This window comes from Myxocyprinus asiaticus, chromosome 38, assembly GCF_019703515.2.
Source record: "Myxocyprinus asiaticus isolate MX2 ecotype Aquarium Trade chromosome 38, UBuf_Myxa_2, whole genome shotgun sequence".
Taxonomy (NCBI): domain Eukaryota; kingdom Metazoa; phylum Chordata; class Actinopteri; order Cypriniformes; family Catostomidae; genus Myxocyprinus; species Myxocyprinus asiaticus.
The window spans coordinates 21,417,733-21,557,788 of NC_059381.1; the positions used below are offsets into that span (position 1 = coordinate 21,417,733).

General features: G+C 38.1%; 7 protein-coding genes, 2 non-coding genes and 1 pseudogene across 11 annotated transcripts; 5 read left to right on the top strand and 5 right to left on the bottom strand.

Moving 5' to 3' along the window:
* The first annotated feature begins 443 nt into the window (after window positions 1-443).
* On the top strand, window positions 444-1,804 carry tmsb (thymosin, beta). Its single transcript, XM_051677507.1, has 3 exons — window positions 444-547; window positions 982-1,089; window positions 1,496-1,804. Exons 2-3 carry the CDS (start codon window positions 990-992, stop codon window positions 1,531-1,533), a joined length of 138 nt encoding a protein of 45 aa, XP_051533467.1. The 5' UTR covers window positions 444-547; window positions 982-989; the 3' UTR covers window positions 1,534-1,804.
* Window positions 1,725-1,806, top strand: trnas-gcu (transfer RNA serine (anticodon GCU)). The gene has a single exon. It is a non-coding gene; the product is annotated as a tRNA-Ser (tRNA).
* A 6,323-nt stretch (window positions 1,807-8,129) lies between these two features.
* eif4ebp3 (eukaryotic translation initiation factor 4E binding protein 3) lies at window positions 8,130-11,868 on the bottom strand. Its single transcript, XM_051677430.1, has 3 exons — window positions 11,651-11,868; window positions 9,204-9,368; window positions 8,130-8,605 (listed from the first exon to the last, which is right to left on the bottom strand). The coding sequence occupies exons 1-3, from the start codon at window positions 11,781-11,783 to the stop codon at window positions 8,574-8,576; spliced, it is 330 nt and encodes a 109-aa protein (XP_051533390.1). The 5' UTR covers window positions 11,784-11,868; the 3' UTR covers window positions 8,130-8,573.
* A 407-nt stretch (window positions 11,869-12,275) lies between these two features.
* Window positions 12,276-73,588, bottom strand: LOC127428648 (ankyrin repeat and KH domain-containing protein 1-like). Of its 3 annotated transcripts, XM_051677140.1 has the most exons (35): window positions 70,928-71,039; window positions 69,561-69,610; window positions 42,893-43,046; window positions 37,255-37,411; window positions 36,729-36,891; window positions 36,151-36,298; window positions 35,781-36,014; window positions 30,648-30,742; window positions 30,323-30,560; window positions 28,110-28,301; window positions 27,913-28,022; window positions 26,982-27,069; window positions 26,712-26,839; window positions 26,462-26,605; window positions 26,216-26,318; window positions 25,026-25,892; window positions 24,306-24,439; window positions 24,071-24,182; window positions 23,836-23,981; window positions 23,504-23,646; window positions 22,694-22,907; window positions 20,045-20,220; window positions 19,737-19,899; window positions 19,486-19,581; window positions 19,240-19,356; window positions 18,924-19,089; window positions 18,305-18,800; window positions 17,846-18,001; window positions 17,566-17,715; window positions 15,332-16,995; window positions 15,049-15,222; window positions 14,618-14,872; window positions 13,336-13,511; window positions 12,972-13,136; window positions 12,276-12,857 (listed from the first exon to the last, which is right to left on the bottom strand). In XM_051677140.1, exons 1-35 carry the CDS (start codon window positions 71,022-71,024, stop codon window positions 12,798-12,800), a joined length of 7,731 nt encoding a protein of 2,576 aa, XP_051533100.1. In that variant the 5' UTR covers window positions 71,025-71,039; the 3' UTR covers window positions 12,276-12,797. The 3 variants fall into 3 exon arrangements, with proteins under 3 accessions (XP_051533100.1, XP_051533099.1, XP_051533098.1); XM_051677139.1 differs by lacking the exons at window positions 69,561-69,610; window positions 70,928-71,039 and adding an exon at window positions 73,147-73,588 and having other exon boundaries at window positions 36,729-36,876; XM_051677138.1 differs by lacking the exons at window positions 69,561-69,610; window positions 70,928-71,039 and adding an exon at window positions 73,147-73,588.
* Window positions 73,589-76,056: 2,468 nt separating this feature from the next.
* zgc:110540 (deoxynucleoside kinase) lies at window positions 76,057-78,386 on the bottom strand. The gene is made up of 7 exons (XM_051677143.1): window positions 78,154-78,386; window positions 77,441-77,556; window positions 77,163-77,356; window positions 76,892-77,039; window positions 76,675-76,790; window positions 76,480-76,579; window positions 76,057-76,317 (listed from the first exon to the last, which is right to left on the bottom strand). The coding sequence occupies exons 1-7, from the start codon at window positions 78,245-78,247 to the stop codon at window positions 76,291-76,293; spliced, it is 795 nt and encodes a 264-aa protein (XP_051533103.1). The 5' UTR covers window positions 78,248-78,386; the 3' UTR covers window positions 76,057-76,290.
* A 9,415-nt stretch (window positions 78,387-87,801) lies between these two features.
* Window positions 87,802-87,883, top strand: trnas-gcu (transfer RNA serine (anticodon GCU)). The gene has a single exon. It is a non-coding gene; the product is annotated as a tRNA-Ser (tRNA).
* A 749-nt stretch (window positions 87,884-88,632) lies between these two features.
* Window positions 88,633-91,659, bottom strand: LOC127428649 (endosialin-like). Its single transcript, XM_051677141.1, has one exon. The coding sequence runs from the start codon at window positions 91,481-91,483 to the stop codon at window positions 89,444-89,446; it is 2,040 nt and encodes a 679-aa protein (XP_051533101.1). The 5' UTR covers window positions 91,484-91,659; the 3' UTR covers window positions 88,633-89,443.
* Window positions 91,660-101,767: 10,108 nt separating this feature from the next.
* Window positions 101,768-109,500, bottom strand: LOC127428578 (CAAX prenyl protease 2-like; annotated as a pseudogene).
* A 1,875-nt stretch (window positions 109,501-111,375) lies between these two features.
* Window positions 111,376-115,573, top strand: LOC127428650 (adenylosuccinate synthetase isozyme 2-like). Its single transcript, XM_051677142.1, has 13 exons — window positions 111,376-111,658; window positions 111,810-111,912; window positions 112,145-112,213; window positions 112,395-112,445; window positions 112,570-112,636; window positions 112,720-112,827; window positions 112,939-113,020; window positions 113,124-113,250; window positions 113,649-113,803; window positions 113,927-114,051; window positions 114,197-114,294; window positions 114,411-114,560; window positions 114,724-115,573. Exons 1-13 carry the CDS (start codon window positions 111,434-111,436, stop codon window positions 114,774-114,776), a joined length of 1,413 nt encoding a protein of 470 aa, XP_051533102.1. The 5' UTR covers window positions 111,376-111,433; the 3' UTR covers window positions 114,777-115,573.
* A 6,276-nt stretch (window positions 115,574-121,849) lies between these two features.
* stx5al (syntaxin 5A, like) lies at window positions 121,850-128,475 on the top strand. The gene is made up of 11 exons (XM_051677871.1): window positions 121,850-121,917; window positions 122,580-122,796; window positions 123,202-123,272; window positions 123,418-123,473; window positions 123,561-123,631; window positions 123,732-123,848; window positions 123,940-123,996; window positions 124,093-124,174; window positions 124,258-124,352; window positions 124,447-124,568; window positions 126,871-128,475. The coding sequence occupies exons 2-11, from the start codon at window positions 122,599-122,601 to the stop codon at window positions 127,028-127,030; spliced, it is 1,029 nt and encodes a 342-aa protein (XP_051533831.1). The 5' UTR covers window positions 121,850-121,917; window positions 122,580-122,598; the 3' UTR covers window positions 127,031-128,475.
* The last annotated feature ends 11,581 nt before the right edge of the window (window positions 128,476-140,056 follow it).

Here is a 140,056-nt window from a genome sequence, read left to right on the forward strand (position 1 = left end):
TGTGTGACACTATCTGCCGTTTTGTAGATCCATGTGTGATAGATATATATGTGGGGTCTCTAACGAATATGTAATAATGTTTGGCAAAACATCCATGCATTTAAGGGCTAAACTGTATACTGTATGTAAAGTATATGCAATATTTTCATAGCATGTGCCACCTTTAAAATAGACAAAATGTTTTTTTTACATGTCAGCCTCTGCTAAAACGCCCATCTACTATATCTAAATCTCACATAACTGGCTCTCATTTCCCTAATTGAACAAAATCTGGTACACCCTTCTGCCTTGCGAGATCAGCATGTTTACACTAAAAACCTACCCCTCCCTTTCAAGGTCATGAATATTTAATGTTATGTGAGTGGAAAAGAAAGACAAAGAAAAGGAGGGGGGTTGGCCATTCAGATAACCCTGGGGACAAGCTGCGTAGCCCCCTCCTTATCACGACATACACATGCACATATAAGGCAGACCTTGCTGCTTCATCCACACACATAAAAAGACAGATACTTCCCATTCAACTCTTGGATCCATACAGCGCATCACAGTAAGATTGTTTCTGTTTTTACACTTCCATTATCTATTTGAATTTAGAGCTAGGTTTGTGTTCTTCATGCTAGATATGGGAAAAAATATATCTGGAGTGTTTAAGTTAGAAGCAGGAAAGTTATCCTGAAAAAAAAAGGACACTGAACCAGTTCCCATACAGAGAAAGGATGGCCAACAGTCATCTGGCTCACACAGGTGGTGATAAAACAGAATATATGGCCAGACATGATCAGCTAGACAATTTTTCACCAACAAAATGAAAGCTCATAGTTGTACACTGTTAAATTATTTAGGGTTATTTGTGTTTTGTTTGAGATTGTTAACGATCTAAATCATTTATATATGATTTTTATATATGATCTATTTGAACTCGTTTATAAATTAATCTATGTAAGTAATAGATGTATTAAACTTGTAATGTTGTGTCTGCAGTCTTAAAAATGGCTGACAAACCCAACATGACAGAAATTACAACCTTTGATAAAACTAAACTCAGGAAGACAGACACCAAAGAAAAGAACCCTTTGCCAACTAAAGAAAGTGAGTATTTGATCCTGAAACATAGCTTAGGATGTCTCTGTGATTATTGTATTCTCAATGTGTTGTTTTTTGTGTCAGTTCAAAGGATTGTTCACCCAAAAATTTGAATTCTGCCATTATTTACTCATCCTCGTATTGTTCCAAATCCATACGACTTAATGTTAGGCAAAGTCACAGTGTCAGTCACCATTCACTTTTATTGTATGGGGGAAAAAATGCAATTAAAGAGCATTGTGACTTGTGAGATTCATATATTGCCTAACACCCACTTTTGTGATCCATGGAAGAAAGTTAAAGGGGACACACGTGGAACAACATGAGGGTGAGTAAATGCATGACTGCAACATATTCTGTACAATGTTATTTTTTCCTTAAAATATGACTGTGAAACACTTTTTTTCTGCAGCTATTGAACAGGAGAGGCAAGGAGAATCCATGCCATAAATGTTGTTTGTAACTGCACAGTTACACAAAGAAGAGATTGACAAGAAGGGCTGATCTGAATGGCTCACATCAACAGAGGACAGACTTTGGCCACAAAGAACTGATGCAGATATATATAGATATTTGTATTAATTAGAGGATCAACGATTGTTAATTGGATCGAGAACTGTAATAAACATTGGCTTACAGATGACGAGGTGGCCGAGTGGTTAAGGCGATGGACTGCTAATCCATTGTGCTTTGCACGCGTGGGTTCGAATCCCATCCTCGTCGAATATAATATTATTATGATTTAACACAAAACACCACCTACACACGGAGATTGGAGAGTTTAATAATAGCGTGCGTAAAGAGACAACAAACTGATTATTTCAAACTCGTTTCTCTTTGAATCGCGTCCTACTTGCACAAGTATTTACAAAGCAACGCATATCAGCTATTTTTCCTTCGTAAAAAAATTAAATACAAATCCTGAGTAAGAAAGGTTTTTCTTTTTCTTTTTTTTTGCTAGTAAAACTAGTGTATCGTTTAGAAATGTAAAACTCATGGCACAGCGCCTGTTTACATTATAACCACTAGATGACAGTGTAGAACAGGATAGTTGGGTCATTCTCTCGTCCTACTTGACAAGTGTTGCTTTGTAGAAATTAGACTAGTATGACTCTATTTTCAAAGCAGGTGCTAGTTCTAACAAATAATAAATAATACATGAATAATTGGAAAATAAGTGAAAGCACTGGCCTGCCATTCAGTAGGTTTCAATATAAGAAATGACGTGTCTATGGACATTTCTTTATCAATATTTTAATGTTATATGAATGTATAAGGGAAAATACCTTAGGTTTTACCTATGTTTTTCACAATTGGTATTTACCTTTATCTTCACTAGTTCATTTTTTATTTATTTTTTAATGAGAACAAATATTCCATGTAGTCAGCATCAATAAAAGGCCATAACAGCTGAATGCATAATAATTATAAAAGAAAATGTAAAATGCTTACAGATGGAGAATAGCATGTCACACTGCAGGATATGCCAACTTCCCAGAAGTGTTTCATGTCAGCTATCCATGTACTGATAGGGTACAACAGGGCTAAAGACACACCTTAAGGAAAATGTGCTTTTTTTCTGGTCACAAAGTGAATCAAGATTGAAAAAATAAATTTCTTTTAAAAGACTGCTTTGATTAGAATTATTATTATTATTATTATTATTATTATTATTATTTAAAGGTGGCGAGGGAGCCCTTTACCCCACACTTATGGGTAAAAGGCCACCACATTTTCTGGTAAAAGGCACCCAGGGGGGTTATAGTGATATTGTGTAAATATAGGAACAGTAGTTATGGGGCTAAACTTGCCAACTTAGGCAAATACTTTTGAGACAGTAAGATGTTTTTTCCAGTCACAAATTAAGATAATATTTACTCATAATAACCACTTCAGAAAAAACATTTTCTGCTAATTTCAATCACATTTGGTATTTCATAACATCTCAAGTATTGTATAAACAAATGAATCTCCATTGTGATTGGATCAGTCACCAAATACTATCCTTTTACTTAATGGACAGTTTTTATTTTTATTTTTAATTTTTTTATTTAATCACCTAACTGAAAATGATAAATAAGTATTTTGTCTCAGAATAAGTGTGATAATTCCAGGGATTCTCATAAGCTACATACCTTTGCAAAATGTTGAAAACGATTAAAAATTAGATCAAATTACCTCAAAATCAAACTTTAGACACTGCATGCAAAGATCTAATTAATCAGGAATATTTTGCAGTGTAAAGTGACAAATAGGTGTTAAGGAAAGTACCCTGGTAGTTTTTGTTTCTGTTTAGTGATTTGGGAGAAAATAAAATCAAAAGTACCTTTCACCTTGGGGGACCTTTAATCCCGTTGTACCCTAATGTTGGCACGTGGACAGATTGCTTGGCATCTGGGTTTGTTCTTTGTTGAGAGAATTAAATGTGATCTAGTTGTGCTGAGTATAATGGGGCTTTTCCACTGCACGGTACAGCTCGACTCGACTCGACTCTGCTCACTTTTTGGGGGTTTTCCACTGTAGATAGTACCTGGGACCTGATACTTTTTTTAGTACCACCTCGGTCGAGGTTCCAGGTGAGCCGAGCCGATACTAAATGTGATGTCAAAACCCTGCAGATCACTGACTGGTCAGAGAGAATCGTCACTACCAGCTTCACCGGATTTGCGACATGGGACATCAACCTGCTAGTTTCAAAGTTAGCAACAGTGACATAATTTGTTCACGTGACTTTCGAATTGTAAAAAGAAATGGCTGTGCACAAAACCACGGCGTGGTCAATAAACGAGGTGCAGATGTTCCTCTCGTTAGCGACGAACGAAACGACGTGAAATGAAAAAGTCTTTCAGGAAGTGTCTCAGCTGTTGGCTGCATACGTCTACCACCAGATCTACCAACAGTGTAGGGAAAAGTAAAAAAAACTTGGAGTGGTTCAAACAGAAGAAAGTGGAAGTGGTTCGACCAAATGGACGCTATCTATGGCAAAAGACCGGCAATCAATGGGAGGGAGAGTGCCCTGGACTCGGCATTGTTGGAGTCCACGATGAAGGATGGTGCATTTTGTTACGTAAACTCTATATTCTGCTTGAAAGCTTCACTTTATTTAGTTGACCAGCTACTGGAAAGCTTGCTTCTAAAACAACCAGGCCAGTTTAACTGTTACACTTGTGTAAAATCACCATGCAACAACTGCTTTATGCAGCACAATGAGCTAGTAGCTAACAGCTAACGGTCGTGTTATTGTTTATGGTCAGTAATGTTTGTGTCGGGTTTAAGATGATGTCACGGCAGTAGAGGCGGCGCAACTATGATGATCAGCCTATAATCCCACCCACGTTGAGGCGGCACTAAACTGCGGTGGAAAAGCAAGCTCAGAAAAGTAAAGCGAGCAGAGTCGAGTCGAACCGTAACGTGCAGTAGAAAAGTGCCATAAGTGAGATGGGGGTTAGAATCCCACATGTGATAGACTGACATACAGTACATGACTGAACCATGAGAACATTCACATTCAAATTAATAATAATAATAATAATAATAATAATAAACAAGCATAGAAATGAATGTGTGAATTTCAGTGGTTTAATCAGATACCCTGTAGGCCTACTGGTGGAAAGACACCTGAACTTAGTGAGGTTTGTAATGTTTGATAAAGAATGGAAAGGTTTCAGAATGATTGATTGCCTTCAATCAAAATTTGTCACAATCAAATTGAGTCAATTGCAACTAAAAAAAAAAAAAAAGCCCCAAAAGATGAGAAAATTGAGCAGACAGCAGCTGCTGTAAGCATGACATGATGCCGGTTAAATCTAGTCACCATTATAACTTCCAGGGTTGTGAGTTGGGGTCAAGGACAAGAAGAATGTGATAAGGAGGGTGTTAAACAAAACAACAGGTGGTCTTGTCTTTACCAAAGACACTGTCAGCAGGTCTCTTTATTACTCATGACATCATGCTTCAACCAAACTGGCACTGACCCACATTCATATTCAAAATGAAGAATTTTCTAAAAAACCAAATGATCTCAAAACTAACAACGTATTGGGAAAAATTATGTTTTTAACTAGCCAATAATTCAGAGGCATTTATTAATATATAATTGATTTGAATTTGTACTAAATATAAAGCATAGATTAATTAATGGATACAAAACCGGCTTTCTAACCCTGAGCCTTTATGATAATTCTGAAAATGTTTAACAGGAAACACATTTGTGAGTAACAAATGCATGAATAACAAGCTGCTATCTGAAGGACTGGTAATCGTTCAAGGACAGAACAGATGTGCACTGCTCTGATGGCATTTTATTTTTCTCAGTATTGACAGAGCAGCATTTTCAGAAAAGGACAGTGTTTGTGTTGCAAAATTCACACCTATTGAGTACATGCTTAGGACTCACAACAATGCGGGTGGAAAGACATAGATGCCACCAATCTAAGCAGTGCAAATGAAAATATGTTTGAACAGAGATTTGGATGGTAAGTGGTTGGCATGTGAACTGTATGTCCCATGAGCTCATTATAGTCCCAAGGAAATACTTTCTTACATCCCTGTTACAGTTAATGATCTTACATGAGAACATGCATTTTTTTCTGCATCATATGCATTTTAAAACTATTCTGCTTGATCCAAAACTAGGTAAAGTGCAAAAATAAAGAAGGCACAGTTCTGGCATCTTTATCACAAACAAAAGAACTACTGATATTAAAGATAGGCTGCCTATATTACAGTGACATTAAGGTGTCCCAATGAACTGATTGTTCTATTGGGTGTTAATAAAAGTCCTTCCCACATGACTAAATTGTTCTGGTTCTCAGTAGCTGCTGTATTGTACTATGCCCTGGTTGACGTCAGATAGGACAAACTTTGTTGTTGCTGCTATACTGATCTGCTGAGAACTCTGGGGTCAGTAAGGTGGGCATCAAGACCTGACACAGTACCACTATTATTTATTATTTATCAATATTACCATGAACTGCATAGCCCCATTGATATGTAAAATTACTTAAAGGACATAGGCTGAAATGCAGAAACAGAAGCTGGTTGTGGCCTCATTTTATTATTCAGATTTTAAAATTTACATTATTCTAATATTTGCACACAGCACAACCCTGAACATTAGACCTGTAACCTATTTTTGGGTCGTAACCAGCCTGGTTGGAAAATTTACTTTTTTACCCAACAGCCATTTTTGAGTGTTTCTTCAACTTCTGACCATGCCTCAAGGGTTGATTTTTATTCAAACAGATTTCAACTTTTCCTCTACTTGTAAAATGGAAGTCACATTAAATCTGACTTAGAAACCATGCATTCATAATTTATTTTTGTTACTTTTCAAATGCCTTTTATGTACAGAGTTTATTGTTTTAGCCTTGTCCCAGACCCAGACTTTCAATATTAAACTATGCAAATCCATTATAAAGTTGCAAATTATTACATATTTAAAACTACGCTAATCTAACAAGAGTAAAATAAACAAACCATTTAAATATTTTTTGTGTGAAAATTATCTTTATAATTTTTTCAAAAATGTTTGACAGTAGGGAGGTATTTTCATTCTATTTTCTTTCTATACATTTTTACCCCAAATGTTTTCCCCAAACGTACTTGTTTAGCAAGTAACAAAAGTGTCAGTGAAGAGAATGCTTGAGGTGAAAAATGAGAAGTGATGTTTGAAGAAAAATCAATTTTAAGGCGACACTTACAATCAAGCTGTAATTTTGCAGAATTACGCAAAAGTACATAAAATGTTTTTAGCAAATTAGTCTTAGCAAGACAAAAGACGTGGTATTTTTTTATTGTTAAAAATGTCATTTCCATCACAGAATTCTATTAAACTCAAAATACAGAATTTAAGGAGAGATTGAATTTCAGAAAAAAAGACAAATCTCCTGTGATGCATGAACTACACTGTTGGACATTGTTAGTAGAGAAGTAAAAAAAATAATAATAATGCGTTTAAAAGACTACTGTCTAGAAATCCACTGTGCTAAGCTTGCCCAAAGTTGAAGAAACACCCTTTTATTTTGTTCATTTCTAATCAAATATACACTCACTAAGCACTTTATTAGGAACACTATACTAATACTGTGGAGGGCCTCCCTTTGCTCTCAAAACAGCTTCAATTTTTCGTGGCATGGATTCCACAAGATGTTGGAAACATTCCTTTGTGATTCTAGTGCATGTTGACATGACTGCATCACGCAGTTTCTGCAGATTTGTCAGCTGCACATTCATGATGCAAATCCTCCGAAAGGTGTTCTGTTGGATTCAGATCTGGTGACTGGGAAGGCCACAGAAGAACAGTGAACTCCTTGTCATGTTCATGAAACCAGTTTAAGACAACTTTTGCTTTGTGACATTGTGCATTATCATGCTGGAAGTAGCCAGTAGAAGATGGGTAAATTGTGGCCATGATGGGAGGCACATGGTCAGCAACAATACTCAAATGTCACTGGAAGTTTTCTGTTTTTGGCACCATTCTAAGGACACTCTAGAGACTGTTGTGCGTGAAATTCCCAGGAGATCAACAGTTACAGAAATAATCAAACCAGCCGTCTGGCACCAACAATCATGCCACGGTCGAAATCACTGAGATCACATTTTTCCCCCATTCTGATGGTTGATGTGAACATTAACTGAAGCTCCTGACCTGTATCTGCATGATTTTATGCACTGCTGCCACGATTGGCTGATTAGATAATTGCATGAATAAGTAGGTGTACAGGTGTACCTAATAAAGTGCTCATTGAGTGTATGTGACTGCCGTTATCTATTTTTAACATTTGAGAAATAAAAGTTTTTGTGTTGTGAAAAATTTTTGTGTTACTTCAAGCATTGAAATGCATTGTTGTTTCTAAACAGTAATTCTTTCTTGTCAAAAGCCAATCCAAAACCGCAGTGGCTGGTCGATAAGAAAAACAGTTTTGGTTAGACACAGGTGTTAATTTTCCCATCCTGGTCATGACCCACCACTAGCATATACGATTTCACCAGATGATGTCATTTTAAACAAGAAACAAGCAAGTCCATGAGAGATACATTTTGTTAGCATTTTATTCCAAATGTTCATATTATATCCAGAGTACAAAAACAGTTGATTTCTGGCTTATGACTTTTAAGGAGTTTGAGTTGCATTTAGTCACTAAATCCCATTACAAAAATAAAGAGCTGACTTTTAACTATTAAAATGTAGATTACATACAGTAACTTTCAGAATGGTTGTAGAACAAGGCACTGAATTGTAGCTGTTGAAAATTAAACCTCAAAACAGCAGAGGCTACAACTTGCAAATTTTCACCTCAACTTCCACCAAACTCCAAATGCTCATTTCCACAGCAAAGAGCCACTTGCTCTGAGCATTTCATTATTCAAGATAAAGAAAATATCATAATAACACAGGAATCCACAGTTGGTGTGTTCTTTTCCCAGATCATGAGCACTGGTAGAAAAGGCAGAAACAGTCCATTTTCCATAGGAGCTGGAGACATCCATCACATATCCATCAAAAACTGGCTGTCATCAACTGAGACAGACAAAGAGAGAAGGAAGGTTAGAGGGTTCAAAGTGTTATGTCACGGTAATATCTAGTTTGCGTCACCCCTATCGCGTGAAACCTGGTACAAACGGTGTGTATATTCCCCTGAAATGGAAATCAGGCTTGCCAACACTGAGAAGGTCAGATGCACATTTGTTTGCGTTTCTCATGAAGTGACTTCAGTCACACTGAAGAGGGACCTTAAGCCTAGATTGGCTTAACATGTTACTGTATATAACCTTATCGTAAAGTGATCCTCTTTTATAATCACTTTTCAAATCTTGAAATACACAACTTTCTCTTTGTATTGAACACTGCATTCTAATAGACGACTATAACCATGTCACTCAAGTGTATTTGAGTACCTGCGGCACACAGAAGGGGATACAATAAATTAAGAATATGCTTAAACCAGTTCCTCAGGTTTGCTTAAGGCTGAAATCGAAAATGACTGCAAATGCTAGTCACACACACACTTCATTGGGCTACATGTGAGAGAAATCAGATGGAGTTGTTGCTTCTTGGGGCACTTGCGACATAAGATGTAACATAAGTGTGAATATGAGCGTGGACATGAGTCTCTTACCAGAGAAATCCTTGCTATCGTAGTCCTGCTCTGCTGGCTTAGCCTGGGGTTGCCCTGGGGGTGTGGTGACCCCCGGAATGTGGGGGAGGCAGCAGGGTGGGGTGCGTGCAATCGGCGAGTTTCGACATTCCAAGAGAAACTTTCGATCATAGGTGATCCGAGTCCCTGCAGGGAAAATATCAATATTAGCTTTGAAGGCCTCCGAAAAGTTAGCACAAGTTCAAAGCATTCTTTCTTTCAAGGGACTTTCTTCCTGTGTTTTTGAGTTCTGTTCAATCCAAGAATACAGGAAAAAAAACATCTTATGTCACCCTAGTTAGAGCCTGTGGAGTTGTTTTGCTCATCTTGGAGTAATGAAAATAAGAAAGAGAGCTGACAGGGGGGTGCTGTCTAAATACACACAGGTAAGAAATCAAGGCACCCCCGTTTAGATGTCCTGTAGCGACCGAAGAACGGCATTAAGCAGGAAAATTTTGCAACACTGCTGGAGTTACTGAAAAACTGTACTGATGACTGATATTGGAGTCAAATAAGAGTAGTCAAACCAGGAATTCAAATAAACTGCAGATTCAAGAGTTCTTAGATATCAAAAGAGATTTGTTTGACAATATGCCAGTCTCCTCTGGAGATGAACACTTGATACAAGTTAGTGTACTTGTTTACCAAGGAGACAACAGTGTTAGTGAAGAGCATGCTTTATATTTACACAAGATATGTGATGTGTGAAGCAAACAAAGAAAAATGGTAACACTTTACAATAAGGTTCCATTCAAAGTGCTTTACATATACATTTGAAAGAAAATACAAGATACATAAAAAAAAAAAACCAATTAAGAACCTGAAATAAGAATAAAAAAGTATTAATGAATTTAAAAAATTAATAAAATGATTAAAATGAAGAAAAAGAATATTAAATTGTTAACACCATCCATAACTGTTGTTAATCTTCCCTGATTAAACAGATGATAACCAAAAATTGTACCAAACAAGATTAATAAATTCTGTAAAAGCATTGCTCATTGCTAGTTCATGAAAACTATTGTAGTTAACTAATGTTATAAAATGGAATCTTACTGCAAAGTGCTACCAGAAAAATAAAGGTAATTATCGCACGTGAAGAAAATATTTGTCATTTCCAATAAAGCTGTAATTTTGTGAAATTGTGCAATTAGTGTCTTCTTTGTGTATATTTAGCATACATAAGATAGCCACGAAATTAGCTTTAGAAAGAAAAGCAATTGATTTTTTTTCCAAACACGTATACAATGACAATTCCAAATATAATTCTATTTAACTCAAGATGATTTCAATTGTTGTGTAAATGATGATGACTTTAAAAGGAATATTCCGGGTTCATTACAAGTTAAGCTCAATCAACAGCATTTGTAGGATATTGTTGATTAACACAAAAAATATTTTCAACTCGTCCCTCCTTTTCTATTAAAAAAAAAAAAAAGAAGCAAAAATCGAGGTTACAGTAAGACAGTTACAATGGAAGTCAATGGGGCCAATTTTCTGAAGGTTTAAAAGGCAGAAATGTGAAGCTTATAATTTTATAAAATCACTCAAATTATTCTGTTAAAACGTATTATTTGAGCTGTAAAGTTGTTTAATTTTATTATTATTTTTTTTTTTATTATTATTATTTTACAGTCGGCAACAAAGTTGTAAAATTGGCTATAACTTTACACAGAAAAGTTTAGTGAGCCATTTTATCACACTGAAATCATGAATATTTTAACGTCTAAAAATTCGCCACATTCACTTCCATTTTAAGTGCCTTACTGGAACCCATATTTTTATTTTTTATTATTATTTTATTTTTTTTAAATAAAAGGACGAACGAGTCGAAATACATTTTGTTAATCAATCTTATGCCACAAATGCTGCTGATTGAGCTTAAATTGTATTGAACCTGGAATATTCCTTTAAGAAAAAATGACAAAATTCTTATGTGATCCATGTCCACTGTTGGACTTGGCAGACAAATTAATTAAATTATATGAGTATGAAAAATGTTTGAGAGTTTATTGTAATAAAATCAATAGGGTAAAAAGGGGTCATTGCTGAAGAAACACAACCCTATTACATTTCTCCACATGAACTTCCACCTTGTGATCAATATTGACTGTTAATGTGGCACGACACGGTTTGTAAATATGCTCAAGATTTACAGAAATCTCTTTAAATCGATCTGTCATTCACATAAAAGGTTACAGATCCTTTAATGGTGTTGCCTCTGGTATTATGACTTCGCTGTCAACAACAGATTTCAACTCGCGTCATCCAAACACACCGTGATTGTCGAAGTAACACGTGACAAACTCACGAAACTATTTCTAAAAAACGATTTATACAGTATTAAAGTCATTTCGAAAATACTAAAATTAGAAATTAAAATATATTCATGCAAATCCATGCAAGAGAAACAGACGTCTGCATCTTACCACCGGGAGTTGTTGAAAACACAGTTCCTCCTGGAGTCTGACTGAAGCAGTCTGGGACATGCGACCAGCTCTTCTCATGGATGGAGCGGCTTGGAATCGGGCAGGTCGACGAAGCTTCGCAGCTGGTTGACATGTTTTCTGCTAAAGGTTAACCAAAGCTAAAGTATCGCTGTAGATGTTGTTGTCTTGCACGATCTGATGCACTACTGCGCTTCTGTGTGCTCCACATGTTGGAGTGTTTGAGGGAGATTTCTCACGTGCTGCAAACTACCAAAATCTGCCCAATCAGAAAGCAGAGGCCCTTGATAGGGAGCAAATGTTTAGAGCCACTTTCTGGAATGTAAACTCTTCGAAATGCAAGAGTTCTAGTAAAGTGCTTCGGTGGGACAAATGGTATAAAAAGCACAACATAATGTGGCAAAACAAATTGTGCTTGGGTGTAAAAAACCATCATTCAATGGTCTTGCAGAAAATATAGGTCATACTCTCACCATATTTTCTTTCTATTGATTACCCTGCAGTAGGTTTTATGTCTCTATCCAGGATTGGCAATGCACCTCACACCTCATTCAGTTTACAGGGCACAGTATAAACCAATCAATCAAAGTAAATTTCAGACACCAGATACATTTCCAACTTTTTATTGAATATTAAGGTAAATATTTCACATTAATACAGGCTACATAAAGTAGAGCCACTATACGACATGAAATTTACTCTCATTTGAACCCTTTTTCTGTATGTAAACAATTATACAGGTATTTACCACTCTAAAAGGTCTGATTTCATTCTTTATGCAATCTAGTTCTTGGCCAAGTATAAATAGCGCACTGTCCTATTGAGCCCTGCTGACCAAGAACACTTTTACATGGGGCTTATATGTCAAAATGGCTATACTACTCAGAATGTATCCTGTTGAACAGGCAATCGATTTGTTCATAGACCGTGGTAAACTCGTTAATCCCACATTTGATTCTCTCTTTTTAGTTAGGCACATCAAGGGTGTCCATCTCTCAAATTTCATAACTTGTTTAACATTTTTTGGGGGACACATCTAGGTTAATACCACGTCTCAGTAATTAGGTAATTATCTTGTTCTTTTTAACGTGTTTCTTGTTACTGCTCCTAGGCCTCTCGATCACTGTGTTTAGTTGACATGATTCAGATGTACATTTCCCACATGTGGGGCCCAAGTGCCTGGCCATACCTGCAACAACAAGGATTCAAAGAGTTACAGTCCAGCAAAAGGGGATACAATTCAAAAACTAAAATGGTCTGCTTTCACTTCTAGCAGGAGCAGAGGTCAACTAAGAGCCATTACCTGCTGTGGGTCTGAATTTTCAGCCGAGTTGGGAACAACTTTTAGGATAGGATTCCAGGCAGGGTCAGATGTGTGAAGACCATTGTATACAGGGCCTCCAGGACCCTCTGCCATCTGAGGGTGTGGAGGGATCATCGTGCCACCATACATTGACATTGGCAGCCCCTAGACATCCCAAAACAAACATTCATCAATAAAAACTATGAATGCCAATCCCTCTTTTTGGACTGAACTAAAAATGACAATCTAAATGTAGGTTTTTAGATAGACAAGGAAAAAAGAGCTAAGACAACCTTTGGAATTGAAATCATATTCTTAAAGAATGTGTCACATTGCAGGGTGTGCTAATTAGTTACTACCACACCTTTGGAAAATCCATGAAGTTGGTGGGCAGGGGTTGGTGGTAGGTGTTAGAAGGAGCCACGATCCCAGTGTCATCTCGTTCCATAGCCTGGTGCTGGGAGAAGGCAGACTGCTCCTGCATCTGTTGGTGCATCACTGGCCCTCCCATCAAGGGCTGAGACCAGCCTGACATTGTCTCTGTGAACAAGACAGAGAAATTCATTTACTAACTCAACTACCTTTCCCAGATCGCCACATTTAGCATAGTGGGTTACTAGGGATGCTGCAATCAGGATCTTTACAGCCGTTACAGATTAGCAATGTTCTAGTCTTCTGATAGGCCAAGTCCGATCATTTAACCTTTTATTTTATTAACCGTGTTATATCCGGTTATGTGCAAGCTTTCGGCTCACTGTCATTGTTAACTGAATTATCATGTTGGTAACACCAACCATTATTGTCATTTCACTAATATCATCATTATTATTAATATTTATTAATTTCAAAATTTTTCTTGCATCATATTATATTATCTAAATATTATGTTGAAAAACAATTTTTATACCTACAATCTGCCTTTCCATTTATTCAGTGTTGGTAATATTAGTTCCTCTTTCACTTGTTTCTGCTTTGAGCTTTAATGAGTGGAACACTCTCGTGAGGGAAGAGATGAAAGGAGAATGGAGGAAAAGTGCATGTTTGCAGACTCAACAGGTGCTACTGTTAATGCCGTTTGCTCGGGAGTCATTTAATAAAGATGTTTAAATTATACCTCATCTTGTAACCGCGTTATGATAACTATGCCCGGCAGAGACTGATGCTGTGTCCCAATTCACCTACTTATACTATGCCTTTAAAGTGTGTACTCTTTTTGTGATGAAAAAGTGTGCACTTTTTAGTGTGTAGCAAAAAAGTGTGCAAGTATTGGGACATACCATAACTCCATAAAATTGGGTCTTGAAACAAAAGAACCCTCAGTCGCATTGTTACGACACACTGTACACAAGATTTTCATATTCGCCATACCGCTCACACTGCATCGTTCTTTACTCCCGAATCAAGTTTGTTGTCTTACAAAACTCAGCCTGTGTTCTCTACACACCCATGATGGCATGACAGTGATGCTGAAGTCTTGAAGGAATCACCTGTCTTTTGCAAAATGGGCGATCGTTTTATGTGATTGGATAAATTATGAGACCACAAATCGATCGGAGCATTGCTATGGGTTACCTAAGCAAAAACAATCTCATTTCACGTTTTGACTAATAGAACTGACTAGTAGTATGTCTCAGCCGCAGACTTACCGGAGGCACTGCCCACTCCAAAAGACCAGATGCCACCCTGTCCAACTGGTGGCGTGTAGCTGGTGGGCAACATGGTGTGACTGACTGAGCCGGTTTGTCGGATGCGGGCCAGACGCTCAGTTCCAATTGGAGGGGGCACTTTGCGGTCCTGCTGGTTGGAGCTACTGGGTTTTGCCTGGATCAGAGCGGGAGTCACCGTAGATGTGCAATGAGGCGAGGATGCCCCAGAGGACACAGATGGCACAGGAGACTCACCTAAACAAGCCACGATAATTTAGACAGGAAGAGAGACAGATGCAAAACAAAGAACATTTGATAAGATCCAACAGAAAAAATGGTAACATCAGGAAGAAAACATGAACTATAATCTTGAATAAAAAGTAATGTGCTTGGTGTATCTGCATTAAATGAGGACTTGTTTGTTTTCATACATGAATTGGAGGCACTCCAGGGATGGGGAGAGAAGTGCTGGCGGCTAAAGGAGGGTGCACCCACAGGAGCTGGACCGTGCAGGAACACAGGGCTGGCTGACATGCTTGTGGTAAAGCTGGTGAGGGCAGCAGATGAAGACATGGAGTTGCCTGTGGGGTCCATTGGATGCATTCCTGTGTTTCAGAGAAAACACAAGTGTTTTACTAAAAAAAAAAAAACAATCTTCCAAAAAAACAAAAAGGTCTTCAGCAAGAGTGCCTATTATTGACAGGTAGCACTCACCAATGGGACTGGAGACCATCCTCTGTGAGGAGCAGCGATACCCTGGAGCTTTCGAGCCATCAGGACATGGCATGACATTTTCCATTTGCCCCATTGCCCCCATGTAAGCGGTAGGTTGGGCACTGTAGGGTTGCTCAGGTGGGGTGCGAGCAGGTAGATGGCAGGCCCCCCAAACCTGGTTGTTACCCACCTGGTTGTTGTCGAAGATGCTGCTGAAGTGATTGAAGAGAGCTGCAGGGCCGAAGTTGGGGGGCAGTTGCGCTTTTCCGCTGTGCAGATGCATTTGAGAGCCGTTCATCATACCCATGGTGGAGGATATTGGAAGGGAGTGAGGGGGCATTCCTGTAGGTGCCAGGCTGGGCTGAGGTGGAGGCTGTTGTTGCTGCTGCGGCAGTGGTTGTTTGAGCAGCTCCTGTGAAGTTCCTGGAGGCACAAACACAGACTGCTGCTCCTGCAGGGCACTTGCAGCCATTGGGTAGTAGTGTGTCGGTGGCTGCATGCGTGGGGACACACCGGGGGTGGCATAATGAGGTATGGTGCTGCTGGTGTTAGTAACTGTACTGCTGCAGGTGGGAGGGGGCAGGCGCGTGACAGGGTGAGATGACCCTGGCTGAGATGAGGAAGAGGAACAGGGTTCTGTGCTGGAGGGAAACTGTGGCGGAAGCTGCTGTCGGCTCTCAGGCTGCACGGGCACCATCGAGGAGCCCGACGGAGATGAAGTGAAGTGCAGGGGAGCAGAGGGGCTGGAGCCATCAGATTGAGCTCCTGCAATAGGTGCAGAGAGCTCTGTGATGGGCTTCTCTTTAGCAGGGGTGCTGAGGTTTGCTGGCTCTGGCTTGGTGGGTGGATGATGCTGTGAGGGTGGAGCAATGGGCGCAGATGCAGGCGGAGGGGTTGTGGGGGTGGTGGGAGTGCAGCTGATGGGAGAGGCAGCAACTTGCGTTGGGGTAGCACTGCTGCCATTAGTGGCCACAGCAACTCCAGCCCCTGACTTGGGCTCTGCTGAGAAAAGCTGCTTCCTGACAGAGGAAGGCGTGGGGGTGTTGGTAGGTGCAGAACTAGTGGGAGAGGTGGTGGAGGCAGTGAGAGCCGAGATGCTGGACACAGAAGCAGCAGGGTGATCAATATGGGCAGGAGCTGAGGTGGTGGAGCGTGTGAGAGAACTATTGCCGTGTTTGGGGGAGCTGTTAGCACTACCAGGGCTCACAGGACGCACAGGGAATGGACCCCAGGTATTGGGGGAGGACGGGAAAGTGCCACCGAACTGCGCCATGGGCAAACGAGGGTGGCGGATCTGATGCATAGTATGGGCTGCAAGAAGGGCCAGCTGAGGATGAGCATAAGCAAGTGGTGGCAAAGAAACAAAGGGAGGCCTGACACCCTGTGCCACACTTTTGCCCAATTTGCCAGCCTGCTGAGCTGTTGAGTTAGTGGAGGATTGAAAAGACATGCTGGAGGTGGGCAACACAGATGGCAGGCCTTTTGAACTGGCTGCAGTAGTGCTGGTGGCTCCAGTGGAGGTTGTGTAGGTGGAGCTGATTTTGGTGTTGGCGCCAGGTGGCCGGATGTGGTTACGAGGGATCAGGTCCTCCAGCTCTTTGGCAGGGTCTTGGATCAGTGCGTTGATCAGCTGCACAGCGTGCCTTGTGGACTCTGTACCACCTCTGCAAGTGAGCACATTTAAGAAATTATACACAGCACTGTGCAAAAGTCTAAGGCACATTAGATGTTTTAGAAAAACATTTGTCTTAAGATGATTATTTTATATCTTTTGCTGTAGTGTGTCAATTGTCTATTGCAAATAGAATTGAATAGAAGTAGAACAAGGAGTCATGCAATAGATGCTATGGCCTTCACAGAGCCTGAATCTCAACTTCATTAAGTAAATCTGGGATTACATGAAGTGACAGAAGCAATTTAGACAGCATAAACACATAAAAATGTGGCAAGATTCTTGGAACAACCTATCTGCAAACCACATTGAAAAGTGTACCTAGGAGAATTGGTGCCATATAAAAAAAAAAAAAATACGGTGGTCAAACCAAATATTGATTCAGTTGTTTTTATGTATACTCCACTTTGTAACAATTTAATTGATCAATAAAACGTTTATGGCATTCATTTTTAAAACATTCCCACTAAAAATTTTTCACAACTGCCAGACTTTTGCACATTTGTGCAAACTTTCACTACTCCTCTCAACATTTTCTATGGACGGTCAGCCTTATTTGTACCTGATTGTAATCATTCTCTCTCCATTCTTGTCCTTTTGCTTGTCCACGTCAATGTGTGCACCCGTAACGTCTTGGATAGCCGTAATGTTGCAGCCACCTCTACCCATGATCCGAGACACCACAGAAGCAGGGACAGAGAGTTTCTTGGATCTAGAGTAGAAATGATAAAGCACAATAAAAGGTATTTATAAAAAAAAAAAAAATTATATTATATTATATTATATTATATATATATATATATATATATATATATATATATATATATTTGTGCGCCCCTCACCTCCGAACCACCTCTTTCCACCCCTCTTCTCTCTTCTGGCCCCTCTTTGGGCTAGTGAGATTCATCTTAATGTTGGGCGAGGTGACTGGCAGTGAAATGGTCTTGAACGAGGAGGGTAGGGAACTGGGGGTCAAGTCACTGTTGATCTCAAACAATCTGTTAGCAAATGAGAATACAGCAAGATATTAAATTTTCTCTCCATGAACAATTTTTCACAAGGATGCAAATGTGATATACTGGCATGTTAATTATTCATTGACAATAGAGACCTAAACAAACCCTTTTATCAAATTTGCTATTCGAAATTGTTTGCAAATGAAAGCCAAATTTTCACTACCATGTTCAAGAAAATAAACAATTGAACATGGCTAAGATTTGTCAAATGCCTTCTCTCTGCATTTTTTACCTGAATGGCAAAATAAGCCATAGAACAGTGGCAAGCAGAAGATCAATTCTTACTTTTGCTGTGGTTTGGAGATGGACACTGTGACCCTCTCCTCACGAGAGCCTTGCAGTGATGGTCCCTGTCTTTTCTCACTTGCGATCTGGGGCTGGTGGGAGCCCAAAGGGGCAGTGAATGAAAAGGACGACAACGAGGGTGGGTCTGCAAGCTCCTGACTTTTACTGCCGTTGCTGCTCTCACTGTTACAGTCAGTGCTGTCCAGATTATCAGAGTCACTGGTGCCTCCAGGTGCCCCACCTCCACGGGGTTCTCCATGGATCTTGTTTTTGTCTGCTTTTTGCTGCGCCAGCGCCATCTGTGGGTCTTGAAGGATGATTGGCTCGCTGGGCGAATCCTTGGTCTTGTTCTTTTTGCTCTTTCGATTGGTGCTTGGCGTGGTGGCCACATTTGCTCGTTTTTTACCGAAAGTGTTGGTGAAGGTCATGGAGGTGGCGGAGATACCAATGGTTGTGGTGGTGGTAGCACTTGGGGGCTCAATGGGAACCTCCACCTCTGCAGGACAACAATGACAAGAGTTCACAAGATGCTACCGGAAGCACTGACAAAACTAAATACTGTAAAGAGTGATGTTTTCTATATGACATTTGGGCATGAACCTCTGAGAGCGTTTCTCACCTTCGCCAGAGTCATCCTTCTGATCCTGCATCTCAGAGAACTCCTCTTTTACTTTGGCCTCTTCTTCCTCCAGTTTCCTTTTCTGCTCTTCCTTCTTTTTCTTGCGCTTCTCCTTTCGCTTCTCTCGCTTTGCAGCTAGAGCTTGTTTTTTACTTTCTTCACGAGACTGTCATCAAAAAGTTCGGGAAAAATAAATTTACCATGATGATTCTGCTGCACAATATGACTAACAGCAAGATCCTCAATCAGTAGTGAGTTAGTTTAATACTCATCAAGCATGTGATTATTATGGTGAACATCTGAAAACAAAACTAACCTTCTCCAGATCAAGCTCCTTCAGCAGAATGCTGGCATTCTTGTTTGCTTCAGCCGCCTGCTGATCTTTGGCTTTGACAATGGTCTCCATGCACTGATGACACTTCTTCAGCAATTCCTACAGAGTGGAATGTGTATCCATGAATAAAAGGCTTACAAGAAAATCAAGCCATAGAAATGTTCTTCCCAGGATACATTCTAAATCATCATGATAAAGTAAGTTGTCTTCTGCAATGGTCTTTTGTACCTTATCTGCAATAGTTGCAATATATCTCATGCACTCAATGTCAGACGGGAACTGGTTGACTTCCTTCACCAAGTACTGCACCACTTTCACATGACCCTAAAAACATGCCAAACACAATTCACTGCTTCATGCATGTGTATTCTAATCATTCTCCATCTTATATCATCTTTTCAAAAGTACAGCATTGGTGGCATTAAATCACAAGTCAAGAAATCCATTCATTATATGAACACCATGGTAAAACTGCTTACCTTGCGGAACGCTGCCATGAGGGGAGTGATCTTGCGGTTGTCAGCTGCATCCACATCGGCTCCAGCCTGCACTAACAGCTGCACCACATCAAAGTGGCCTCCGTTAGCAGCCAGCCACAAAGGGGTGTTCCCCTTCTTATTTCGAACATCAATGTGAGCCCCTCTGCATAAACAGGAGAAAAAGCAGCATGATCAATGCAGTGCCAAAGATAAAACATTCTAGAAGTTCTTACATGTTGTGAGGGAAATTCATCTATGAAGAATGACTGGCACTGATTACTTTGTGTACTACAGTCATAAAGACGCACCTGCTGATGAGAAGCTCACAGAACTTGTAGTGACCCTTGTCTGCAGCAATGGTGAGAGCAGTGTCGCGAGAGGAGGGAACCGGAGGAGCATTGACATCCGCCCCTTTATCCAACAAGACACGGCCAACTTCAGCATAACCACCTGATGCAGCCTCCATGAGAGGGGTGAGGCCCGTCTGGTGGAAGGAAATGTCCCGTTAGCATTTAGTTTTACATTTCAGTAAAGAAAAAACATCGTGTTCCAACTCAGAAGTGTATTGTCTAGTTTTTAAAGGAATACTCTGTGTTCAATACAAGTCAAACTCAATCGACAGCATTTGTGGCATAATGTTGATTACCACAAAAAATAATTTTAACCCTTTCAGCTTGGATGCGAGTCCACGAGAGAAAAAAATAATCAAAATATTAATAACTACAGTCTTGACCAACACAAAAAAGGTATCGTTTGAAAGCTGCACTTTACAATGCATGTAGGCATTGGACAAACTGAACAAGTGCTTTGAAATTTGCAGACAAATCAGAAGTGTTCCGTTTTGATAATTTATTTAAAAAATTGCACTGTACATACTGCAATCAGTAAAAACAAACTGATCAAATGTGTCATATGTTGTTGGAAAGCTCTCAAAGAGTTGAATACAACCAGCCTATTTGTTTTATTCACAGACAAAAATAGCGAGTAAAAGCAAAGTATATGTCTTTGACAATATGCCGCTTTTTCTCCTATAACTTCACGAAAAATAAACAGAACATAAAATATCACATACCATTACTTAGAAGAGGTGATTATCTTTCAAACAAGCTCTCACAAAAGGTAACCAGATGCATAGATCATTAGATGATCCACACAAAGCACGATGTTACATATGGCCACCAGGAGATGGCACCATGTAAATGATACAACCTCGATGCAAACATACTGACCACATTTACATGCACTTAAATGAGTTTAGTGATTTTGCACCATGCCAGCTTCCAAGGCTATTTTCATGGAGAAAAACAAGTTAGAATACATTTAAAGGTAGAGTGTATACAAGTTTTTAAAATTTATTGTCGATAAGAACTCAAAACTGATTCAGGGTTGACTTTGTTAAAAATCTCTTCAAAAGTGTTTGCGGAGTAAAATAATACCCTAAAAGAAATAAATCCAGCACAATCAAAAAAATATGTTTTAAGTATAGTGGATTCTGGCATGCTGTGCATAATGGTAGATCTTTGTCTGATATTAGGAACATATGTGTGAGTCTGGAATGTCCTATTCGGCAACAGGTGTAAATGATCAGATCCCAGCGATTACTGAAATTAAAGATGTGTCTTTTGCCCACTACAGGGCTGATTTCATGCAATATGCTTGTAATGCATTGATCCCATTCAGTTTGCCATTTGTTGCTGATGTAAGAGATTATGGTAGGTTTCAGATCCGAGGGTGGTATGGAGCTACATGCACTTATGAAAGCAGGTTATTCCAGGGTTTTTGCAGAAAGCGGCATTCTGAAACATCATGTAAACGAGAATGGCGATTTCCTTATGCCGTTAAAGAGATTAAGAGAAAGCGGTTTAACACACCTAGGTTTCTCCCGGAGAATGCATCTTAATGTGGCGTGTAAATACATAAGCAGCATTCTAACCGGTTACTGAGGTGTGCGCATGTGCGTGAACAGACCGGATAACAAACGTCATAGGATGGAGTCCAACAACAAGTCAACACAGCGGAAAGAATTACAGTGGGAAAAGAACACACACACTATCAACTACACCCATTTATGCACACCAATGTAAAATATCGACGGTCCCTCACGTTCGCATATATGCACTGGTACATTGAGGGAATCCCGGAGTTTTATGTAACTCTGGGATTTTATGTGTGCTGAGTGACTCCAGCCAGGTCTCCTAAACAACCAAATTGGCCCGGTTGCTAGGGAGGGTAGAGCCACATGGGGTAACCTCCTCCTGGTCACTATAATGTGTGGTTCTTGCTCTCGGTGGGGCGTGTGGCGAGATGTAAACAAAATGCGTTAACGTGATTTTAATGTGATAAAATAGCGTTTCTGTGTAAATTTCTATCCAATTTAATAATTTTGTTGCGATGACGACATGATATAAATCCTAAAACTCTAAAATGATTGTCAAAACAACAATTTAAACTTTACAGCTCAAATAATACACAAGTTTTAAAAGAAGAATTAATGTAAGTGCTTTTATAAAATTAAAAGCTTCACATTTCTGCCTTTAAACCCAGCAAAAATTGGCTCCATTCACTTCCATTGTAAGTGCCCCAATGTAACCCTGTCTTTTTTTTTTTTTTAGTAGGGACGAGTCAAAATAATGTTTTGTTGTAATCAACAATGCCGCAAATGCTGTCGATTGAGCTTAACTTGAATTGAACCTGGAACATTCCTTTAACTTTGACAATTGACATCACCCAAGGAGGCATTTCAAATTCAACCTTGACATTTAGTTTAACCATGTGTTAGTTTTTACTAATAGCATTGTATTAAACTGGCAAAACAGCATTTTCCCTTTTTTACTTCCTACAACTGTACATAATTTAGGCATATGGTATAGATTTTAAAGCCAGACTATCTCAGGTTCATATAAAGATATGAATACACATTTATACGCAAAAGTGCAGGAAGTTAGGTTGGAACAAACCTTGGCACGGTGTTCCACATTGGCCTTGCGGTCCAACAGCAGGCTGACAACCTCTGCCCGACCCTGGAAGCAGGCCAGGGTCAGTGCTGTGTTGCGATTTGTCTCGATTTGAGCATTGATATCAGAACCCATATCCAAAAGCAGCTTCACCGCAGGCACATGGCCGTTCATGGCTGCCAACATTAGTGGAGAAATGCCCAGCTTACTGCCAGTCCTGAAAGAGTAACATAGGTTTATGCAGTGGCCAGAGGGAGAGAGTTACACTATAACTAAAAAGAATGAGTATGTCTTTAAGGTGTCGTAAGCAATTTTAACAGTCCTAGAACTTCCACCAGACTTGGATGCTGAATAAGTCATGGCCCCTCTTTCCAAAAAAAGATACGCACATATACCCAGAGACGCTTAGAGACCACTGTTATCAGAGATAACAGTGAGAGCAGGAGAGAGTTTTAATATCACAGGTATGAAAAATAAACATGTAATTTGATGTCCACAAACCTGGACAGTTACACTGACCTTGTATAAGTACAGTGACGTTAAAAGCCACGGTAGCAAAATACCGTTTTCAAACTGTCAACTGTCAAACTGACCGCAGACAATTTTTTTGTTCACAGAGATTAGCGTCATCACAGAGGCAGGTGTGATATTTCATGGCACTTATTTCAATGACATCTTTCAGGGAATAGGGGCATTTTCTGCATGTCATTTCATGAAGAAAATAAAAATGCTTACAGCACCATTAATTTCTCTTAATATGAGTCTTAAGTCATCTAATCAAGTCGATGGGAGTGTGTAGGCATGTGTTCTGACCTGGAGTTTATCTCAGCACCAGCGTTCAGGAGGATCTTGATGATGTTGACATAGCCCCCTGAGGCCGCCAGGCTGAGCGGGGTGTAGTCAGACACGTTACGGTGCTCCTTATTAGCACCACGAAGCAACAACAACTCCACCACCTGTGATAATAAAGATAGTAATTATCTTTAATCATACAGCTATCCTTTAAAATGGAAAATGAATAGTCTCTCAGCACAATGAAAGGTCAGAGTCATTACACACAATTTCAATTCTAAAAATGAAAGTAGCTTATAAATGTGTGGCTTTTGTCTTTAGTCCTAAATGGTGAGCTAAGTTTGTGAGGGTACCTCTTGCCTGCCGCCCGAGCAGGCGAGGGACAGAGGGGTGTCTTTGGTCCTCTCAGACTGAGCTTCGATGTCTCCACCTTTGTCCAGCAGTATCTCCACCACACCAACATGGCCAGCAGTGGCAGCTAGGATTAGTGGAGTGAACCCTGTGTACAGAGAGACAAGAGAATGTCAACATCTCTTTCATTTTGCCAAACTGTTGTGACTTCAGAGAACATCTGAATGAGCCTCTTACCCTTCTTGTCCCGGTGCTCGATGTTGGCCCCACGTGCAATAAGCACTGAGACAAGCTCTTCATGGCCACCTGCACAGGCCAGCGTCAGTGCTGTGTCATGATTGCTCTCAGTCTGAAGGGGAAGAATGAATATAATACTTTCAGTACTTAACAAAAATTACTGTCTATTCTTACCCAGCTCACTGAAAATTGGATGTATTTTGTATGTTACATGCAGAGAAGAGGAAGGTCTTACATGTGCGTCAATGTCGACTGAGGGGTACAGAGGGAGCATGGAGGATGGGGAGACTGTGTTGATGGGCGTCTGTGCGGAGGGTTGAGGAGAAGGCGAGGTTGTAGTGTTTACCACAGGCACTCTGTTGTTCACAGCTGCAAAGAGGAAAAATGGAATTAGACATTGTTTTATTACAAAGAGCACCTTTAATAATGAATCCTTGTTTTGAAATGACTAAATCTTCATAACCAGAAAAAAGCAATTAAAGGAGATGAGGTCTAAAGCCAAAGACACCATGAAATGGCCCAATGTGTGTAGTTTTCTGTTCTGTGTACACATTTTTTCAGTTGAAATAGGTGGGACATAATGGACTCGCCTCTTTTTGTAAATAGCCAATCACATTTAGTTTACATCACAGCCGTGAACCATGATTTGCAAGTATAACTTGGTTTTATTTAAGCATTTTATTGGCCAAAAATAATATAAACATCCACACATGCAAAGATGAGTCATTAATATTTTTGGTATTTTTCCTGAAGAGAAAGACTGTGTTTTAAATGTGTATATTTCCTAAATGTTACTTGTCAACTTTTAGTGGTACGCTAACATATATATATGGGCTATAAACCTTACAGACATGGACTAAAATAAAATGTGGTCTTAAATTTCAGTTGCTAAGACAATGCAGTTAATACATTTCTAATGGTTAAGCAAATGCTGCTCCAGTTGCAGTGAGCTCACCCGCCATGATGTCATCAAGAGTGTCTGTGAGCGTCTGTGCAGGCGTGGCCACCATGAGTCCATCGGGTGCCTGTGTGAGAAGTCCCGGCCCCAACCCCGTAAGATGCTGGCCCAGCAACATTCTCTGCAGGTCTGGACTACTGCTTCCTGGGTACTCGGCATTACTGAAGTCTGTGGACTGCTGTGTGGCCAAAGGCTGGATGGGTACAAAGCTGGTCTGCAGCAGGGGACTTTGGAGGACCTGATTCTGAGGAGGTGTAGGTGGTGGTGGTGGCTGTGTTGCCTTTCTGTTGAAAATGGTGTCCACTTGTGGCAGCTTGGCACAGTCAATGTCCTCTCCATCCTCCTCCTCCTCCTCCTCATCCTCATTTGTCAGGGTGGGCCGGTGGTCCTCCTCTTTGAGGTTAGTCTCGTTCTCGGAGTCAGTGCCCAGCTGTGTGGCTTGCAGGGGCAGGGGGGTGCCGGGCATCTCCACCCCTGCCGCCTGGCCCAGCTCCTCCTTGAGCCCCTTGGTCTCCATGTATTCTTTGGTGAACTGCTGCTGTGTCTTCAGCTGCAGCTGCCGCTCCACCTTCTGCAGTTCTTTCAGGATCTTCTTCTTCTTCTGGACTTGCTCCTCGCGACTCTTCTTCAGCTCCTCGATCTTGTCTTTGGTGAGCGGCTCGCCCTGGATGAGCTCAAGCGACTGTAGCTGGGCCTTCTCGATGGCACTGATGCGCTGACCCAGCTCATTCAACTTGCCCTCGGTCTCCTCGACGATACACTCTAAAGGCTGGTAAGGGTGGAAAGGTGGCAGCAGGTCAGCATCTAGGCAACCTGAGGCCACTGAGTTGCTCTGAAGGGAGCTCAGCCTCTGTTTGGATGCACCTAAGAGACAAAACATACTAATAATCAAACCCAAAACCATGCTAATCAGCTCTTCCAGTATTTAATTTAAACTATTATAAAACTGTCTAATAGTTAATTTTGTCAAACTGTTGCATTTCTCTGAAGCTCAAGACATTTGGCAACTCCAAGCAGATCTCCATCAGTTGTTTACCATTAGATTACTGATGAAAAAACATGAGTGAGCAACAGACATACACATCCAGTTGACAAGAATAACTCTACTAGACATTCTATGATGACCTATCCAAATGACATCTCTTCTCTCTGAAGGTTCTCTCTTAAGGATTTGAGAGCAAACTAACCTTTGTTTGTAACAGGTGGGGGTGTGGGGATGGTGGAGGGCACTCTGTCTGGCTCTTGGGGGGGCACCACCATAGCCAGGGCTTTGAATGGGACTCGAGGGGCCTGCACATATCAAACAAAATAAACAATCTATTTAATAAAACTGTAATCATGTCATATAAAAATACCTGTTATCTCTCAAGGGAAAAGTTAAATTTGTAAGAGGGTAATTTGTAGTGATGCCAAGACAGATATTGGGAGCTTACCTGAGAAGTGTCATGAGAGGGAGGTGTAAGCTGGGACAGGTCTGGGGCAGGGACTGACAGAATGTTGTTTGGGTAGTCTAGCAGGTAAGACACCACATTAGTGTGACCACCTTTAGCAGCTTCAATCAGCATCGTAGAGCCATCCTGTGAGCAGAAAATATCAAACTCTAATTAACAGAGGTCATATGACCGCTTCGTAGCCTTTAGCATCTGGGTCATGTAATTCTCAATTAATCAAAATTAAACTCGCCTTCAGTCTGTGGGTGGGGTCTGCTCCATGGGCCAACAGCAGCTCCACCACAGCCAGGTGGCCTCCCGCACAAGCCAGAGAGACCACTGTGTGATCATTGTTGGCCGTGGCTCTATTCACATTAGCACCTGCAGACAAAGCACATGCATATTTGAATTTCAAAGTAGAATCAAAACAAAATAATAAAAAATAAAATCAGATAAATGAGACATAATCAAATGCTAAGGAGTGACTATAAATTTTTTTTTTGCAAGAACATTCATAACTTGCCTTTGCTGATGAGAAACTGCACAGTGCACAGGTGTCCTGCTCTGGCCGCTTTCATCAGTGGAGTCCTGCCCCCTTCTGATTCATGTTCCTGAGGGGAAAAATTGATTTATATATCAATTATATAAAACAAGGGCTTTCAATCGATTGAAACTTCAATTGAATTACATGATACGCCAATTAATCACAATTAACTGCATATCAATATTTGCTGAGAAAAGTTCCCAAATGAAGACAACTGGTAGACATTACATTATTGTGTCAGACTGGAAAATTATTCAATATACATTATGAAAACTGGCTTTATATATTGGAAATGTTATATTTTCTATGTTCTGTTTCCATATCATTGAACTTAAGCCTATCACTGGTCTACTGTCCACAGGAAATGTATTTAGCAATCAAGTCAATCTGTCCGAAATAGCGTTCTTGTATTCCGCCAGCAAAATTTTGAAATTGTTGGTCTATGTACACATGCATGACATCTTTGGCCATTGCTGTTTGAACTGTTGCATCTCGCTGTTTTTTCAGCATTTCGCACCATGAACAATATATTTTTAAGATGTAGATTGCTGGGGCCTGATTAACTGTGTTTATTTATTGCAGTATTTTTTAATTAATTGCACTAAGTTAACATGGCAAGTTATCCAAGATGCTTGGAAACACAGATCTGCCAACAGTGTACCAAAGAAAATAGGTGCTGTTTTAAAGGTATAGGCTGGTCACCCCAATTATTGATTATGTTTACTGCACTTTGTTTGAAATTAATTTATTTATAAAAATGATTTATGGCATTATTTTTGAAAACATCCTCATATACATTTTTATACATATACACTGCATAAACCCTTTGCACAGTACTGTATATAAACTTTAAAACTCTAAACAATAAAACTGCAATCAGGGCAAACTGCAAACTATTAAATCCACAAACCAGATCAGCCCCTGTCTGCAGCAGCACATCAGCCACATCTGTGTGTCCGTTCTCACAGGCGTATGTCAGAGCAGTGTCTCCTGTGGCTGTAGTGGCGTGGACGTTAGCCCCTGAACAGAGAGAGAGGTTTGTGAAAATTTCCATTATGTCACAGGCAGCATCTTATTGCAATACTTGCATTGGATGCAAGGCCTCACCTGCAGCCAACAAGTATTTGACCAGCTCCAGATGCCCTTCCTGTGCAGCCTCCATGAGCGGCGTGGAGCACCCGAGCTCAATGTCTGCCCCAGCTTTGATGAGGAAATCAGCCACCTCTAAGAAGCCTCCACAGCATGCCAGAGTCAGTGCCGTCTCCTGTGTCTCCTCTGTCTGAGCGTTAATATTTGCACCTAGAAACAACACAATACAATTGTATTGTAAAATTTCACAATTGTTTAAGGAATATTCTGTAGTAAATACAACTTAGGCGGTGTCTCTCAAGCTGACTCGTGTCAGATCTACAGACTGTTTTTGAACGGATGAACCAATGCCTCTCTCTGATTCCGTCACATAAAGCTTGTTAAAATGAGAACAGGAGCACTGCGTGAACATTAACAATTGTAAAATTGAATTAGGATGCAATTAGTGGGGTAACTTTCTCTTTGAATGTATGTTTTCTATGAGACTTGATGTAAAAAAAAAAAAAAAATGCAAGCATATATCCTTCTTACATATGTGAGATAGATAATTAAATACAATGAACACATGATAGAAGAATCACCATGGAGAACATTTGTAAGCATCTGTCACGTGCCTTTGCATGCGCTTGGGGAAAACTTTGGATCAGAGCAGGACAATGCACGTGCACACCAATGCTTTGATAACTACCAAAAATGTACCAAAATCTGACAACACAAGAAAAGTGTTTACATGAGACTTGAAATCATTGGGTTATTCTCTGCTTTTGACTTAAAAGTAAACATGCACAAATATAATGCTTTCGCACATTAGATAAGCTGGTAAGAGCTCCAGGTGAAGGTATTTACATAGAATGCAAAATCAGGAGAATTTGCAAAAATATGTGTGTTCCAAATGCTTTTAGCTTAAACCTTTCATGTTCTTACCCTGATAAAGGAAAACCGTTTAAGGTGTTTACATGCCCACACACACTGTCCGCTTATTATGCAAAATCAGTGTCAGATAATGCATGTAAACGTACTCAGTGTCTTTAGAGTTCTTCAGAAGCTCACTGGTCACTTACAAAGGCCACAAGAGCCCATCCAAGCAACTGAATAGTTAAAAAAACAAAAAAAACAATGGAAGTTGAGTTCTAGTCTATATGGCCATTATTAACTCAGCAGGGAGATGAGTTGGTGGGGCTGTTAATGCTAAAATCATCCATTTGAGATGGATTGTTTTCTGTGTGGATTTTCTGGTTATGCATTACTGAAACAATTCCTGTGGGTGGAGTTTGCAGAACTCTGTTCCATGTAAACCAGAGGTTCTCAACCTTGGGGTTGCAAACCAGAGATGGAGATGGGGGTCGTGGGAACTGGTCTATTATTTAAAGTTGTTTTTCCATCATTTCCATCATGCGACAGGACACTTCAAAGATTTTATTCCCATGCATCCCTGGTGGAAGTGCCACTGAGTACCCTAATCAACTGCCACCATTTGCTGGCACTTATTTGTGCAAACTAGGATTCAATGCTTGCGTTAAGATCCAAGAACCATGCAAGGTGGATTTGAAAGCAATGAGATATTTGCTTTGAATTATAATGCCAGACTTTGTCAAGCTGTAGCACAGCCCTCTCATTAGAAAGGCTGAGCAAATTAAGGGGTCCCAAAATGATTTGGTATAGGCTAAACAGTCAAATGTATTATTAATAAAGTAATTTGCCAGTTCTGTAATTGCACGCAACATATTCTAAGGTGTATAGTTTATTTCTGTGGAAATGTTTATAACCAAAACATGATTCACAGACCAAAAAAGACTAAGAATGCCTGATGTAAACACTGCTTACGCAGACAGAAAGTAAAGGCAACATTTATTTATTTGTAAATATTTCTTGAAAGATTACGAATATTTCTTTGGACAGAGAGATTTTGTAAACGTTTCTATTCCAACACTGATTCACAGGGCTGATAGCTTGCTTCATAGGCTTCCACTTTTAAGTTTATTATTGTCCAAGTGTTTTCACATATTATTTCAAACTAAGGGAGGAATCCACATTTTTGTGCTGGTCAACAGCAAGCCAGAAAAGCTGTTGATGCGCATAAGTTGTATGTAACCCCAGACATTCCTTTCATGTCAAGTTCATATCTTATATTGATTAAGACTAAAAGTACATTAACGCTGAACAAACTATTTGCAAAACACGACCAAACAACACATGACCAAGAAAACTATGGGTGTTGCGGTGACTAGTACCTTGTGCCAGGAGCAGCGCCACCATCTCTTCATGGCCCTCACGAGCTGCCTCCATCAGTGGAGTGTAGCCTTCATCGTTCACCTCCTCCAGGTTGGCACCTCTCTCGATCAGCAGTGCTGCCAGCTCCACGTGGCCCCCGCAGGCAGCCAGTGTCAGTGGCGACTCAAATGAGTCAGCGGGCATGTTTACCTGCGCCCCACTATCCAACAGCAGCCTTGCCACCCCCACATGCCCATCCTACAGAGGACACATCCGTGAATTACTAACTAAACAAAGCTGCACAAACAGTAGCTAAAGGACTGAGTGTATAACAGGTGGTGTTACCATGCAGGCCTCCATGAGTGCAGTGTGCATCTCATCCGTCTTGTGCTCCTGGTCGGCTCCTGCTTCTAAGAGAAACCTGACCATGTCCAAGTGCCCTGAGGGACAGAGTAGATAGTCACTTAGTACCACCACAAAACCAAAAAAAAAAGTGATTGAGACTAAGACCTATATATAACTATACATTAGGTCTGGGCGATAGGACGATGTAATTGGACTTCGACTATGTCTTACAAAGATCCCTATGCCGCTTGCGAACAGGTGATGATAGACAATATTGGGAAATGGCAAAACCATGGATCTGGGAAGTCGCCAAATATATTAAACAGTGACCAGGGTGTGAAACTAGCACCCGCAAAATATGACTCGGCTGAATCCAGTTCACAAGCTCCTCATCCAAATGTATTTTTTTGCTCATACCCGCAACAGGCGGGAGTGACACATGACAAGAAATGCTGTTAGTCACAAAGACATGTGCTTGAAGAAATACACTTTATTATATTTTTAAGAACAGACAAATGAAAAGACGTCAATCGCTGTTTCCATCAACGCTTTATGCGCATTTTAGGAAATCGCATAAAATCTGCTGGATGGAAACACCAAGATGCAAATAAAATCTCCAAAATGCACATCGAAAACGTATACGCTCGCTTGAGGTGGATACATTTTTTATTCGATAAGAAGAAATGCACAAACTATGATGGAAACACATTTACAGAATAAACTCCTATTGAATTTAACAGGAATACAAGATGTGCATCAAAAAAAATCATGTGACTGAATTCATTCATAACTGGATGAACCAGCGGATCAATCCTTGCAACTGAATTGTTGCCCTGGTCATTCTGAAATACCGGTGTCCTAAAAATCCAAAGCCTGCACAGAGTTTGCAGAGCAAATAAGTTAAACACAAATTTGCACTTTTTCCCCAAAGAGCAGGTTTATTGATACTTTTAAAGAATATCTTATAGACCCACACCGCAAAGTCATGGAGGAACGCGCGCGCACACACACACACAGCTCCCAGAACTGTGTGGCGTGCTGTCATTTCCAGTCATAAAATTAAAGTATTTTATCTGCGTGTCCTAAACTGAGTATTTTATCAATAAAAGAGTCACACAGTCACTACAATTTCCACGGAAGTGACTATTTTGAATGCGAGGAATGGAAACGCAGATTTATCCACACATTGTTTTTGCAATATTCAGATTTTTTGCATAAATTAAGTTCACAACTTGGATGGAAACATAGCAACTGCTTGTGTCTGATTTGCTGTTTGTTCAGAGGTGTGCAGCACGAGCTGGAACAGGTCTCGTGGAACAAGCGCATGTAAAGTTTCATTTGTCTGAAAACGGTTTGCAAGTATCCTGTCATCTATGAGAATGCTGCAAATGATCTCTGATCATCTCAGGAGGTGCTGTGACTATAGTTCACCTTATTTCCATGCGGTTAGCATGCATTTACCATTGATTATCATTGTCTTTACATTTATAATTGTCTTTAGTTCTTAAAGGGGACCTATTATGCAAAATTCACTTTTACATGGTGTTTGAACATAAATGTGAGTCAGCAGTGTGTGTACACAACCACCCTACAATGTTAAAAGTCCACCCACTCCTCTTTCTTATATTTCTATTAATCAAAAACAGTGTCTCAAAATGACTGGTTTTCGTATCCGCTCTAAAGTGACGTCACTTTAGAGCAGGCCACGCCCACGACTGGTGACGGACTTCACCCTATTATCATCATTTCATATTTTATGTTCATATTTTTCATATTTATGCATTTGGCTGAGGTTTTTATCCAAAGCAACTTACAGTGCCCTGATTACAGGGACAATCCCCCTGGAGCAACCTGGAGTTAAGTGCCTTGCTCAAGGACACAATGGTGGTGGCTGTGGGGATTGAACCAACAACCTTCCACTTACCAGTTCAGTGCTTTAGTCCACTACACCACCACTTATCATAGATCCTCCCCTGAGTGATCGACACAGAGTCCGGCATTTTTTTCCACGCTGGAGCAGTTACAGTGAGAAGAATCATGTCTCAACTTCATAAGCGTCATAAGTGTTCTGTTGTTGGCTGTAAAAGTGAACATAAGAGTCTTCGTGTACTCCCAGCATCAGAGCCACTGAAGACACAGTGGACAAGTTTTGTTTTTGAAGAAAATGTGCCCCAAAACATACCAAAATTCGTGTATGTTTGTGCAAATCATTTTACACCAGACTGCTTTGTGAATGAGGGTCAATATAAAGCAGGATTTTCAAAAAAAATTTACTCTCAAGCATGGATCAGTACCAACTGTTCGTGTTCCAGCTTTATATCCTGAAGATTTAAGTAATTGCACTTTATATTTTGTGAATGTTTGCAAATCGCCTTTCCGAATGTGCTTGTTAGCTGATTCCACGGCTAATGCAGCTAAAGTTACCATTGTCTCTGATTGTATTCACGGAGACCAGAGCTATGTCCTTATAGCTTGTTTGCACATGACGTCACGTCACTGCGTTGCTGTGGTGTGAAATGCAGTTGGAGGGCAGGAAGTGATTTTCTACATAAGAAGCACTATCACAAACTCAAAATGCCTATGTTTTGCGTCGTTTACAGTTGCTCATACATACAGGTGCATCTCAATAAATTAGAATGTCGTGGAAAAGTTCATTTATTTCAGTAATTCAACTCAAATTGTGAAACTTGTGTATTAAATAAATTCAATGCACACAGACTGAAGTAGTTTAAGTCTTTGGTTCTTTTAATTGTGATGATTTTGGCTCACATTTAACAAAAACCCACCAATTCACTATCTCAAAAAATTAGAATACATAATAAGACCAATAAAAAAACATTTTTAGTGAATTGTTGGCCTTCTGGAAAGTATGTTCATTTACTGTATATGTACTCAATACTTGGTAGGGGCTCCTTTTGCTTTAATTACTGCCTCAATTCGGCGTGGCATGGAGGTGATCAGTTTGTGGCACTGCTGAGGTGGTATGGAAGCCCAGGTTTCTTTGACAGTGGCCTTCAGCTCATCTGCATTTTTTGGTCTCTTGTTTCTCATTTTCCTCTTGACAATACCCCATAGATTCTCTGTGGGGTTCAGGTCTGGTGAGTTTGCTGGCCAGTCAAGCACACCAACACCATGGTCATTTAACCAACTTTTGGTGCTTTGGCAGTGTGGGCAGGTGCCAAATCCTGCTGGAAAATGAAATCAGCATCTTTAAAAAGCTGGTCAGCAGAAGGAAGCATGAAGTGCTCCAAACTTTCTTGGTAAACGGGTGCAGTGACTTTGGTTTTCAAAAAACACAATGGACCAACACCAGCAGATGACATTGCACCCCAAATCATCACAGACTGTGGAAACTTAACACTGGACTTCAAGCAACTTGGGCTATGGGCTTCTCCACCCTTCCTCCAGACTCTAGGACCTTGGTTTCCAAATGAAATACAAAACTTGCTCTCATCTGAAAAGAGGACTTTGGAACACTGAGCAACAGTCCAGTTCTTCTTCTCCTTAGCCCAGGTAAGATGCCTCTGACGTTGTCTGTGGTTCAGGAGTGGCTTAACAAGAGGAATACGACAACTGTAGCCAAAGTCCTTGACATGTCTGTGTGTGTTTGATGCCTTGACCCCAGCCTCAGTCCATTCCTTGTGAAGTTCACCCAAATTCTTGAATCGATTTTGCTTGACAATCCTCATAAGGCTGCGGTTCTCTCGATTGGTTGTGCATCTTTTTTTTCCACACTTTTTCCTTCCACTCAACTTTGTTAACATGCTTGGATACAGCACTCTGTGAACAGCCAGCTTCTTTGGCAATGAATGTTTGTGGCTTACCCTCCTTGTGAAGGGTGTCAATGATTGTCTTCTGGACAACTGTCAGATCAGCAGTCTTCCCCATGATTGTGTAGCCTAGTGAACCAAACTGAGAGACCATTTTGAAGGCTCAGGAAACCTTTGCAGGTGTTTTGAGTTGATTAGCTGATTGGCATGTCAAAATATTCTAATTTTTTGAGATAGTGAATTGGTGGGTTTTTGTTAAATGTGAGCCAAAATCATCACAATTAAAAGAACCAAAGACTTAAACTACTTCAGTCTGTGTGCATTGAATTTATTTAATACACAAGTTTCACAATTTGAGTTGAATTACTGAAATAAATGAACTTTTCCACGACATTCTAATTTATTGAGATGCACCTGTATATGGCTGAACTCCGGTATTTACGGTGTCAGTCATATTGGTTCTGATTTGTTGTTGCTATAGTATCCAAAGCACGAGCTGTAAAGGCACAGCCCTCTTCCGGAAAGGAGGCGGGGAGTAGCAGCTCATTTGCATTTAAAGAGACACACGAAAACAGTGCGTTTTTGATTCCACCCAAAAAGAGGCATTTACAACATGGTATAATAAATGATCCATGGGGTATTTTGAGCTGAAACCTCACAGACACATTCTGGGGACACCTGAGACTTATATTACATCTTGTATAAAGGGGCATAATAGGTCTCTTTAAAGTAATTTTCCATCTGTTGTGTTGACAGATGCTTGCGTGATAGCAAATGGAACCATTGGAGACGGTAAATATTTGGATTTGGGGAGGTCGTTGAAAACGATTTTTTGATCACTTCGTTATTTGCTTTTTCGTTTAAAGTGTAATTTGAATTTAGAAATGTCTTTTAAGTTTTTTGTGTTTCAATAAATAAATTACATTTTTAAAGCAAAATCAATAAAGCAAAAAAAATGTCACCGACCCTCGGCAGGTGGGTTATCACGATATTTTTTAAGGCAGTTATCACTAAAATATTTTTTGCATAGCGCCCAGCCCTACTATATATTCTATTTTAAATCAATGACCATGTTTGCATGCACCATTTTCTCATTAAGGTCCAAATTTTGGTTAAGCCTCTATTCTGAAAGACATTTAGATGCTCCACAGCTATTGGAATATTTCTGCAGTTTTGGATGGTAATTTAATCAATCTCATTTATGTCCTTCCAACAGCACACAAGAGTGTGATGAATAGCAAAATGTACGCCTTGACATTTCACAACGGTCCGTCTCTAATATTTTTACGTTTGAAGCTCAGTTATAATTGAATGTTAATTTACAGTGAACATTCATATTACTCGATTACACACTGGGATGCACCTTTGTAGCAGGCAAGTGTGAGTGCACTCTCTTTAAACTCATTGGAGTGCGTGTTGATTCCAGCGCCGTACTCCAGGAGCACATGAGCGACCTCCACATGGCCTGCGCTGGCGGCCTCCATTAGGGGAGTGTGACCATTCTCATTGTGATCCTCAATGTTGGCACCCTCCTTCAGCAGCACCTTTACTACATCCAGGAAGCCTCCCGCACACGCATATGTCAGGGCTGTGTTACCTGCAACAAAGGTATTTGTTGTTTAGCATGAAGGTAAACATACTGTATGCCCAAGTCTAAATGTGAGGCTTTAAGATTGAGTGCATACACATTCCTTCATGTGCATACAGTACTGGCTAGGGTGTTATAATAGTACCTGTCGAGGACTGTGCGTTAACGTCGGCTCCGTGCACTAGGAGCAATTTGACGATGTCGACGTAACCACCGCTTGCAGCTGCCATTAGTGGCGTGATGTCTCCTTTGATCCCTCTGTCCTCCACATTAGCCTGCATGGCCAGCAAGACCTACAAGCATTAATAAAAGTCAGATCAACTTAGACAGAGAAGCTCAATGCATGCTTACATGAAAATTTGGACTGAAAATGAGAGCCGATGTGTATAATTTCTTTTCCATTAGAGGCACCAAACAAAACTGCAAACTATTTGCTTGAGCTGTCCGACTCGGCTGGCCATAACACTGGCTCAACCTGTGGTGTGAGTTTTAGGATGGACAGCCATTATTTTTGCATTCTGTTTGGTGTTGCTATTGGCACAGAAATTGCACGCTTCACCTTTTAAAAACTACTGTTAAGTTAAGATTTTTTGTTGTTTATTGAACATTATGCTGTTTGGCCTTCAGCAACTGAAAGGAAAGCTTCAGGCTTGGGAGTACTGAGCGCTTGTTACTGCAGTAGCACAAAGCACTAGTGTGAGTGTGCAAAACGGTACACAGTACCTGTGCGAGCTCATAGTATCCAGCTGAGCAGGCCAGACACAGCAGGCTCTCACCCTCTTCTGTGTGTTCATTGACGCTGCGTCCCTCGTCCAGCAACTTCCGCACTGCGTTCACATCGCCGTCTGAGCAGGCCTCAGCCAGGCTACGGCTAAAAATAACCAGACTACTACAATTACTGCGACTGTGCAGGCGAAGCTAAGCTAACTACTCTAACTGATGGCTCAAGTAATCACAAGAAGATCTGTACAGCTGCTTGTGTCTAATTACAGACATTAGAGGTCTTGACAAGGTCTCACAATTTAAAGTATGGTCTAAACATTCAAACTGAGTCATTTGGAATCATTAAATATCTTTAGAATCACTTGGGTCTGAGCATTAGATATGAAGTAATTCTTGCTGGTTGATTGTAAATGTTGGATCATGATGTGTGGATGTAGCATGAGAAACAGTGTGTGTGTGTGTGTGTGTGTGTGTGTGTGTGTGTGTGTGTGTGTGTGTGTGTGTGTGTGAGAGAAAAGATGCCTACTTGTCGGCCTGGCTGGCGTTGAGTGTATTTTCGGCCCTCATTCGCGTGAGGGCGGCGGCGGCCTCGTCCAGTGCGCAGCTTACCGACGACGTCAGGCGGCGCAACACCTCTGGATCTGCAAAGGCTTTGCCATCAGCAGTGGAGAGTTTACCAATGCCTGCAGCGTCCAACCCCACACCAGCACCACACGCCATCCAGCAAGAACAAATGCATCCATGGTTAGTACAGGCCCAACACACACATACTCAGGAAATACAAATGTTGGTTAGCTATAACCATGCAGAAGCCTCAATTTAAGATCTTCAAATTCCAAAGCTTACACAGTTTAAGAATGGCATAACACACTTTAAATATTCAAATGCAATGTTGATTGTTACCATGAAGAAAAAGGTCTCATATCTAATCAATAATAAAATATCTACGGCGAACCAGGGACAGTTCTTTAAACACTCAAATTTGTTTTGCACTGTTTTGTCTGTGTGTGTGCGTGCGTGTTTGTGTGTACGCATGTTTTCAATTCTATCAGATTTTGCTAATAAAAAAATTATATCCGAGCATGGATAGTCCCTCCTTCTTAAAAGAGCAGCAACATACAGATTTCAGGGGATATTTAACTACCTGCTCCAAACCACAACCAGGAAGTGAATTATTTGCTTTTCTATGACAGCCTGGAATAATGCAAAACATTTCATGCTCATGGTATCAGGTAGCCCAGTCCCTTATTCAGAACCTATTCCTTTTTTTTTTTTTTTTTTTTTACCGGTAACAAATGAGTTTCATGGCTTTTGGTTACATTAATGGTTGTCGAGTGTAGATTCTTCAGCCGATGTGGATGTAACACTGTACTAAAATTCTCTTACAGGGATTCCTGCCTTGCTATTCAGCGGGGCTGTAACACCGCTACAGAAACATACAGCGCGACTAGTGTCAATTCCCAAACGAATGACTCCGAGACATTCTTTTTAAGTGAATCAAAATCACTTCTGAATCAGTCGGAGCAGTTACTGGATTAATCTAACTCATTTACTGAACTGCAAGTTATTACTTTCGTCATGTCTTGTTAAACCAAGAACTTTTTTTTGTTGTTTTTTTTATGTAAATATGGCTTGTGAGGCTTAAAGCTGAAGTGTGTAATTTCTGTGCGACTAGCGCCACTGAAAAGGAATTGCAAAATAAATGTTTGTTTTCAAACAGCTTTCTGAATACACCCCAATCTGCTGTTGATTGAACAAACAGATAGTCCCACCCCCAACTCACACCATTGGTTGAGTCATTCTTATGTTGGTATGGACGGGTCGCTCAAAACAAGCAGAGGAATTTTTATAATGCCACACAGACGGTGTTTACGGTTAGCAAAAAATTAACATACAAATGGCTTACTTACAATTGTCTCTGCATTTAAAGCTGGGATAAGAGAAAGTATTTTAATACAGATAAAGTTAAACACTTTAGCTTTAAAACAGCGTAGTTACTGACTGGCTGTTCATTTGACAACATGTAGTTAAAGATACATAAATGTTTGTTGAAATCACTGGTATTTTCAAAACAAATACATAATGTATAAATGTCACATTCCCATATTTTCATTTTATTTATTTCATATGTATTTATTATTATAGTTTAATTTATATATATATATATATATATATTAGTTAGGACCAATTATTGGATTGCATTTATGCTGCCTTCAAAAAGTCATTAAAAGGACTAATTCACCCAAAAATGCTAATTATTTCATCATTTACTCACCCTTATGCCATCTCAAATTCATATGACTTTGTTTCTGTTCCGCAGAGAAAAGAAAGATATTTTGATGGAGATTTGATGTGTGTATATTCATACAATGCATGTCAATGGGGTCCAAACTTTCCAGCTCCAAAAAAAAAATAAAAGGCTGCACAAAAGGTAATCCATTCGACTCGTGGTTTAATCCAAGTCAAGCGTGAGAAAGTCTAATCGAGCTTAAAATCATGAGCCACAGATGAGACTGCAATGTCAAGATTTATGTTGAAAAAGGAGTTACATTTTGATCTGTTCTCACTTCTCACCCAAAACTGATCACATTAAGTTTACATGGGCAGTTTTAATCGAACTACTGCATGTTTTTGCGTAGTCAAGCTACAGTCTTTATCTCTGTCCAAGTATACATGACATCATGCGTAATCGAATAGGTGAAGAAAGTACATCAGCTGAGGAAGTGACGTAGACAATATCCAGTTGACCATTTGCGTCACAGTAGCGCATCGAAGTGAGCTAACTAGCCTCTCAACAACGAGATGCATACAAGAGGGACAACATGGAAAACTTTACAGCCATGAGCTTATTGTGATGTTACGTGTTTCAGGCTTGATTATACTAAAAAGTCCTGTGTTATGCACCAAATCTTCATTTTTTTCTGGTTATTATTGGGATTTTGGTTGAACAATAAATTGCATCTGGGATTTTATATATATATATATATATATATATATATATATATATATATATATATATATATATATATATATATATATATATTTCCTTAATCGTTTTATTCACAACATCTCTACACAGTCTAAACATTTATAATTACGCTTTATTTTGAGTTTAATTGTCATCTTCTGTCTTTGGACATCACAATAAGCTCATGGCTGTAAAGTTTTCCATGAGCTTATTCTGAAAAAAAATTCATAAAATAAAAACTAATCGGCAACTATTGCCATATAATTTTTCCAATAACCGATAGTTCCAAAAAACAACTATCAGCATAGATTAATCAGTAAAACAGATTTAACCGATTGTGGATTTTGCAGATACCAATAACTAAGGTAGTGGGAAAGGCCGATAACCGATTATTCTGCCGATAGTTTTTAAAATCGATTTATAGAATGTCAAAAATGTTCTTATTCTTTCTCTACTATGACAGGTAAAGACAGAGTTCAAAATGAATAAAATCCCAGGTGCAGTTTGTTCAACCAAAATCCCAATAATAACCAGGAAAAAAATTCAGATTTGGGACTTAAGTATAAATATGCCCGAGACACATTAGGGACTCTTATTTTGAAATGACGAAATGATAAACTATCAGCAACTATCGCCATATCATTTTTCCGATAACCGATAGTTCCAAAAACAAACTATCAGCACTAATTAATCGGTTAAACCAATATATCGGTTGACCTCTAGTTATAACCAGTCGATAATAACTGACAGATGCAGTAGATGTTTAATTTGTAATGTTTACAATCTGAATTAATGGTGCGCTAATGGTAGCATGCTAACCTTGACCACATTATCCACCTGTTACTCTTATTGTACTTTACGATGGAATTTGTGAAAACAGTCCACGTCAGATCATGAAAAAGGTTTTTTATATTTGTTTTTAAAGAAAGACATTTGATGCTACTACAAAGATGGGTGTTGGGTAATATGGGTGTTACTATGGCAGACAAAAGAATAATTAGAGGTACATCTGTGTGTCACAGGTGTGAATGGCTACTGCTGATCCATCCAAAATGAAAATTTCTAGCATTTGCCATAATACAGAGTCCCTATTCCCCATTTCCTTTGGATTAACCATCCACTGAATGCGCTTTGGAGGGCTGAAAGTGTGGGGCTCAAAAATAATGTGCCTGCAGGATTTCATCTCAGGGTACACACGGAAATAGGAACAAGTAATGAAGTGTATCCTTATTGTAGAGACTTTTTGGGGGGCAAAACAACACAAAAGCATTCAATCCTGGTGACTTTGAGAGAAGCATTTTTTATTATTATTATTTTCTTGAGTATGCAAAGCATTTATGTAACTATTGGCTAAAGCATTTTTAAAAGTGGCTATTTAGACTAGTGACAGAAATTAACTTTTCCATTAAGAGTCAACATTTGCCCCCTAGAGTGTTCATTTAAGAGGGCACTGTTAGGGCATATTTTATAACCATACAAAATATGGCAATATGACATCATTGTGTTATTTCAAATACTTCAGATAATACATTCCTTAAAATACATGTTCAACCTGAATAATCAGATAAGCGGTTACCTATAAATTTAAATGAACATCAAATAATTTCACGTGATGTGTATATTAGATCTAGAATAGAAAAGGAAATATATCTGAAGTTACAAATAAGAAATAGAAATCATAAGTGAAAAAAAAAAAAATGTGTCCCCACATTTTTTATTTCGGGGTCCGTCTTGTAATGCTTCAGTGGCATTTTTGCCCTGAATTATATTCTGTGGAGTATATAAAGCACCAAACATAGTTAGAAAATCAGTTAGGCTACTATTCCTTTAAGTGTCTCATCATTTTGCAACAGACTGCTGAGGGCAGAAAATGCAACAAGCATTGCATTCTCCCCCCCACCCAAACATTTCTTCCTCAAAAAGTAAAAAAAGGATAATTAATGGAACCATTATGGAATTGGAATCATTAAATTCCTTATGATTTCCATCGCAACAGATACATCCACAGAGTATTAGAGACACTCACATTTACAGATGAAGACACACACATAGAGATAGGAGTGCACACAAGTGTACTAAAGGTCAGTGCTGAGTCATGAGTGAGGCTGCTGCTGCTGTATGGAAATCTATTGTTGCTGTTAATCTCTCCTTTGGTTCCTATGTGAGATAACTATCCGCTCACGGGGCAGGGCAGGCCAGTGTAGAGAGCAGGCCTAACACACTGGGCCTCACCCAAACCAACACAACTCAACTACACAATGGCGCAACACACGCAGACGGGTTCGACAGAACATGGCATAACCTGGTGCAAAGTACAATCAACCACTAGATTCCAAGTTTATAAAATAAATTTTATAAACAACAACAAGGTCTAAGTGTGCTGTGTGACAATGACCCTAAACTCTCCTAAGAACCTTTATGCAGCACTGTAGATCATGAACATTTCAGTGCTCATATATAACAAAAGCTCACATTGAGCCTATAAAAACACTACAGGATGCAAAGCATGTAAAAAATAAACAGGAATTAAGGATTTGCAGAGCTATATTAAGTTCTAACTCTCGGTATACAGGTATTTCTGCTTGTGAATGCCGCAGAGTCTGTTGCAGCCTCTGTGTGGCTCAATCATGGGAGTAGATCTATGTATATTGTAAACATGGTTTAACCGAGCGTCCTAGATACAGCACTTGATTTCTATTCATAATATATGCCAACTCTTAGAGAAATAGATCAATATTGTGGCTATGCTCTGAAATTTTGAAAAAGAACTGCTTTGGAAATATTTTTATTTGTGATTGAGAGTTGTAATGTGAAAATATCATGAAACAGCATCATTTTTAGACTCTCTGTAACTGTTTGCTCTGAAACCTAGAACACATTGGGCCTTATTCATGCAACATGAGCAGAACTAATTTTTGTAAATCACTTGTAATTCCATTTGTAAGTAAATTGTCCAACTGAACTGAATGAGACAATTTACAACATTTTTTACGTATGATTTACACATTTGTTATGCTTGTGTTTTATGAATAAGACCCATTAAACGAAAGTGCGACTCTGCCCAGCACTGCAAAGACATGTTGAATATTTGTTGAGGACTAACACAAACAGAAAAGTTGTGAGCAGAGGCATGCACAGACACAGAATAAATCAGCCAGCTTAATGCGAGAATATCAGGATCAGCCGGTGGATGTACCTGCTGCTTCTAGTAATGCCTCAAGCCGGGCCTGTGTTTCTGGGTCTACTGTTCTGAGGTCGGCTCCATCTGTGGCGCTGGACAGGAGCAGTTCTGAAGCGGTCTTTAGTACTGGGTTATCCAGATCTTCCTGGTCTAATATGAATGACTCCACCTGCATGGAAAGAGTCAGTGTCAGTCGGCTCATATTTTTCAGAAAGAAGCAACAAAAAAAAGGAGAGGAAATGTTCACTAGCTTAGTGTTATACACTTTCCTATAAAGTTACTATTAATTTAAAGTTACTATTAACAGGAATACATCAACAGTACATTCATGTAAATTAATTAGAACACAACCTAAAAGTATTAAAAATACTCTGAACTGTACACCAATACTCGCATTTCTTAAGTGTATTTATTTAAATTATATTTTAACAGTAGGCTACATGCTCTTCAGTGGTTGTTTCATGCTTTCACGTATCCTACTACAGTAAGGATTCTTTCTCCGATGTTCACGTTTTCATTAGAATGGTTGGTCACTAAAAAAATCATACTTTGTATAAAGCTTTAATTGAAGAAAAATATCTTGTAGCCTATTTTCTGAGTTTCAAGCTGTTTACCACTTTATTATTGTTGATAATACATTTTTATTCATTGTTAACTATTGTCGATAAAAAAAAAATCTTAATTTGCATAAGTATGAATATGTTTTACATTCTGTACTGTTACATTTTGCACCATTAAAATCAACTAGGTGGGTAAATCCATCACTAAAAGTTGCATATAACAGGCAACATTTGAATCTGTCAGAATCTGTCACGTGAAATGTTGCCCGACTTGTGAAAAATGAATATGGTCTGCTCCAGAGAATGCAGCGACAGCAAAGCATGACAATACCATACATCAGGAAGTGCCTTTCACAGATCCTTAAAATGCCTGCAATGACCATTAAGGTGGAAACTTACTCTTCGCAAGTACGTGAATGCAGACGCTTCTAGATATGCAAGCTTGATTTTGTGTGTTGTGCTCTGAAATGTGTCAGACAACTCCACACAAGTATGAGTTCCATTATTGACGTTACCGCAAGGGGTGCAATATCAGACATTAGTGTGAACTGTCTACTTCTACAGAGAGTTTTCTCTTTCAAGCAAACTACTGTCATGGCAGAGCAACAGTCTAAAGAGAATATTGCTGAACAAGTCAGTCAATATATCAGCCTACCTGAATAATACCACATCTGGTTTTATGACACAAACTCTTGAAGGTAACTCTATTGAGTACTGAGGTTTGCTACCGCCACAATAACGCAAAAACGCACCTTAAGTATCAGCAGACCGCACGTTGGTAACGCATTGGCCATGTGCTTGTATCTGCGGACGCTTGAAGTACGTTTCTAGCCTTAGATACACAGTACACACAAATGCATGTCCTTCTGGTACAGAAACATAAAAACAAAACCTTTGGGTACTGTTCAAAGACATTTAAGCCATAAGAAAGTGCAATAAGGAACAAATGTTATTAGTACAACATCTATTATCCATAAACTAGCATGGAGCCCAATTTAAATCACTGAAAACAACCTCACATGGTGTGTCCCCTTGAAAAAGGGCACCAGTGACAAAGTTCAAATTACCAACTAGGCCCACCCCCCTTCTGAAATGCTGTTGGGAAAAAGAGCTGCGCAGTATTTAGGCCCTGAGCCTTTGAGGTATTACTTTAAGCATTAAGAGCTGATCAGCAGGTTTCCCCTCCTCCCTTTCCCTCTTTGTGTCCTTGACCTCCACACACCTGCCTTACTACTCACAGGGCAGGACATCCCGAACTGGACTGCTAGTTAGCATAGGTGGGGAAGCGTAGTGATGGCCACCCATGTGTGAAAATCTACTGACATGAGCATGGTGCTATCAGACTGAGATCAGTAGCACTTTTTAAAGTCAAAATGTACAGTTGAAGACAGAAGTTTACATATACCTTAGCCAAATACATTTAAACTCAGTTCCTAAACAATTCCTGACATTTAGTCATAGAAAACATTCTCTGTCTTAGGTCAGTTAGGCTCACTACTTTATTTTAAGAATGTGAAATGTCAGAATAATAGTAAAGAGAATGATTTATTTCAACTTTTATTTCTTTCACCACATTCCCAGTGGGTCATAAGTTTACATACACTTTGTTAGTATTTGGTAGCATTGCAACCATGGGTCAAACATTTTGAGTAGCCTTCCACAAGCTTCTCGCAATAAGTTCCTGGAATTGTGGCCCATTCCTCCAGACAGAACTGGTGTAACTGAGTCAGGTTTATAGGCCTCCTTGCTCGCATACGCTTTTTCAGTTCTGCCCACAAATTTTCAATCAGATTGAGATCAGGGCTTTGTGATGGCCACTCCATTACCTTGACTTTGTTGTCCTTAAGCCATTTTGCCACAACTTTGAAGGTATGCTTGGGGTCATTGTCTATTTGGAAGACCCATTTGCAACAGAACTTTAACTTCCTGGCCAATGTCTTGAGATTTTGCTTCAATATATCAACATCATTTTCCTTCCTTATGATGCCATCTATTTAGTGAAGTGCACCAGTCCCTCCTGCAGCAAAGCACACCCACAACATGATGCTGCCACCCCCATGCTTCATGGTTGGGATGGTGTTCTTCGGCTTGCAGGCCTCACCCTTTTTCCTCCAAACATGATGGTCATTATGGCAAAACAGTTCAATTTTTGTTTTAATAGACCAGAGGACATTTCTCCAAAAAGTAAGATCTTTGTCCCCATGTGCACTTGCAAACTGCAGTCTGGCTTTATGGCGGTTTTGGAGCAGTGGCTTCTTCCTTGCTGAGCAGCCTTTCAGGTTATGTCAATATAGGACTCATTTTACTGTGGATATAGATACTTGCCACTGAGCTGTATGATGGCTGCGTGGTCCCACGGTGTTTATACCTGTGTACTATTGTTTGTACAGATGAACGTGGTACCTTCAGGCATTTGGAAATTGCTTCTAAGGATAAACCAGACTTGTGGAGGTCCATGATTTTTTCTGAGGTCTTGGCTGATTTCTTTTGATTTTCCCATGATGTCAAGCAAAGAGGCAGCGAGTCTGAAGGTAGACATTAAACTACATCCACAGATACATCAATTCAGAACCTCCAATTCAGTACACCTCCTATAAGAAGCTAATTGGCTAAAGGCTTGATATCATTTTCTGGAATTTTCCAAGCTGCTTAAAGGCACAATTAACTTGGTGTATGTAAACGTCTGACCCACTGGAATTGTGATATAGTCAATTAAAAGTGAAACAATCTGTCTGTAAACAATTGTTGGAAAAATTACTTGTGTCATGCACAAAGTAGATGTCCTAAACGACTTGCCAAAACTATAGTTTGCTAATATTAAATCTGTGGAGTGGTTAAAAAATTTGTTTAAATTACTTCAACCTAAGTGTATGTAAACTTCTGACTTCAACTGTAGGTATATGGAAAAGCATGAATTCAAAAAGTGTACATAAGACCCCACACTGAGCAGTGGAGCCAACATAAAGAATATGGCATGAATAGCATATTTCAGGAATCACCGTCATTGTTATCGCATCTGCTCTAATAAGACCCATTTGCCACGCAGCTGGTATTAGTAGATTTAACATTTTCACAAATCGCACAAACTCCAATCGCAAATGACTGTTTTTCATTTCCAAAGAGCAACCACGGAGGCCAAAAATGATCTAATGATGATCTTACATGAACAAGATCACCACTGAAAATCTAACGGGATGAATGGTCCGGTCTCGCCACCAAAGGGCTAACTGAACGCAGTAAGTAACTTGGTCAATTTAAATCGGCTGTCAATAAGTTTGAATGTCATTATTTACTGTGTGTGGACTAATAATTTAAGCAGTAATTTAGCAATAATTGAATTTATTCTATACCATAGATATCCATTTAAAATCATTTTTATTTGGCATAACATTAACAAACATTATTACAATATTTAATGCTTAAAAGATGCTTAAAAGAAACTGGAGCGCAGCTCATATCCTGCTACTATATCCTGAAATCTGCTACTCTGAAAAACCGCACAATTGCTTGCTTTGTGACATCATGGTAATTTAATATTTTAAACGACAATAATAATTGTGATTACAATATCAAGGGCAATAACTGACAATTATGATTTTTGCTATAATCGTGCAGCCCTAAGTTCTAATCACTTTACATTCTGAGAGCTAGTTAAAGGGATAGTTCACCTAAAAATTTTAATTCTCTCATCAACCTTACATCATCTCAAACTTGTATGACTTTCTTCCGTGGAAAACAAAGATATTTTAATTGAGATATGATGTTTGTTTGTCCATTCAACGCAAGTGAATTGTGACAAAAATTCAAGCTTTTTCAAGCTCAAAAAAGCACATAAAGGCAGCATAAAGGTAATCCATAAGACTCCAGTTGTTTAATCCATGTGTTCTGAAGCGATCCAGTCTGTCTTGGGTGAAAACAGACCAAAATATAACTCCTTTTTCACTATCTTGACATCTGCAGTATCCTTAGTGATCATGATTTCAAGCTCGATAACACTTCCTAGTGCAATCTAGTGCTCTGTGCATGCGTCAAGTGCTAGGAAGTGTAATCGATCTTAATCATGATAGTGCCTAGATCAGAGGTGCCCAAAATAGGGCCCGCAGGTCAAAGATAGCCCGTGATGACCTTTGATTTGGCCGCCTTGCCATAGATGACAAGAGGGGGGGGAAATGGCATTGATGCAGCTCTTCCTTTTTAATTAATCTTTTTGTTTTATTTTTGCATTACAAAAACTAAAGCTTATTTGAAAAGTAGAGAGTATACGTGATTTAATTTGTAAAAATGTATATGCGTTTAATGACCTTTAAATATGTGCTGTCAGAAAGTTAGCTCCATTGGCCATCCCAGGTGCCACCCCAAAATCTTCACTATGATTGGCTAGCTCCAAAGTCAGGGGCATGCATTCAATACCACCAGACAGAACCTAGTTGGTTTAAAATGGGAACTGAAGCAGTGTAAAGAAATGACAGGTAATTAGGTGGACTCACGGAACACAGTACAGTTATCCGAAATGAAATATGGCTTGAAAGCGCACTATACGTTGTGCAGCATTTCATATCCACGTGAATGTGACCACTGAAGCACACCCGTGAAGCGGGCTTGATCCAGTCAGGTGAGGGAGCATTTCATATCAACAAAAGTTCCATTCTCTCCAAATACAGCACAACATTACGACAAAAACGGTAATGCAGTAAACAAAATCTTCATATTTCATCATCTTATTCTGACTAAAACCCGTTTTGGCGTGTGTATAACATCTGTGTGCATCATACTGTAATTCGTTTGTCAAACGTGAGGATCTCGTTTACTTGCAACTATCTGCCTAAAAACAGATAGCTGCAAGTTTTTTAATAACCATAAGATACACTGCCATATTTCAGCAGGTTCTTAACTGTCACATTTTGGAGTCAACGAAATTATTAGGCCACTACATTTTTTAATTTGCAGAAATGTGCTTTGTAGCTTTTATTTCCTTTCATAATGTAATGCATTCAGCCTTAATCCATCGCCTCTTAAGAAAAGAAGCAAAAGTACAATTCAAGTTTTTGATATCACAATGGGAAAACAAATAAAAGCAAGTAGACTAAATGCATTAACTACGCAAAACCATTTTACAGCATTGTTTAATTAAATACTCCTATTACATTTGGCAGTCCCAATAAATGGTAATACTGAGTGAAATCCAGGACAATGTGTAGCCTAGGTCTATGATATGAAATATCTTTAATATCTTCTGTCACAAAACAAAACAATATCCTACTTGATAGTATTACGTCATGCCATTGTATCTTCATCTCTCCAAAACTGCACAGAACTACTGTGCGTTTAATGTGAGATGTGCTGTTCTTAAAGAGACCATAACCATGTTTTAAGAGACTATTACATTTAGTCGTTTAGCAGACATTTTATCCAAAGTGACTCACAAATAAGAGAGACACAACATACATAAAAATTATATTGAAATCAATTATGTGCATCGTGCAAGTATAGGACACTTGATGATTTTAATTTGAGTTCTGTGTGTTTTGTAGTATTAATATTTAATTTTAAAATACAGTTTGATATATGCAATGTTTATTTTGGCCCACTGCCCTCAATCAAGTTTGATATTTGGCCCTTCATAAGAAAAAGGTTGGGCACCTCTGGCCTAGATACTGCAATGGCAAGATGTACAGACTTTATGGAGTGGTTTGACACTCCCTTCATCAATACAATATCTCTGGACTAACTCTGGACGGAAATAAATGTTGTGACGTTGCATAAGGTTGTAGAAACAATGCCACGCTGAATGCATGCCATAATCAAAGCTAAAGGCAGTCCAACGAAATGTTAGAGTATGCGACTTCTTTTGGCCAGGCAGTGTATATTAGGCTACTTTGAACATTGTTTTAAATCCTCTCATGATTTACTTACCTTTAAGCCATCCAGATGTGTATGACTTTCTTTCTTCAGCAGAACTGAAGATTTCTATAAGCACATGTCAGCTCAGTTTGCCTACAAAATGCAAGTGAATGGGTGCCATCAGTCTGCTGGCTATTTGACAGTCCAAAAGGCATATTTAGGCAACATAAAATTAATCCACACGACTCCAGTCAATCAATGAATGCCTTAAGATATAAATCGATAGGTTTGGGTAAAAAATTATTAAAAGTTTATTTACTTAAAAAAATATATATCGGTTTGCTTCAGAAGACATTAACTGATCGACTGGAATCGTATGGATTAATTTTATGCTGCCTAAATATGACTTTTGGACCATCAAATGGCCAGTAGCCTGATGGCACCTATTCACTTGCATTGTATGGACAAACTGAGCTGAAATGTGCTTATAAAAAGCTCTACTTTGGTTCTGCTGAAGAAGAAAAGTCATACACATCTGGGATGGCTTAAAGTAAATCATGAGGGAATTTTCATTTTTGCGTGAACTAACCCTTTTAGTCACGTGAGAGGCTCTCTTGGTCCTCTCATAAACGTGCCTTAGAGAGCGACCAGATGTAAACAATTATAGTGAAAGGGACTTAAATATTGATCTGTTTCTCACCCAAAGTGATTGCATCGCTTTAGAAGACATTAATTTAACCACTGGATTCGTATGGATTACTTTTACTACAACTGTCTGTGCTTTTGAGCTTTAAAGTACGGATCACCATTCACTTGGATTGTATGGACCTACAGAGCTGAAATATTCTTCTAAAAATCTTTGTTTTTGTGCTCTGCAGATGAAAGAAATTCATACACATCTGGGATGGCATGAGGGTGAGTAAATTAATTTTCTTTTTTGGTGAACTATCCTTTTAACACTTTAATTGCAAGCAGAAAGAAGAAAAGGCAAAGAAAAAACACTTGCTTTTTGGTAAAATAATTATTTAACTTATCTTTATGGACCTTACTGTGTTTTGAAGGCGCGGAATGATTGCTCTAAAGGTTTTTCCTGCATTCAATTTGTTTTTTCAAAAAGCACAATTTTGGGCCTTTATACATACTAAATATGCTTCTCATCTGAGATGCGCGTTTGTGCAATCTGAAGTGTCATTCATTCATTTTGACTTATGCCAAAATAAAGGTTTTTAAAAAACACATCACCCTTAAAAAAATGTATCACAATTTTACAGTAGTAACATTAACAGTGGTATTTTAACAAAAATGTTGTAGTTTCATTTTTAATATGCTATAATCTATTAACCACTGAGGCAGTTGTAGTTAAGTTTCTAAGTGTGTTTAGGCTACTATTTTTTATTAATTTTCAGAAAAATAAATTTTTACTCAAATTCAGCAAGACTAGACTAGTTATAATATTCTGAATGTTCCCATGAGTAGAACACTTTACAGAGTTGGGACTGTGCAAGTGAAAACGTTTGTACTAAATATACTGTTTTCCTTTCTTCAGGCTCTTAATAATTTAAGTAATATTTAGGAATATCTGAAGGCAAACAAGGCCAGTTTATTTCCTAATATCAAACATCATTTGAACAGAATATATATTAGTCAGGAGGAAAACTTTGTCCATAATCTGTTAAGTCTTGGAGGTCCAGACTTTAAACCCCTTTATGTACTTGTCCTTTAATTTACAGTGCAATGCCATAAAAGCACTGGTAAAGCCATGAATGGTTCCTCATTTCTGTGGTTAGGTCTATGTAGCTTTCTAAAAAAAGAAATTATAGAAATAAGGTGTTAATTAAATTAAGTTTAGGTTGATTTCACATCGAAAAAATTATGCACTGAATTCAAAAGGTTCCATACACATAAGTGAAAAATAACTCAAATCCAATGTAAACATTAAATGCAATTAAGTATATATGTTATAAATTAATTAAATGCAATTATGTAATAAACGAACTTCGAGCATGTTTATGACCATATACAGCAGTCACCACCTAAGGCCACAGGAAAAACCCTGCAACTGTTATACTAAATTCTGCTCAGGAGAAATTCAGTTCAAAATTAACGTGAATCGCAATACATATTAATCTAATAAACTGCATGGGAGCATATGTATGCCGGTCTGCTTTTTTCTGTAACCTTTTTTCAATCGTGCACCTGCCCTTATTTGTTTTGGATGTGTGTGCACAACCTCTATTTTCAGTAATTAAAAGTTGGGCAAAACCTGCTGCCATTTTCCAGTGGACTTTTTTTTTAATAATAGGATCAAATGGGCAGATTCAATTATATCAAGCTTTATTGGCAAGATAAACTTAACTGTACACTGCCAATGCATTATTAGACACTATACATACATATATAAAACACATTGAATGCTGAAGTTTAAAATCTCAAAACTATTATTTTCTCTGGCTGCCATCAAGTCTCTATCACACACACACAGGGTCTCTGTTGCATAATTAATAAGCATGCACTACTCCACACAATAAGTTTCTGTGCTAGTATGTGCAGTCAAGTCAAGCGTATACCACCTGAAAATTTATATATGGCAATTTTAGCCCCAATACATAGGGAAAAACATTAGAGAAGTTTCAGGAAGTGAAAAAATCAGATACTGCATTAATTGCGTAAATTTGTTTTTTTAACGCATTTACTTTTGCAGAAATTAACACGTTAAATTTTCAAGCACTACATTTTATATAAAATATTTGCTCAATTCGCTAACAAAATATTAAAACAGAAATTGTTTATCATCCATTGACAAAAATGTCAGATTTTGAAACTGAAACAAGGGTGAGAAAACACTTGTTAGACATGGTAATCAGCCGATGATTTAAAAATGGTAAAATATCTGCCAATTAATTTCCAATCACTTGTTCATCATTAATATTTTCTCATAATCTCTCATTTGAAGCAAAAATGTCAAACATCAGTCAAAAAGATAACATTTTTTGCAGACATTTTGGTTCATTTCTGACAATAACGGCACCAGCGCGAGTTGTGCATGAGTTTTTAATTGTTCCTATGGTTAGCCACAGAACCTTCAAAGCCAGTGTGACAGCTGTAGCTGCTCAAATAATACCTGATGGGCTCAAAAGGATTATTTTGTTTTTGAAATGCAAATACAATGAGACACAAGCATGCTTGAATAATCCAGTTGTAAGCACTTGCTACAGGTAAATGGAGCAGATGAGGCATTTGACGTACTTTTTTTTTTTTTTTTTTTTTTGCCAAAGCAAAAATGTGTTTGCTATAGCCAGGGTGTTTGCTCTGTGCTTTCATAGGCAGACGGTTTCTATAATTTAGGAGACTTTGGCTCTCTTGCCAAAATCAAGGAGGCCACCAGCAGCAACACTATAAAACACAAAATACGCCATTCTGGTTGTTCATATAATTTTGTCAAAGACTTTACCATTTGTTTGTGCTGCAAACACTATTAAAGTTTGTTATGACTTACTTACTTCTGCATCTCTGCAAGCAAGTGACACGATTAAACAATCGCTCCTGTTTATAACCAACAGAGCAGTCTACACTGCAAGCGCATAACATTGGAAAGATCTAGTTTTGCTTCGTCACAATGTGCCGCTCACTCATAAACCAGCACCTTTGACAAGAAAGGCAGAAATAGCAAAAATGCTTTGTGTATAATGCTACAAGAACTGCTAAGCAGCAGGGTGAAGAGAAACTATCAGTCACGTCAGCGACACAATAAAAAACACTTGTAAATATGAAGCGTCAATGTAACCATGGAACGTTTCTCTATAGATGAACATTACATATACCGCATAAACCATGATAGTGTGTTAAAGTAAAACAAAGCATTGTTTATCCGCCGGTTTCCCTGTATCATCCACAGATAATCACGTCAGATCTCACCGGGAAAGCATAAGGTTGTGGGAGAGACATTTACCTGAAATCTCACCATCATAAGTGTAGAGGTATGTTATAAATTGTATTCACACAGCGTGTTATTATTTGACTTAATTTAAAATAAAAGGTCTGAAATATCCCACAATCTACCACATGAAGTTTTAATGAACTCATATCTGTATCTTCTATACAAGTTATTATTAATAGTAATACTTTAACAGTACATATGCAAATTAATTATGAAGTAAATTATATAATAAAGTATAATGATATATGTGGGGATGGGGGTGTGGTCCTGTATCTGTCTGCGGGAGAGAGAGAGCAGTGAGGCTCGTCATCTGGGCTGTCATTATATCAAACACCTGTTTCTTGTTATAGTGATGGCGGAGGGAGACATGAAAAGGGCACGAATGCATCAGAGGAGCAGAGAGAGACAGCAGAGAGTGTTGGTTGCATGTGCCCGTCATATTACAGAGTGAACCCTCAAAGACTCGTCCGTGTGTGTGTTTGGCCACTAATAGCCCTTTTTTATTAAAGTTTTGTGACGCTGAAGGAGTAATAAAACTCACGTTGGCAGTTTGCTGCCTCCTGCCCAGAAATTACAAACCTTGTTACAATATAGTAATTAAAATGAATGTATTAAAAATTACACAACTGAAAATATATTAAGAGGAAAATACCAAATACTTACATTTCTTAAGTGTATTTATTTAACTTATAACAGCAGGCTGCTTTTAACATTTCATGTTGTCACACATCCTTCTACATTAAATTATTTTTCTCAGATGTTCACATTTGTATTAGAACGGTTGGCCAGTCAAAAACCAATCTTTGTATAAAGCTTTGATTAAAGAAAAAAAAAAAAAAAATTGCGTCTTGTATTTTTTGTGTCCAGCTGTTGACCAATTACTAGGGCTGGGTAAAAATACTGATTTTACGATGCATCGTGATCTTTGAACAATCTCGATATCGATTCTTAAATCCCAAGATCGATTTTTCACTTTGTGGCAACCCTCTACAGTGCAAGTAAATCAATCGTATGTGCGAGTATAATGCCTCTTTTAATATGCTTTGTTTTTTTACACAGTTGCTGATTAAAAACAACAAAAAAATATTTAATTTTAATCACACATGGATGCGCTAAAGAAACCACACACGTCTTCCCTTGTTACATGCGGTAGTCTCAAAGAGACAGAACCAGTTTAGCATGTGTTCTACATATCAACGTAAACACTTCCAAAAAGTACAAATTATGCAAGTAAACAATACAAATTTAACAAAACTATATATGCAACATAACATATTAAACGCCAAGACATTAACTGATGAAATAAACTGAATTTGAACATTTTTTCAAAAGCTAAAATATGACAAATCTGATGAAAAACCAATGATAAAATATAATTGGTAAAATTCATATTTTCTAAATTTATCTAGAAGGGTTGCCTTAAAGGTTCCTTTATAATTAAAAGCATTAGCTGAGAATAAATGTTTCATATGTACGCAATATAAACATTTGAACAGAAATGTACCCAATTTCGAATCAAGATCGGAATCGAAATCTTGTGAATCAGAATCGAATCGGGAAATCTGTATCAATACACAGCCCTACCACTTACAGTTTATTATTGTTATTCCAAAAAACAAAAAGCTACCAGGCAGTACATTCAAAACTAAATCCACTTTTTGTCCTCTGGTTCAAAATGATACTTTAAATACTTTTGAAAAAAGGTTCATTTTGATGTGGAGCAGCTTTTCAATGAGAATAACAAGACATTTCATAAGATTAATTAATCTAAAAAGGAAAACGAAGCTCTTACATGTTTGATGAAAAATGACAGAATTGTCATAAAGAGCTGATAAAATAGGTCCAATAGCAATTTGGGGTAAAGATAAATACATAGAAGAATCTAATAGACAATTGGAGAATACAGAATACTATCAACGGCTTACTTTTGATCCTACAGATAGCCTCAAGTTAGAGCTGGAACGTTCTCTGAAACAGGCTCTGGATAGTAGTTGGATTTCTGATTATGAATTAAAATTGTATTCTATAAAACCCCCCGATTAGTCTAATTTTATTTGCTCCCCAAAATTCACAAACATTTAGAAAATCCTCCAGGTAGACCAGTGATCAGTGGTAATGGGAGCTTAACTGAACCCATTTCAAAGTATACTGACTATTTTATTTAGCCCTTTTTCCCTTCATTACCTGCATACATCCAAGATACTACAGATGTATTAAAAAAAAAAAAAACATTGAATTGAACAACATTGGCGTTTCTTCTTATCTAGTAACTATGAATGTAGAGTCGATATATACTAACATTGAACATGAAAATGGATTGTTGGCTTTGGAATATTTTCTGAATTCTAGACCTGAAACAGAGTTACCACCTTCAGGGTTCATACTGAATCTTACTAAATGGACCCTTAATAATAATATCTTTCTGTTCCAGGAAAAGCTTTTTAAACAAGTAAAAGGATGTGCTATGGGTGCATGTTACAGTCCTTCCAATGCTGGTTTATTCTTAGGTAAATTGGAACATGATTATGTATTAAATCCTAGAACAACTCACTTTCTAGATAACATCATCTGGTGGGGCGTTACATTGATGACGTTATCCTATTTTGTTTTCGTGTTCAGAGGAAGATCTAATATCATTTCACCTAGGCTGCTCGATTATGGCAAAAATCTTAATCACGATTATTTTGGTCAATATTGATATCACAATTATTTAACACGATTACTCACTGACTTTGGAAACATCATGCATTTATTCTTTTTAACAGTGGATTTCCTTGAACTTGAAATATAAACTGCACTGGGTAGAGGAGGAGGCTATTGTCATATGATAATTATTTTATGTCATGTATGGCAATCATCACCATCATTTACAGCAGGGGTACTGAAAGTCTATAAAGTCTGTAGTGAAATTTGACAATTCTCAATAACTGCTTCAAAACCACAACAAATAATAATACTAAATAAAATGTTAATTATGGAAGGATGGGTTCATGTTCTTAAGTAATTATTCAAAACTAGTAAACATTCAGTAATAAAATAAAAAAAAACAGCAATGAGTAGAAATAGATTAAAAATAATAGAACAAAAAATAAAAAGAAAATTCTGTCCTTTTTTAACAGCTTTTAAAGTTTTTAACAGCAGTAGGCTATCAAGTATTCATTCAGAATGAAATGCTACATAAAACTACTTTTGGTCTTCACTGTATGATTATTAAACATTAATACTTTTTAAAGCTACTAAAGTTACCCATTCAAGAGCAGTGAGTGTTTCTCATTTTCTTATGGTTGTTTGCTTATATGACAACACACTACACTAGATGACAGCAGGTATATTAGCTTACATTTACAAGTCCAACATTTTAATACAAATCCGCTTTTTTCTCCACTGTTTATGTTCACTTTAGACATAACTCATTGTGTTTACATAAATACCTCACCAAGACGGGCATTTTGGCGGAATTTTTAAATGTATTTTACCGTTAAGGTGCGCATTAGCGCAAGCATTTTTGGAGCACAGTCGCATGTTCTGCACACACACACATACGCCACCTGTCAATCAAACAGGGCGCAGCTGTTACTAGATCGCTAGCGAATTATAAAATTGCATGCTCTGGATTACTTTCAACAGTAGAAGAATATGAACTTTCTAATAAGTGACACAGGTCTAGCCTTTCACAAATATAGCCATTTATTTTTTCGTTATTGACGTTTTAATCAGTCTGTTTGCCTGGTCGGGCAAGTAAAATTCTCTTTCATTTGCCCCAAGTATTAATGTCGAGCCCTGATGAAATATTATATTCAACATTCTCCGATAACAATTTATTCTTCTGCAGTATAGCTCCTAAAGTAAATGTGCGTTGTTTTAAAGGAGTTTGATATTATTTTGGAAAACAAGACAAAAAAAATGACTAATAAAAAACACATTTTGTTCCAGTGTATAATGGGCCAAGACTACACTGTCTCACCTTTATGTTCACTTCGATCCATCTTTATCTCACAAAAAACAAACCATCTCTTCTTAATAGAGCTGCGTATTGCCGATTTTGTTCATGATAAGATACATATGAGTGTGACATATTATGATTCACTATGTCGCGAGAGTGTGCATCAGTCTGTGTTGGTCTTTAGGTTGTCTGATTTCATGTTATATACACATTCTTAATACACAGATTAGGCCTAATATCTCCCTAATGTATATTACACGTCACAACCGATTTGGTAGCAGGTCTCTTCTCAGGGATTCATATGTTTATTACATTCAGCCAATAATCACATCTTTAACTCAGTGATTAAATCTTTGATCCTGTGTGTGAATACAATACACATGGCCAAAAGTTGCATGACAGCATGACTAAACGGGTGACCGAAAACTAGGGCTGAAACGATTAGTCGACGTTAGACAAGGTCGACAACAAAAAATTGTCAACAAAAATGTTCGTTGTCAAATAGTCGTTTGATCTTAACGCAACATAAGATCATATGAAACTCTAATGATTGCACACAAGAGCAGCACTGCAGCTCGCACCTGACTGAGGAGAGGAAGAAAACATCTCACAGTCCAGATGCATTCTAAACTTTCCAAACAGCTTCAGGTGATGTAGATTGCAAATTATGAGGGAATTATAATGCAAAAATATCAAATAAGTAAATACAGAAGCACTCTTGTTGTGGAATAAGCAGAGTCGGAGCTGACGCTCAGCTTAAGCAAAACTTGCGTGTCGAGCGTCTTTAAAGGAAACACCCCGGCGTTACATCTTTAATGCAGTTATATTTAATGCGTTATAGCTTTATTAAAGTTAAAATAATAAGGAAACTGGCATTTCTCTGTGCAGTCAGCGCCTCTTCTATGAGTTGGGCAAAGTGTCCCGATCTAAGGGGGAGAGATTGAAACTGCACCCAGCTGAGGTCCACTCTGTTGTGGGGACGCTCATCCCACGAGTGCGCATGCTTAATGCAGCTAGATTATAACACGATGGCAACTTACTGAATCATAATATGTCACTGTGCATTTCTTATCGTGAAGAAAATTGGCAAAACGCAGCTTTAATAATAAGAGAGTTTGTTTTTTTGTGAGTTAAAGAAGGATTGAAGTTAACAGAAACGTGAGAGAGAGTAGTCTTCGCCCCATTATACACTGCAAATAAATACATTTTTTATTTGTTTTTGTTTTGGCTTGTTTTCCAATATAAATACCTAAAACTCCTTTAAAACAATGTACATATACTTTAGCAGCTATACTGCAGAAGAATTGTTTATTTTTTTATCTGAGAATGTTGAATATAATATTAAAAATACAAATATTTTAAAATGTCTAAAAATCCTTTAAAAAAGGAGAAGCAGCATATAAGATATTTAGACTCGCTTTTAGAGAATAGATCTTGAATATAAGTGTATTTTGTCTTTACTGCACTCGCAGAAGTGTAACCAAGTGACAAAATACACTTACAGGTGCATCTCAATAAATTAGAATGTCGTGGAAAAGTTAATTTATTTCGGTAATTCAACTCAAATTGTGAAACTCATGTATTAAATAAATTCAGTGCACACAGACTGAAGTAGTTTAAGTCTTTGGTTCTTTTAATTGTGATGATTTTGGCTCACATTTAACAAAAACCCACCAATTCACTATCTCAAAAAATTAGAATACATCATAAGACCAATAAAAAAAACATTTTTAGTGAATTGTTGGCCTTCTGGAAAGTATGTTCATTTACTGTATATGTACTCAATACTTGGTAGGGGCTCCTTTTGCTTTAATTACTGCCTCAATTCGGCGTGGCATGGAGGTGGTCAGTTTGTGGCACTGCTGAGGTGGTATGGAAGCCCAGGTTTCTTTGACAGTGGCCTTCAGCTCATCTGCATTTTTTGGTCTCTTGTTTCTCATTTTCCTCTTGACAATACCCCATAGATTCTCTATGGGGTTCAGGTCTGGTGAGTTTGCTGGCCAGTCAAGCACACCAACACCATGGTCATTTAACCAACTTTTGGTGCTTTTGGCAGTGTGGGCAGGTGCCAAATCCTGCTGGAAAATGAAATCAGCATCTTTAAAAAGCTGGTCAGCAGAAGGAAGCATGAAGTGCTCCAAAATTTATTGGTAAACGGGTGCAGTGACTTTGGTTTTCAAAAAACACAATGGACCAACACCAGCAGATGACATTGCACCCCAAATCATCACAGACTGTGGAAACTTAACACTGGACTTCAAGCAACTTGGGCTATGAGCTTCTCCACCCTTCCTCCAGACTCTAGGACCTTGGTTTCCAAATGAAATATAAAACTTGCTCTCATCTGAAAAGAGGACTTTGGAACACTGGGCAACAGTCCAGTTCTTCTTCTCCTTAGCCCAGGTAAGACGCCTCTGACGTTGTCTGTGGTTCAGGAGTGGCTTAACAAGAGGAATACGACAACTGTAGCCAAATTCCTTGACATGTCTGTGTGTGGTGGCTCTTGACGCCTTGACCCCAGCCTCAGTCCATTCCTTGTGAAGTTCACCCAAATTCTTGAATCGATTTTGCTTGACAATCATAAGGCTGCGGTTCTCTTGGTTGGTTGTGCATCTTTTTCTTCCACACTTTTTCCTTCCACTCAACTTTCTGTTAACATGCTTGGATACAGCACTCTGTGAACAGCCAGCTTCTTTGGCAATGAATGTTTGTGGCTTACCCTCCTTGTGAAGGGTGTCAATGATTGTCTTCTGGACAACTGTCAGATCAGCAGTCTTCCCCATAATTGTGTAGCCTAGTGAACCAAACTGAGAGACCATTTTGAAGGCTCAGGAAACCTTTGCAGGTGTTTTGAGTTGATTAGCTGATTGGCATGTCACCATATTCTAATTTTTTGAGATAGTGAATTGGTGGGTTTTTGTTAAATGTGAGCCAAAATCATCACAATTAAAAGAACCAAAGACTTAAACTACTTCAGTCTGTGTGCATTGAATTTATTTAATACACAAGTTTCACAATTTGAGTTGAATTACTGAAATAAATGAACTTTTCCACGACATTCTAATTTATTGAGATGCACCTGTATATACAAAATACACTTACATTTAAGATACATTCTCTGAAAGCAAGTCTAAATATCTTATATGTTGCTTCAAGTAAATTTTTCTTGTTTTAAGGATTTTTAGACAATTTTAAATGGAAAAGACAAATACACTTGATAACAATAGGATTTTTTTGTAGTGATTTTTACTGAAATAAACATAATAAAAAGTATCTTTTTCTCTTTATTTCAGTGAATGTCATTCAGAGGTTTTTTTAAAAGATGATTTTGTCCTCTTTATTGTTAGCAAGCACATTTAATACAACCTTTTAAGTTGGGGCAGAAGCTGAATAGTTGGTTTAGAGCTAATGATTAATTGTTGCAATTATCGCCCGAATAGTCGAATAATCGTTCTAATAATCATTAGATTAGTCGATTATCAAAATAATCGTTAGTTGCAGCCCTACCGAAAACCCATCATCTGCACAACAGAACTCTTCACTTAAAAACTCGTGTAAATGGCAGGATGGCTGAGGTTAATATGATGTATTTATGAATTTATATCTGTTAAGCACTTATATGGGATTACATAAGGCATTAATCATATCTTGCAAATTATAAATGTGATTCAGTTTGGGGGGACACTGTCTTAAAAACATAATATATGTAAAAAATAATTATCTTTGGACACATTTTTAAAGCCATGACGGTAAAAACAGCTATTTATCATTTTTGTGTTGGGGCCAGTGAAATTTTGGCAGGGCCAGTAAAAATCTGAAGAACTGTCCCGACCGGGCCAGTAGAAAAACTCCTTAGCGTTGAGCCCTAAATAGTACCAACTAGTTTTGTCAAAAGTACCAGTATTTGGGTACCAAGTCAGTACTAAAATAAAAAAAGATGTAACGATACCAGTGTTTCTGCAGTACCGGTAGTACCGAGCACAGACTCTGTCCGGTACCAACACGCAATAAGACTGACATACGACAGCTTTAAAATGCTCGCAGGCTTAATTTGAACGTGTGCTCTGTTACTCCTTTTACACTGAAATGGACAATTAATCCGAGTGACATGCCCTAGTGTGATTTATTAAACCGCTGAAGGCTGCAATCTTAGCATGGATGATCTGCGTACTTTAAATGAATGTATAAATCCGACTGCTCATACTCTGGAAACTCCACAGACATTGAGAATCATTCACGTTGTTTGAGATGACAAAGCAGAGCCCTAATCCACTGTGACCCACCCAGCACATGTAAACTATATACATGTATACACACGTCATAATAAAATTAAATAAAACATAGAATAAAATATTACAACTGTACAGTAAAATGTAATATTCTCTTATTAGTGTAAAATAATAATAAACTAAAACTATAATTATTAAAAATAACCAAACATTTGTTCAATAGCACATTATCATATTATCATATTTTTTTCTCTCCCCAATTTGGAATGCCCAATTCCCAATGCGCTGTAAGTCCTCGTGGTGGCGTAGTGACTCGCCTCAATGGCGGAGGACGAATCTCAGTTGCCTCCTCGTCTGAGACCGTCAATCTGCACATCTTATCACGTGGCTTGTTGAGCGCGTTACCACGGAAACATAGCTTGCGTGGAGGCTTCACGCTATTCTCCGCGGCATCCACGCACAACTCACCACTCACACCACCAAGAGCGAGAACCACACATTACAGCGACCAGGAGTAGGTTACCCCATGTGACTCTACCCTCCCTAGCAACTGGGCCAATTTGGTTGCTTAGGAGACCTGACTGGAGTCACTCAGCACGCCCTGGATTCGAACTCGTGACTCCAGGGGTGGTAGTCAGCGTCTTTACTCGCTGAGCTACCCAGGCCCCCCCATATTAGCATATTTTTGCTGTGATATTGAAATTGGTATCGAGAACCATGACATTTCACTGGTATCGGTACCAACTAGAGGTCCACAGATATATCCGTTTTGCCGATAACAGATTGGTTATCGGCAAAGATCCACACCGACAGTTTTTCCCCATTGCGTCTGGCGACTGCGCTCAAGTACATATGTGCGTTGGCACGGAAACTCGCATACGTGCATATTTGCGCTTTTCAATTTAAACTGGACCCGAGTGATACAACCGACCCAGAAAACCATAATCTTTTCAACTTTAACGTTTGTTCGAGTCGTTTATGTCAATAATGAAAACATGGACTGGTACCAGGAAAAAGTGAAATTCATAATTGTTTTTTAAGTTGTCTCCACAGAATGATTATACTCTAGATTTGATACATTAACAGGTTTCTGATTTAATGCTATCAGACTTTGGGTCTGTAAATTAAAATTAGCAATTTCTCATCCTAATTTTGTGTTCAGTTTTAAAGGGTTTATTAAGTTATCCAGAAAACAGCAGTGAATGTTTTTCCCTTTTTCAGTGTTGTTGCTTTATTAATATTCCCTACAATTTTATATGTACGAATCATATGCAATCTAAAGGACTGTGGTTATTTATATAATAATTATTATATTAGTAGATACCATGTGCCCCCTTTGTTTTTCCTTGATATTTTTAAAGCATTATAAATTGAATCTGGACTTTATATGCATCAAATGATCATGTCTTGTGCATGCACTCTTTTTATGTACAGCAAGTATTAACCATGGATTTAACAAATAAAAAATATTTGTCCTGCATAAAGTGAGATTTTGTCCAATATATATATATATATTCGATGAAATCATGTTTAATGATCTGAAAATAAATACAAATTATTTGACAAATTACACTGCATTCGTTTAAGTTTTTTTTTCTAATGTACAATCATTTATAGCTTTTTTCTCTATGCATGAATGCAGCAAGGGATGTCGAAGATGTTATCTGCAACCACTAATCTAGAATCATTTTATTACGTTTCACTGCTCGTTAAGGTGTGGATTTGGCTTTGGGAAACTGACCAGCAGTTATGAGCCACTTTATCCCGAAGCAGAAATCGAAAGCAACAGGTTGTCATTTAAGTGAGATAATTCCGCAACATTTTAAATCAATGCACAATTGTACTTCTACTCTTAAAATATAAGGTATTGACCATATAAGTACTTCAATGAGGAAAGGTAATAGAGAACAAAAACTAAAATCAAAGAGAGACTTTTTGAATATACAAGTTAAATGCTATGAAATATCCTGGATTGAATGAAGATTTGGATTTTAGTCCTTTTTTGCATATGTGGTTGTATTTGTTTTTTTTATGATGTTCATTATTTGTAATATTCCCTTTGAGTAAACAAGTATTAGTATAATAGCGAATACTTAACACTATAGTTAACATGTTGATAATGTGACTTACTAAATGATATTACTCTCACCTGTGTGAAGTTTGTTTGTTACTCTCTCTGAGAAAGGCTCACACCAAAATGCGTAGGAGAGCTGTTTTACCCTTTGTATTAAGCCATGTAATAATAAAGGCTTTTTATTTAATAAGAGTGGCATGGTATCTAGCTTTTTGTTTTTTGGACTATTATGAACCCTTGACCATAGAGCACCTTAAATTTATACTCCACCCTGGAAGCACTCTCTATCGTAGGACATTGATTAAGGATTTATTATTGTTACTGTTGATGAATAATCGATTTTCATTCGTTAACGATTAAGAACATTTCTTAAAATGTGCAACCCTAGTTAGGCAGAATGTTAGTCTCGGTCACCATACACTTTCATTGTTTGGAAAAAAGATTAATGAAAGTGAATAGTGACTGGGACTAACATTGTGCCTAACATTTCCTTTTGTTTTCCACAGAAGAGAGAAAATTATATGGGCTTGGGGAGGTTGAGTAATCATGACAGAATTTTCATTTTTGGGTGAACAATACATTTAATTACCTGTTTTAGGATTTGTTTAAGGCATTTGCCAATATAAATGCAAGTCAGCAGCACGATTGAATGTCTTACTGGGAAATAAGTGACTTAATAGGAATTGATAAAGTAGACCTCTGTCAAATTTAGGTGAGGTTGTTGTAAGATTTTTTTTTAATACCAGTTTTATCCATACAATGCACGAGAATGGTGACTGAAAGAATGTGTTCAACAGATGTTAAACAGATCTGGAACAATAAGAGGGCGAGTATGTGATGCCAGAATTTTCACGTTTGGGTGAACTATCCCTTCAAGTTCCTAAGTATCAAGTCTGAGGAACTGGGCGGTGTCATACAATTTCTCATTAAAAAAAAACGAGAAGGGCTGCCACAAGAAGCTGACCCAAAAAGCAAAAGTGGTGCAAAACCGAGTCCGGGTGTGGTCAAGCAGAGAGCCCATCTGCAGTAAGATTAATTAAAAGCATACAAGGGCATTTAAACGTGCAGGGCTGTGGCATGGCAGGAATTGTTGCTCTGGTCTCTGGCACTGGAAAGCATCTGTCTCGGGGTGTAAGAGAGCAACAGAGAGAAGAGGGCGAGACAAGAGGCTACGTCCAAACAAGTGACTCTCATTACCTCATTTATGCGATGAGAGATGGAGTGCAAGTGCTATACTTCCAATAAGAGGCAAGATCTGGGGGAGGGGGCAAAATTCCTTTAAGTACAAATATCTGGCTTTGACACTGACACGTCTGACTTGTATTGTTGTTGCAGACAGGTTTTGGGCTGGTAATCCTAAACTAACATGAAAACAATAGAGTGACTTGGTGAAATCAAAAACAATGCCTCAAATTCCTAAGTCTTGAGGTAGCCAGTCTTTTGTAACTCGATGATGATCTATTAAAAAGTGCATTTATTAAAAATATTTACTTCGTAACTTTAAAGGTGCTATATGTAATATTTTTACTGTACTAAATCATAAAATGACCATAAAATGTCAGAGAATTAGGAAACATGCTAAATTGAAATACTGGCTTCTCTGATAACAATGCTACAGCCAGTATATTCTACTTTGAACTTTCCATTCCAGGCCGGAATTTCTGTTTCTGTTTTGGCCTGTGTGATCCCGCCCACTGCCCACTCACCAATAGTATTTCGACACTGCAGGGTTGCCAGATTTATACAAGTTTGCAGGCAAACAACACTGCGTGCTGCAGCTATGGAAGCCAGCAAACGAACTGTCTAGTCATTCAGGTATGCATGCATACGCACACACACAACATAGCATATTTATATGCTTGTGTGTGTAGAAAGGTAACATTTCGACTTACAGAGTGTAGTGTTGTCACGGTACCAAAATTTCAGTAGTCGGTACCGATACCACTGAAATTTCACGGTTCTCATACCAATTTCGGTACGACAGCATAAATATGCTAATATGACAATGTGCTACTAAACACACCCATTTAGCCTATTTAAAAAGTTACATTTCAATGTAAATAATACATTAAAAGAAATGTTTCCTTCAAGTGTTTCTCAATCAAGAACGCATTGCTTAAGTGTTATTATTAAGTATTATTATTATTTTCCAGAACTCCATGTTTTAGTTTAATTTCATCGTCAAAATGGTGTCTAATCAATTAATTCTTAAAACTTTTAACAATGAAAATAGAACTTTAACAAGTCATTGCATTTTTTTGCCAAACTTTTATTCAACAGCAGTCTTGCTTGTGATATATTGCTTTATTAATATTATCATCATCATCATCATTACAGTGAATTTTAAATTTTACAATACAGTTGTAATATATTTCTGTCACAATTTCTTCAATTTCAGGGCCCTATCCTATATTTTGAAACGTGAAGGGGGAAGATTACTGGTGTTTGTGTAACTTTTTAGATGTTATGTTTTAAATTGTATTACTGTAAGCACTTTGGTTAACTCTGTTGTTTTAAATGCTATATAAATAAAGTTGAGTTGAGATTAAAGCACAAATGCTGTGATTTATTTATATTAATATACAGTTTACATGTGCTGTGTGGTTCATAGTAGGTTAGTGCTCTGCTCTGTCATCTGATACAACATATCGTGAATGATTCTCAATATGTATGAGCGGTAGGATTTCTACATTCAAAGTACGCCGCTCTTCCACACTAAGATTGCAGCCTTTGGTGGTTTAATAAATCACACTAGGACTTGTCACGATTTTAATTTGATTAACTGTCCATTTCAGTGTAAAAAGTAACAGAGCATGTGCTCAAAATTAGCATTTTAAAGCTGTCGTGTGTCAGTCATACTGTGCGCTGGTACCGGATTGAGTTGGTGCTCGGTACTACCGGTAATGCAGAAACACTGGTATCATTACATCTTTTTTTATTTTAGTACTGATTTGGTACTGAAGTAACAGTATTTTTGAAAACACTACCAGAGTGATAACATTAAGAAAAACAATATTGGTTGAATAGCTTGTGCGCAAATATAAATCTAATACATGTGTATACTTGGGATTTTTTTGGGGGGGGAGAACATTTTTTCCTGCCACATACACACACCCCGACAATATTTTACTCCAGGTAGTTTGCAATGTACCAAGTTTACAAAGAATTGTCAAACTGCAAAATAACATTTAATCCCAAATTAAGACTATGCTGACACTATGCTGTAAAAGGAGAAAACTGGTAATACAACACACACAACCTGCTTTGAATACATGTGCTGTTTGTACTTGTTTCATATGGAGTTGCTTCCTAAGACAAAGTATGATCCCTGAATGTATAGCCTCCAATTAAATATTAGAGAAAAATGCATAATTCAACTGATAAGGTCCCATAACTTTTAATAACACTTAAATAATCCCTATGGACAGAAGCTAAGGCCAAATTTTACTTTGGTTTTTCACATGATACTACATCTCACGCACACTGAGCGCGATGCAAAATTCACCATCAGCAGAGTATGTGCATACAGTCCGCATTGTCTTCACATTAGGCACGTAACGATAGACAAATTTCACAATACAATGCAGAAGCCTCACGATGCGATACACAAAAAAACACCCACAATTTTTAAGTCTCATGTAATCACAGGTTTCTCATGCTTTTTTTTTTTAATAAGCTGGTTTTTGATAGTTATGAGCGTCTTGCTGTGCATGTAATCATGCTCGGTTTTGGCTGGGAGAGGCTGTCTGTTAACTGCAACTTGCTGCTGCTGTTTCTGCCTTGCAAATCCACCGATTTGCACGGTGATGTCGGCGTAAACAAAACGCCATTTTTAATGCACTGTAGTACTGGGACATGACACCATTGTCTGGAAAATTCGACAACCTGTAACGCAACAATCTACTTTCCGTTTGCCATTGGTCTTCGAGCTCTCAATTCCTCTATGAAGACTATTTGCTCTGTTTTCCTGTTGGCGCTCAGCGCCACCTCTCGCCACCAAGCATTGCTTGGTTTTAATCACACTAACAGTTATGTATTTATTAATGTATCGTACAATACATATTCTACCCAATCAAGCAGCGTTGTATCATACAATACAATTTGATATATTTTTTTTTTTTTTTACACCCTTACTGAACATGCGCCTGCCGTTAAATGTACTAAAAGAGTATCACAAACAGTCATAATGTGCATTCGTCAAATATGTCCATATGGGCTCACAGTAAAAGGAGCATACTTTGAAAGGCTAGAGCAATCGGCCATCCACGAGACATAGTGACACACTGAAAAATGCAGTTCACCATAGCCTTCACACAGAAGACACAATTTATGTATATAAAGAAACCATCTCAAGCAGCTACATAATAGTAGCAAAATCTACTTAGAGGAAAATACACAAAGTCTTGTGATAATCAAATGTCACAAAGAGCCTGTGAAGTAAGTAGATACACCACTTTCTCTAGCACCATCACATTAAAGATCAGTAAAGGAATTTCCAGGTTGTTCATATGATTATAGCGACAGTTCTCCCCAAAGACAGGGAGTTCACTTGTAGTTGATGTAGTCATATACAATCGCAGAAGTTGACTCCCACTAAAGACAGCAATATGTAATTAATAACACAGTCATGTGCATTGCGTTTTGGTCATTAAATATAATGTGACAATGTGATGTTGCTGTAAAAATATGACTGCAACAAAATTCACAAGAAAATCCCTAGAGCTTCCAAAAGACAAATACTGTGGATGCTCCAAAAGATGATACGTTTGGTAATGCAAATGAGCACTTCAGGAGCTGTAGTATCCGGAAAAAGAACTGTATGAGTAAATGGTAAAAAAAAAACATACGTAAATGTTTTTCTACTCTCAAAAGTAAAAGCATCTTGACATGAAGGCAGAAATTGCAATTGTTCACTACAAGTATGCTGCTCTTTTCATTTGACATTTGTCTGACTCAGATATTAGTTTAATGGGAAAGTCTCTAAATGAACTCAGAATATCACTTCTCTGTCTGGTGACCAGGACAGCTTGCAGTAGAGGCCCTTTGAAGTTTTATTTATTTTATTTTTTGATTTGGAAAAAAAAAAATACTGTTGCCACAGCTTTGATATTTTTTTCTGAAATAAACAATAAAATTACATTAAACAGCAGCTCTCATGTTGAACGAGGTGTTAAAACTACAAACAAGTAAATTATTCTTTTTGACCAAAATTAAGTCATGTTTTGCCCATGCTTCCAATTAAATTTTTTTTTCTTCCCTTTTCTCCCAATTTGGAATGCTCAATTCCCAATGCGTTCTAAGTCCTCGTGGTGGCGTAGTGACTCCGTAGTGAGCGCGTTACCGTGGAGACGTAGCACGTGTGGAGGTCCACGCTATTCTCTGCAGCATCCACGCACAACGCACCCCACTGAGAGCGAGAACCACACATTATAGCGACCACGAGGAGGTTACCCCATGTGACTCTACCCTCCCTAGCAACCGGGCCAATTTGGTTGCTTAGGAGACCTGGCTGGAGTCACTCAGCACACCCTGGATTCGAATTCCCGACTCCAGGGGTGGTAGTCAGCGTCAATACTCGCTGAGCTACCCAGGCCCCCCAATTTAAGGGTTTTTACTCTTAAGCCTTTACTTTGATGTAAAAAAAATTACAAATAAAAAACTAAGGAAGTGTGTGTGTCGTTTCTTTTGACAACAGTTTTGGCAGGCTCTAGTGCTCCATCCAAACATAGTGAAATGCTCTTATCTCCTCCTCGACCCACAAAACCCTGGTGCTATGTGTTTACTTTAGATTTTTAGACACTTGTAATGGCCAATCATGAATACCTGAAATTACGCAAATGTGCAATGAGGTAAATCTGAAGTGCTTTTTAGCGCATTTAACGCATTAGCGACGCACACGAACCCCGAGCACAGCTCCCAGTGTATAATATATAATGAGAGCACAAGATGAAATGTATCGCTCTAAAACTGCTGTAACACCGCACTGCAACCAAAGTTTAATCAGCTGAGTTGCTGCGTAATCAGTTAATGGCTGAACAGACGGAGTTGTTGAATGACTGGTCTCAGAACAGTTTGAAAGGCACCTGATTTTCATCCTACCTCCATATACAGTCTCCGAAGGCAGCATGTTCCAGCTTTCTGATGCGAGCCTCGTATCAAAGCAAAGCACATAAGAAACACTCGTAAACATCTGTGGCTCGGTATGTCAGCGTGTGCTCAAAACTGAAAAAGTGATCGGTCAGTGGCAAACTTCTGAAGAGAGCTAGACTTCGAAAGCGCTTGTGATTTGACCTCTCTCTTTAGACACAGCCTATTATAAAAATGAGCAACAATTTGCAACTTTACCTGGATTATCATTTCTGTTTGTTAGCTCACTAATATTGCAGACGATTATGCTTAATTAACCGTGAGAGGTAGAAATCATGATTGTGATTAAAATACGATTAATTGTGCAGCCCTACTGGATGAGTCGGTAAGAACACTGGTAAAGGTGTTAACGTCCAATGCAAATCAGTGTAGTGGGCAAAAATCTACCTCTGTCAATCCATTTTTACTTAAACTGCTTATGACCTTAACCCGATTAAGGAAACCTTTTAAGGCGTTTACAAGATTACACACATTGTTGATTTATTATGAATAGCCTAATCGGTGTAAAATAGTGCATGTATTCACGTTCATTGTTGATGGACACACAAATACTAAATATGACTCGCTATCTGTATCCAGCTATGCAAATTTTTGGACTTAAGATGAATGAAGAAGAGCTGTTCAGACGTGATGTCAATTCCTAGGCGAACCCAGAAGTCTAGTTCACCCTCTGGATTTTTCTATGGGTTTTTAAAATGGGGGTTTTGAAATTATAAGTAAAAAAAAGGTCTGTGGTAAACATTACATGATGATACGTGGACGTTATGTTATGTTCACACTTTCATACCTCAAACGTAAATTTTTAAGCCGCTGTGTTTTTAAAAAAAATATGTAATTTAATAAAATTCACGTTTGAGATATGACTGTGTGTAATTTATGCTGTAGAACAAAACATCCACATATCATTAAGTAATGTTTACCACAAACCTTACTATACTCATAAGTTCAAAAATCCCATTATAAAAAACACAAAGAAAAATCCTGAGGGAAGTTTTTGTACTACAAGCTGAACAGCTCTATTCCATGCAAAACTAATAAAAGTGTAGAGAATGCCAAGCATTTAAATGCATTCAATTGATCAGTAATCTCATCAGCGTAATATGACAAGTTCTCACATGATCCGGCTTCCAGGTCAGATTAGCTATCATGATTCAGATTTCCTTTTGGTTATATACTTATGAAACTCTCAAATATCATTTCTTAACATGTTAACAGTGTATATTTTAAGTTTACAGGCATTTAGACTCAGATAATGCAGGGTGACCTAACAGGTAGTGGAGGCAGAGTGCTAGAATTCTTGTTGGGATTGTGGGTCCTACCTGAGCCTGATGTCATCTGTGTACCTCCACCATGTACCCCTCCCCCTAAATTCCAAACAAATACCAACAACACAAAGGGGGTGACAGTGGCACCCATTACAAGTTATAAAAGGCAACACACACACCCCTGTACTCCAGGCAGAGGGGGAAATCACATGTAGTTCTGAAATACAATAGCATATATGTTTGTGAGCATGTCAGCACAGAAGCGTGTAGGCTTGAACTGTATAGTTAACCAAGTCTCGTGTAGCCAGACCTATGACTACGGTATAGGTCTGGGGTCTATGGCCATTTCAATTGGCCAAGTACCGCCCATTTAGACAGGAAAAGCAATCTTACTGACATGTAAAGCGACTAATCACAGTCAATTTTGTTTAGAGGCAGGTTATCAAAGATGTAGCATACCATAATAAAAGGCCGACATGGGGAAATCATTTATGAATGGCACGCGAGTCTCTGTGAGCGATTGCACAGTAAATACACTGTAGAAGAGCATAAAATGTGTAGAGAGTCTAAATACAGCACAGAAAACCTTATTATAGAGAATTTCACACACACAACTAAGTAAACAAAGCAGAAAATGCAACTCTGCTTGTGGATATCCGCTATACTTTCTGCTATGTGCCTCAAACAAAACTATGAATATCTTTAAAGGACTTGATGTCACTAATCTAGCAAACTTGGACAAATTCTGTGGTTATTTCATTACAAGTTACGTGCTTCTGCTGGCAGAAGTTCCATCAGATCAGCCAATCAGATTTGCACTGACATGATCGAGAAAGCGTTTTCCAGTTGTGTGTTCTATAAGCACCAGGTGGTTAGGGCACGGACTGTGGGCGTGCCATCTGAGGCTGAGACTATATTCAACCTGACTTCAGGCATTAACTTTAAAAGGGGGCATAATATTTCTCTGCAGCCAACGGCGTGTTCATTTTCTTTTTAATACTGCATGGTAGTGGGGCAAGTAGGCATGAATTTTTCATCATGCATTTCTTGCATGGTGAATGCTAGTTATTTGTCAACACAGGTACTGACATAAATCCACAACATAATCTTTTGCTTTTCAAATAAATGCTTTGAAATTGAGATTTGTTACAGCTTACATACACATTGTGCACTGTGTCTTCTTTGGTATGTAAATTCTAATTGTCTGAGGTTATAGAAGTCGGTGTGTATGTGTATATGTGTGGAAGCACAGACTTGATGTCAAAATGAGTGGTTGTAATTGAAGTGAAATTTCCTAGGTGGTCATATTCAGAGTTTTGGGATTGATGATTAAACCTCAACAGGATTTAACAGCTGCATCTTGAACGGGCATTGATGTTTGACGACAAACCCGCATGACATGTCGTTTTGAAACCCAGAGTCACACTAATGACGCTGGGTTCATGGCAAATGATTGTGAAAGAAATTTTAAATTGTTTTGGTTTTTACATTGTAGACCTATGTCATTTAAGAAACTGCAGTAGGAATATATTCACTCAAGTCCAAATATTGATAATCATGTTTGTAACATCTAAAGAAACAAATGACATGTACATAAAGTACATATGTCAGATCTAAGTCAAATGCCTAAGTTTACCAACACAGTGCATTGACCTGGAGCAGCACAGTCACGCACATAAGCTTTGCTGAACTGCCTTTCCAGCTAACATTTGGTTACGTACCAAGATTCACTTAGCTTACAAGCTAGCGACATCACTTCCAAACTACATCCTTCAAACTAAGCCCAGTCTGTCACTAATACAGGCCAGTAACGCAAAGTATCGCGTGTTACACTTTAAATGGCATAAACTAAAGTGTCAACTGGTTGACAAACTAGTGGAAGAACGGTGAAATTATTTGGGATGCCTAACTATCAGGCGATGGCGTTGCCCGCTGATATTCACTTTAGGCCCAAATCGCAGCCTTCGCCTCTGAGTCTGGGCTAAGCTAAGCTAACTCGCCTCAATTTGAGCAATTTAGAAACGCAACTGGCAACGTGTGTCGAGAGAAACTGTTGAAATGGCTGCTAAAGTCGCTCTCTGGCGTTACATGTATGTTGTCAACAGTGACACGGAATACATTGGCCTCTTGAGAGTATGTGATTAATTCGCAGGCTTCTGGTGGGTTGGGAACGGAGCCTATTTACGCTGGACGGAGTTAGCTAGCTAGCTAGCGTGTGATAGCATGAAAGCTAAAACACATACACACTTTCTTACTGACTGACTCGCTCTCACCTCAGACACCTCATCCTCATCGCTGCCGGATCCAGGACCCGACGATAGCACCGCGGCTGCTGTGAGTTTGAAATCAAGTCTGTCTGCCGTAGGCCCGCCAGCCTCGCCGAACAAGCGGACTTTCTTGCCACCGACGGCGATACCGAGGCCCCCGAGTCCGGCTCCTGGTGTAGCTCCAACCCCCATCCCTAACGCAGGGGAACGCGGAGTCACCGAGTCAATCTCGTCCTCGAAGCCGTCCGTCAGCATTGCCGTCCCGGCTACTGCATCCTGCATAATTTCCTAAATAATACGTATATTTGTGAAGGATATGTTGTCTCTTCACTTTCTTTTGGGGTTATATTGTTATAAAATAATTACGTTTTACTTCAGAAAAATCCTCAAACTCTCCCGAAGCGAGAAGAGAATCTCTTTCCCCCAAGCCATTAACTTTCTAACAACCTATCCTACTTCGTTCCATTTGTGTAATGGCCCGCCCCTGTTCAAAATATGCGAAGACTATTGGGCGAGAGAGTTAAGTACTGAAATCTGATTGGTCAAAATACACGCTACTCGACCGAAACAACGCGACGTCAAGGTTGGTTTACAAAAGGGCTTTAAGTTTAACGCCAGGAAACATCATTTAGTAAAGACGATTGGACGCGGACATGCTTGTCACAAATTCCCGCCCTCACGTTACGCCTATTTTTGTCTATATCGAGAAAGAAGAGGTTAATTTGTTTTCAGAAACATATTTAGGAAGTTTGAGTTTTCAAGGTGTCATGTTTACAGTAATGCAATGTAAGATGCACCACAAGATGTCAGTTTAGCTGGTCACAAACTGTCGAATTCTTTTCATAACTTTTTTTTTTTTTACATTATTACAAATATGTTGACAATTTAAAATCTGTAGACTTGTGGATCTCTTTGAATCCGATAGTAAGCAGCTATACATTATTTAACATGTTAGGACAACTGTGTCAACAGCCTGCGAGGGCGCGACCGACCTGTGTGAAGCAATACCCGGATTTCTGTGGAAGTTTGATTATGTTGTGGGACTTGTAGTTTCATTTTGACGGGGAATCAATATAGTGCAAATGCCTAAAATCATAATACTATGTGAAGTAAAGATCAAAATATTCCCAGCTATTCAACATGCAATGTCTCAAGTCAAAATTATAAATAATCAACTTTTCAGAAGATGCCAAATACCATCCTGATGTAGTATTAAAAAAAAAACTACAAATAAAAACTACAAATTTAATTTTCTGTGTTCACATCTGTGTATGTAGCCTACATTGCAGGTTAATTCTCTCTCTCTCTCTCTCTCTATATATATATACACACATATCAGCCACAACATTAAAACCACCTGCCTAATATTGTGTAGGTCCCCCTCATGCCGCCAAAACAGCACCAACCCGCATCTCAGAATAGCTATTCTGAGATTATATTCTTCTCACCACAGTTGTACAGAGTGGTTATCTAAGTTACCATAGACTTGTCAGTTTGAACCAGTCTGGCCATTCTCTGTTGAACTCTCTCATCAACAAGGCATTTCTGTCCACAGAACTGCCCCTCACTGGATGTTTTTTGTACCATTCTGGGTAAATTCTAGAGACTGTTGTGTGTGAAAATCCCAGGAGATCAGCAGTTACAGAAATACTCAAATCAGCCCGTCTGGCACCAACAATCATCCATGCGATTTATCTAATCAGCCAATCGTGTGGCAGCAGTGCAGTGCATAAAATCATGCAGATACGGGTCAGGAGCTTCAGTTAAAGTTCACATCAACCATCAGAATGGGGAAAAAGTATGATCTCAGTGATTTGGACTGTGGCAGATGGGTTGGTTTGAGTATTTCTGTAACTGCTGATCTCTTGGGATTTTCACACACAACAGTCTCTAGAATTTACCCAGAATGGTATAAAAAACATCCAGTGAGGGGCAGTTCTGTGGATGGAAACGCCTTGTTGATGAGAGAGGTCAACAGAGAATGGCCAGACTGGTTCAAATAACTGCTCTATACAATTGTGGTGAGAAGAATAGCATCTCAGAATACTACACTGAGATGTGGGTTGGCACTGTTTTGGCGGTTAAATGTATCTTTACATTGTGTGTGTGTATCGTAAAGTACTTTTTTCCATTTTCAATTGTGATTTTGCTTTCTTGTAAATTAGGACATTGATGTTCATTTTTTTCATGACAGCTACTTCTCAATGTCAAAATTTCTTAAAAAAGCATTATGCAGACATTTTGTTACAGGCAGCTAATATTTTACAACCATTGTGAAAAATATTGTCACATCAGGTAGGTTTCTTTAGTTAAAATTATAAGGCGCTTGAAAGCAATAACCATTATTTTAATATTAACAGGAGATAAAATAATTGGAAAAATCGAAGAATCCCATGAATTTATATGCGTGATCCATTTGTCAAAATAGGTACACCAACTCTTGTCCACATGATTTTGGTTGGGTGTGAAACAGCAACCTTAATTTAATTTTATACAGCAATTCCAAATTACCCCTTATTATTTTACTGTTATGTTTATATACTTTTGTGGTGTTTACTATTTTAAGTAACAAAAGATCAGCATGCAGCATGAGGATGGTGCATTAAGAACTATGAGATATCTTATATTTTATCTTTTGATTCAAGTTTCTTTTGGAAAAAGAATCAAACTTGAACCTTTTCAGTTTTATTCCCTCTGCCATTCTAACTGAATTAACATTGATCTCTGAACTCCATTGTATAACAATGCTACAACATTTATGTTTTATTTTTAAATGTATACTATATAAATATCACATCTGTACTGTAATGTGTGACTAAAAAGAATCCTAAAACAAGCCACACTAATTTTACAACTCACTTACTACATGTATGTGATGTGGTGTTTTGTCCACTTCACATTTAACATTGTTACTGTTCTGCTTTGAATACATAATGTGAACTGTTTAAAACAAAAATAATTTATAAACAGTTGTGTTAAATAGTAAAAATCAAGTTTTAATAGTACAGAAACAAATAGATATATATACAATAAGCTAAAAAGCAGTAAAACAAAACAAGTAATTCATTCAAGTGACAATAGGCATTGATATTGAAAACTAGTTATACATCACCAGTATACATGATATACACAGATCAAAATATTTAGATGCTATAGAGTGCTCAGAAACTCTCTGACCTGAAAATAACAGAAACAGTTAGTCATTTTAGATCATGTCCAAACATGGCATTTCTTAAACAATTTACTTTAAAATGCAAAAGAATGAGAATGCAATACTACTACGGTAAATACTAAAACAATACTAGCATTTGGCCACAGACACAAATATACTGTACATACCTTGTCAATTACACCTTCTTGTTTAATTCTGTCATTTTTGAAGTCCTCATTAACATCCAGGACTAGAATGGGAAGGTCTTTAAGATACTCAAAATCCAGCCTGTAGACGATAAGATATTCATTTAGGTTGCTCAAATAGGTTAACTACAAACTGCTCAAATATAAGTTTGAGCACATATTAAAATATTCACTTACTTTGTGGTTCGGTTGTACAGCCAACACTCATGCTTATAATGCAGCTTCTCCAGATACTCCAGTGGAATCCCCTGTTCCTCCTCTCGCCCTCTGAACTGAAGACGCTGCATACATCTCTACAGAACATATGTTTATTCAATAAATTGTAATGTCCTTGAATCTTCCTCATTTTTAGATTAAAATTTAAACCTGCACAATGTAAAGAGCAGCTAGGTACCTCGGGGTCAGCACGGAGATAGATCATAGCATCCAGCTCAAGCTGAGACTCAAACTGAGTGAGGAGCCATGAATGCCAGTCTTGGTAGATAGCCCACTCGGTCTCATTCAAATCTCCAGACTCAAAGAGGTTGGAGGCAAACACATATCTACAAAAAATAAACAATAGAATTTTAATAAATATCTACTTTACCTTTAAAATTCCTCTAACCAAGTTTTCAACAACTTTGCAAAGGCAGTCTTCTAAACTATGGAGAGAATATGTTATGTACCGGTCACTGTAGACCGAACGCTCATAGAACTGGACTGGTTTCTCAGCCTGCCGAAGCTTGGCAGAAGGAGGCTGAAGCTGTGAACGGACGCGACTCAGGCAGGCGTAGGTCTGGAAAGTGTAAGACCAACGGCTGGGCTTGTCATATAACATCTGCAGAAGGTTGCCGCCACTCTTCTGGGATGTGCTAAGCTCCTACAGGGTTTGAAGGAGAGCAAATATATGAAGTCATTCAAAGAAACATTTGAGGCCATGTTTGGAAATCTTTAATAGTCATACCTCAAACTCGTTTTCCGTGGTCTGCACATTGCACCACTTCCCAATGGGCTCTGGTATGACCTCCCACTCATCTGACGTCCGCTCCAACAAATGCACAAATGTTGACTTCCCTGCAGCTTTTTTTTTTTTTTCCACAGACAAATGTTTTTTTTTTTTTTTTTAACCTTAAAGGATATGCAGATATATTGTAGAAGCTGACTGTATTAACTAGTGCAAAATAACAACAACAACAAAAGCTGTCAAAAAAATGTCAATGATTTATTATAAATATTACATACAATTCTCTATAATCATATCTTTAGCTTAATCGTCATGGTTCTGATGTTAATTACTTTAAATTGTATTTAAATTTCGTTTTCTCTATGGAAATGGATATCTTTTAACATAAATGTATATACAGTGTTAACAGACACATTATATGGGACATTGATGCTTTGAACACTGTTATTTCCTGACGAATTGTGTAAAAATAGCACGGTTGTGCTAATAATTCAAACTGTGTGTGTGTGAATGTTAAGCAAATGTACATCAAGTATTTGGCGCCAACCGCGCTACTGTACAAATACAAAAAAGCAGCTCTTATATAAGGCTTACTGGCTCATTAATAAAAATAACAGTAGTAATACGCACTGTAAAGGCCATTTTGATTATATATTAGGTGTTATGTGTTTGTATATGTAACTTTTGCAAAAGAAAAAATAGACTGAACTTACCAATGTTTCCCTCTAATGAGACTTTCAGCGCCCTTTTTTCGAAACTGAGGTCAGCGTCGAGGCTTGAACAAAATCTCTTGGGAGGAGTAGCCATTTTATTCAATGAAATATTATATACGCACAGCCTAAACCTGCTTTTTATAATTTTGAAAAAGGCAAAAGGTCTTTAAGCACAGCTAAAACGCTTCTGTGCGCGCCTAAACGGTAAACCGGTTGAAATTCGCGGCAAGTCGTCACATGGGCACAAGTTGGAGGAGGGGCTCTAAATTCATCGTTTGATTGGCCAATTACACACAAGGGGGCGTTTCAACGGATGAAGACCGTGCTGCTGAAATATATAATTCCGGTTCTGTAAAGTATAAAGGCTCCCAATCTGCAAGACAACGTTCATAAAACGTTCATACAATGTTTCTAAAGACCTTAAATTATATAAACTCAAGTGGCAAATGATCGTAGCTGTGTACAGAAAACTGCACGTTTTAGGAAAACGATGCCAGTGTAATACAATTTAGTTTTTACATTATAATTGCCTGGTTAAAAAATACACTAGGTTAAATTTGAACCAAACAATTCGAGAAATGAAAGAAGTTGTGACGTTATAATACAGTCAAACCAGTTTTATGGAAGCCCAGGAGTGCCAATTACAAAAGAATGAAGGAATACGTTGCCATTTAAATGTGAATAAATAAACCAATTTAAAAATGGACAAATAAATAGACACATTTAAATGTGTTTATTTAATTTGTGTTTAAAAATGTAATTATATTTAACAATAAAATTGTGCATCAATAAATCATATTTATTTCATGTATTAATGTCATTAAATGTAGTAATAAACGAGTACATTAATGAGTCTTTAAATACACTTTTTAATGCACTTTAAAAGCACCTTTTAAATTGCATTTTAAAAAGGTATTTGGCGATTGATTTTCTTAATTCATTTGCCAATTGCTTGTCTTCATCCATTTACCAGTGGCTTTTCTTTTTCGTTTTGCTTTTCCTTTTCTTTTTCCTTTTTCTTATTATTTTTCTTTTCCTTTTCCCTTTCTTTCTCCAACTGAGAATCAAGTAAAAAAAAAAATGCCATTGGACTGTTTTTTTGTTTTGTTTTGTTTTTTTCCCAATTTGGAATGCCCAATTCCCAATGCGCTCTAAGTCCTCGTGGTGGCATAGTGACTCACCTCAATCCGGGTGGCGAAGGACGAATCTCAGTTTCCTCCACATCTGAGATCATCAATCCATGCATCTTATCACGTGACTTGTTGAGCGCGTTACTGTGGAGAATAGCGTGAAGCCTCCACATGCACTATGTCTCCACGGTAACGCGCTCACCCACAACTCACCACTCGCCCCACCAAGAGCGAGAACCACATTATAGCAACCACAAGGAGGTTACCCCATGTGACTCTACCCTCCCTAGCAACTGGGCCAATTTGGCTGCTTAGGATTTGTGACGAATTAGGCAGGAGTCACTCAGCATGCCCTGGATTCAAACTCGCAACTCCAGGGGTGGTAGTCAACATCTTTACTCGCTGAGCTACCCAGGCCCCCAGCCATTGGACTGTTGACTCCTGAGAGCAACCAATGAACTTTCAACTCAGTTATAAGACACACCCCCTCTCCCACATGCCACTCGAAGAGGATGTAAGAAGGCCTGTCATTGGACAATGGTACGAGCAGTTCACGTGATATTATTGGATCTGCGAGTCCCATGCATAAGAAACGGATGCAAAGCATATCAGAGGTTAATAGTGGCTCGTTCACTGTTGCTGTGAAATGCTGAAAGCAGCCCTACTTGAGCATGCACAGTGATACGTGTCCAGGATGGGAGCTGGTAATCGTGATGCTGTCAACAGAACCAGCCTACTGACCCGCAGCCCGAACTGAAACACGCGACGGAGGTGAGCAAGGGCAACAGCTCGAGTTGCTGGAGAAAGCTGATGGACTTTCCAGAACTTATCAGAATCAGAATGAGCTTTATTGCCAAGTATGCTTACACATACAAGGAATTTGTCTTGGTGACAGAAGCTTCCAGTGCACAAACAATACAGCAACAAGACAGAGATAATAATAAAAATATATAATAAAAATAAAAGTGAATAGAAAATAAAATATACATGGAAATACACAATAGGACTATATATATATATAGGGGCAGTGGTAGCTTAGCAGTTAAGGCTCTGGGTTACTGATCAGATGGTCGGGGGTTCAAGCCCCAGCACCACCAAGATGCTACTGTTGGGTCCTTGAGCAAGGCCCTTGACCCTATCTGCTCCAGAGGCACCGTATCATGGCTGACTCTGCACCCTGACCCCAGCTTAGCTGGGATATGTGAAAAAGAAGAATTTCACTGTATATGTATAATGTGTGATAAATAAAGAAAATTAATTAAAAAAATAATATATATATATTATTATTTTTTTTTTTCACACCAACCTGCTGTGTATATCTGTTTATAATGTCATAAATAAAGTTTGTGCTTAATCTTTTGTTGTGCTCATCTTCATAAAGATGTTTATTGACGTATATAACGTTTTCCTTTCTTTGTATTTAACAAGATAGCGTTTGGGAGCCGTGAAATCGTGCAGGCTAAACCCAATGTCAATCACACTCACCTGTCTCCATCGTTTGTGCTCGCTTCTGGTCGTGTTTGGTATCGTTGAAGCATTCATTTTTTGGCAAAGATTTAATCTTTCAGCCCATCAAACTTTGTCAAACAAAAATTGTATGTGTTTGTGCTGCAAATTATGATTTGTTTATAGGCTATGTGTGAGACTGCTGAACAAAGCTGTACATCATGTTTATATAGGTTAAATATTTAAGTAAATAGCCACATTCAGCTCTGAGTTTGCTTGTATTTGTTTTAATTTAGCTAGAAGCTGGCGCGACTTACATTGATGGTGTTTGTGTAATTGCATAGGCCAATATGGTAGCTAATTTTCAAAATATTTGTTTGAAATTTCAGTGCAATGTTTGAAATCATGCTAGGTTCACATGCTGGAATGCATTGTTGTTGCACTAAAATTACACGCAGCACCACAAAAGAGCAAAACATGTGTCTTGACTCGAGACGTTTAACAGTTTAGTTTCTTTTTTAACTTGACATGGTGTCTAAGAACACGAACAAGCTGTCAAAGACGTCCATCTAGCGCACGTTTACATTGAAATCGATTATAAAACAGCGCGGAAGGACACAAAAACGCGCTCAATGTGAACGGCCCCTCAGTGTAAGACTATCTCTTTAGAAAAGTTTGATCACACTTGCCTATTCTTTATTATTTGCTACTGCACATTTTAGAATTTAGAGTATAACATCATCAAAACTAAGAAGTAACACAAACATTTGGAAATTATGCAGTGACCAAAACAAATTGAATCAGAAACATCTTCTATTTGAACTTCTTCATTGCAGCCTTTTGTCTATTCCAGCTCTGCACACAGTTCATTTTCTCAATCAAATTCAGGTGCATCCTGGGATGCTTTTTAAACAGTATTGAACGATTTCATATGCTGGACACTTGTTGGCTACTTTTCTTAAAAAATACTATTAAATAAATAATTTAATTTACTAACTTAAAAATATTATTTGATTTGTATTGTATCTTGCTATGTTTTGCTATTACTGTAGATGAATCGAGGATAACTGAGTTTTTAAGTTTTTAAGCTTAAAGTAACCTTTTAAAGTGATTTGAATTAGGACAAATTAGAAATTTTACCAAACAATTTGGGAAAATTAGTTTTCATCCCTGGTTTAAATATCCAACTAAATCTGATATTTACTGACAGAATAAAGAGAGATGTGTTTGAGTTTGATGTGGTGAAAGATTACATCTTTGCCAAAAAAATGTATGCTTCAAAGATACCAAACACAGCTCAAACCAGAAGCGAACACAAATGATGGAGACAGGTGAGAGTGATTGACATGGGGTTTACCCTGCGTGATTTCACGGCTCCCAAAAGTTTTTGTAAAAGGTTCCAGGAATAAGGAAGGGAGCGGGAAGTAGGGGGCCAGTCCAGGTAAATCAAGTTTTAATGGATTTTCAGCTTCACAATAGTTTATGCACTTCAGCTTCACAACATTTACATTTATGCATTTGGCAGACGCTTTTATCCAAAGCGACTTACAGTGCACTTATTACAGGGACAATCTCCCTGGAGCAAGTTTACCAGTTATGTGCTTTAGCCCACTACGCTAAAGTACATAGAGTAGAGTACTTTGATGGCAAGATACTCTTTCTCGATGGTGCTATACTTAGTCTCTCTCAAAGAGAGCTTACGACTAATGTACAGCACGGGGTGTTCCACCCCCTCCACCTCCTGCGAGAGCATGGCCCCCAACCCCCTCTCTGATGAATCCACATGTAAAATAAAGGGGAGAGAGAAGTTAGGAGCATGTAAATGCGGCCCATCACAGAGTGCATGTTTCACTCTCGTGAAAGCCTGTTGGCATGCCTCCGTCCAATGGACCAGATCTGGCGCCCCCTTTTTAGTGAGATCAGTCAAGGGGCTGGTGACATCTGAAAAATTAGGGACAAACCTTCTGTAATAGCCAGCCAGCCCCATGAACTGCCTCACCTCCTTTTTGGACTTAGGACGTGGGCAGGCCACTATCGCTGCGGTCTTATCAATTTGGGGACGTACCTGCCCATGACCCAAGTGGAAGCCAAAATACCATACTTCCACCCGCACAACTGCGCACTTTCGGGTTTGTTGTGAGCCCTGCCCGCCACAGCGACCTTAGAACGGCTCTTAGATGCTGCATATGCCTCTGCCAATCATTACTGTTTATAATGATGTCATCTAAATAGGCGGCGGCATACGCAGCGTGTGGCCGGAGAATCTTATCCATGAGGTGCTGGAACGTAGCCCCAAACAAACCAAACAGAAGAGCGACGAATTGGTGTAATCCGAACGGTGTGGAAAAGGCCGTTTTTTTCTTGGGATAGTGGAGTAAAGGGGATCTGCCAATATCCCTTAGTTAAATCCAGTGTCAAATAAAATTGAGCCACACCCAACCGATCGAGCAGTTCGTCAATTCAGGGCATTGGGTACGCATCAAATTTAGACACCGCGTTGACTTTCCAGTAATCAACACAGAACCGGACTGACCCGTCTTAGGTACAAGAACAACCGGGCTGGCCCAATCGCTGTGCAATTCTTCTATTACCCCCATTCGAGCATTGCCTCTAATTCGTCACAAATTACTTTTTTCTTTTGTTAGGGCAAGCGGTACAGCCAACTATGCACTACCACTCCCGGTGGGGTCTCGATATGGTGTTGTATGAGATTAGTACAACCGGGAAGAGAAGAGAACATGTCCGCAAACTCGTTTTGCACTTTGGCCACCTCCGCAAGCTGGGATGGTCTCCACAAGGGACCGGGGTTAATAGGTCGGTTTTGAACTTCACCTCTGGACCGAGCTCCACCCTCTCCGGAACTACCATCGCCATGGACACGGGGACTGCCTCTCTCCATAATTTAAGGAGGTTGATGTGGTAAATTTGATATGCTCCGACTCTATCCATTCACTTAACCTCATAATCGAGATCCCTGACTTGCCGTGTAACCTCAAAGGGTCCTTGCCACTTGGCGAGCAATTTTGAGCTCAGTGTGGGGTGTAATACAAGTACTTTGTCTCCCGGTGCAAATTCCCATAGCTGGGTACCCCTATTATACAGCTGGCTTTGAGCTTGGAGCAAATTCCATTGTGACAACTGACCCAGTGTGTGTAGCTTTGCTCAAAGATCAAGGACATATTGAATTTCATTCTTGCTTTGGGAAGGTCCTTCCTTCCACACCTCCTGTATGACGTCAAGCACTCCACGGGACCGGCGTCCATACAGGAGCTCGAAGGGAGAAAACCCTGTGGAGGTTTGCGTGACTGCAAATAATAGGGGTTCCAGCCATTTGTCCCAATTCCTTGTGTCCTCGTGCACGAACTTGCGAATCATATTTTTCAGGGTTCAATTAAATCAGTCCACCAGCCCTTCAGTTTGCGGGTGATAAAAGCTGGTGCGAATCAATTTAATCCCCAGCAATTTGTAAAGTTTGCGTAGTGTTCCTGACATAAACGTTGTGCCTTGGTCGGTGAGGATTTCTTTCGGAATCCCCACCCGGGAGATAATTTTGAAGAGTGCCTCCACAACACTGCGTGCTTAGATGTTGCGTAAAGGCACTTCTTCCGGATATCGTGTTGCATAATCCACCAGGACTAATACAAACCAATATCTGTGTGCTGACTTCGCTCAGCGTAAGGGAGCGGAACCGCTGGCGGTGCTATTCGGGGGTGCGGCCCACCTGTTGCAGGACAGCAGTCTTCAGCTTCGTGTAGTCCAGGTGGTCCTCAGCTGGCAGTTGTTGCGCCGCGAGTTGGGCCTCCCCGGAAAGCAGCGGTAGCAAGTGGAGGGCCCATTGGGCTTGAGGCCAGCCGGAGGCGGTGGTTGAATGTTCAAAGAGGCCCAGGAATGCTTCTGGATCGTCCTGAGAGCCCATCTTCGTGAGGAGGAGGTGCAGCTTCATCGCTGCCTCCGGGGTCATGGCGGAGGATCCACCTGGATCTAGCCAGCTCCGTAGAGCCTGCCGGTCCTCGGCCTGGAGGAGCTCCTGGAAACGATGCTCCTGGGCAAGCAGGGCTTGGTGATGGATCTCTTGGATGCTAGCCAGGGCGTGGATGACTTCGCCCAGCGGTGATTCTCAATTGGAGAAAGAAAAGGAAAAGAAAATGGAAAAAGAAAAGCCATTGGCAAATGGACGAGGAAAACCAACTGGCAAATAAAGTAAAGCCGCAGGTCCAGACGGCATTCCAGGCCGCGTCATTAGAGCGTGCGCGAACCAACTGGCTGGTGTTTTTACGGATATTTTCAACCTGTCCCTCTCTTTGTCTGTAGTCCCCACATGCTTTAAAACGTCCACCATTGTGCCTGTACCAAAGCAACTGCTGTCCTGTTGCTCTGACCCCCATCATCAGCAAATGCTTTGAGAGACTAATCAGAGATTACATCTGCTCTGTGCTGCCTCCATCACTGGACCCACTGCAGTTTGCTTACCGCAACAAGCACTCCACTGATGATGCCATTGCATCTACAATACACACTGCTCTCTCCCACCTGGAAAAAAGGAACACTTATGTGAGAATGTTGTTTGTAGACTACAGCTCAGCATTCAACACCATAGTGCCCTCCAATCTTGATGAGAAACTCCAGGCTCTGGGCTTAAACAGCTCGTTGTGCAGCTGGATCCTGGACTTCCTGTCAAGCAGACGCCAGATGGTTAGAATGGGCAGCAACATCTCCTCATCACTGACCCTCAACACTGGAGCCCCGCAGGGCTGTGTTCTTAGCCCACTCCTGTATTCCCTGTACACACATGACTGTGTGGCAACACATAGCTCCAATGCCATCATTAAGTTTGCTGATGACACGACGGTGGTAGGTCTGATCACTGACAATGATGAAACAGCCTACAAAGAGGAGGTGCACACTCTGACACGCTGGTGTCAGGAGTACAACCTCTCCCTCAACGTCAGTAAGACAAAGGAGCTTGTGGTGGACTTCAGGAGAAGAGAAAGAGAACACAGTCCCATCACCATCATTGGAGCACCAGTGGAGAGAGTCCGCAGCTTCAAGTTCCTGGGTGTCCACATCACTGAGGAACTCACATGGTCCGTCCACACTGAGGCCATTGTGAAGAAGGCTCATTAGCGCCTCTTCTTCCTGAAACGGCAGAGGAAGTTTGGAATGAACCGCCACATCCTCACATGGTTCTACACCAGCACTGTAGAGAGCACCCTGACTGGCTGTATCTCTGCCTGGTACAGCAATAGCACCGCCCACAACCGCAAAGCCCTGCAAAGGGTGGTGCGAACTGCCAGACACATCATCGGAGGTGAGCTTCCCTCCCTCCAGGACATATACACCAGGCGGTGTGTGAAAAAAGCTCAGAGGATCATCAGAGAGCCACTCGAGCCATGGGCTGCTCTCACTGCTACCATTAGGCAGGCTGTATCGCAGCATCAGGACCCGCACCAGCTGACTTCATGACAGCTTCTTCCCCCAAGCAATCAGACTTTTTAACTCTTGATCTCTCACGATCAATATACATCAGCACTGCACTTTATTAATCTTATTATCTCACACTGGACTGTCATAAATTATATTCGCTTAACACACTGGCAACTGACTATCAACCGACAGCCTGAATGTCAATACAGTACAATACAACCTACCATACATTTTATATACACTATATATACTTTTTTTTATTGTATAATATGTATTCTATATTGTGTATATTGTATAATGTACATTGTATGTTATTATTTGTATATCTTGTTGTGTGAAATTATGTGTATATTAGATTTTAAATTGTGTTGTGTAAATTTTATGTTTATTGTAGACTGGTATATGTCTCATCACTGTCACGACTGCTATGTTGCTCGGAACTGCACCCAAGAATTTCACACACTATTGCACTTGTGTATATGGTTGTGTGACAATAAAAGTGATTTTATTTTATTTGAAATACCTTTTTTAAATGGCATTTAAAAGGTGCTTTTAAAGTGCATTAAAAAGTGCATTTAAAAGACTCATTAATGTACTAATTTATTGCTACATTTAATGACATTTTAAACATGAAATAAATGATTTATTAATGCACAATTTTATTGTCAAATATAATTACATTTTAAAACATGAATTAAATCAACACATTTAAATGTGCCTATTTATTTGTCCATTTTTAAATTGGTTTATTCACATTTTTATTTTCAAATTAATAGATTGATCATTTATTCCTTCATTCTTTGTAAATGGCACTCCTGGGCTTCCATGCAGTTTAACGGTTGTAGACTTAACAATGTTTAAGCTGTAAATTCAACAATTCTATTAGAAATCCATGAACTTGTATTTTTGTATTCACAAAATTCAGTTTGCAGGTTGAAATCAGTTCAATGTGGTCTGTAGTGTTGATGACCAGCAGAGGGCAGCAGGGGGCAAGGGCAACGCTAATTATAAGGCTAGTTTTTTCCGCGCATTTTGTTTAACTGTGAAAGTGTTTTAATTATCCATTGTTTCCCAGTCTTAATCTATCACTTACAAAATTAAGCAGTGTAAATAACTCAGCATCCTTTCAGGTAAATTGGTTGGCAGTATCACAGTTGTTTGTGATTTTAGTTAATAGTGTCTAGGTTTAGATAGTCTGTGATTAGTCTGCTGTCTAGTTTAGCCTGATAGTAGTTTTAATCGTATACTTTTAACTTGTGACAAGTGTTAACGAATGTAGACGAAATTAACATTAAAATTAAGCCAACGTTAACGCTGAACGAGCTTTTAAACGTAACGTCATCACCGTAGGTCCGTTGCATGTAATTACCTACTGATTCACCAGTCCAGACAAAACCCGACTATGCGATTGAGTAATTATCGGTTTAATTATTTCTAGAAATTGTCTTTCTAACTGCTAATGCTCGTCTGTTAACTTAATCAGTGTTGTACGTGTCGATTTAGCGAAATAATACGGAGACAAAATGTATCAACAACTATTTACTGAGCGATTTGTTTGTTTTGTTTTGTACTCAATAAAATAAATATATAGAATTAAAATCAGGTATGATTTTTTTTTGTAGATATGCCAATGTCATTTGCGCTATATGACGAGGTGGCCGAGTGGTTAAGGCGATGGACTGCTAATCCATTGTGCTCTGCACGCGTGGGTTCGAATCCCATCCTCGTCGATGGATTCGTTTTTTATTGTTGGGGGAATTTAGCTCTTATTTAGGAATTGTGTGGAAAGCCATAATCTCAGTAGGACAATTTTACTGTCACACTACAACCTAGAGTTTTTAAATTGATGATAACAATGGTATATTACAATATTCATAAAATGCATTTATAAAGAAAGTGTATATATATATATATATATATATATATATATATATATATATATATATATATATATATATATATATATACATTTACATTCTTTATAAATGCATATATATATATATATATATATATATATATATATATATATATATATATATATATATATATATAACGTACATTATGTTAAATTAGTACAAATGTCCAGTGCTTTGGTATTTTTATTTTTTAATTTCTAGTAATAAATACTATAATGTCATGTAATGGCTTCAGTAACAATGTGATACTTATGATCATTTATTTTCTAGTTTTCAACGTTTTGTGCAAAGTGATAAGCCACACAGAAACAGTAAAGGGTTAGAAAAACTGAGAAATGTCAGATAACATAGTGCAAGTTTAGATTTTATTAAAATCACTTGTTAGTTTGAAAAAGATATATACAATGATTGAAATATCAAACAGCGACGACTACTGGTGCGACTGTGCCTGTACAACACAAAAAGGTCGAGCCAGCTGTCATTCTCTTCACCGTTATCATCACTGTCAGACCAGGAGTGAGTTGGGATGCTTTAGCAAATTCTGTTAGGGACAGCAGAAAACATTTAGCAACAACTTTTTTTTTATTTTGAAAACACATTTAACTTGAGAATATTGAGCTAGAATACAGAGATATCTGCCTTAATTGTCAAAATTCCAAAATGAAAGTGATTTCAGGTAAAACAGGTATCAATAACAATGTTGCTGTATACTTGATCCAGAGGTTGTAGTTGCCATTAAATAAACAACATGCATTGTCACTTAAGTAGATGCATCTCTACTTAATCATCATCACTTAAGCAGATCTGTTTATTCTCTAATGCATAGACGTTTTGATGACTGAAAAGCCCAGGGTCTATAGGAATGGTTGTCGTTACATACCTCACTATTGGGGGTGCTGTAGCATAACCTGTGTGCCTTCAATGAATATACAGCTGCTATGTTGCTATCCATTTGATTTCAAATTGCAGGCTTTATTAAAATTCTTATTCTTTAGTAACAAAGGGTTGCATGCTAAATTCTATTGAAACAGACCTCTAAACAGATAGACTTGTTAAACAGGCAGCTATGTCCCACTTTCTATCAAATTTCCGTTGCACATTTCTATGCAGCACAACACATATTGGCATTTTTGCATTGGGTGTTTCTGCTCCAATTGCATTAGAAAGGAACTGTTGATGTTTTTAAACCCCATTTTGAAACATTTTCTGAAAACAATATCAGAATGTTAAATTGTGCCTCTAAGAGACTATTTAGCTCCACAGGATCTACAGAATACCAAAGGGAAATCAGTGTGATCACACCATAACAGTTTGACAAAGTCCAGGGTCATTGCTGCTTTTTAAAAAGTAATGTTAACCGTACATTACTCAAACTCAAGATTTTGCAGTGTTTATTTTTTCAGGCTTGGAGGTGGTTGTCCAGTGGAAACAGTATGTCACACCTTTGTTCCGTGTCTCTACAGCACAACTAGTGCAATATACAATGCCTAGTGCTAACATAACCACAATAAAGACACAGAGCGGCACTAGGAGTGCTACAAGCAGCCAGCTTTTGTCATGCTTCTTTCTTTCACCCGGGCGCTGTTCTGTCCCTGATGCGGATGCCAATGTACCTTCTGGCTTTTGTGATGCTGCAGGAGTAAGCATGATATAATGGTCTTTTCTCTTTGGCAGTGGTGTTAAAGACATTGAGGGTCTATTGTCTCCAGTGGCTATGGATATTTCCCCCTCATTCAACCACAGTATTGCATCCTCTTCATTGGAATCAGCATGTGCTAAAGGTGTTGTATCCATCAAAACATCAGATGAAGGTGAATTGGAGGATGCATTCTCATTTAAATCAGGTTCCTGTGTGGTTACATCTCCTTCCTGTGTCATCTCTGTAAACCAGCTCAGGTAAGTCGGAAGCCACTCTATATTTGGGGAATCTGTTAGCCACTCCAGAGGACTGGCATCGGTCACCAGATCAGGAAGTAAGCTGGGATTATTTATTGTTGTATCTGCTGGTTCAACTGTCAAGTGTTCAACAGCTTCTTCAATTGGCCGACAGTAGTAGTGGTCCTCTTGCAACAAATAGCCCTCCTCACAAAGACACTCAAATCCACCTTCGTAATTTCTGCACAACTGATCACAAATGTTTGGAATTTTACACTCATCAGTGTCTCCACAACGATCTGGATCTTCAGGGAGTTGAGAGAATCCCTCATGGCAGCGGCACATGTAGGAACCAGGCAAGTTCTCACACAGATGTTCACAATTTCCTTCCATGCACTCATCCACGTCCATGCATTCTCCAAACTCAGATGGCTGATATCCCTCATGGCATCTACACTCAAATGTACCAGGTGAATTTACACAGACCTGTGGGCATGGTTTCTGCAAGCACTCATCTATATCAAGACAGTTATGACCATCACCAGATAGGAGGTATCCCTCTGGGCACTTGCAGCGGTGTCCCTGAAGAGTGGGCTCGCACTCAAACTCACAGTTGGCACTATGGCAGGGGTCTGAGAGCTGGCAGGTCTTTCCATCATCTCCCAGCTCATAATTCTCAGAGCACTCACAGTAGTAATGGGTATCCATACTCACACACAAGTGCTCACACCCTCCGTTATCCTGTTTGCACCAGTCCCTTTGTGTGTCCATGCAGAGTGGTGCATCCTTAGACCAGCCAACACTGCCATCTTCTCTCAGCATGCACAGCACTGACTGGTCTTCCTTCTCGCTGTCCGGACAGGAGACAGTGGCCACAGAGCCGAAGGGGATGTGAGTTAGAACAGTGCTGACAAGGTTATATGGGGTTGTGTACATCACAGACCCCTCTCCTTCTTTTTGAAGAGCTGGGCACATCCCTTGATAGGTGTAGCGGCAAAGGAAACCTTCCACGGCCACTGTACATGAGCCTTCCAGCCATTTAAAGTTGTTATGGTCACTGCCACTTTTGTCTGCAGTGTTGTAAGTAATGACCACACAGCGAAGAGCAGCACAAGCACTGGATAAGTCATTGCGTTGCCAGTTTGTATACTGTGTCTCCTGGTCTCCAGTGATCCAGGTGAAACCCCTCAGCGGACGAGTGGCAGAGCACTGTCGGGGCTGACGCTGGAGGCCAATCCACAGCCTGATTCTGGGCCGAGGGCCACGTCTCACCCCTGAAGTTAGGAGCTCATGGATCAAGGATGCCTCTTCTGGTCGTTTAATGGTAGCCAGGTTCCCCCCTTTCGCCTTGCAGCTCCTCCAGGACTCACGGAAGGTCTTGCGATGGAGGTGAATCGAATAGCATCCCTCATTGTTGCACACAAAATCCTGCTCCTGCGAGTTCTGTCCCACAACACCCTCAGAACAATACAAATATAGCAGTCCAAAGAAAAGACAGGGATATGCAGCACAGCATTTTATAAAAGTCCTGTTTCCCATGACTTCTCTTTAGTTTTCTACACCTGAGGTGTCTGTGGCTTGCTTTTGTCGTACTCGCTTGCAGGTTTTTTTCTCTCACTAACCGAATTTTTTTTAAATTTATTTACCTATGAGCACTTTTCAAACCTCTGGTCTCTCTGCTTAAAGAGATTACTTTTGTCTGCAGTCTGTCTGCAGTCTGTCTGCAGCAGCGAGACCGAGAGGGAGGGTACAGAATTGTGTTTTTGGAAGAGGGGGCGGGTAATGAGTGTGCTGAGTGGAGGGGGGAATTTTGCCTGTAGTTTTCCCTTGTGCCATATGGTTTTCATAAGTCTGTTTAAGGAAAAAGTTTGTGACCCTGCCAACAGGTCCTCCAACTAACCCCCCATCCTCTGCACACCCCTTCAATCACTGCAACAGTCACCATTATAGAGCCATTAATCCAATCTGAAAACTTTATCCTGGTCATCCTGATTAGATCTTCTTTCTTTTCCCATTCTTTTATTGTTCAGTTTTGTACTGCTGCTCAGACTGTTTTTCCCTTGGTCTTTGAATAAATATGAAAGACAATTCTTATGAAGTAATGAGGTGATATAAAAAAAAAAAAAAAAATGTATGACGCATTAAATTCTTGTTAATTCAGGAACACTAATTTGATGAGGGTTTGTTTATCAGACAACTTTTAATTGAAATCTATACTATTCAAAATATGGCTGTAAAATATCAGTCACAATCTGTTAGACTCTTTCACAGAGAACCAAGCTGTAAAATCATCATGAGTAGATGGTTTTATTGCAAATATGAAGAAAAAGGTGATTTATGAGCGTAATGTATGGTTATCCTCAACTGCCCAGTGTAAACGCACACACACACACACAAAAAAATTTAAAAAATGTATTTAAAAAATGTTTAAATACAAAAAAAAAAAAAGGTAAAAACAAAAAATAAGTAAGCAAAATAAAGGCAGGAATGCCTTCAAAACTTAAACTGCAATTGGAATGAATGAAGGTAAGTTTAAAGATGTTTGACTATGTGAGAATATGTAGAAGGTTCCTCAAAGTTGTCCCAGCACTCTCAATAGCATGGAGCCAATAAACCTAGAGGGGTCAAGGCCTCTCCCTTTCAAAACAGGAGAGATGTGTTTGTCCAAGACCTCAAACTAATGTTCTCCAATTCAAACTCACACCCTCATGAGTTTGAGTTGACAAAATGGAGATCTTGATAGTTAAATTGGAGACATGGATCCACAGTAAGCACATGGATATCAGGTATTGCTGCAGTTCCAATAGTCACCAGCACAGAAGCCAGCAGCTCAACAGTCAGGCTGTCTTTCTTCAGACCTCTTCAGGCAAGTAGATTTAATCTCAGTTTCAATTACTCCTCTCAAAAGAACATACCCCCACTCACTCTTTCTCTCCACAATCTCTCGCACATGTATTTCTCTAAGCCAAAAGGCAGCCCTCTGAAATCCATCCCAAAAAATCTTTTGGCATGTTCCAATTCAAACAAGTCTGTCCTGGTGTAGACTTTGCTTTCTCTCATTCAACTCAGATGTCCTTGGCATTCTCAAATAAGAGAAGTACAATTCTGAAATACTTCTTTAAAGGGATAGTTAAACAAAAAATGTTTTAGAAAAATGTCTCACCCTCATGTGGTTCCAAACCCGTATGACATCCTTTCCTTCAGTGTAATACAAAAGGAGATGTTAGGCATCATGTTCAGTCTCAGTCACATCTTATTCACTTTCATTGATTGAATTTTATTTATTTATTTTTTTATGAAAGTGAAAGGTGACTAAGGCTAACATTCTGCCAAACATCTCCTTTTGTGTTCCACAGAAAGTCATTCATATGGGTTTGGAACAACATGAGGGTGAGTACATGATGACAGTATTTTCATTTTAAGAACAAAATGATAGAATACTCCTATACATACTGAAACAGAAGAGATAAAAGAATGAATGTGGGACAAATATATTCTGTAAAAACATGACCTTAATACGGAATCGATTCAGCTGAGAATTAGAGGTAAATGTTTGTTTTGTTAACTTAACCCTCCAGAGAAACATATCTACATGGGCCATGTTTACTCCTCAATTGTCCAGTTGTTGAAACCCTCTCTCTATTCTGTAGACACATCTGCCTGTTATTCCACATTAAACGTTTAGGATTTGCATCTTTCCCTATGTGAGATAAAGCTTCATGAAAGGAGATCAGAAATATGGACGCTTGGACTGTCACAGCTGCTTTTGTGTTTTATAGTTTGGAACATTTCCTGTGGAATTAAATATGTGCCGTTGGGATTTGAACTTGAATTTTATGACTTGAATTTAAACATGTTATGAATTTGATTTTCAGTTTTGAACTTGTGCCATTGGGACTTGAATTTGAAATTTAGGACTTGATTTTGAAAATGTTTACTTGAACTTGCATTACATTCAAACATTCAATTCAAATGTACGTGGCACGAATTCAGATTGTTAAATTCAGATTACATTATTTAATACAATGATTCAGGTTTTATATTCGGATTCGGGTAAATTTGACGAAGACATCCGGGGTACTCAGGAAGAGCAATCGAGCCTGTAGGTAATTGAAGTCCTTCTTGACCAATCACAACATAGCTCACAGTTCACAAAAGGAAGGGTCCGCTGTGAAATAGTGCCAACGTGGGATCATGGCTAAACGAGAGCCACCACCTTTCTCTAGCGTAAGTTACTTGTTCTGCCCTGATGCAAACTCCAGAAGTAATTAGTGTGATTGGTAAACTGTTTGATGCATGAAATAAATGTTTATCAGTCATCTGATTTCTGACGTGCTTTATCAAATCCATATTTGCCACCCGTGTTGTAACTACAAGGCAGTAAGCTAATCTTTGCTGCTCTTTTTTAATTACATTTTTTTATTAACGCTCTACATAACACCCAGGGGATACATTAATCTTTGCTGCTGTTTCGCGAGCCAACCAGCTGTCATTTAAGTTAACACTAGATTGCCAAGTAAGTAGGGTCAAGATATGTGGAAATAGTACATATGTGCCAACAAATATTCTAGCTATCTAACTCACCTTTAATAGTACAATACACAGATTTAGTATACTTGACACAAGAGTTATGGGTGTTATCAAAATCGTGCACCATACGTAGTCTGTTTATGCTGACCGACCTACCAATACAGACCTGACTAATGTTAAGTTAACATTAGCTTCACAGTTGCTATGATTTGGACACCTACACTCGAGGCATTTCCAACTTACCATCTAAACTCGAAAAATGAAATAAAAGTAGAGTTGGACTTCATTGGATGTCTTCATGTATTTTACCCGAATCTGAATATAAAACCTGAATCAGTGTAAAAATTTTATCTGAATTCAATGATCTGAATACGTTCCATGCACATTTGAATTTAATGTTTGAATATAATGCAAGTTCAAGTAAACATGTTCAAATTCAAGTTCCAATGGCACAAGTTCAAACCTGCAAATTTAAAGTTCTAGTAAACATGTTCAAATCCAAGTCCTAAAATTCAAGTTCAAGTCCCAATGGCACATAATTCATTCCATGCATTTCTGATATGCCGCTTAAGCACGTAGAAACGTATTAGTGTTTCAACTGAACAATTTTTTCCACCACTTTGAGAAACGACAAAATCCACTCAGTAAAATTGACCCATCGTATTGCCAAATGCACTTTATTTCAGCATTGAAATATGCACAGCTTGAAAAGGTAGACCTGGTCAATCTCCATTACATTAGGAACCTTTTTTACTTACACTGAAAACTTTTGGATAGTATATAAGAGTTGCCCTCATTATGCATGCTAAAAGTTTGTTAAAACTATATTAAAGTGATAAATGGTTATGATCAAAGCTACAAAGTTTCATCTGCCTATTCAGTTTGGTCTTAGCAAAGCTTTCAGCTGAACAGATGGACAGAATTGGCTGTTTGGTCAGTTTACAAAGAAAACGTTGATATCAGATTGGCCCTTTCCTCCGACTGTAATTTCAACACAAATAAATAATGGTCATGAGTTTTGCAGAGGGTCATTTCCTGACCTATGTCTGCAGACTGGAGATTGTATCATGTGGATGTAGAAGCTTTTTTTGTGTGTTTCGTGTCTTCTCTATTGATCTTAACATGTTTTTTAATCAATTTAGTGAAAGATACAAAATAGTCGCTGCTGCTGCACAATCCAGCACATCGGTGGTGCAAATCAGCTGACAAATACAGGTGCTGTGCTCTTTTACTCGTCTCATGCACAAATACTCTGCATTCAATGTAAATATGCAGTAAATAAATAATATAGAAGCTGTAAACACATTCTTTCTTTTTAAGAATATTTATGTAATGTGCTGATATCTCATTTTCTATTATATAACTGGTGTTTTGTCTTAATGTACATTATTTATTATGTGTAGGTAGGCCTATTACTGTGTGTGTTATATTATCCAGGCATTGAAAATAACAGTGAGGTTCGGCAATTCATTCGAACTAAGCTCGTATAAAATATCACATAAAAAGTCTCTTTATTATGCAATTCATTACTACGAGTGCAGACAAACGAATTGCCGAACCTCACTGCTATTTTAATTGCAAGGATGAAATAACACATAAATTATTCCTGTAACTGTGCTCTTTTTCTCACCACGCACAAGAAACAATTCAATACAAATATGCAATAATTAAATAAAAAAAAGACCATGAGGCTGTTTCTTCTTTTATATTATATTTAATGTTATGCATCATATTTTATGCTTTCGAATTATCAAATAAATGTGTGTAGAACAGTGCAGCCTATTGTACAGTGTTGAAAGTGTTTTTCATTTTATTCGTTTTGGTCTCGGTGTGAATAGACCTTTTGTCTGCAGCAAATTTGTCATGAATTTGGTGTGAAAAGCTTTAACATTGCGCCTAACATCTCCTTTAGTGTCCTCTGAAGGAAGAAAGGTCATATGGGTTTGGAACAACATCAGAGTAAGCAAATAATGAGAGAATTTTAAGTTAAGATAAACACTTTTGTCTGAAATGTGCACCACTCAGACAAATAGCTGCAGCTTGTCATTAAAGCCACACTTCAACATCTTACCATGTCAAAACTTTGTTGATTCTATATTACTAACAAATTATGTTGTTTGTATGTTTGCCCCCAGCAGAGCATGAAAACCCTAGCTCAATGTATGCACATAAATTGATGAGCCCTAAGGGAATATACTGATAAGGAATGCTGGGAAACTGTTTGCTCATTCTACAGGGAGGGTTGCTTTAACATCCTGTCTCTGCTTTTTCCTGACACCCTAAGTTTAGAGATCGGAATGCCCTCTAGAGATGTCTGGATTAGCTGGTTTATTAGGAATCTTTGCTAACTTCTCTAACCCTGGAAGATATTAACCTTTACATGCTCCTGATTTCTTGCTTTATTATTTATTTTATTTTTTTATTTTTTTTGCAGCTCAGAACGTCTTCACGTAAATAGGAAAATACAACAACACTGAAATCTTGAACCACTGGATGATTTGAATGTTCCCCCTCATAATATACACTCACTGAGCACTTTATTAGGAAAACTATGGTCCTAATAATGTGCCCGATTTGGTCTGCTGTTGTAGCCCACCCGCCTCAAGGTTTGACGTATTGTGCATTCTGAGACGCTATTCTGCTCACTACAATTGTACAGAGTGGTTATCTGAGTTACCGTAGCCTATCTGTCAGCTCGAACCAGTCTGGCCATTCTCCATTGACCTCTCTCATAAACATCGCGTTTCCGTCTGCAGAACTGCTGATCACTGGATGTTTTTTTACAATTTTTGGCACCATTCTGAGTAAACTCTAGAGACTGCTTTGCATGAAAATCCCAAGAGATCAGCAGTTACAAAAATACTCAAACCAGCCCGTCTGGCAATAACAATCATGCCATGGTCGAAATGATTTTATGAGATACATTTTTTTCCCCATTCTGATGGTTAATGTGAACATTAACTGAAGCTCCTGACACGTATCTGCATATTTTATGCATTGCACTGCTGCCACACGATTGGCTGTCAACAGGTGTTCCTAATAAAGTGCTCAGTGTGTGTATATGTTAAATGGCTAAAATGACCATTTTATCCTCAGAAATCGCAAACAAAATCCATTTAATAGAAGTATCAGTATTGGTATCAATATTAATAACTGACCTTGATAGTATTTGGTACTGGATCAAAAAGAAAATAAGTGGAACTGCCCATCCCTTCCAGAACCCCAAAGCGTAGATGTTACAAATCTATAGACCAATCAGCCACACTCTCCAGGTTGATTCATTATTTATCCACCGACTAACAAAATCCCTGGACTGACAGTGGCAGATGTAAAAATGAAGTTATCAAATTAATTCTTTGAAATATTTATTTAAGATGCTTGAATTGGTCATCAGGAATGACTATTTGTCAAAAGTGTAAAATACTGTCCCATCATTTTTTATTATTTTTTATTAAGTGATGCCCATGTTTTTAACTGAATATAATTGTTCTTGCATGAATAAACAAAATGTGTCTGTTAGTGGAGAGGGTTAAAAAAAACCTGGAAACTTATGGGTTGTTATGTAATTCTTTTCTATTTCAGTATGCAGGCTGAGCCATTATTTCATTCTTTCATCAGCTGCATGCACAATGTCAAGACAGGGTTTGTTATCAAAATCGGGGCTTTGCAAGTATACTTTCTCTTTATTAATACAAAATGAGTCTTCATGATTACTTTGATACAATGTCAATAAAATCCCATAACTCAGAATGAACCCATAAATCTTTTTCTTCCTTTTTTTTTACTAGTTTATCCATGATAAGATCCTAACTTTTTCCTGTATGGCATCAGATTTTGTAGAGCCGTCTCGCCATGAGTACAGAACTAATTTACACACTCCCCACATTTGTTTTCTTCATCTCCCATCCTCTTTTTTTTTTTTTTGTCTTTTTTTTTTAGACAAAAGCTAGTCATTTCGCCTGGCCTCTTCCATCCCTTCCTCTTTGCTATCTGTTTTTTCAGTTATAGTTTCTGACTGTAGGAGGCTTTGATCTATAAAAACAACTCACTCATGATCCTCAGGTCAGGTACAAAAGTCTACCATGACTTCTCCTTTCTTTATTACCTCAACCCTTTTCTGACTGATGATGTATATAGCATATGATAGCCCCGTTGTGACTGATCTGTACAGCATCTGCTAATTGTCTCTCTGTAGATTTGCTTACTTGGATTGAGAAACCTTCACACATTCCTCAGAGGCTTTCTTCCTGCTGTGGTTGAGTGCATTGTTCAGGAGTTTCAACAGCAACAGTAATGCTTTACCAACAGTACCAAATAACAAAAGCTTCTCTGAAAATCAGAAGCTTTCCTCAGTCTAGACAGCCCAAAAATAATTTGTGAAGTCCAAGATGAAAAACATATTTTGAAAAGAATAACTCCAAAAGCTTCAAGTGTTTGGTGTCTGCTGGTTAATCTATGATCTTAAAGTCCTCCCAGTATCTCTGAGGTCCCTTTAGAGTAAAAGCTTTGGCAGGCTTAGTGTCTGGTTACACCACTAACAGTAGTGTTACTTTGTTGAGGTCACATGTTCAGTCACTTCTGTTACTGCTAGGCACTAAGCAGACCCCTTTTGGAATCCTCACTGTTTAAACCATTCTCGATTCACTGCCACCAAATGCAGTCCCATACTATTTAGTAGCGATTTATAACTAGTCCCACACTGTTTTTTTCCACCTCACTCCTATTATGCAATAACATATATCTGTCCACACACAGTTACAGTAAAGGCCACAAGAAGAGGTGTAGGGGTTAATGAGAACAATCTGGAAACTTGTGATGGTAACCACCATTCTTAAGCAGGTGGTTGTGATATGCCAATAAAAAATAAACAAAATAAAAAAGAGAGAAAAATACATCTGCTTTGCTATGGCCTTCAGCAGCACCTTTCCCTTGCACAAACCTTTCACACACTTTACCTTAAAGCATCCAGTAATGATAATGAGCTTTACAAAAACAAGGTGTCGTGTTGAGCTCTCGATGTGTGCATAAGGATTTAATAGGTTCCATCGTTTGTTTATTGACTCAGAGTGCCAAGGCTTTCCCACACAGCGGCCTCGGAGGAGGAGGCACCAGCCACTCATCATTCATTAGACACACTGAAACTATTAGTCTAGACCATGTGGCAAACTAATTCAGGAGAATGTATTTCCAAGGATTTTTCACCTTGAGAAAAGGCTACTCAATTACTGCCCTGGCTTTCTCATCTCGTTGAAATAGCCATGAAACAGCCCACTTCCTGTAAGGATTTTTACAAATGGCTCACTTTATCTGGGTCCTTCTCAATCTTGAATTTCTCATAAGAACAATGGTATACAATAGTCATTTGTACGCAGGAAACATCGCATAGACCTTGTTGTTATATTCAGCCCATTTAGCATTTGTGGACTGGATGGTTTGGAGACAAAGCCACATCTTAGAGAAGATTTAATAAGTTCCAGTTATCCGTGTCTTACAACATAAAGTCCAGAGACGATGGTATTTCAAAGCAGAAATCTAGTAAAGTATTCCTTGAATGGAATGTTGTGGGTTTCATGGAATTTAACAAGATAGGAAAAAGGGTATTTTTATTTCATCGACAACAGGACTTCTGCACAGACTATCTAAAAACTTACTTTTGCTCTTCAATAGAACAGTGGAAACAAAGAAATGACACTGAAGCAGAGAAGATGAAAGCGTTAGAGATCTGTGTGAATCAGCAACATCAGGAAATCATAGCTGTCCTGCTATTACATTGAAAAACTGCCCTTGTTGTCTTTGAAGAGGAAATATGTTGCCTTTCTAAATCACACTGAATTCCCTTGGGTTAAAATCTCTCTATTTGCTTGCACACATGAGGGAATGGGAAGTCAGGGAACAAGGCATAAATGGTGCAACCCTAATTACCAATAATCTAGGTTCATGGACCTCCAGGCTTTCCGAACATACTGATCAGAGGGACATTTGGCAAAGATATTCCAGGTGTATGAATATCTTTCCTAACTAATCGCTTTTGTAATAAACACAGCATACAGTCAGCCAAAGCCCAGACGACACTTGCTTACAACGATAAAGAGGGCAAGCAGACTTAACCAGCAGAGAATGCTAGCAGTTTAAATTGGAAAAAGGATTAAAAGATGATCAGATATTCCATATCTCGCAGGCTATAAGGCTACAAAAGAGACCAATAAAGGGGAAAAGCTCCGGGATGGGGAGAGGGGGATGATGTAAATGATGTAAAAATGGATGGAAGTGAAATTACTCTCTCAGTATTTCCATGATCTCTGGCTGTGTCTTGATGAAGGCAGGCCACTGACCTCAACCAGACATTGACTCCAATATTCTTCTAATCCAGTTTCTCTATAAAAATGAAAACAATACGTCCTTCCAATGGAAAGTTCTTAATATGCTTAACACTACAGCCATTTTTATACTGCATATAATGCACCATGTGCTTCAGTTGGCCGATAGACAAACAGCACAGTCACAGAGTCATTTTTTCCCCTCTCTGGTTGTGGAGAGTGATAGAAGTTTGTGGTTATTACAAAAACAGAACATTTTTGATACAAAATGACTAATAAATCACAAAATAAAACAATATTTGGTTTCAGAATTCAACAACTAACACCATATTTCACCAGCACTGACGGTTTTAACATTTACATTGCCAGTCGAAAACCATATATTCACATGAGGCCAATGAAACACATATGTGAATATACAGTCTAATAGGAGAATGGTGAACACATTAACAATGGGCAAAAGTACCAGGAGACAAAATATCATGGGTAGGCTTCAAAGTATTGAAACACAGTGACTGCTGTTTGAATTACATTGGGCCCCTAACCATTAACAGTCAGCCAATGTTCCTGAGGGTGACAGTTAATTCATCATGGAAAAACTTTGACTGCCTAAAGTCAGAGAATCTGGATTTCTGGTGAGGCTTCTCTGGTGAAACAATTTCATTTTCTAAATACCTAGAGTCTTTGTTGTAAAACAAAGCATAACTTGAGATACAATGATACCTATGAATTTAAATTGAGAGGCAAGACTGTATCCTCTACTGAATTCCTTCACTCCAATGCTGCTGAGGATCTATGTAAGGGTCAGTGCAGATGAAGCAGAGGGCAACAGTTCTGTTTAGAGAATGGTAATAAACCTTAGACAGCCCCGTGTGTCCTACCGCTCTTCTCTTGTTATGGCTCCCAGATACGCTGCATGTGGGCTTCCACCAGGTCTCAGGAGGACCCTGGAATTAAACTTTCCTGGAGTCTCAGTCTACCTCAGCAGAGCAGAACCATTCTGAGCACAACAAACTTAGAGAGGAAAAAAAGAGTCAATCTGCTGACACGTATTCAGAGTTTCAGACACTTGCGAACTCAAGGTTTGTTTTTTGTGGACTAAATTATTTTGATGAGCCTTGTGTATTGATTGGCAATTACTGTCTGAAGACTGACCGCTGCTTAGTACATGCTTGATGCCCACCGTATGGTTTGAAATCAAATACCCTCAAAGAAAAACATTCCACAGAAGTACGTGCTTGGCACGAGTCACCATGTAGAAGACTTCTCTGTACTGTGACCTGTGAATTTTCAAATGGCAAAAACTCAGGAAACATTGTTTTTGTACTTGCAAGAAGTGTCTGTTTTTTTGCTAGTTAAATACGTTTTAACAACTTTGGAAAAAAATACACTGCATTAAATAAAATAAAGTTATTTAGAGCATGTTAACCAGAATGATGTGTTTGCAGGAAGATTCAGGTTGCATATAATTTCCAACAGGTCCCTCCTCCAAGGATATCTGTAAGGATCTTACCAAGATCCTCCACATGCATAACTGAGGATCTCACACTAGTAAAATATCAGGATTTCCAGGTATTTTCAGCTCATTGCATCTCTTTGCTAAGCAATGTACTTGTCTCCTTGGATATGGTGTCCATTGCAATAGTCCTTTTTAAAAACAGGACCATCAATTTATTCTCATGAAAACACTGAAGGTTTATACTCAGTATTTTAAATACAATGATACCAAAATATAATGAAAATCTTTGATTTAACTGTACATGGCAGAGAATGCAGAAATGTACTTTGAATATTCAGTTGTATAAATCTGCTATGCACATTAACATCTGGTTGTAATTTAACAACATGACAACTGATAACTGTATTTTGGGAAACAATGAAAGGGAAATATGGGCTGAAGCATGGTTAAGAAAAATAAAACATTTGATTGAATGAGAAATTGAAAAGTACCTCAAACTGACAACTGTTACCACAAAAAAGCAAATAAATAAAAAATGACAGTCACTGACTCAGCAACAGTGCTGATTAATGTGAACATTCTAATAGTCCTCTGCATGAAAATAGCCATGCTTCATTCATTATCTTTCATTCATTATTGCAAGAATGATTACTCTCAGGGCATGATCTCTTGCCCCAGTCTTTTTTCTTTTTTTTTTTTTTAAACTCATTTCCAGCCAGGTATACAGTGACGTGTCGGGTGTAAACGGAGCAAGGTGTAAGCAGCAGACCACAGATGGGGGTCATCCAATTGAAAGCTGTACATGTGAAGGGGAAGAGGAGGATGACGAAGTGCAGAACACACAGGAGAACAGGATCACAGGCCTCTGCGGATTTTGTACAGCTTAGCTAATTGGTGGAAAACCCATCCAGTTTCAAAAAGTGTGGCACAAAACTGGCCCCACTAAATTACCTTGTGGAGCAAATTAAGATGTTATAATCTAAAGTGTGTTTATATATATATATATATATATATATATATATATATATATATATATATATCATGGATACTCACCTGTCCTTCTGAACATGAAGGTTGTGTAAGCTCCAAACACTGAAGTATAAGTGAACTTTAAGGCTGAGAGACAGGATATTGATACATCTGGACTTAACTGAGACACTTTGTATAACACTTGTTTATAGGGATAATTCAAAACTGTAAACATTAAAATAATGATCCACGCTCCAAGCTTTTTGTTGCTTCTTTTTTAATTCACATGGGAGAACAAACACAGACATTTCGGCTACTAGGCCTTCCTCAGCGACTTCGATAATATCTATCCACCCATTTTCTTATTTAGACCACATGTCATGATGTCATCACATAATTAGAAATGCCATTTTTGTTTTGTTACAAAATACATTCAATAACATTAAATAAGGTATGAGTAAATTATACACATAAATATCAATCCAAAGAGTTTTATCCATTACATTTACAACGGATAAGAGTAGAGAAACAATACATTTTTTGGATGTAAAAATAACAAAGTTAGAGGGGTGTAAACATACTACGGTTTACCAGAAACACACTGATAAGAACACAATACTAATGGCAGACAGTTATCACCCCACTCCCTTCAAAAAATGTTTGCCAATAAGTCAGTTACAAAGACTAAAATGGATCTGTGACACTAATGATGAATTTAATGTGCAGGCTAAACAACTCATTGAATGTTTTAAATCAAGAGGATATCCAGACACTTGGTTAAATAATGCACTGGAAAAGGTAAATAAATTAGATGGAGAATCTCTCCTACAGTCAAAAAAACTTCAATATACACATAAAAAGTTTTCATTAAACTGTGCTTTAACTTATAATGATAATAGTGACATGATCAAATCAATAATCTATAAACACTGGTATATATTACCATCAGATTAATCTTTAAATAATACATTTCAAAGTTTTCCACAATTAATATATAAAAGATCTCATAATTTATCAGACATGTTGGTTAAATCAGATGTTGTTAATAAGTACAAACCTTCTTTCATATAAGGCTGTTACCCCTGCAGAAGTTGTGCTGCATGCCAGAACTTAAAAAAATGTAAAGAGTTCACATGTCCTGGGTCAAAAAATTCAAAAAAGAACATGTATAACCTGCACAACTCGCAATGCCATTTATATGTTAAGATGTCCATGCCAGAAGATATATATTGGTAAATGTTCACGTCAATTAAAACTAAGAAATAGCAAACATAAATCGACCATTAGACGACAAGATATAACTTCCCCTGTAGCTAGACATTTCATTGAAATGGGTCATAATATAAAACAGTTAGAATGCATAGGGTTAGAGGTTGTTCAAGGATCCCAGAGAGGAGGAAATTTAAATTTAGAGTTGTTAAAACATGAAGCCTTCTGGATCTATATTAGCCCCTAATAATTTAAATGCAGAATTAGATCTATCATGTTGCCTCTAAAATGATTATACTAATTATTATACTAAGTAGTATTTCAGGGTTTTTGTGAATTGAATGTCATTAAATATAGCACAACAAATAGTTAATTCTAAATATTTGATCATATATTTGATATCTTCTGATATGTACATTCATTTTTATTTTCTAAAAGTTAAGATCTATGACAGTTTATACCTGATGCTTCAATGTAGAGAGCTTACTTTTATTGATGATTCTTAATTTTAGTGATGATTCTCACCTTCATTGAAGGTTTTGATACAATTTTATAGAATACTTTATGTTTGTTTAAAAAATCTACTATGTCTATACCGATATCTTGTTGGGATTGGTATATATGTATATCATTTACTCATACCTTATTTAATGTCATTGAATGTATTTTGTAACAATTCAAAAATTGCATTTCTAATTATGTGATGATGTCATGGTCTATATAAGAAAATGGGTGGACTGATATAGTTGAACACACTGAGGAAGGCCTAGTAGCTGAAACATCAGTGTTTTTCCCCCCATGTGAATTAAAAAAGAAGAACAAAAAGCTTGGAGTGTGTATCATTATTTTAATGATTTGAAATTCTGGAAAAAGATTCTTGCACCCATTGAAGAGCTTACATGTCAATTGTGGAAGACGAGTGAGTGCATTTTTAAATAACCTACTGTGAATCTATAGTTCAAAACTGAAAATTCTCTCATCATTTACTCACCCTCATGCCATCCCAGATGTGTATTACTTTCTTTTTCTCCTCAACACAAACAAAGATTTTTAGAAGAATATTTCAGCTCTGTATGTCCTCACAATGCAAGTGAATGGATACCAAAATATAAGCTTCAAAAAGCACATAAATGCACCTTAATAGTAATCCATAAGATTCCAGTGGTTAAATCTATATCTTTAGAAGCTATATTATAGGTTTGGGTGAGAAACAGATCAGTCCTTTTTCACTATAAATTCTCCTTCCTGCCCAGTAGGTGGCGATATGCACAAAGAATGCGAATTGACAAAAACAAAATAAGAAGAAGAATGTGAAAGTGGAGAATGATAGTAAAAAAGGATTTAAAAATGTATCTGTTTCTCACCCACACTTTTCATATCTCTTCAGAAGACATGAATTTAAACACTGTAGTCGTATGGGTTATTTTTTATGGTGCTTTTATGTGCTTTTGTAGCTTCAAAATGTTGATACCCATTCACTTGCATTGTGAGGGCACTACAGAGCTGAGATATTCTCCTAAAAATCTACAGTTGAAGTCAGAAGTTTACATACACTTTTCATTAGTTTCATTAAGACTAATTTTTAACCACTCCACAGATTTCATATTAGTAACTATAGTTTTAGCAAGTCATATAGGACATAAATTTTGTGCATGACACGAGTAATTTTTCCAACAATTTTTTACAGACAGATTGTTTCACTTTTAATTGACTATATCACAATTCCAGTGGGTCAGAAGTTTACATACACTAAGTTAACTGTGCCTTTAAGCAGCTTGGAAAATTCCAGAAAATTATGTCAAGCCTTTAAGCAATTAGCCAATTAGCTTCTGATAGGCTAATTGGCTAATTGGAGTCAACTGTAGGTGTACCTGTGGATGTATTTTAAGGCCTGCCTTCAAACTCAGTGCCTCTTTGCATGACATCATGGGAAAATCAAAAGAAATCAGCCATGACCTCAGAAAAAAAAATTGTGGACCTCCACAAGTCTGGTTCATCCTTGGGAGCAATTTACAAATGCAGGAATGTACCATGTTCAGCTGTACAAACAATAGTACGCAAGTATATAGACCATGGGACCATGCAGCCGTCATACCACTCAGGAAGGAGACACATTCTGTCTCCTAGAGATGAACATAGTTTGGTGCAACAAGTGAAAATTAATCACAGAACAACAGCAAAGGACCTTGTGAAGATGCTGGAGGAAACAGGTAAACAAGTATCTATATCCACAATAAAATGAGTCCTATATTGACATAACCTGAAAGGCTGCTCAGCAAGGAAGAAGCCACTGCTCCAAAACTCCAATAAAAAAGCCAGACTACAGTTTGCAAGTGCACATAGGGACAAAGATCTTACTTTTTGGAGAAATGTCCTCTGGTCTGGAGGAAAAAGGGTGAGGCTTGCAAGCCGAAGAACACAATCCAATTCATGAGGTCCTTTGCTGCAGGAGGGACTGGTGCATGTCACAAAATAGATGGCATCACGACAAAGGAAAACTATGTGGATACATTGAAGCATCATCTCAAGACATCAGCCAGGAAGTTAAAGCTCGGTCACAAATGAGTCTTCCAAATGGACAATGACCCCAAGCATACCTCAAAAGTTGTGGCAAAATGGCTTAAGGACAACAAAGTCAAGGTATTGGAGTGGCCATCACAAAGCCCTGACCACATTCCAATAGAAATTTGTGGGCAGAACTGAAAAAGCGTGTGCGAGCAAGGAGGCCAAAAATCCTGACACAGTTACACCAGTTCTGTCTGGAGGAATGGGCCAAAATTCCAGCAACTTAATGTAAGAAGCTTGTGGAAGGCTACCCAAAACATTTGACCCAAGTTAAACAATTTAAAGGCAATGCTACCAAATACTAACAAAGTGCATGTAAACTTCTGACCCACTGGGAATGTGATGAAAGAAATAAAAGCTGAAATATATAATTTCTCTCTACTATTATTCTGACATTTCACATCCTTAAAATAATGTAGTGATCCTAACTGACCTAAGACCGAGAATGTTTTCTATGATTAAATGCCAGGAATTGTGAAAAACTGAGTTTAAATGTATTTGGCTAAGGTGTATGTAAACTTCTGACTTTAACTGTATGTTTGTGTTCAGCGGAAAAAAACTAAAGTCATAAACATCTGGGATGGCATGAGGGTGAGTAAATGATGAGAGAATTTTCATGTTTGTGTGAACTATTCCTTTAAATGCATTTACTTGAACAAATTAGGATCTCAAATGCAGTATCTTGTCCAAAGCGAAGCTGTTTAATGATATGATGGAAATGGACTGTGTGGAACACAAAACCCGGGGCAAAGAAAGAACACAAAGTCATCGCAGCAAGTCATGGAAAACTTGATGTATTATGTTGGTTATAAACCACAAAGACAACATTCCCTGAACAGTTCAGTGTTTACAATACTTGCCTACATTTGCAACTGTGCATTATCAGAACTCGAGAGCACCATCTGCAGCTCAGCAAGGACACTACATGTCTACATTACTTTCGTGCTTTCTCCGCATACCCACTCCAAAGAAGAGTGGACTGATGAAGATGGCAACAGTGCATAGCACCAACATGGGAATCATGCTGGAAATATAAACTCTTCTGTCAGTGGGGCCACCACTTGGTTCCTCCTCAGCCACTGCAAATCTTTCACACACTTGCTCCAACACTGAAAATTTGACTGCCATTATCATTGCAGCGAAAGATAATGAGCAAATATATTCAGATTCAACAAGACTTCAGATTTAATTTACAATACACACGCATATTGCAAAAAATAAATACATAAAAAAATTAAATTGGGGGCCTGGGTAGCTCAGTGGTAAAGACGCTGGCTATGACCCCTGGAGTTCGCTAGTTTGCTTTGTCAAAAATCACATAGGTCAGCATAAAAGTAATCCATATGACTCCAGTGGTTAAATCAATGTCTTCAGAAGCTATTTGATTGGTGTGGGTGAGAAACTGATCAATATTTTAGTCAATTTTACTATAAATTCTCATCCCTGCTCAGTCAATCTCCACTTTAATTTTCACTTTCATATTCTTCTTCTTGTGTTTTTGGTGATTCACATTCTTTATGCATACACCCCCTACTGGACAGGAAGTAGAATTTCTAGTAAAAATGGAGTTAAATATTGATCTGTTTCTCACCCACACCTTTCATATTACTTCTGAAGATATGGATTTAACCACTGGATTTTTATGGATTACTTTTATGCTGCCTTTATGTTCTTTTTGGACCATCAAAATTTGGCACCCATTCACTCAACTACATATTCCTCTAAAAATATTAATTTGTGTTCTGCAGAAGAAAGAAAGTCATAAACATCTGGGATTTATTGCATAAATAATGTAATGAGATTAATATTTTAAATATAAAATTTAAATTTAAAATATGAACTGAATAAAAATATGAAAATATAAGTGATTAAAAATATGCTCCATCATGACTACAACAAAGTTTAAGGCTGCTCTGATGCTGCGTTTTATTTACACAGAGCCAAAGCAGCATCAGAACTGCCTTTGATACTAGGGGCTGAGGTGGGTCAGAGCAGGCATAATTTAGTCTGACTTTTAATGCGACATTGCATATTTACACAGAATTTTAAGAAGCCACAGAGCAGCCTTAAAGTCCCTGTGAAGTGCCTTGTTGAATGCAGTTTGATTTAATGTCGAACGATTTTTAAAAATAGCCAACAGGCTTTAGTTTACGGCGACACACACCTCCCCTTTCCACCACGCTGCTCATGCCAGAGCCACTTACTGGGGAAACTTGAGAAGTGGTCTCAATACCCGAACAATGATCTAACTGACAACATTAATCCATAACCAGCCCACAAACGCACACAGCACATCTCAGTCTTTCATTACGATGAGGCTGGAACTGTTATGCAAGTCCAGTGCAGATGAATGAGAAACAAGTGATTAAAAGATAATATCCATGTTTTGAATCACAATACACTAAACATTCAAATAAAGATCATTAACTCGAGCTGTACATGCACAAAAATATAAATAAATTTCGCCAACTTTCCTCACATCGCGCTCTCACGTTGGCATGTCCCATTCAGAAGTGATCATCCCTATGCCCTATTCCTTTCGAAGCCAATTACCCTCCACTGTGAGAGCTTTAGATGGCTGAAAGGTGAAAGGGGATAACAGTCAGTCAGGAACTCACTTTTTAAGCGATTCGTATTGAAAATTATGTTTGGAACGACCCTACAGCTTGGATTGTGCTCCCTTCGAAGTGCCCTGCGAAGACACGATCAGTGCCAGTTAAGCCTAGTGTACACTACACAACTCAAGCTCGTCTCTTTTTTATGTTTTTAGTTGGCAACTGGTCTGCGACTGGTCTGCATCTCAGATATCACGACGAAAGGTCTTGTAATGTGCATGCTCCTGCAACACCCCTCCGACTAGTCGCAGACACTAGGACAGATTTCAACCAGCTTGATATCTAGACGTCTTGTCGTCAGTTGTGCGCACTGTCCCGGTTAGCGAGAGACCGACAATGAGCCACAGCCAATGAAATATATAGAGAACGCAAGAGAAGGGCAAGGTATTGGGAAACAGGAGACAAAAAATAATTAGAAAACAAAATAAAACTTCACTTTCAGCTGTTTTTCTTTTTTCCTTTGCAAATGCTGCCAAAAAGTGCAAAAACGGGCACAAATCGTTCTTTCATGTTTGTTGACATGTTATCACGAATAAACTGCACGAGTTTGTGAATGAATTTAATAAAAGACGTGTTTTGGGGCAATCCGTTTGAAACGGGTTGATGCTAGAGATAGCTGTAACTGCTGCTTCCAAACTGTTTTGAGATTTATCCACTTCAAACACATTCGGACATTGGACTTGCAGTGCCACAGCAGCGGCACACCGCCTAATAAAAGAATTTTCAATGTGTCTGATATAAAACATGCAGGGACACAGATATAAGAAGCATGCACATTCAAAGTTACAGGTACTGCACTAAATTAACTTTGAGAATTCTGCTCTAAATGTAATGTTTACTTTTAATTAAGAGAAACTGTGTGCTAGTTTTTAGCGCTTTCTTTCTCTTCTTTAATTTTTTTGCGCTTTATTATTATTATTCAGTAACACACAGACGTATATGTGTCCCCATAAAATCCCCTCAAAATCCAAAACACAAGTGATCAAAAGAGACGACCAGATGTAACGGTGATGTGTCTTGATTGTACACTTGTGAATCGGATCACCCAAAACGTATCTTAATACCAGGCGTACACAGCTAGGGCCTCAGTTGGGGACGAATGGTCGTAAAGTTGATACACCTAGTCTGCGATCAGTCGTGTAGTGTGCGCTCCAGCACGACCGAAAACGAGTCGCAGGCTTGGCTTTAAAACACAGCCAGACCCACTGAACAGTTGTAGGGGGAGGGTAGTTCTTGTTCTAGAAAGCACTTGAAACCTTGATCGATCAAGGTTTCTCAACCTGTATGTGACATTGTGGAATGATTGCAGATTTTAAAGGCTTATATCTTCTTAAAATTAATTTCGTCAACGTTTAGAAGTACACTAGCATAAAGATGTCATTAAAGCTAACAGACATGGACTAAAAGCAGCTAAACTTACATTTTTATTTCACGCGGTCTTTAACTCGGCTGTGTAAAGATGCCTAGAGACTCTAATTTTGCCTTTAGAATGTTACCCGCCAAAATCGGTCTATGAAGTCAGTAGTGATAAGCGCTCAAAACAGAGAATTTCAACACTCCACAGGAAACAAATTCGAATTGAACTTAAAATTAGTTGCACCGAAATAGCGTCGCTCACTCCCTCATTTTTAACTTTGTATTTTTTTATTTATTTTTTCAAGCACTCATATCCCATATGCCCAGTTTTCACAATCGTGTGTGCGAATCCAACCCATTCTTTTGATACATTTTTGGCCACATGACTTGTATTTTGAAGTCTAATAGCGTTGGGGGCCATGTTGGAGTACCGGTGCTGCTTTCACGCATTTCTTCACACACTTTCAGCATGGCAGCGGACAGCACAATGTCTAATGGTCAGGAAACCGCCTCCCTGAACGGTGAGCCCGTGCTCAAGCGTTCCCGGGAAAGCGGAGGGGTGGAATCTCTGCGGATCCCGCGGGAGCCTCAGAATAAAGTGACGGTAGTGCTGGGCGCTCAGTGGGGAGATGAGGGGAAGGGGAAAGTGGTCGATCTCTTGGCTATGGACGCCGACATTGTTTGTAGATGCCAGGTGGGGAACCATCCTCTCATTTCTTCTGAGTCATTGTTTGTTCATGAGAGTTTGCGTACTTAATTTGTATGCGCTCATTAGACAGTATATTATAATTATAAAACTTAAGCTTACGCATGTGCGACTGTTAATAACAACTGTTTGTTGTCAGGGAGGAAATAACGCTGGACACACAGTGGTGGTCGACTCGGTGGAATATGATTTTCACTTATTGCCTAGTGGCGTTCTCAACAAAAAGGCCGTCTCGTTCATTGGTATGTTTTGTTTGAGCTTCTTATAAATGACATTGCTTTACTTCCCCCTAGTTTATCTAGGTCACACTTCCTCAAACGCATATTTATTTGAGTCGCATTGTTGAGTGCATTCTCTAACCACTTCAGCTCAAATGTCCCATTCTTGTCACTTTATATGGATCTAATTTATTTGTTTTGTATCAGGTTTGTTGACCTGCTGTTATGCTAAGGTCACTTCTTGTTCTTTCCACAGGAAATGGTGTTGTGATACACCTGCCAGGGCTGTTTGATGAGGCTGAGAAGAACTTGCAAAAAGGCAATGGTAAATAATGTGTATAGGGTGTTAAAACATTTTTTTTTTTTTTATTATAGACAAACGTCATTGTGGTATCATTTTCTTGATTAAAACTGTATGTAGCTCTATGTCTTCATCTTTGTTAGATGAACTATTTTTTTGTGTTACCTTTTCAATAATAAATTCATTATCTTTGTGTTTGTTTTAGGACTTCAAGGATGGGAGGAACGACTGAAGATATCTGACCGGGCACATATTGGTATAGTTCTCTTTTGACTTCATCAAGCCTCGACATTGACAATAAATGGCCTTTGTTTGTGAAAGAAAATATCAAGACATTTTTATCGATGTCCTTGTAATTAAAGGTATTTTTTTCTATGTAGTGTTCAACTTCCATCAGGCAGTTGATGGGATACAGGAGCAGCTCAGACAGGAACAGGCAGGGAAGAAGTGAGTTCTCTTGCAATTAAAACAAAATACCTTTACAGAAATCTTGCCCCCCTAGATTGAGTTCACCCTCCTTTGTTTTACAGTTTAGGCACCACTAAGAAGGGCATTGGCCCTGCATATTCCTCCAAAGCTGCTCGTAATGGACTGAGAGTGTGTGATCTGGTCTCCGACTTTTCAGTCTTTGAGGAAAAGTGAGTTTACTCCAAGTTATTAAGGCGAAACATTTCCTTTAACTGTATATAATTAAATAAATTGCTATGTGTTGTTCCCTGTTTGTTAACTGTAAGTAAATCTCTCCTCAGGTTTCGAGTGCTGGCTTGCCATTTTCAGACCACATACCCTAAACTTAACATCAATGTTGATGCTGAGCTCGAGCAGCTGAAGGTGAATAATAAGAGTGTTAATAGTAGTGGCAACTGTCAAGGTGATTTGCAAGACTTTAAGATCATGAATGTATTGTGTAATATTTCCCCCATTTAATCCACAGGGTTATGCTGAAAGGTTACGACCTTTAGTAACTGATGGAGTTTATTTCATGCACAAAGCCCTCACTGGACCAAGCAAGAAGATTCTGGTGGAAGGAGCCAATGCTGCCCTACTGGATATTGATTTTGGTATATATATATTGTCTATTGTGTATTCTGTATATACTTTTTCTTTTCAATATTTATTAATTTTCTTTATTCAATTTGTAATTATTTTTTTAAAATCTTGTTGCTGTTTTGTATTGTTGTGTACCGGAAGCTCCTGTCACCAAGACAAATTCCTTGTATGTGTAAGCATACTTGGCAATAAAGCTCATTCTGATTCCTATCAGACTGCTTGATAGTACCATTGACCAATCAGAATCAAGCGTTCCAGAGAGCAGTGTATTTTATATTTCACAAGATGAGTTTTATTAAAGTGAAATAAAAAAACTATCAGCATAGATTTTTACTGATAACTTATAGGCCAAAAGGCAACTATCTGCACCAATTAATTGGTATAAACGATATACTGGTCTACCTTTCAGGCACCTATCCCTTTGTAACTTCATCAAATTGCACTGTTGGAGGTGTGTGCACAGGCCTTGGTGTCCCCCCATCTCACGTTGGCCGAGTGTATGGAGTGGTAAAGGCCTACACCACCAGGGTCGGAGTGGGAGCATTTCCCACTGAGCAAGATAATGTGAGTGTGTGTTGGTATAGAGTGTGATGGAATGGATAATTGTTAAAAGTGAATTTATCAATATTTACCACATTCTCTCATGTGTATTGTGCTTGAATTCATTCTCTTCCTGATATTTTCTAGGATGTGGGGAATCTGCTGCAGAGCAGAGGGAGGGAATTCGGTGTTACGACAGGCAGGCGGCGCCGCTGTGGATGGCTGGATCTGGTTTTGGTTCGCTACGCCCACATGGTTAATGGTTTCACAGCGTGAGTATCTGACACACATTGCTGTCTGTTATGTTAGTTGTTATGGAAAGCTGTTTGAGACCTCTGCAAATTATTTTATTAGCAAATTTTGTTTTTATACACTGGCACAGGTTGAACTTAATACCTTAACTTCTGATTCCCTCAGCATTGCACTAACCAAGTTGGACATTCTTGACACATTGCCAGAAATAAAGGTTGGCGTAGCCTACACTGTTGATGGAAAGCCTCTTCCCAGTTTTCCTGGTAAGTTACCTATACTGTAAACATATTCAGATTTGTCTGTTTCACACAGATCATTATGACATAATGATACCATTTTTTTTTCCTGATGTGTGGGGGATTATCTTTGTGTATTTCAGCTAACATGGATGTGCTGACCAAGGTTCAAGTGACCTATGAGACGTTGCCTGGCTGGGGTTGTAGTACTGAGGGAGTGCGCAGTTTTGATGAACTGCCGACTCAGGCACAGGCTTACATTCGCTTTATTGAGAATTTCCTACAGTTGCCAGGTAAGATAAGTTTGATGTTTACATTGTTAACCTATTGGGAAGGCAGTATATACTGATAGCATACTAATACTGTCTTGCATATGTAATTTATCTTAGTAATTTAACCTACTGGCATGCTTGGCAGTGGCAGAATAATGATTAAGAAATATTTTTCTCTTTTCAGTGAAGTGGGTGGGAGTTGGCAAGTCCAGAGAAAGCATGATAAAGCTGTTTTGATGAGAAGAACAGAAAAAACTGAACTTCATTTAATGGTCTGCCAGGATGTCTGACATTGTGACAATTGGGTGACCAGAAGTTTTTTTTATATGCATCAGCGCTGAGTTTAAGACTGACCGTGGGTTTAGAATCCACAGAATGTACCACTCAAAGTGAACACCAGCAATGTGTCTAGACGTCAGGTTTGGATAAACCTGGCCCTGCTTCCTTGCGATCTTAATTCCTTGACATGTAACTGTTCGTTTCAAAGCGCTCCTCCAATCATACCCATTAATCATTAGTAGTAGGCTGAAGCCTTCGTCAATTATCTGATGAATTGTGGAGCTTCAGATAGAGGGGCGTCATTTTTTACCATATCTCTTAAAATTGAATTTTGCACCTTTTTCATTCTGAGCATTTAAAGAAAATACTATATTCATTGCTATTAGGTGGATAAAACCAAGCTGATTTTTAAGGTGTCATGTACTGCGCTGTTCATTTTTTACGTGATCAAGTGTGGAGTGAGCGTAAGATCTTGTTTTGTCTTTTTAATTTGATGTTTGTGAATACTCTTGAGAATGGTTTTGACGTGGTTTAAATGCCAAAAGGGACCTTCACACAAGACGTTGTAATATTGAAAAAACAAGGCATTGTTAACCATCTGTCAATGATCATGCACTCAGTCACAGTGCTTGAAAAAAGGACAGCAATATATGCACAAATATTTTTTGCATTTCACCTTATGTACAAACTCATTTGCTGCTGTTTTATGAACAATAAAGTGCAAAACTTTGCTACTGATTGTGGCTTTAAGTAAATGGTGTAGTGTTTTCCTTTACATGAATAGTGACATGAATGGGAGATGTTTACAGAATCTGCATTGTCTGAGGAACCTGTTCTGCTCGGTTTTTAAGATGAACGTTAATGATTACATATTGAAGTTTTGCTCTAAAAGAAAGGTTGTGTAATTCTCAGGAAATACTACATGTTGAGTAATAATTCTGTTGGGAAATACAAATCAAATGAAGAAGATAATAGAAATTGCCATCAGTGGAACATTTTATCTCGTGAGACAGCAGTAATTCTATTAAATTGTGTGCTTTTCTGTGTGAATTATTCCATACAGTACCATCAAATGTTTAGGGTGGACGCTTTGGTATTATTCAACAACATATTAAGTTTTTAATTGGCAAAAAGCAAACATTATAGGTCAAATGCATGTCACAAGCAGTTACACATCAATCACAGTTCTTAAGGTATTTATTCTCTCTCAAAATGTAAATATCACATCTGCAGAAGCCATTAGTGCCTATTAGTATTGCTTACGATCTGTAAGTACCACTCGGAGGAATCAAGTTGGATATACCTTTATTTACAACATATTTATCATTACATATTTCCTTTTTAACTGCTTTTTAAGAATTACATCTTCAAATTGAAATGTTGAAATTACATCAGAGAGATAGCTACTAAACACCCCCCCCCCCCCATTGCGCTTTTTAATAATTTTTTGTTGTGAAGCACCTTCTCAGCAGCATTTACTTTAGTCGATGTGTGGGTGTTTCCTAATTCCCTAAGCAGATATCCAAAGGTGTTTGGCCCACCTGTGTGCATTTGCAGTTTTGTTGAGGCAATTGCTCTGATGAGGCTTCAGTGTGTGTGGCTTTGAGAGAGTACACCACCATGGTGCAGGTATATGAGCAGGAACAATTTTTGCTTTTTTTGTGTTTTGTTGTAAAATTCATTCCTCCTCATTTTCAACAAGCTCACTGTTGAAGCAGTTTGCTAGATGAAATATGGAGAGATTATTAAGGAGAATGTTGAGTTGCCATTTTTGAACAGCCATTGTCAATTCATGCGAGACTGTACAGTATTTTATTTTATAAAGTTTCTGACTTTAAGATCAAAGGCAGTTTTTCGTCATTTGGACAGTTTTGCCCAACACACCATCAGAGAGCTTCTGTAATATCAGTAAAGTATGTGAAACAGGTGCTCTTAAACAACTTTGTAAAAGAAAAAAAATGTTTGGCTATGTTAGCTTTTTCAAGGTGTTGAAATAATTGTTCTTCTTTTTCTGCTTGAAAGGTTCAGACATTGACCACGATGTCTTATTTGATGCAGATGCCAACACTCCAGCCCATCCAGATTCAGGCCACAAAAATTCAAAATTTAAAGGGATAGTTCACCCAAAAATTCAGGCATGTTTACTCACCCCTGTGTTATTATAACCCCAATAAAATTGTGAAAAAAATTTTGTGCTCTGTGATTACGTATAATTGCATAAGGATGCAAAAGTATAATTCAGAATTCTAATACATTATTGTATGAGACTCTCATATGTCTTTTTCTAAAGGCATACAAGAAGGTTTGGTGTGAAACAAACCAAAATCGATTTGATTATTTAATTAAAATCTTTACCGGTTGTTGCTCTCCTGTGCGCGTTCATCCGTGTTTATTCAGTTATTGACATTATTTTATCTATTTTATCCAGTTATCATTTCCAATTAGGAACTGTTGAGAAAGTATGACTGACTACAATACATTTTTTTTTAAATATTTTAGTGAGTAAACTGATTTTTCTCTCATCTGATTGTTAATTGATACTTTCAGCAACAGATGGAACATTTTCTTTATAGGCCTCGTACTGCACAAACCAGTTTAAAGCTGATGTAACTTTTTCTTTGTTAAAATACTTTCTCCTTTCCCAGCTTAAAATGCAGCGAGTAAGCCATTTGTAAGTTTCAGGTGCACTTAGTATTTATTTATTTATTTTTGTCTTGGACTTACACTGACACTTAGTGGTGTGGATGCAGCATCATTCAAACGCAATAGTTTTCAGTTACCAGTGCCTTTATAGATATTCACTATTCACAGTCAGCCATAATGAACTTAATTCATGAATAAAGGGTCCAATAACAGGACTGTTACTGAGATTAAGCGAGTAGTATTTGGCTGGTCATGTGATCCTAACATGGCAGCCCCCTTGAGTGGACCCTCTCCATGTAGAATAAAACCGCTTTTATAAAGTTATTGATATGACTGGAGTCTTCATCTCAAGTGAGTACTCATGATTTTATATATATGTTTCAAAATAAAATTTATTTCTTTAGGAGTAAAACTTTTTAAATAAGGAAAACTTTACTGAGTGCACCTTTAATTATCTTGAAAACTGTAAGCATTGTGTCTCTGTGGCACTATGAAAATTCTTCTGTTTGTTTTGAGTGACCCGCTTCGACCTGCCCTAAAAACGTTATTAAACCAGTGGAATGAGTTGGGGATGGGACTATCTCTTTGTGTGACTTTGTGTCCCCCAGACAGGGGATGTAATCAGAAAACGTCTTAAAAAAAAAAAAAACGTTATTTTTGCAATTCCATTTGGTGGCTTTGAAAATACTTGATTTAACTAGTTACTCAGTTCAGTTGTTTCTAAGGATGTAAGCATTTATTTAAGATTAGTGGGGCCCAGATGCAAGGTGTAGATTTAGGTAGGGATGGCAGGGACATCTTTCAGAAAAATCGGAAATGTCCCAACCAACATTTGGGCAATTTTACCACATTAAAAATACTTTAACTTTATATTCTGTTTTTATTTTCAGTTATCGACTATTAAAGTTTCTTAGTGTAATTATTAATGTGCAAATTATTGTCCTAACTCTTCTGTAGCTACATATAAAAGGTGTTGTCACGTGGCACCTGGAACTTTTCTCAGCGCTGTTCACGATGCTCCAATCACAGTTGTTTGTGATTATTGTGTAAATATATAGGTGCATCTCAATAAATTAGAATGTCGTGGAAAAGTTCATTTATTTCAGTAATTCAACTCAAATTGTGAAACTCGTGTATTAAATAAATTCAGTACACACAGGCTGAAGTAGTTTAAGTCTTTGGTTCTTTTAATTGTGATGATTTTGCTCACATTTAACAAAAACCCACCAATTCACTATCTCAAAAAATTAGAATACATCATAAGACCAATAAAAAAAACATTTTTAGAGAATTGTTGGCCTTCTGGAAAGTATGTTCATTTACTGTATATGTACTCAATACTTGGTAGGGGCTCCTTTTGCTTTAATTACTGCCTCAATTCGGCGTGGCATGGAGGTGATCAGTTTGTGGCACCGCTGAGGTGGTATGGAAGCCCAGGTTTCTTTGACAGTGGCCTTCAGCTCATCTGCATTTTTTGGTCTCTTGTTTCTCATTTTCCTCTTGACAATACCCCACAGATTCTCTATGGGGTTCAGGTCTGGTGAGTTTGCTGGCCAGTCAAGCACACCAACACCATGGTCATTTAACCAACTTTTGGTGCTTTTGGCAGTGTGGGCAGGTGCCAAATCCTGCTGGAAAATGAAATCAGCATCTTTAAAAAGCTGGTCAGCAGAAGGAAGCATGAAGTGCTCCAAAATGTCTGGGTAAATGGGTGCAGTGACTTTGGTTTTCAAAAAACACAATGGACCAACACCAGCAGATGACATTGCACCCCAAATCATCACAGACTGTGGAAACTTAACACTGGACTTCAAGTAACTTGGGCTATGAGCTTCTCCACCCTTCCTCCAGACTCTAGGACCTTGGTTTCCAAATGAAATACAAAACTTGCTCTCATCTGAAAAGAGGACTTTGGACCACTGGGCAACAGTCCAGTTCTTCTTCTCCTTAGCCCAGGTAAGACGCCTCTGACGTTATCTGTGGTTCAGGAGTGGCTTAACAAGAGGAATACGACAACTGTAGCCAAATTCCTTGACACGTCTGTGTGTGGTGGCTCTTGATGCCTTGACCCCAGCCTCAGTCCATTCCTTGTGAAGTTCACCCAAATTCTTGAATCGATTTTGCTTGACAGTCATAAGGCTGCGGTTCTCTCAGTTGGTTGTGCATCTTTTTCTTCCACACTTTTTCCTTCCACTCAACTTTCTGTTAACATGCTTGGATACAGCACTCTGTGAACAGCCAGCTTCTTTGGCAATGAATGTTTGTGGCTTACCCTCCTTGTGAAGGGTGTCAATGATTGTCTTCTGGACAACTGTCAGATCAGCAGTCTTCCCCATGATTGTGTAGCCTAGTGAACCAAACTGAGAGACCATTTTGAAGGCTCAGGAAACCTTTGCAGGTGTTTTGAGTTGATTAGCTGATTGGCATGTCACCATATTCTAATTTTTTGAGATAGTGAATTGGTGGGTTTTTGTTAAATGTGAGCCAAAATCATCACAATTAAAAGAACCAAAGACTTAAACTACTTCAGTCTGTGTGCATTGAATTTATTTAATACACGAGTTTCACAATTTGAGTTGAATTACTGAAATAAATGAACTTTTCCACGACATTCTAATTTATTGAGATGCACCTGTATATATATATATATATATATTTTTTTGGAGATAACACGGGCAGATTTCCATCCAACCATTGAAATGAATAGATTTAAACAAGCATACTCTATGTGTACAAATGTTTCTAGTACAAGTAAAAAAAAAAAACAATAAAATAAAACGTCCTGGGCTTGCATACGGCCTAATTAATGGAGGATTCTGCTTCGGTCAGTAAGTTCCTAAATGAGCAAAACACCTTTGAACATGAACGACAGATTTTTTTTTAATACCAACATTTTGAAAATCACCCTCCATGTCTCTACCAACTTTCAAACCAAACCTACGCCTTTACCCAAATGTAACAGTCATTGCAAAACCCAAACTGATTGACTATTATTCTGAATATTGGGGGAGGTCCACCTCAAATTATATGCACTGATATCATCTCATAAAATGTCTGAGAATGTGCTCTGAGTTACTGTAAGTGGAAAATCTTTTGTTAGGAAATATAACAGCATTTCAGAAGTTGGAGGAAAGATTTTTATAACATTGAAAGTTCTGGTCTAGTCATACTGAAGCTGCTTATATTTCGCTCAGTAGTTATTGGGAGGGTTACTTTTGAAATGTATTCCATTACAGATTACAGAATACATGCTGTAAAATGTAATTTGTGACGTATTCCGTTAGATTACTCAAATTCAGTAACGTATTCTAAATAAATAAATTTGGGTTCCTTCTTCAGCACTGGTAAATTTTTTCACTTGTTTTGACTATAAAAACTCTGTCAGTACAGTAAGACTAAATACACGTTAAAAATACATTCTCTGAAAAACCTAAATATCTTATGCAGTGTTGTTTCTAAGGATTTTTAGATATTTTTACAGGAAAACAATACAAAAATTATTATCAAGAATACGATTTTTGCCCTAATGTCAAAGGTCTTACTAGAAAAAAAACATTATGATCCAAAGTGAATTTTCTTGATAAATATGATCGTGCCTGGTAACATGTGCATGTAAAATGGCTAGGAATAGTATTTTAGCTTAGCGTAAAGCTGACAATTTACACAAGGTTTATTTCTATTTCTTCTGCTTCAAACTTACTTCAAACTTACTTCAAACTTACTTCAAACTTACTTCTCTGTCTGCTCATATGAATGTAACACATCATAAGAAAGTGTTTCACTGCTGTTCAAATACACTTTGGATCGCATCATTTATATGTATAAATGTTTTCCATCTGAAAGGACTAAATATTAAATGAAACAAATGACAATAAAATGCAAAGTAATCTCTTCAGTAATCAAAATACTTTTTGAATGTAACTGTATTCTAATTACCAATGATTTAAACTGTAACTGTAGTGGAATACAGTTACTTATATTTTGTATTTTAAATACGTAATCCCGTTACAAGTATTCCGTTACTCCCCAACCTTGGTTATATGGGAAGAAAATGCCTGCTATTTAAAAAACTGACTAAAAATATAAATAGGTGACCAAAGAGCTCTAAAATACATACATAGATATTACATATGGTCATGACAATCACAGTAAAAGCTGTCATGTTATTCTGCTGTGGAGTCTTCCATTGAAACAATTACTTTATGGTTGTATTTAAAAATATATATTTAAATAAGTTTATTTCAAAAGATAAAATGTTTCGCAAATTTCACGTTGCAACACTCATTCAGTTCGTCCGCCGAGACTCAAATATTGTATCACAGCGTCACCTTGTGTTGCAGAGAATCTTACTCCACTAAAGACTACGTGGCAATGACGTCGATATTTGTGTTAAGACCCGGATATTCACAACCTGTACACAGTTCAACCATCAGAGAGAGACGCAATCTGCCAACCGGTGAGAATTAATACTTCTATTTTTGTGCTCATGTGCCGACAACTTCCCTTTTGTCCACATATTAATAGTGCTCGGTTATTCACATACATCTGTCCTTTTTTGATTGTTTGACTGATAAAAAACTTTGGGTAAAATCACAAATACAAGTACATGGCTGGCTAGCTTAGCTGCTAACTTGAGCTTTATATGAGGAAAAAAGGATGAAATGTTATTGTATGACAAGGAGACATACAGATAGCATGCTGGTTGCGATTGCCATACTATCGTTTTTGTGTTTTTATAACGGTGGCATTAAGCAGTTGATGTTGGGCAATCACAACAGATGTTCAGCACTTGTAGTGAACAGCTGGAAGACTCTTCAAAACAAATGCTTTGTCCTAAAACGTGGTATGCTGCCTACCTAGAGAGGTCTTGGAGCAATGTAGGCATTGGGTTATTATGAGACACATAGCCAAAGAGTTTGCTGACTTGTACTACAGGTTTGTGAATGTCTCCTGAAAAAAAAATCATAAAGTTAGAGAAAAACAGAGGCACACCAGAATCTTGGTATCATGTTTTTGAATTGACAGACATATACAGATACCCCCATTAAAGTACAGTATTACCATTAACCTGTTATCATTCTTTCAGCCTCAGTTTTATAACCATTTCCTTTTCATTAGGTGATGAGCTGGTGCACTAATGAACACACGTCGCCGCCACGGTCCTAAAAGCAGCCAGGATGGGGTGTACACTGGGCCGTCCCAGCTGGTCCAGCAGCTGGAAACCCCCCTGGCTGTTCCAGCACCCATTGCCCCTCTGGTAGACACTATCAGCATGTCCTGCCGAGACCGAACCAGCGAGTTTCAGTCTGTGTGCAAGTCCCTGCAGGGAAGACAGGTTAGAAAACTATTGATGAAAAAGATGTAAAGAATTACTAGGTTGCTCCTCTGCACTCTGGTATTATGTTGTGTGTGATAAAAGGGTGACCCATTAATTAAAATTCTGTCATTTACTCGCCCTCATGTTGTTTCAAACACAAATAACGCTTTAGGAGATGTTAGACAGACCAATCAATCTCAGTCACCATACACTTTCATTATAATATGACACACTAGATAGAAAGTCATGGGTTTTGAACAATTTGAGGGTGAGTAAATAATGATACAATTTTCATTTTTGGGTAACTATTCCTTTACTATAAACAACAATATCGTCTACCTTTAATTAGTGTTTGTTTTGATTTATAATTAAGGAGTATTACTTGAAATTAAACATTTTAGAAAATTCCTTGTTCTTTTTCAGAATGGAGCTCAGACCGTCAGACCTGTCAACAATGCAATCAGACAGCGGAGTGATTTCACTCTCATGGCTAAGTAAGTGAATCTAATCCTTCATATATAAAGTATCGGCACGGAGACATGCATTTGACCTATAATTGATTCAGTCCTACTTAAGTTTTAATGGCCTGCATTATATGGCTTGGCCTTGTGACAGATATTGACCGCATCTCATTAACAGGCGAATTGGAAGAGACCTCAGCAACACTTTTGCCAAGTTGGAGAAGCTCACAATTCGTAAGAAACCATGTCACCCTATGCATCAGAAACATGTACCAGTCTCAGTTGGTTTTGATGCATAACCTATTCTATTTTCACATGCAGTTGCCAAAAGAAAGTCTCTTTTTGATGATAAATCAGCTGAAATTGATGAGCTCACGTACATTGTGAAACAGGTTGGATTGATTGTTACTTCCCCTTTGCCAAGAACACATTGTTATTCTGCCTGTCCATTTAATTCTTAAATCTGACTCACAACTGTCTGGTGTCATTCAGGACATAAACAGTCTGAATAAGCAGATAGCTGGGTTACAGGAACTCGTTCGATCCCGGAGTGGACAGAATGGCAGACATCTTCAGACACATTCCAACACCATTGTGGTCTCATTGCAGGTATTCATTTCTAGCATCCGAGTTCAATCACAATGTAAAGATGTCTAGTTGATTTTCACCTGCAATTAAATGCTTCTCTTTCCGCTTGTAGTCCAAACTGGCGTCGATGTCAAGTGACTTCAAATCAGTCCTGGAAGTTAGAACAGAGGTAAATATTATTGATGTACTCTCTTTTTGTGGGATATGTCATGGTAGATGCTTTTTTGTAAGATGGGATATATTTCCTCCTCCCCTCCCCGGTTAGAATCTGAAGCAGCAGAGAAGCAGACAGGAGCAGTTCTCACAGTCCCCTGCCTCCACTTCCTCTTTCCATGCCAACAGCTTCAGTAAGAACATGAAACAAAGAGAATTTCCTGGTGGATTTACACATTTAAGTAGCTATCCTTGACTATTGCTTCTTTTTCAACAGACAGTTCAGTACTTATGCAGGACGATTCCAAGAAGAGCGATATATCGATAGACATGGACCTCCACTCCAGTCAGATGCAGTTAATCAATGAACGGGTATTGTTTTCTCATCAGTTGTGTTGTAATAGTACAACTGCAGGTTAACTGATTACTTCAAATGTATTTAGACCACTGTCATGTGTCTGTTTAGGATTCATACATTCAGAACCGTGCAGACACTATGCAGAATATAGAGTCCACCATTGTGGAGCTCGGTTCAATATTTCAGCAACTGGCTCATATGGTGAAAGAGCAGGAAGAGACAATACAGAGGTGAGAAAAAGAAGAGGAATAATGCCCAGTGGTTTCTTCATTTATTTTAGTTTTCATGTCTGTACAGATATGTTTGATAGATTCTTTATCTCAGGGAGGTGTGTGGATATTCTAAGTTCATTTAGATGGATATTAGCAGATTTACTAGGTATTTTATGACTTGGGCTCGAATATTATTACCCATAGTCTTACTTCAGCCTTGTAAATTTGTAACCAAAGCTCTTAGAATGAATGTTACTAAACGACATTTTTGTAAACTGACTTGGACATGGCATGCTGTGTTCCATGTTTTGCTGCAGTTTCCTTGTAAAATTAACACTAGAGGCGCAACAACTACTGTGTTTTATTCACTTTCACACAAATCATGACTACAACGGCTGATTGTCTTTTATAAACACTTATTTTTTGCACTATTACTCACACACTGCTATGTTATGATATCGAAACGCTTTAATGCACATTTTAAAAATAAATTTTAACGCTTTTATTTACAGACTCCCCTATATTTACACTCTTAATCCAATGTGATTAGCTTGTGTGGTAGCTTTAGCTCATCTGATGGAGTGTTGGACTTGGAAGACTGCGGTTGGAGACCAGTCAAGCACGCAAGCTAACACGTGTGACGAGAGTGTAGTAGAAGCGACACAAGATAATGTAGTTGCTTAAAAAATATGCTTTTCTCATTTAGTTTTTGGACACTATCGGTTAGGTTTAGGCATTGGTTAAAGTTGCCTGTTTTGTGTCTGCCTCTCATTTCATTTTACACTGGAAAAAAAGTGTTGGTTTAACATAATTGACATTGGTTCCACACAATGAAAATGAGTTTCTATGATATGACATGTAAATATAGGCTCTACTCAAATACTTTGTGTAGTGAGAACCTAAATTAATTGAATTAACCTAACTTAAAATTGATCGGTTAAAATTACTCTATTGAACCTTGCAGCTTGTTGCTAGGTAGCAGCAATTGCATTAACATATTATTTATATCTTTTTGTACTGTATAACAAGTATGGGGCTGCTGAGTTTACAGATCCCCAATCAGTCATTATACTGATGATCCCTCATTATTTGCTTCGTGAAAACAGCAATACACACCAGTGTTTCAATAGTAATGTACCAAGCCTCATCCTAACCATTAGCTCCACTCTTTTAAACAATGGTAACCTCCAAAAAAATTCATCTTGACAGAAACTCTTATAAATCCCAACATAACAGAACATTGAACACTAACAAGTCTCCTACTTGTTTCATTTTGCGTATAAATATATTAAAATAACTCTTAAAATGTGCAAAGCATGCTGGAAACTGGAAATCCCCTACCTGGTTTCACCAATACGTTGATGCAACAAATATTATTCACATAGTCCCAGCATAGTTGGATTAAGTAAACATAGATGGATTGTACTCAATGAAATTAAGTTAAGACCAAATGCTAAAGAATTGTGTTACATTAGCCCATTTAACATAAGTTAATTAAGCAGTAAAAATTACATTGAGTGAACACCATCCGTTAGAAGTCTGAATCCCTTTGAACATTTCATAGCAATGTGATCGTATCACTTTTTGATGACTGTTGAATATCACTTGGACTTAATGCAATATAATTATGTTCTCATCTCAAACATAAATATATTAAGTTTCAAGTGTACTGGTTTAGTATTTCAGTAGAGCTGCTTTCCCTTTTTTCAGTGTAGATCACTATTGGTTAGGTTTAGGTTAAAGTTTTAGGCTAGGGAGGTACGTTTTATTCATTAAAACCTCCATCTAATAATCACCTTAAAAACCTTTTCTGATTACAACACATTTCACTTGCTTTTTGCGCCCACACCGGACATTTAATAGGGAAACTGCAGCCAAATGTGTAATAAGGCACTTAATTTCGTTTTTGCAAAAGTGTTGCCACAGTACTTTTCATGACCCGACTATAAATTTGTACATACTAGTGTCATGACAGCTGTGCAGATGCCACATTTCAGCCTGGAACCCTCTCATTCCAGCCTGAAATGTTAAACAGAAGTATTCTTTTTTTTCCTATTCCACAGTTTCAGTTTCTAATCAATAAACAAGTGTTGGTCTGGTCATTTTATGACTATAATGAAAGGCCTTGTATTCTGCTGTTCTATTAATGCTGTAATAACATTTAGCCAGCAGCTCCTTCAGTAGTAAATGGTATCAGCAATTAATTCAGCTTACCTTGCATTTTGACTCCAGAGATACATCTTTTGATGCACTCCTGCTGTGTATGAGAGCAAATGATTCTTTCTATTGAACTTTACTTTTCACTTTTCTTCCCTGACAGAATTGATGCTAATGTAGAGGACACTCAGCTGAATGTGGATCTAGCTCATGCAGAGATACTCAAATATTTTCAGTCCGTCTCTAAAAACCGCTGGCTTCTCATCAAGATTTTTCTCATCCTCATCATTTTTTTTATTGTCTTTGTGGTTTTCATGACCTGACAGCCCGTGGTGTGCAATGGGCCATTCTCATATTTCTTGATTCTGCTCTGGTCTCCATTCTTTGTTGTAAATCTGCTGCAGAGTGTTTAGTATTCACTCACTGGATGCTGAGTTCTTTAGTAATCTTTTTTCTCTCTAGTTTGTTCCACCAAATTTATGAAGATTGGTATTAGGGAGATACACTGTTTTTCATATTCCTCAGTTAAATTGCAGTATTGGCAGGATACTTGTCAGTTGTAGTAGATCTAAAAGGAATAAAAAGTTTAATTTATGTCTAGGTTGGTCCATTTAAATTTCACGTGTAGAGGAAACTCTTTGAAATGAGTTCACATATTTTGATATTCTGCTTCACAGAAATTACTTAATCAGTAATCAGAAATAATGTCATATTTTACAATTGCTATTTAATTCTGTTATGAATGTTAGACTACAAAGCACAGCTGCTTTTAAAACAGGGTATTCTAGTCCGGCCTCATATCAATTGAGTGCAGCCAACAAACTCTCTTAACATTGTTCTCTTCAGTTGGAACTAAGTATCTTGGGGAAAGTGCCCCTTTTTTAACACATTCTGGAAGACTTGCCCAAAATGTGTAAGCTTTTGTGATGAGCATTAATTATTGTTTACATACCTTTAAACAGCATTTGTTGATTAGCTATAAAAATTAAAAAAGACCTGTAATGTGAATATCCTTTTTGAGAAATCTCAACTATCAGGGGGATAATATATTCAATTATAATTCCTGTTTTCAGCAGGCAGTGAGTAGTAAAGCACCAAGCAGTCTTAATGACAGCAATGCTTTTGTGGTGACTGCCCAAAGGTATTAACAGTTTGCATTTTTAACATACTGTATTTTTTATTCACTTATCACTGTCGTATCACTTAAAGAAATTTCTGGGGGATCAATATTTGGAGCAAGTTGCTCTCGTTTTTAAATCCTAGTCAGAGTAAAGTACAAGCCATTGACTAAACAAGGGCCCTGGTTGCTTTCACTGATCATATACATTTTATAAATTAGACTTAAGAAATCATGTTTAATGTTTGAGTAGGTTTTATCCATGTCTGTAATTATTTACAGTGCTTCTGTAGTATTTTGTCATATGAAGTACTTTAGAGAGGAAAGTTAAACATCACATTAGTTAAAACAGGATTTTAATTTTTTATTTCAAACTTGTTTGTACACTTTCACATAGCTTCTTAAATATTACCTTGGCTGTCTCAGGGGATCCGTGAGTGCACAGTTTTCAAGATCTCTGTGGAAAGGATCTTTTTTTTTGTTTTGTTTTTCTCTTCTTCTTTTTTTTAATAGAGAAAACATTGATTTGTGCTTACCTGGACACTCTTGGGTTATGGAAAAGTGCCACCCCATGATTTGTGAAATACATACTGTAAAGAAATTATTAATGGAAATGGATATACAGGTGCATCTCAATAAATTAGAATGTCGTGGAAAAGTTCATTTATTTCAGTAATTCAACTCAAATTGTGAAATTGTGCTGGAAAATAATCAGTTTAAATTCCAAAAACCAGTTAGTATCATAAGAGTTTCTTGTGTCAGCTGATGATGCATTACTGCATAATAAATCATTAATATGCAGTTATAACAAGATTATTAAAAAGGGTGACTTTCATGCAATAATGTAATATGCTCATAAAATAGTGAGCATTTTAACTTGTTATAAATTCTTAAATACAGTTAGTCATACGTATATTAATCAAAACATATGAATTCGGTCACAGTAGGTTGAAAGGTTTGTTGCGGAAATCTGCCTGTTCACATCATGAAATATCCACAGAGTGGCACCAAAAGTGAGTTGTGTTTTTAAAGTTAATTTATGTAATACAGTCAACAGGAATGCATTAACTACACCCTAGCCCAAATCCCATTCCTAAACCTAACCATCAGTGGAGTACAAATGTGATCTTAGTGGGAAAATGCAACCTATAATGCATCATTGTTCATGTGAAAGCAATTACTTTCTGGTTAATATGGGACCAGCGGTCTAGACTACAGATGCACATATAAAAAGTATATAATATCAGCCCAAGTGGCATCAATAAGTTTAGAGTTTATGTTGCTTCAAAGCTGTACTATTGTACCTGACAGTGAGGGGTCCGCATTGGGAGGGAGGGACCTTAGTACACAGGTTCTGGAGCTCCAGCATCTCGCCTGGTGGAATTTCATAGGAGGACTTCTGTGGTGCTGCAGCTAGCCAGTTGTAATCCACACAGAAGCTGCGCCAGTGGTTCTTCATCACCCTCTCCTGGCGGAGGCACTCAGTGCACTTCACCAAAGAGTCCAATTCCAACATGAACAAGTTAGTTACCAGTTCCTCAGGTGAGTGCTTACCAAGTTGGAGTTCTTTGGAGAACACTGATGAACAGAAGAACATCTGAAATGGGAAAGTCTGGTGTAGTGAGCCATAAAAGCAACTGTGTGTTAATGATTTGCAAACCAAAGTCTTTGGTAACAGAAAAGTCCAGATTTAGAAGATTTCAGTAGGACTCAGAACAATATTTATAATTCTCAAATGAATATTGTCCATTTTGTTAACACTCAAAAAAGATCTTTTTCAAAGTGTAGTTTTCAAGAGCTATAGGACTTACCTTGTAATCCTGTTGATATGAATTAGACTGTTTAGATTCAAATTTTCATCAAATAATGAATACAATATTTACACAATTTTCTACAGTAAATCTGAAAGCGCATGTCTTTACATGACTGGTGAAAGGCTGTAAATTCTGTTCTTCTCAACTCAAGAAAGGGCTAAAGATAATTCTTTATGATTACAGTCCACGGTGAAGCCACATTTCAATGGTTCATCACTTGAAGAGGCAAAAGCAACTTAGTTTAGTCTGTTTTATGATTGCATTAATTGGATATCTAGCCTCTCATTCTGATGTAATTTCCTATTGAACTAGATTATTTCTTGTTGGGATCACATAACACTGAATTCGATTTCAATCCTTTCTTAATAAGCACTGTTTGAAGGCCAAGGTGGCCCCTGCTGTCATTTTGTAGGTGGACAAAATTAGATACAATCAGACATACAAGAGCTTTGCAGTTTTCCATCTCATTCACATAATTCATCTCATTTTACTCTTAAGAAGGAAACAGATATTTTTTGTTTTGTTTTTTTGAGTATGAGATAATACTTACATTTCTTAGAACTTCACTTTCAAACAGAAGAAGCTGGAAATCAAAGTTAAAAAATCAATGTAATCTCTTATTATGATCCTGATACATCTGAATTTCTCACTTTTATTCTTTCCCCTTCTGTCTTCTCACACTTGTTAAAAGCCTGGGGAGATTGCTAGGATTAGATTAGTGTGTAATATAAGAGTTCTGAAGTACTGGTGTTCAGGAGAGAGCAGGTCACTCTGCGTGTGTCTTTCAGGCTACTTTACATGCAGGAATAAGGAAAAAGCCAACTCTGCTCTATTTCTTCCAATGTGCTCCGACTTCAAACTTTCATATCTGTCATATCTGAATGAGTCAAGGGATTTGTGTTTATTTCATTGATCAGAAAATGGAGACCCTATAAATAATTAAATTATATGATTTTAAAATGTTTTGTGAATATTTCAAAATATCATATTTGGAAAATCTGTTTATTTTTACAGCATTTTATTTTTGTAGGCTACATTTGTATTTTTAAAATGTGTATAGCAGTGGTCTCGCTTGCCTGCCTGCTCTCAACTGTAAAATGGGGGAAAACATAATCCACATTCTCTTCTTCATGTTCAGTTTCCTTTTCATGCCCTCTCCCACTCAAATTCAGTTCCTGTTTAAATACCTGGCTATTAAGTTTAATCAATTTTGAAGTTTTAGATTCCTCTCCCATCTCATCTTCAAACCCATCTGTTGTTTGCTGTTTATGAAAACATTTTTCTTTTGCATCTTTGGTTGAACTATGAGTCAAGAATAGACTACACCATAGACTGTATATTAATACTAAAATAAACCTGTTGTCTAAAAGAGAAAGGACATTGGATCTGATCATCTGTCATTGATCCTTTTTCTTTTCTTTTCTTTTTTTAATACCCTTTTCTCCCCAGTTTGGAATGCCCAATTCCCACTACTCAGTAGGTCCTTGTGGTGGCACAGTTACTCACCTCAATCCAGGTGGTGGAGGACAAGTCTCAGTTGCCTCCGCTTCTGAGACAGTCAATCTGTGCATCTTATCATTTGGCTCACTGTGCATGACACCACGGAGACTCACAGCATGTTTGAGACACACGCCCCATTGAGAGCGAGAACCCCTCAACGCAACCACGAGGAGGTTACCCCATGTGACTCTAACCTCCCTAGCAACCGGGCCAATTTGGTTGCTTAGAAGACCTGGCTGGAGTCACTCAGCATGCTCTAGATTTGAACTCATGACTCCAGGGGTGGTAGTCAGCATCAATACTCACTGAGCTACCCAGGCCCCTCATTGATCCTTTTCTAATCAAACCCAAAGCTGTAGAAGTACATTTTAAAAGCTTTATTTTTCTGCAGTATGAAATGCAAATTCAGAAATAATGTAGTGTAGTGTTCAAAACTATTTATTAACAAAACTTTCAGTACATTAAGCAAGTGTCAACCCAAAGAACCCTTTTATGCAAAACCCTTTTTTCTGTAAATCTTTGTAAATAGAACCTTTTTGGAATGAGAAAACAACCTTATGGTTCTATATAGAACCCCAAAGAACCTTTTTTTCTAAGAGTGTAATTCTCTGGCATATTTTTATTTTCTTTAAATGTTACAGTGTGGATTTAATGTGACAACATAAAATATTTAATGGGGACAGAAAACTAATATTTTTATCTTCAACCCACAGAAGAAGTTAGTAATTTTATAAACTTTGCAATTCCTCTAGGTGTTGGATTGTCTTAAGTAAATGGTTTTAAAAATTAACTCATTCATGTTCATGACATAAACACAACTAAAAACATATCTATTTGCATGAATTATATTAACTCTTCTTCTGTAGGACGGATGATAGTTATGCTGCTCAGAGATCAATAAATAAATGGATCATGACACAGGATCAGTTTATGTGTGAAAGCAATTCTGCTGTTTACCCTTCTTAACTAAAAAGTGCAACTTCTTTATTATATCTGCTAGTTTTCTTTTTTTTTCCTGCCATTTCTTTGTCTGACTGGGAGTCTGGCATGCTGATCGGGGAGAGACTCAACTTCTATCATGGCAATTTTGGGGTCTCTATCTCAAACAGTGGTAGCTCAGCAGTTAAGGCTGTGGGTTACTGATCAAAAGGTTGGGGGTTCAAGCCCCAGCACTGCCAAGATGCCACTGTTGGGCCCTTGACCCTATCTGCTCCAGGGGTGCTGTATCATGGCTGACCCTGCACTCTGACCCCAGCCTAGCTGGGATATGTGAAAAGAAGAATTTCACTGTATATGTGCAAATGTGTGATAATTAAAGAAAATTATTAATTATTATTAAACCCTCTAGAGCCACCAACAGTTCAAAGTTAACATTTTCCTCTGTTTCCTTGGGTTATGCTGAGTTTAAAACACCAAGTGATTTCTGCCATTTTTTCAAACTTGTTTGAAGTCCCCCTACAGCTATAATGAGATCTTGTTTAATTTTGGGACAAACCATCTTCAGATCATGCTGGTCATGAATTATTTAAAACTTTTTCATGTTAAATGTTCTGAATAGGTTTTTGACAAAGAACTGGCAAACAAGAAATGAGGCTGTATCTTTGGAATGCTTTGGGCAATAGAAACAAAAGTTGGCAGATGTCATTACCTGAGCAGTATAAGGACAGCGCCACCAACTGGTCAAGAAATCTCAAAAACCTCAGTGCTTTGGTGTCTTGAAATGAAATTAAGTGTCAGTATGACCATATCCTGATTTTTGGAAGAATATTTCAGCTCTGTAGGCCCATGCAATGCAACTGAATGGTGACCAACATTGTAAAGTTCCAAAAAACACATAAAGGCAACATAAAAGTAATGCATAAGACTCCAGTGGTTAAATCAATATATTTAGAAATTGTGGGTGAGAAACAGATCAGTACTTTCTTTTTTTTTTACTATAAATTCTCCTCCTTGCCCAGTATGTGGCGATATACACAAAGAATGCAAATTGACAAAAACAAAAGAAGAAAGTGAAAGTGGAGATTGATGTTAAAAGGGACATAAATATTGATCTGTTTCTTACCCACAGCTATCAAATCGCTTCTGAATATTTGGATTTAAACACTGGAGTCATATGGATTACTTTTATGCTGCCTACATGTGCTTTTGGAGCTTCAAATTTTTGGTACCCATTCACTTGCACTGTATGGACCTACAGAGCTGAGATATTCTTCTAAAAACCTTTGTATGTGTTCAGCAGAAGAAAGAATGTCATACATATCTGGTATGCCATGAGGGTAAGTAAATGATGAGCTAATTTTGGGGTAAACTATTCCTTTAAGCAGTCTGATATTATTAAATCTCCAAAAAATAATTAAAGTGTCTTATATGCATTGAGAATGAGCATCACAGATTCACATGGCCTGAAAGTCCATTCACATGCACAATAAGTTTATTATAAGCATTATAAATTAATGCTTAATCCTCTAATGGCTTTGGTTTTATAATATGCTTGGTCTGCTTGTCTTAATCAATAAATGCCACTTTTAAATTTTCAAGGCATGTGATTTTTGTTTATGATTTTTGTTAATGGCATTTTTTTGGTATGTCCATGGTACTTATGTTGAATGTTTTGCAACACCACAAAATTACATATTTATTTGTTCATTAGTGTTACTAATAGCAATTACAGAGTAACATGAATACTTATGTTTTTCCTCATTTGGAAGTCACTTTGAATAAGAGTGTCTACTTAATGTTAATGATAATTTACAAAAAGACACTGCCTCATTAACTAAATCCTCTACTCATGTATTTATTCACTCACTTGTTAGAAGTAACTCTTCACGTAACCATTGTCTGTGCTGGGTAGTAACAGATTACATGTAATCTGTATTACGTAATCAGATTACAAAAATCAAGTACTTGTTATTGGATTAAATTACATTTTAAAATACTCTTAATTTGACTACAGTTACTTTTTTATAGATTAAATGATATTAACAAGGCAATGGCAGTAATTTTAATAAAAAAATAAAAATAATTATTTGATCCTTTTTCTCCCAATTTGGAATGCCCAATTCCCACTACTTAGTAGGTCCTCGTGGTGGTGTGGTTACTCACCTCAATCCAGGTGGTGGAGGACAAGTCTCAGTTACCTCTGCTTCTGAGACAGTCAATCCGCGCATCTTATCATGTGGCTCGTTGTGCATGACACCGTGGAGACTCCCAGCATGTGGAGGCTCATGCTACTCTCCGCGATCCATGCACAACTTGCCATGCGCCCCATTGAGAACAAGAACCCCTAATCACGACCATGAGGAGGTTACCCCATGTGACTCTACCCTTCCTAGCAACCAGGCCAATTTGGTTGCTTAGGAGACCTGGCTGGAGTCACTCAGCATGCCCTGGATTCGAACTCGCGACTCCAGGTGTGGTAGTCAGCATCAGTACTCGCTGAGCTACCCAGGCCCCCGGCAGTAAATTGTTAATAATTTGATTGTTTAATATTGATCATTATATATATATATATATGTTTAAAAATATCTCTATGGGGTTTATATTATAAGCCATCTCTAAGGGTCCTGCCCGCATGGTACACAATAGTTCAATGAATGGAATACATTTTCTACCTCTTTGTACTTTTATGTTAAAATTATTATCCTACTCAAATGCATGTGACATAAAATAAAATAGAATTAGTTTGAAAGTAATACAAAAGTCATCCAAAAGTAATCAGATTAGATTAACCCAAAAATGTAATCTGCGAGATTATGTTACTGATTGCATTTTTTGTTATGTAATTTACAATTCACAAGTAATCCACCCAGCACTGACCATTGTCTCCATCCTTCAAATGTATGCCTTCATGTTTATGTTGTCGTCATAAATCTCCCATATGCATCTGTTCGGGAATCGAGTCTGATTTACCTCAGCATGCCTCTGAGTAATAAAAGTCTACCATTGCTTGTGGAGCACAGCCAACAATTTGAGGAGGTGATCCAGAGCCTCTCTCGCAAATTGCACAGAGGGATCAAAGTGGGTATAAAAGTCTATTTACAGAGTGCAAAATGAATCAAATGTCCTGGTAAGTCAACTAGGCATTTGAGGTCTATATCTATGTCTACGTCTACGTAATTATAGTTGTATCAAATCATACCAAATAATAAAGGATTTATAATATTGGCTATAATGTGAAGAAATACATTTATGTTTATAGAAATGACACACTTTTCCACTCTGTTTATACAGTGGCATCATTGTACTGTATGTGAAGTGCAAGTTTGCTGTCACCTGCAGTATTTATGTTTGCTTAACAATAAACATTGTCCACTGAGGGAGAAAAAGACAGAGATAGGCCTTTGCTGAAGCATGTTTTTTCATATCAGAGTCCAAGTCTTATTAAAAAGAGTAAAAGCAAAACGTATTTCATCTTCAGCAGAGATGGCACCAAGCCCAGTGTAAACACCTAACAGCTACATCAGTTAATTGCAAACACTATGCTGACAAAGGGTTGGCTTCTCTTGCTTAATCCCTTGATGCATGAATTGTTAAAACACAAAGGGAATCAACATTTATTCTAATTATTATTAGTGTCAACTATTTATGTTAATTAGTAATATTATTGTTATTATTATTATTATTATTATTATATACTATGTATATACACTCACTGAGCACTTTATTGGGAACACCTGTACACCTCCTTATTCATGCGATTATCTAATCAGCAAATCATGTGGCAGCAGTGCAATGAATAAAATCATGCAAATATGGGTCAGAAGCTTCAGTTAATGTTCACATCAACCATCAGAATGGAGAAAAATGTGTTCTCATTTATTTAGACCGTAGCTTGATTGTTGATGTCAGACGGGCTGGTTTGAGTATTTCTGTAACTGCTGATCTCCTGGGATTTTCATGCACAACAGTCTCTAGAGCGTAAAGAGAACGATACCAAAAACAAAAAACATCCAGTGAGCAGCAGTTCTGCAGACGGAAACGCCTTGTTGATGAGAGAGGTCAACAGAGAATGGCCAGACTGGTTCGAACTGACAAAGTCTACGATGACTCAGATAGCCACTCTGTAAAATTGTAGTGAGCAGAATAAAAACTCAGAATGCACAACACATCGAACCTTGAGGCGGATTGGCTACAAGAGCAGAAGACCACGTTGGGTTCCACTTCTGTCAGCCAAGAACAGCCTCAGCTTATCACTGTTTCAGCCATTGTTGATGAATTCCTCTGACGTCTGTTCCTTTTTACACAGACAACAAAAATGGCAGGTAAAACATGTAAATAAACTCAACCGAAAATGGAGCTGACCTTTGTCTGGCTGCTATTTAATTATTTGTGCCTGTTGAGTGTGCTCCAATGGAGTGCTAATGTTATGCCTTCGCTCATTAAATTATTTAAGTGCCCATAAGGGACTTACTTTTCCAAACTCGTTAACACAGTCTGTGGCTTCTGACATAACCCAGTAAGACAAGCTTTTTGGTGTGAAGAGGGTTTTGCATGATCCAAAGAAAGAAAATAAAGAGACCTCTAGCAGAAGCTATGGTGTTGCTTCTTCTTTGTAGAGGCCAGTTTAGTAACCTTGGGATTCATCGTCATTAATAATACATTGTTGCTGATGGATTCCTTGTTTAGTTATATAATGTACAATGTTGGTGATGGCTTTAATATACTACAGTTATACCACTGTACTGTTTTCCCTCAAGCTTTTATTTTTATCTTGGATTTTATCTAAGGCCTTTGTTTACATCCAACACAAAAACCCAACACTGTTTTTGATATGTTTCAATCTATCCTTTCAGAGAAAATGAAAACAAATAAATATTATTTCAAACAGTGTTGGTTAAGTTACTCAAAACATAATCCACTACAGATTGATAATTACTTCACTAAAACTGCAATCAGAATTTACTAATTACTTAATGGAAAATATGGAAAAATGTTTTAAAAAATATAATAATAATAATAATTATATATATATATATATATATATATATATATATATATATATATATATATATATATATATATACAGTATATATTATTTTAGAAAAAGTATATATACTTTGTATGTATACTTTGTATATCACCAAGTGATAATGTAACTGAAAGTCAAGTTTACGGTCAAGTTTGACTGTCATGGTCACATCAGATCCTCTTAAAAAATTGAACTACATCTCTAGCAGTTCTGGGCTATGAGCAGCATGAGCACATGGCTGCTGACATACAGCTTAAGCAGAGCTGTGCAGCATTTGCAATGTTACAGCTGCGCAAGCGGCCCCAAGTCTCAAACACTGCCCAAGGAGCTATGCACGCTGGCATGCATCGCGTGTCGCTCTGATAATGATACAAGCATATGGGAAGTGTATGAGAAAAAGATAGAGTAAAATGGGTGTTAATGAAATGTGCTAGACAACATAATGTCAGGTGACACCAGAGCAGCATAATATGATTGTGACTTGCCAGTACAAGTTCATCTTCCAGTAAAAACAATAGAAATAGTTGGCAAAGAAACACCGGTGCAAGTTCGATCAAAGTGACATCAAATTCTGAGAGAAATATGCCCTACAAAGAAAATACAGTAGCTACGCCAACGCTGAGACAGAAAAGTGGCTTCAAAGTTTTTTGATTATCCAGCCATATGTGGATTATAAAATAGTCTCTCTCTGTTTTTTCTTAATCTGAGCATAGTTGAGCCAAACCTGTCTGTCACAATATCATAGTCTAATCATCTTCATAGTCTAAGACAGGGATTTCAAAGGGGGGTTCAAAGAGGGCCACATGGGGGTGCTAGGGGGTCCACAGAATTTTCACAAAAAATATTTTTTTGGCAGAGGCTATTTGCACTTTGGCTAAATAGCAACAAAAAGCATCATCTTGCACTAAGTGCAAATAGTGTTAGATGCTATTTGCAACCCTAATTAAATACTAACATAGGGTCATTACTGCAGTGTGTTTATTGTGTTTATTACTGTAGGGTGTCCCACAGACACCCTACACAAACTCCCACCCCTAAACCTAACCCTAACCTTACCTTATACAAATTTACCATGGTTTTACTTAAGTAGCCATAGTATCACCATGGTATTTTGTAAAATCATAGTAACCACAAAATTGAACATGGTTACTACAACCCCAAAAAGTTGGAACAGTATGAAAAATGCTAATAAAAACAAAAACTAGTGATTTGTAAATTATATTTACCCTTTGCTATATTGAAAGCACCACAACTACACATAATATGTGTATGGGAATATACAATGTTCCCCAAAGACAGATTGGAAGGATTTTGGGTATTTCACCCTCTGCAGTGCACAATATAATTAAAGGATTCAAGGAATCTGGTCAAATCTCGGTGAAAAAGGGCAAGACGAAAACCACTTCTGAATGCGCGTGATCTCTGATCCCTCAGACGTCACTGTCTTAAAAAACAGCATTCATCTGTAATGGATATCATGACCAGTGGCTTGGGATTACTTTAGAAAACCTTTGTTAGTCAACACCACTCATCGCTGCATCCACAGATGCAAGTTAAGACTTTACTATGCAATGCAGAAGCCCTACATCAACACTGTCCAGAAGCGCTGCCGGCTTCTCTGGGCTTGGTCTCATCTTAGATGGAAAGTAGAACAGTGGAACTGTGTTTTTCGGTCCGAAGAGTCCACATTTCAAAAAGTTTTTGAAAAACACAGCCGTTGTGTTATCCAGGCCAAAGAAGAAAAGGACCATCCAATTCACAGGGTAAAACATCATATAATGTGTAGGTGTAGGACTTTCAATATAGAAAATGGTGATTATAATGTACAAATCACTCATTTTTGTTTTTATTAGCATTTTTCATACTGTCCTAACTTTTTCGGAATTGGTTTTGTATATTAAAACCATATTACTGTATTAACACCATGGTTAATTGCATTAAAACTATGACTTCCACCAAAAAACATAGTTACTACAATATTATTATAGTAAAACCATGGTATATTTTAACCTGGATCAAGTCTTTCTCTCAACTCTCCACCGTCCCCACGACCTGTGAGCCAATCAACTTTTGTATTAATTTTATTTAAGAGTAGAGACAGGAAACAGGAAAACAGGAAAACAGGAAAAATTGGGACAAAATCGAACTCGGAGCACATCCACACCATCTTTACACACTACATCATTTTAACTTTTTAGAGCTGTAAAAGTTAATGTGCTAACTTAAGATATTAATAGAATATGTTGAATGAATGATTGTTGTATATATATATATATATATATATATATATATATATACAGTATAGCACTTTTCTGACACTACACTCGTTTTAGTAAAATTACAATATAAAAGCCAATTATTTACATTTGGAAACAACATGTTGTCATTATATCATGTGCAATATTTTTCTCTTCAGAGTATTTATACATGCAAATATGTAGTTGCCTTTTTGCTTTAAGAAGGGGGTTGCTTGCAAAGGGAATCATATTTGGAGAGCCATGGCATTATAGAGTTTGAAAATCTCTGGTCTAAGAGTCCAGATTTCATCATGACTTAGTTTTGACAAAATGTGTAGTTACTGTGGTTTGCCTTTGAGGGCAGAATAACCATCCAGAGCCAGGTTTTTCAATGAGTATACTGCCAGGGGTCTGTGGAGATAAAAAAAATAATAATTTTCTATTCATTTAACTGAACATTAACTAATGGCCTGTAAAGCACTGTAATATTACAGTAATGTTTTTGATTAAAAAAAAATATGTCTTATTTTATATTGGGGGCCCCTGGGATTGCATAAAGCATGGGTGGGGGGGTTTCTGGATCTGTAATGATTAAAAACCCCTGATCCAGAGAAGCCATTCATTTCTGGATGGTAACAATCTTTTTTTCCTCAAAAGCATTTTGGAAGGTGACATGAGGGAAATTAAGTCCCCGTTTCTCTCTTTTTAAAAAC

What these genes read in the sequence shown, in the direction of transcription:
- zgc:110540 (XM_051677143.1), bottom strand. Translation starts at nt 78,247, where the DNA reads ATGGCTACTCCTCCCAAGAGATTTTGTTCAAGCCTCGACGCTGACCTC. An exon ending in CTCATTAGAGGGAAACATTG is followed by an intron (nt 77,557 to 78,153) that starts GTAAGTTCAGTC and finishes AAAAAAAAAAAG; the next exon opens with CTGCAGGGAAGTCAACATTT. An exon ending in CGTTCGGTCTACAGTGACCG is followed by an intron (nt 77,040 to 77,162) that starts GTACATAACATA and finishes TATTTTTTGTAG; the next exon opens with ATATGTGTTTGCCTCCAACC.
- eif4ebp3 (XM_051677430.1), bottom strand. Translation starts at nt 11,783, where the DNA reads ATGTCAACCAGCTGCGAAGCTTCGTCGACCTGCCCGATTCCAAGCCGC. An exon ending in GTTTTCAACAACTCCCGGTG is followed by an intron (nt 9,369 to 11,650) that starts GTAAGATGCAGA and finishes TTTTCCCTGCAG; the next exon opens with GGACTCGGATCACCTATGAT. An exon ending in CGATAGCAAGGATTTCTCTG is followed by an intron (nt 8,606 to 9,203) that starts GTAAGAGACTCA and finishes TGTCTGTCTCAG; the next exon opens with TTGATGACAGCCAGTTTTTG.
- tmsb (XM_051677507.1), top strand. Translation starts at nt 990, where the DNA reads ATGGCTGACAAACCCAACATGACAGAAATTACAACCTTTGATAAAACT. An exon ending in CCCTTTGCCAACTAAAGAAA is followed by an intron (nt 1,090 to 1,495) that starts GTGAGTATTTGA and finishes TTTTTTCTGCAG; the next exon opens with CTATTGAACAGGAGAGGCAA.
- LOC127428648 (XM_051677138.1), bottom strand. Translation starts at nt 73,422, where the DNA reads ATGCAGGATGCAGTAGCCGGGACGGCAATGCTGACGGACGGCTTCGAG. An exon ending in ACCCCACCCACAGACTGAAG is followed by an intron (nt 26,606 to 26,711) that starts GCGAGTTTAATT and finishes TTCTGCTCACAG; the next exon opens with GATGGCTCTACGATGCTGAT. An exon ending in TGGAAAGAGGTGGTTCGGAG is followed by an intron (nt 17,716 to 17,845) that starts GTGAGGGGCGCA and finishes TTTCTACTCTAG; the next exon opens with ATCCAAGAAACTCTCTGTCC.
- LOC127428649 (XM_051677141.1), bottom strand. Translation starts at nt 91,483, where the DNA reads ATGGGAAACAGGACTTTTATAAAATGCTGTGCTGCATATCCCTGTCTT.
- stx5al (XM_051677871.1), top strand. Translation starts at nt 122,599, where the DNA reads ATGAACACACGTCGCCGCCACGGTCCTAAAAGCAGCCAGGATGGGGTG. An exon ending in CCATTGTGGTCTCATTGCAG is followed by an intron (nt 123,849 to 123,939) that starts GTATTCATTTCT and finishes TTCCGCTTGTAG; the next exon opens with TCCAAACTGGCGTCGATGTC. An exon ending in CAGGAAGAGACAATACAGAG is followed by an intron (nt 124,569 to 126,870) that starts GTGAGAAAAAGA and finishes CTTCCCTGACAG; the next exon opens with AATTGATGCTAATGTAGAGG.
- LOC127428650 (XM_051677142.1), top strand. Translation starts at nt 111,434, where the DNA reads ATGGCAGCGGACAGCACAATGTCTAATGGTCAGGAAACCGCCTCCCTG. An exon ending in ATGGTTAATGGTTTCACAGC is followed by an intron (nt 114,052 to 114,196) that starts GTGAGTATCTGA and finishes TGATTCCCTCAG; the next exon opens with CATTGCACTAACCAAGTTGG. An exon ending in GAATTTCCTACAGTTGCCAG is followed by an intron (nt 114,561 to 114,723) that starts GTAAGATAAGTT and finishes TTCTCTTTTCAG; the next exon opens with TGAAGTGGGTGGGAGTTGGC.